This window comes from Mobula hypostoma, chromosome 7 (assembly GCF_963921235.1).
Source record: "Mobula hypostoma chromosome 7, sMobHyp1.1, whole genome shotgun sequence".
NCBI classification, from domain to species: Eukaryota; Metazoa; Chordata; class Chondrichthyes; order Myliobatiformes; family Myliobatidae; genus Mobula; species Mobula hypostoma.
The window spans coordinates 125,649,204-125,793,382 of record NC_086103.1 but is presented as its reverse complement, the minus strand read 5'-3'; the positions used below and the strand labels follow the sequence as shown (position 1 = coordinate 125,793,382).

Here is a 144,179-nt window from a genome sequence, read left to right as displayed (position 1 = left end):
CCTCCTTGTGAACAGGACTTGTGGACAGGGCTCTACACAGAACACTGAGAGACAGATCTCCACTCAAGGTAGTGGCAAATGGCCGGACCTACCTAGTGTAGGCATTGACACAGAGGCAGTTCCCAACTCAAGGTAGTGGCAAATGGTCGGACCTACCTAGCAGAGGTGTGGACACAAGCGAGGTAGCAGGCAAGGCTTCAGGCAAAGGTTTCAGGCGAAGGTAGCAGGTGAGACTTCAGGCGAAGGTAGCAGGTGAGGGCTACAGAAGGAAGGGGAAAGGAACAGTCCAGCAACTGAAGCTGAACCCAGAAGCTGTTTATGTAGCCAACCCAAAATGGGAATCATGTGCCTGAATTAAGGTACACCAGGGCAAGGGAAAACTGGAAAACCTGGAATAAGGAATGATGTACCGGACCGTGAACCGGAATGTGGACTTCACGGACCGGACCATGACATTAGCTACTTGACTGTCCTCTGGGACCTTACTTGTGGCTAGAGAGGACATGAAAATACTGATGAAAGCTCCAGTAATCTCATGTCTTGCCTCTTTCAAACACTTGAGATATATCCCAACAAATCCTGGAGCCTTTATCCAGTTCAATGTGCTTTAGGAGGCCCAATACTATCTCCTTCATTATCCCAAAATGCCCTCCCATATTAGCATGCTGCACACTGATCTTCTTATCCTCCATGTCCTTTTCCTTGGTAAATAATGATCCAACATATCCATTCATGACGTCACCCACATCTTCCACCTCCAAGCACAAGTTTCTTCCTTTATCCTTGGATGGTCCTATCCCCTTCCTAGTTACCTTCTTGCTCTTGATGTATGTAAATAATATCCCAGAATCCTCTTTAATCCTATTTGCCAAGGATGTTTCAGGGCCCCTCCTGTATGTCCCAATTCCCTTCATGAACTCTTTTCTAGCTTCTTAATAACCCCCAGGAGCATTGAATTTCAGTTTCTTCAACCTTACATACACTTCCGATAAATATTCACTATCCAAGGCCCAAGAAACTTATTGTTAATTTCAGCTTTCTAGTACAGTAGTATGACTTTTTCAAATGGTAAGAGTTGTTCGTGACAAAGTTAAATTTCTAGTTAATATTCTTTGCTCAGCTCCTTGTTGTAAACAAGAACCAGCCTTTAGATCTTAATGTAAGTTGCAAGCAGTAATCAGTTTGAAGTTAAAAGTACAACTTTACAAACAATGCTACTGAGCTAGTCCACAGCACGGGTTGGCTGCTAAGAGATGTGGATTGCAAAGGGAAGTGTTCTCTTGTTTGCATTAGTCAAACATAAAATAATGGGGTTATGTCACTTAGCACATCAAACATGGTCAAATTGTGATTAATCAAGAGTTGGGATATTTTTGTACTCAGAGCGTCAGCCCTTACAGCATTAACTTTAGGTGTCTGGGATCTCCGTCCTCAGAAGCTTTTAGACCATCAGTATGAATTACTTTGTCCCAGCAAAGGTATCTGGAGAGCATTACATGCAAATCATGTCAACTAGTAGCAAAACAGTATAAATATTAGAAAGCAATAGAGATTCTTAAGAATGACAAAGAGAATGACAATAAGCCATGGCGACAGAAAGAGCTAGAATTCATTCCTTAACCGTTGGTTTCTATGATGGACAACTGCTTTGTCTGCAACTTGTTGGTATTTTCTTTTAGTTTGCAAAAATCGTACTTGTGTTTGAAAATTCGAATTATTTTATAAATCAGAAATCCTTTGTGTGTGTTAAATGTGTGCAAGGAACTATTTGTCTCAATTTTAACATATTACAAATAAACCTAGCTATGTTTCAATTAATTAATTAACTGGAAGTATCCCCTCCATGATAGGGAGGGGAATCTTAGCACTCAAGAAATGGGTATTAAATCTAGACCTCACCACAGTGACTAGACAGGGAAGTAAGCTTATCTGTGATGAGTAGCTGGACGCATCATAACCTCCCTATGGTGAGGTTACCCATAGATAGGACTTAAAATCTTCTTTTGAGCTTAAAGCTTTGTGGACAATGAACACAATACCATCTCACATATCCTTTTTCTTCTTGACTAAATTTACCACTTCCCTTGTTATATAAGGTTCCCTAACTTGCCTTCTTGCTGGAACATACCTGTCCTGTACTTTATACCCTCCACGTATCAGGTGTGGATTTGCTCAAAACAACTGTTCCCAATTAACCCTCCCTTTTTCCTGCCTAATACTCCTAAAATTTACCCTTCTCCAATTTAATACTCTCCTGCAAGGTCCATACTTAACCTTACCTTTAGCTATCTTAAAACTTAAGGCGGTGTGGTCACTGTCACTGAATGTTCTTGTACTGGAAGGTCAGTCACCTGGCCAGGCTTAGTACTCAACACCAGGTCCAGTATCCTCCCTCTTCCTGCTGGACAATCTACATGACAGGGAGGGGAATCTTAGCACTCAAGCAATGGGTATTGCATCCAGACCTCGCCACAGTGACTAGACAGGGAAGTAAGCTCATCCTGGATGAGTAGATGGACACAGCATAATCTACATACTGATTCAAGAAACCCTCCTGGATGCGCCTAACAAATTCTGCCTCATATAAATCTCTTGCATTAAGGAGGTCCCAAACTACATTAGTGAAATTAAAGAAACCCACACAAACAATGCTGTTGTTTGTACAACCTTCACTAACCTGCCTGCATATCTGTTCTTCAATGTCACAGTAGCTGTGAGGGTGTCTGTAATACAATCTCAGAGTGATTGTACCTTTCTTATTCTTATGTTCTATTCATATAGGTTTGGTAAATGAACCCTCCATTATGTCCCCTTGGAGTGCAGCTGTAATCTTGTACCTGATTAATGGGGCAAAACACTGGATTTTTTACCTCTTTCTCTATCCTTTCTGAAATATTATCACTCTGGAACACTAAGCATCCAGTCCTGTCTCACTTTCTGTTCTGACTACAGCATCATAGTTCCAATATATTGATCCATGCTCTAACTTCAATACCCCTACCCTTAATACTCCTGGCACTAAAATACACACACTTCAACCTTTGCATTCCAGTGTGCCTCTTACATTACTCTTGACTCTTCTTACTGGTCATGGCATCATGTTCCATTCCATCACTCCACTTTATAACCTTGAGTTCTGGCACTATTCCTCTGCCAAACTTGTTTAAACCCTCCTGAAAAGCGCTAGAAGAGCTTCCTGCTAAGATATAGGTTCTTCTCCAGTTAAGGTGCAACCTAACCCTTTTGTACAAGCTGCTCTGACAATTTGGAAAAGTTCCAATGATCCAGGAAACTGGCACCCTGCCTCCTCCACCAATTCCTCATCCACATGTTCATCTATTTGGCCATTCTATTTCTGACCTGACTAACATTTGGTACTGAGAGTAATCAAGAGATTGCCACTTCTGAGGTCCTGCCTGTCAGCCTCTTTCCTAATTCCCCATGCTCACAGCACAGGACACCGCCCGTTTTATATCTACGTCACTGTTGCCGATGTGCACCATGACCTCTGACTGCTCATCTGCCCTCTGTAGAATGTTCTGCAGCTGCAGCATGGCTTCCTTACTCTTACACTCAACACCCCTCCCAATGAAGCCAAGCATCCCATACACCTTCTTTACCACCTTATCACTTGTGTATGCACTTTCAGTGAACAATATGCGCAGACCCCAAAATATCTCTATTCCTCAATGCCAGTTTTTATCATCAATTATATTATTTCTGCTTTCATTTGACTTCCCAAAGTGAAACATCTCACTCTTGGCTGGATCAAACTCCATCTGCCACTTCTTTGTCCATATCGGTAGCTGATCTATATCCTGCTATATTCTTTGAGAGCGGCCAGTGAGTGAGTGGGCCAGTGAAGGAGTGGAGCTTTGAGGCTTTGACTCGAGAGATTCTGGCAGTTTTGGCAGTTGGTCTGTGCAATCATGTTAATCAAGATTTGAATTGATCAGCAGAAAGCCGTTGATTAGACAATCAGATTTGAATAGCTCAGACTCAGTAGAAAGCAGATGATTGGGCAATCAAGGTCAGGTGATCAAGCATTTTGAAAAGCTCAAACAGATAAATAGAGGGGTAGCTCAAGCGGCCAGTGCGTGAGTAGGCCAGTGAAGGAGTGGAGCTTTGAGGCTTTGACTCAAGAGGCTTCGATGAGAAGCGGCGGAGGAAAAGCTTGCTCCCAGTTAGTCACTACAATGCCTCCTGAGACAGTGATGTGCCTCTCATGTGAGATGTGGCAATCTTGGGGGAACTCTTCTCTACCGCAGAGTCACATACGGCTGGGTGATCTGGAAGACCGTGTAAGGAATCTGGAGCAGCAGAATCTTCGACTCATCAGGGAGAATGAGGCAGTCATAGATGAGAGCTACAGGGAGGTAGTCACACCTAGGCTGTCGGAAGCAGGTCGTTGGGTGACAGTCAGAGGGAGGAAAGCGAAGGTGAGCAGACAGGTAGTGCAGAGCACCCTTGTAGCCATCCCCCTGAATAATAAGTTTACCGTCCTGGATACCGTTGGCGGGGACGACCGACCAGGTGTGAGCCACAGTGGCAGGGCCACCGACATTGAATCTGACCCGGTGGTGCAGAAGGGTGGGACGGAGAAGAGGAGAGCTGTCGTCATTGGAGACTCTATAGTCAGGGGAGCAGACAGGAGATTTTGTGGACATGAGAAGGACACCCGCATGGTTTGTTGCCTCCTGGGTGCCAGGGTCCGGGATGTCTCTGACCGGGTGCACGACATCCTGGGACGAGAGGGAAAGCAACCAGAAGTCGTGATACATGTTGGTACCAAAGACATAGGCAGGAAGAGGGATGAGGTCTTGAAGTGTGAGTTTCAGGAGCTAGGGGGAAGGCTGAAGAACAGGACCTCAAGGGTGGCGTTCTCAGGATTGCTGCCAGTGCTACGTGACAGTGATGGTAAGAATTGGAGGAGATGGCAGTTGAATGTGTGGCTAAGGAGTTGGTGCAGGGAGCAGGGTTTTAGATTTTTGGATCACTGGGATCAATTCTGGGGAAGGTGGGACCTGTACAGATTGGATGGGTTGCACCTGAACTCGAGGGGGAGCAATATCCTTGCAGGTAGGTTTGCTAGCATGGTTCGGGAGGGTTTAAACTAATTTGCGAGGGGGATGGGATCTGGAGCAATAGAGCAGTGAAAGAAGTGCATGGAGTAAAGCCAGATCTAACATATAGAGAGGCTTTGAGGAAAGAGAAGTGAGGTAGAAGGGCTGAAATGTGTGTACCTCAATGCAAGAAGCATCAGGAACAAAGGTGATGAACTGAGAGCTTGGATACATATATGGAATTATGATGTAGTGGCCATTACAGAGATTTGGCTGGTACCAGGGCAGGAATGGATTCTCAATATTCCTGGATTTCAGTGCTTTAAAAGGGATAGAGAGGGGGGAAAAAGGGGAGGAGGGGTGGATTTACTGGTCAGGGATACTATTACAGCTACAGAAAGGGTGGGTAATGTAGCAGGATCCTCTTTTGAGTCAGTATGGGTGGAAGTCAGGAACAGGAAGGGAGTAGTTATTCTACTGGGGATACTCTATTGGCCCCCTGGTAGCAGCAGAGATACCGAGGGGAAGATTGGGAGGCAGATTTTGGAAAGGTGCAAAAATAACAGGATTGTTATCATGGGTGACTTTAACTTCCCTAATGTTGATTGGCACCTGATTAGTTCCAAGTGCTTAGATGGGACAGAGTTTGCTAAGTGTGTCCAGGATGGATTCCTGTCACAGTATGTGGACAGGCCGACTAGGGGGAATGCCATACTAGATCTAGTACTAGGTAATGAATTGGGTCAGGTCACAGATCTCTCAGTGGGTGAGCATCTGGGGGACAGTGACCACCGCTCCCTAGCCTTTAGCATTATCATGGAAAAGGATAGAATCAGAGAGGACAGGAAACTTTTTAATTGGGGAAGGGCAAATTATGAGGCTATAAGGCTAGAGCTTGCGGGTGTGAATTGGGATGATGTTTTTGCAGGGAAATGTACTATGCACATGTGGTCGATGTTTAGAGATCTCTTGCAGGATGTTAGGGATAAATTTGTCCTGGTGAAGAAGATAAAGAATGGTAAGGTGAAGGAACCATGGGTGACAAGTGAGGTGGAAAATATCATCAGGTGGAAGAAGGCAGCAAACATGAGGTTTAGGAAGCAAGGATCAGATGGGTCGATTGAGGAATGTAGGAAAGCAAGAAAGGAACTTAAGAAGGGGCTGAGAAGAGCAAGAAGGGGGCATGAGAAGGCCTTGGCGAGTAGGGTAAAGGAAAACCACAAAGCATTCTTCAATTACGTGAAGAAAAAAAGGATGATAGCAGTGAAGGACCGATTAGAGATAAAGGTGGGAAGATGTGCCTAGAGGCTGTGGAAGTGAGCAAGGTCCTCAATGAATACTTCTCTTCGGTATTCACCAATGAGAGGGAACTTGATGATGGTGAGGACAATATGAGTGAGGTTGATGTTCTGGAGCATGTTGATATTAAGGGAGAGGATGTGTTGGAGTTGTTAAAATACATTAGGATGGATAAGTCTGCGGGTCCTGATGGAATATTACCCAGGCTGCTCCACGAGGTGAGGGAAGAGATTGCTGAACCTCTGGCTAGGATCTTTATGTCCTCGTTGTCCACGGGAATGGTACCGGAGGATTGGAGGGAGGCGAATGTTGTCCCCTTGTTCAAAAAAGTTAGTAGGGATAGTCCGGGCAATTATAGACCAGTGAGCCCTACGTCTGTGGTGGGAAAGCTGTTGGAAACGATTCTTAGAGATAGGATCTCTGAGCATTTAGAGAATTATGGTCTGATCAGGGACAGTCAGCATGGCTTTGTGAAGGGCAGATTGTGTCTAACAAGCCTGATAGAGTTCTTTGAGGAGGTGACCAGGCATATAGATGAGGATAGTGCAGTGGATGTGATCTATATGGATTTTAGTAAGGCAATTGACAAGGTTCCACATGGTAGGCTTATTCAGAAAGTCAGAAGGCATGGGATCCAGGGAAGTTTGGCCAGGTGGATTCAGAATTGGCTAGCCTGCAGAAGGCAAAGGGTCATGGTGGAGGGAGTACACACAAGGATCTGTTCTGGGACCTCTACTTTTCGTGATTGTTATTAACGACCTGGATGTGGGGGTAGAAGGGTGGGTTGGCAAGTCTGCAGACGACACAAAGGTTGGTGGTGTTGTAGATAGTGTAGAGGATTGTCGAAGAGTGCAGAGAGACATTGATAGGATGCAGAAGTGGGCTGAGAAGTGGCAGATGGAGTTCAACCCGGAGAAGTGTGAGGTGGTACACTTTGGAAGGACAAACTCCAAGGCAGAGTACAAAGTAAATGGCAGGATACTTGGTAGTGTGGAGGAGCAGAGAGATCTGGGGGTACATGTCCACAGATCCCTGAAAGTTGCCTCACAGGTGGATAGGGTAGTGAAGAAAGCTTATGGGGTGTTAGCTTTCATAAGTCGAGGGATAGAGTTTAAGAGTCGCGATGTAATGATGCAGCTCTATAAAACTCTGGTTAGGCCACACTTGGAGTATTGCCTCCAGTTCTGGTCGCCTCACTATAGGAAGGATGTGGAAGCATTGGAAACGGTACAGAGGAGATTTACCATGAAGCTGCCTGGTTTAGAGAGTATCGATTATGATCAGAGATTAAGGGAGCTAGGGCTTTACTCTTTGGAGAGAAGGAGGATGAGAGGAGACATAATAGAGGTGTACAAGATAATAAGAGGAATAGATAGAGTAGGTAGCCAGTTCCTCTTCCCCAGGGCACCGCTGCTTAATTCAAGAGGACATGGCTTTAAAGTAAGTGGTGGTAAGTTCAGGGGGGATATTAGAGGAAGGTTTTTTACTCAGAGAGTGGTTGGTGCATGGAATGTACTGCCTGAGTCAGTGGTGGAGGCAGATACACTAGTGAAGTTTAAGAGACCACTGGACAGGGATATGGAGGAATTTAAGGTGGAGGGTTATATGGGAGGCAGGGTTTGAGGGTCGGCACAACATTGTGGGCTGAACGGCCTGTAATGTACTGTACTATTCTATGATTCTATGATGTTGGCCTTCATAACAAGAGGAGTTGATTATAGGAGCAAAGAGTTCCTTCTGCGGTTTTACGAGGTCCTGGTGAGACCCCACCTGGAGTATTGTGTGCAGTTTTGGTCTCCAAATTCCAGGAAGGACATTCTTGCTATGGAGGGAGTGCAGCATATGTTCATTGGGTTAATTCCAGGGATGGTGGAAATGTCATATGTTGAAAGATTGGAGCGACTGGGCTTGTATAAACTGGAATTTAGAAGGGTAAGAGGGGATCTGATTGAAATATGTAAGATTATTAAGGGATTGGACACGCTAGAGGCAGGAAACATGTTCCGGATGTTGGAGTCCAGAACCAGAGGTCACAGTTTAAGAATAAGGGGTAGCCCATTTAGAATGGAGTTGAGGAAAAACTTTTTCACACAGAGGATTGTTGTTCTGTGGAATGCTCTGCCTCAGAAGGCAGTGGAGGCCAATTCTCTGGATTCTTTCAGGAAAGAGTCAGATAGAGCTCTTAAAGATAGCAGAGTCAAGGGATATAAGGAGAAGGCAGGAACAGGGTGGTGATTGTGGATAATCAGCCATGATCACAGTGAATGGCGGTGCTAGCTCGAAGGCCAAAATGGCCTACTCCTGCACCTATTGTCTATTGACATATATGTTCTTTGATAATAAATTTACTTTGAACTTTGAACTTCTTTGAATTTTGATATTGCTTTACTCTGTCACCATCACATGGCTGTTACACAGGAATATTTTATGGTAAGGAGTATTTCTTTAACTTTGTTACAAGATTACATGTTTTCAGAATACAAAAATTCGTATTCTGTTTCTCTTAGAACATCTAGCATTCAACAACAGTGGCCTTGAAGAATGTATTCAGGGAAAACAATAGAGATAAAAGACAAACAAAGCAAGGCAATCAGAAACTGTTCATGCTATCAAGTACAAGGGGCACAGCTTAACGATGTTTGTGCTTTCTATGGAGAGTTCAGTATATTTTATTAAAAATTCAGTAACCCCTTTCAGCAGTTATTCCTCATTAGTACTAAAGCTGGAATTCATTTCTTAAGCCAAGATCTGTTAATTGGCTATCCCTTTAGCAGAAATGTAGAATTTTACTTCAATAATCAGTTGCAACATTGAACAAAAATCTGCAAGGCCAAAGTATAATAACATGTGCTATTTAAATCGTTCATAAACATAAAACTCATTCTCACAGAGCCCAATAATTCCCACAGCAAGGTAGTCAGGTTCCAGAAGCTCATTATTTACCAAGGCTACAAACTAAATTCAGTGAAAGTGTCTTTGGAGAGCTTTCTGGAGTCAGCTTAGTAAAGTCACCTGGGAAATTTTTTGATGTGAATTATTTGGTCCATGATTCAAATGCTTGAAGCAAGACCTGGAGGACTGATTGAACTTCATCAGAGAGAAAAAATATATATTAGTTTGTGAATCCAGTACAGAGAGGACAAGAAACCCAGTAATAGACTGCACCTGTTCACGGCAAAAGCAGGTGCTACCAGCTTTGAAGAAAAAGTAAAAGGTCAATGAGCTATTGTGTCCCAGGCTGCTGAATGACACAAAAATGTGGTTGGCCCAATTAACTAAATTATCAGTCTAAAAATGGAATCAGCCTACACCCCTTTCTCAAGAAAAAACAGGTACTCAAGATTATCAACTAGCAGGGAATGAACTACACTGTAGATGTAGATGTATCACTAACAATACTAGTTTAGACTGCTCTGCTACTGCCAAGCACATTTGACTGAAACAGGCGTAGGACCAAATCAAAGATTAATATAGCTTTTGGGCTCATTTCCAAAATAGGATTGTTAATAATCTCAGCATATGTCTTGCAAGCTACTGTCAGAACCTTCATGCAGTCAGTAACTATTCTTGTCTTAAAAAAGACTGCCAGTAGCTATTACGTGAAAGATAACATACTTTTACCTGCCTTATTACGAACTAGAGAGCAGCAGGTGTGCCCTTTTCAGCTCCCCATTAAATCATACTCCTGCCAAATCCACTCTACAAAATGACTTCCTCTTTCTCGGGTGAGGTCCTTAGTTGGTATGCTTGTCAGCCAAATTCACTCTTTTCCTGTAACCTGTAGCTCATTGCAAATAAAGAGATGAGGCTGCTGGACCAATTTATTAGTTAGAAATGTACATGGTCATTGCCTGACCTATCATGGAAAACCTGTTAACTCATTGTCCATTGCTTTGTTTAATTTTGTTATTCATAAACAACACACAAAACCCAACTGTCGGAGCAAAGATCTTTATATCTCTGTTTTAACCATACCTTCAACCAACAATATTGGATTAGAACACATTTTGATAGCAAAATGTTATTGGCAAATTTGCTTTTCTGTCAAGCAATCTCTGGATTTTATGCAGTGGCTTCTGAATCGGAATTAGAATCAGCTTTATTATCACTGACATACGTCATGAAGTTTATTGCATGGGGCAGCAATACAGTGCAATGCATAAAATATAGTATAGATGACAATAAGAATATATATATATTAATAATAAGTGTAAAAGAGAGCAAAAATAGTATGCCGGTGTTCATAAGTTCATGCATTGCTTTGATACCTGATGGCAGAGGAGAAGAAGCTGTTCTTAAAATGCTGAGTGTGTCTTCAGGCTCCTACACCACCTCCCTGATAGTAGTGATGAGAAGAGGGCATGTGCTGGGGGTGGGCATCCTTACTGACAGATGCCACATTTCTGCGGCACTGCCTTTTAAAAATGCCATCGATGCTCGGGAAGCTAGTGCCCGTGATGGAGCGAGCTGAGCTTACTGCCTTTTGCAGCTTTTTCAGGTCCTGCACGTCAGCCCCTCCATAACAGGCAGCAATGAATGGTATATCTGTAGAAATTTGCAAGAGTCTTTGGTGACATACCAAAGCTCCTCAAACTCCTAATGAAATACAGCTGCTGGCATGCCTTCTTTGTAATTGCATTAATATGTGGACCCAGGATAAATCCTCAGAAATGCTGACACTGAGGAACTTAAGACTGCTCACCCTTTCCGCTGCTGACCCATTAATGAGGACTGGTGTTTGACTTCTCCTTCCTGAAGTCCACAGTCAATTCTTTGATCTGACTGATGTTGAGTGTAAGGTTGTTGCTGTGACACCACAAAGATCACCTGATATAAGCCTCTTTGCCACCATCTAAGACTCTGCTGAAGCTGTTGTATCATCAGCACATTCGTAGATGGTGTTTGTGCTGTGCCATGCCACAGAGTCGTGGACAGAGACTAGGGCACGTGTTGATTGTCAGTGAGGAGATGTTATTTCTGATCCACACTAACTGTAATCACCTGATGGGAATGTCAAGTTACAGAGGGAGGGATAGAGGCCAAGGTTTTGAAAATTATTGATTAGTATTGAGGAGAGGATGGTGTTGAACTTGGAGTTGTCATCAATAAATAGCATACTGGTGTAGGTATTGCTCTTCAAAATTCAAAGTTAAAAGTAAATCTTAGTTTCAAAGTGCTATACATATACTGCATGTCACTATACGAGGGGTGATTGATACATTTGTGGCCTAAGGTAGAAGGAGGCAATTTTAGAAAACCTAGCACATTTATTTTTCAACGTAGTCCCCCCTACATGTACACAGTTAGTCCAGTGGTCATGGAGCATACAGATCCCTTTTGTAGAAGGGTGATTGATAAATTCATGGCCTGTGGTAGAAGGAGATGAGTTATTAACTTCAAACTTTCTGCAATATCACTCAAAGAGTTGAACTGCTCATGCATGTAATGAGAGCGTCTTGGACCTCCGGGTGGTCCACAGTAGGCGTGATAGATAGGTTTGTGGCCTAAGGTAGAAGGAGATGAGTTATACAGCTCTCGTTACATGCACGTGCAGTTCAACTCTTGAAGTGAAAATGCAGAAAGTTTGAAGTTTCTCCTCATCTCCTTCTACCTTAGATCTCATTTGAGTTGTAGAGATTTATGGAGCACGAAGCTCTGAAACAAACCCTTCAACCCATCTCATCCACAGATCTTCATCCTATCTACCTGTACCGAGACCATAGCCCTTCATATCCCTCTCATCATGTACCTATCCAAACTTCTCTTAAAATGTTACAATCGAACTCACATTTGCCGCCACTGCTGATAGCTCATTCCACACTCTTAGCGCCGTCTGAGTGAAAAAGTTCCTCCTCAGATTCTCCTTAAATTTTTCACCTTTCAATCTTAACCTATGACCTCTAGTTCCAGTCTCACCCAATCTGTGGAGAGAGAGCCCGCATGCATTTACCCTATGAAGACCTCTCATAATTTTGTATTCCTCTGTATGATCTCCCCTCAACCTCCTGCACTCTTCATCCTGACCCATGTATTCAATTCAGGTTCTCAAGTCTCGGTTTTGATTGTAGTCCATCCAAAAGAATTCCACTCTCTCCATACCCAGCTTCTGCCTGGTATTACATAGCATATCATGCAAATCAATGATCAGTATCTTGACAGCATCATAATGAATTCATTCTGCAGCAGTCTGATAAGATGTCAACATTTGAGCAAACTCAGAAAACCATATTGTCAGTTACTGGCCAAAACTGTCCACCTGCTGATGAAACGGCTTGTGCTTCCAGTACACAACACACACAGTGAACACCATATCACCAATTAAATGTGATGGACCATGTTGAAATTACACTTCTGCTGCCTGGACTGATCTGGAGAAGCAGCATTGTAGTATGCTGCATTTCTACTTGCATGCCGACATATTATCATCACCTGATATAAAGAGAACAGTTGAGATACAGTAGGACAAGAAAAAAGAGGATGACAAAGGGATGAGGTAGACTAAATTTTCCCTGTTTGGCCATAATCTTCACTGACTTCTTGCCGCAATACAAGTAATTGTTTTTATATTGCCCCACTCCCCATTCGCCAACAATCCAAAACTTGCACATCCCCTTCTCTAATTAGCAGCAAATCTGTCTATCAAAGAGAAGCTACTGATGCAGTTAATGGATTGCCATATTTGAGGGTGACAATCACTACCACCCGCTGGGGGAGGGCATGGTGAGAAAATATTGTGGCTGGTTATATCATAGCCTGATATGGAAGCTTTAGTCTAAAAGAGCAATGAATTTGGTAAGTTCCATCACTGGTACAGCTCCTCCCACCATCAAGGACATCACCTATATGAGGTGATGTTTCAGGAAGGTAACATCCATCTGGTCCATACCCTCTTCTCATTTCTACCATCCAACAGAAAGTGTAGGAGCCTGAAGACCCAGACCTCAAGCTTCAATAACAGCTTCTTCCTACAGCTACCTTGAAACAAACTGAAAACTCTAATTCTACCTTGGACTAGGTTTCCCCAGACTTGCACTAATATCAATTTTTTTTTGGTTATATCATCATGTAAGTGACATTAAATTTATATTAATTTATGATTATGTACATTATGTCTTCCATGTGTATGCTGCTGCAAAGAGTTAAATTTTATGGCATTTAACCCTGGCTATCCACGCCCATGACAGTTTCCATACCAGGCCTTGAAGCAGCCAGTTAGGATACTCTGAAGTTTGTGGAAGTTTTAGATGACATACCAAATCTATGCAAACTTCTAAGAAACCAGAGCTGCAGTCATGTCTTCTTTGTTATTTTAATGCACTGAATAAATAATATACTGTATAATATATAAATAATCTACAGAATTAAATTTTCAATTAGCTTTTTATCTATTTACTGTCTGATTAACTAAGAGAGTACTTGGAACTGCTGGCATTTCTCAGTATGAATAGAACAGGTGAATGCACTAGTTTCAAACTAATGAGTTGAGCTTTCCTTCCAATTTCCAGCGGCAGAGCAGGCACTCACCATGATTCTCATCATCGTAATTGGCAAAGCTTCTGTCGAAAGCCATGCCAGGTTAGAGTTTATACAAGATCTGAGAGAGCATTGACTTCAATGGGAATTATAGGACTTTGAGAAAGAAAAGGAGAAAAAAAATTAAGCCCCCTTTCTTCTAAAAATAAGAAAAATCAGAAAATGGAAATCTTAAACAAAACTGAAAATGATGGAAATGCCTAGCACATCAGGAAGCAAATGTAAAGGGAGAGAAAGGTTAATTTCAGGATGATTTTCTTTCAACAGATAATAGAAAATTAGAAATAAAAGATGGTTTAAGATGCAAATTAGTGACGGGTGGGGTAGCAGGCAGGTTTTGGTGGGTACGAATTGGGGAAGCAAAGGGAAATGTTTACAACAGAGTAGAAGATGAGAGTTTAATTGGTGAACAGGAATGATAGAGAACTTATTGAATAACAGCAGATAAGACTGGAGGCAATGTAAAGAGGAGAAGAGAACTAAATATGAAATTACCTTCAATAGAGGAGGAAAGGCCATGGGCAGGGGAATGGGTAATGTATGGACAATGGAGATTTGAGATACAAAGAAAGAATTGCTGATGGAATTCTTTGAGGTTGTAGTGTATGTACTTGAAAATGCAGAGCTGCTCCTTAAACTTGCAATTGGCTTTATTAGAACATGTAAGAAGCTGAAGAATGAGGTCAAATAAGAGTGAGATGGAGCAGTAAAGTGACAGGCAACCATAACCTTTAGGCTGGTCTGGATGGAAAAATCCATGGTGCAGTCCATCATTTGTATCTACTTTCCCCAGTGGTATGAGAATCAAATGCTTTTGCAATAGTCACATGTGTGTGGTAACCATGAGCAGAGCGTAAGACAGGGGATCCGATGCAATGAAATTCAGGCCAATTCATACCTCAACTGGATCAGAAAAAGATTAAAAGTTCTGAAATGGTTACGCAATGCTAAGAATGAGTACAATGAGTTTCACCATAATGGTCCAACTTCCCGAACCTTCCTGGGGGATAATTCTAAAATCATGTTGGACATGATATGATCTTGCAGCTGACGTATTCTATGAGAAAGAGAGCTGTGGTTTTTAGAAGAATCTTAGAAGATGGCAATATAGCAACGTAGAGTGCATGATAAAAACCTATGGCACTTGGAAATCTTGTAGGAAATATCCTGGTATTTCTGAGCAGGATTTCCAAGCACACAGAGGAGCCAGGAGCTCTGCTTGATCAACCAGATATCATGGTGCTTGTTGAGGATATGCTGATCTAGATCACAGTCCAAGATGTCAGGTGATGCTGCTTCAAGGGCAACTGTGTGGGCAAAGGATGAGTTCAGCTTGCTTGTTTGATTCAATTGTAATTCTCTGTTCTGCTGTGAATGCCTATAAGAAAATGAATATGGTGACATGTGCATACTTTGATAATAAATTTACTTGAACTTTAACTTTGGAAGGGTATGGTGTGGGACCTTTAAGAGTTCAGGACAAACAGCAGATAGTCAGTGAGGAAGCTTTTTTGTAGTTTTCACAAGCATTGTTGGAACAGCATCTGCCTCATCTCTGTACTATTGTTCATGTCCCTTCTTCTGTAGGTTCCCCAGTGCTGGAAAAAAATGGCCAAACAGTGTTAACTTTACATAATGGAACTGAACTGTGATCATTATGGACTCATTAAAGCGTAACCAAGAGGAATCTACTTCCTCTGTTGAGACTGGAGGAGTCCAAATTCGTGGCTGATTGAATGTCTTTGTAATTTTAAAATTTTCATATCCTATCTGGCCAATCTTAGTTAAACATTCCTATAAATATTTTCAGAACTGTAACACTCTAGAGTATGTTATGACTGACAAACAAGGTAGCACATTCACAAAAATTTGTGAGACCTGGCTGCAGGAACAAAAGGATTTTCAGTACTTTGTGGAATGAAATGCTGTTGTTTGCTATGTGTTTGACAATGCATAGAGAAATAATATATTCAAATGGAGGTGAAAGATATACTTATGATATACCTTCTTCTGGAAGTTCTCTCTTACACAATTAGTCAAGTGGTTCTGGGTGAAATTGTGAAAAAATGCTTGTTCTGTCTTTGGATTACTAGGTTCTGTAACATTAAATCCACTGAGAGAAATATCAAGGAGGAAGTTCTTTAAATAAAGGTTTAATAGGAAAATTTTGACAGAAGAGGAATAAAAAAGAAATGAATTGCTTGTAATTTAAGCAAAAAGATCTAATCTATCCTGAGCAAATTATAGTCAGGAAGAAAATGAATACTAGAGAGGTTGGAATTTAATTTATTTGTGTCTTATGCACTTTTACAAACTGAAGTTTTGTGTTTCTCAGTTTCCCTTTAATTTTTAAGTTAAACTTAGTTATGACAGAAATTGGTGAAATTGTTCATGAAATACCAATAGAAAGATTCTCTCTGAGCTCAGGGAAATAAGTAGAAACCTTGGCAGTACTGAAAAATCCAGGCCTAATTTACTGCACATCTCCTGGGTACTGTGCAAATAGAACCTAGGACCTCCTATTGGGTAGCATGTGGCTGATCCACAGAATTAAAAATTTGCGTCTGTTCTTAACTGCTGACTGTGTTTAAAGCTGCACATGTAACTTGACAGAGCAGGGAAGTCATACATAAAAAGTAGTCACATTCAAAATTTCTATTACTTATTAGTAATGCAAAAAAGGTGCAAATTATGGATGTCCTGGGGAAGCATGGTTTCATTAAACTGCATTATTTATTAACAAAGAAAAGTATATAGATGTAAGCCTCAGGCTTGCACAGCTCACATTGGTCATGAGGGAGCAGCTTTTGGCCCCGCCAAACTGTGTGATCAAGTTTGTGTAGATGCTATGTGACATACCCGACAATGCCCAATAACAGACAGTACACCATATGCGATTAAATGATTACATTTTATAACTCTTACTTGAACTATGGGATTAGTAGAGAACCAAAATATAAAATAAAAAGGCACCAAGAATAATAATTAGACAGTTTGTGCACAAATAACTCATTGGGGCTCATGCAATATCCTCAGTCCACCATTCGATTTCCTCCAAACTCCACCAGTCCCGAGCCCTCGCTTGGGGTCCACTCCGCTAGCCAGCACACAGCATCTCTTCATGTGCACCTTCTCTCATCATCCCCATGGCGTGTTCTGACCAAATCCTGTGCAAACAACAGCTTTCAGGTACACAAGAAAGAATAACATTTGTCCCAATTGGTTAGCAAATGAATACAAGTCCCGTTATCACTAATTATAACCCAAACATGCTGTTACAGAGAACCCCTTACATCAGTTAACATTACAGAGAAGCCATTTTATTAGCCTTAGCAAGTAATATGAAAGAAGAACCTCTTACATAAATATTGTATAACATAGATGAACTGAAAATTGCACTCAATAAACAGGAAACTTTAGATCTGTGATTACAAACATGCTTCAACATTGAATGCTCTTGACATTACAGGATGTGGCAGCACAGAATGAAGTTCCTGTATCTCTGTCTGTGCAATATTTTTTAAAGAGTTTTAACTTCTACATTTGTTTTTGTTTTTATCCAACTCCTTCTCGATAACTACAAATGAATCTGTTTCCTCTAGCACGGAGGAGATGTTGTGACCAATTGTCACTAACTGCGGTCTGCTGAAGTGAAGTGCCCATTTCAGAGAGAGGTATAGAGGCCCAGGGTTGAATCTGGATGATTAGTTTGGATGGGATGCATTGAACACTCAGACTATGCACAGCAACCAGACGTATGAGTTCTTGTTGTCCAGAGTGAAAAGCCAGATTTTATTTTCCACTCTCAAAGAGTCCTGAGTTTGCAAAACCCTCTATTAACTCCACTTTCCTAATTTATTGCTTTCTTGATAATAAACTGCCTTATATTCTGCTACCAAAATTGATGTATTGACTTTTATCCATAATATATAGTATACCTGCCGTATTTCTGCTCTCTCCCATAACTGTATAAATCACTCCACAATATCTCAGCATTCCCCTCACAGTTTACCCTCCCGCCCAGCTTTGTTTACAAACTGGGAGATAATACATTTTGTTCCATCATTGAAATCATTATTATATGTCCCCAATGTATACAGTATTATGAATAATTGCAGTCAAAGCACAGAACCCTACTGTAATCCAATGAACACTTCCTGCAATTCAAAAAAGCACCTATTTATTTACCCCGTTTCCACAATGCCAACCAGTTTCCGATCTATATTAGCACATTATTCTGCATCTCATGCGCTTTAACTTTACAGACTATGATCAAACGACTTCAAATAAATTGCAACTATTGATTCTCCCCAATCCAATCTCCAAGTTACATTCTCAAAAATTTCAGTAAATGTGTGAAGCTGAATTTCTGTTTTATATATCCATGTAATGACTGATCCTGTCTCTATTATCCAACTTCTTTGCTCTTACATCTTTAGTAATGAATTCCGATATTTTCCCCTTTGCTGAATTGGGGCCAGCTAGGTTGACAGCTACCAGTCTTCTTTCTCACTCTTTCTAAATAGTAGGGTTGTATTACCTATCCACAAATCACCAGGAACTGATCCAGAATCTAAAGAATATTGGACAGTGACCATCAATACATTCACTATTTTAAAGGACTCTTGTGAAGTACTCTTGGATGTGGATTATCAGGCTTGGGGGATTTACTAGCTTTTAATTCCTTCTGTTACACTGCCATTACCAATAGTTTCCCTACTTATATTGATTTTCGTTAGTCCCTCCCCATACCATAAGTTTTCTAATATTTTTGAAAGTTATTTATGTCCTTCTTTGTGAAGTCAAAACCAAAGTATTTGTACAATTGCACACAAGAGATTCTGCAGATGTTGGAAATCTTCAACAACACACACAAAGTTCTGGAGGAACTCAGCAGGCCAGGCAGGAATAATGGATGGAAATATATAGTCAGCATTTAAATAGACATCCTGATACACAGAAAGAAACAGTCCTGATGAAGAGTCTCTGCCTATAACATCAAATGTTCATTTCCCTCTATAGAGACTGCCTGACCTGCTGAGTTCCTCCAGCATTGTGTGTGTATGTTCCAATTAGTTCAATTAGTCTGTCATTTCTTTTTTCCCATGATAAATTCACTGGTTTTTGTCTGTAAAGGGCTTACATTTGCCTTCACTAATCTTTTCCTCTTCATATATCTGGAGAAGAATTTGCAGTTTTTACATTCATTCGAGCTTACTCAGCTCATCAATGGATCTGGGGTTGAGAGGGTGAACAGCTTGAAGTTTTTCGGCATAAATATCACTGAGGATCTCACGTGGTCTGTACATACTGGCTGTGCGGTGATAAAAGCACAACATTGCCTCTTTCACCTCAGACAGTTGAAGAAGTTTGGTATGGGCCGCCAAATCCTAAGAACTTTCTACAGGGGCACAATTGAGAGCATCCTGACTGGCTGCATCACTGCCTGGTATGGGATCTGTACCTCCCTCAATCGCAAGACTCTGCAGAGAGTGGTGCGGACAGCCCAGCCTATCTGTAGATGTAAGCTTCCCACTATTCGGGACATTTACAAAGACAGGTGTGTAAAAAGGACCCAAAGAATCATTGAGGACCCGAGTCACCGCAGCCACAAACTGCTCCAGCTGCTACCATCCAGGAAATGGTACCGTAGCATAAAAGCCAGGACCAACAGGCTCCAGAACAGCTTCATCCACCAGGCCATCAGACTGATTAATTCACGCTGATACAATTGTATCTCTATATTATATTGACTGTCCTGTTGTACACACAATTTATTACAAATTACTATAAAATGAATATTGCACATTCAGAAGGAGACGTAATGTAAAGATTTTTACGCCTCATGCACGTGAAGGATGTAAGTTATAAAGTCAATTCAATTCAATTCAGAAACATTTCCCCCATTAATTAATCTTGTAGTCCTCTTTTACTACTACTACTACGTCGACTCAGGCCTAGGGGGCCGACTTCGGGCAGGCATAAGGTCCTCTTTTGCTGAGTTCTAAACTATCCCCCTTCACTGACTTATATCTTTTTCAGGTCAATTTACACACCTCTTCCCCAGGTCTAATATATCCCCATTTCCCTTGTTTGTCACCCCTTCTGCTCTGTATTGTACCAGACAGGATGGACTACTATTGGAGTTTATCCATGTTCTACTTAAAAGATTGTCATTGCTGAAATACTATTAACCTCATTATTAAAAATTCTCTATTCATCTCAGCCATCATAGTTCCCTTTGTTTAAATTCTGTTCCTTCTCACAGAAGGAGTGACATCCCTTTCTTAATGAAGAACTCTACTATAACTCATACCTAAGTGAAAAGTCCTACCATTACCTAACATGATTCTTCACTAAGAAACTGGTGAACTGATTCCAACCCAAGGGAACTCACAGTGCAATATTGCTAATGAATCCTTTCTCATCTCACAGGTCATCTGTGGTTCCTTGGAAAGATATGGTGTTACATAGTCTTAACGGGTCTCTCCTCATTCGAGCCACAGGCCAGTTGCACAAAAGGCTACCATGGAGTTGAGGAATCCAGATCAGAATGATCCTTTGTGTGTGTGGGCACTCATTATACAATGGTCTGCTCCATTTATGTGGCATGTAATAAACATCATTATCAGTGTTCAGACTATTATTTGGCATCTTTTTGTCAATTCCTTACTCCTCATACTTTTTTTGAAAATGTACAATGAACATCATAGGATGCTCACAAAAGCTGCAGTATGAAACAGAAAGGGCAGGTGGAGTTAGGTGGTGGGTCATGGACATGAGAAAGTCAGTTACACTAATGTCAGTTGCATTTGGAAATGCCATGTCCAGGTTCCCAGTGGTTACAAGTTACACCTGGAAATGACTGCTCAATAAATATTGCATGAACTGCACATTTGAAATGGACATTAATAGGCTTCTGGGCCTCTGCATCCTTCCCACGTTGCACATTCTCATCTAATTCTGTACCATTCACAAACACAGATACCTTCACCTACAAATCTGTTGGGGTCATCTATTGTATCCTGTTCTCTCGATGCAGCCTCCTCTACATTGGTGAGACCTGATGCAAGTTGGGTGATGACTTTATCTGATCTACCCACCAAAAGCAGAATTTTCCCGTGGCCAACCATTTTACTTCCTATCCCCATTCCCATTCTGACATGTCAGTCGATAGCCTCCTCATTTGTCACAATGAAGCCACTCTCAGGGTGGAGGAGCAACAACTCATGTTCCATCTAGGTCGCCTCCAACTTAATGTCATGAATATTAACTTCTCCTGGTATTTTTCCCCTCTACCTTCCCTTTTCTTCATTTTCCCATTCTGGTATCTCATCTTTTCTCTTCACCTGCCTATCACCTCCTCCTAGTGCCCCTCCTTATTCCCTTTCTCCCTTGGTCCACTCTTCTGTACTATCAGATTCCTTCTACTTCATCCCTTTACCTTTCCACCCACCTGGCTTCATCTATCAACTTCTGGCTAATCCTCCTTCCCCTCTCCTCAATTTTTTATTCTGACATCTTCCCCCTTCTTTTCCAATCCCTGAAGAAGGGTCACAGTCAGAAATGTTAATAGTTTATTAATTCCCATAGATACTCCCTAATCTGCTGAGTTCCTTTAGCATATTGTGTGTGTTACTCTGGATTTCTAGCATCTGCAGAAACTCTTGTGCTTACATTGCTGACATCAATATTCTCACCTGTAGGTAATTTAACACATGAATCATTGAGGACCCAGTCACAAACAAGAGAAAATCTGCAGATGCTGGAAATCCAAGCAACACACACAATACGCTGGAGGAACTCAGCAGGCCAGGCAGCATCTATAGAAAAGAGATGCAATCGACATTTTGGGCTGAGATCCTTCAGTAGGTCTGGAGAAAGAAAGATGAGGGGTAGAGTTAAAAGGTGGAAGAAGCGGAGGGAGAAACACAAGGTGACAAGTGAACACGGAAGGGGAGGGGTGAAGTACTGGGAAGATGAGTGGTGAAAAAGATACGTGGCTGGGAAGGAAACGGTGGGGGAGCACCAGAGGGAGATGATGGGAGGGTAAGGAGATAAGGTGAGAAAGGGAAAAGGGAATGGGGAAAAGTGAAAGCTGGGTGGAATTACTGGAAGTTTGAGAAATCAGTGCTCATGCCATCAAGTTGGGGGCTGCCTAGCCGGAGTATAAGGTGTAGTTCCTCCAACCTGAATGTGTTCTCATCACAACAGTAGAGGCCACAGATAGACATATCGGAATGGGAATGGGAAATGGAATTAAAATGGGTGGACACTGGGAGATCCCGCTTTTTCTGGCGGATGGAGTATAGGTGTTCGGCAAAGCGGTCTCCCAATCAATGTTGGGTCTCGCCGATATACAGGAGGTCACACCAGGAGCACCAGACACAGTACATAACCCAACAGACTCATAGCTGAAGTGTTACCTCACCTGGAAGGACTGTTTGGGGACAATGAATAGTAGTGAGGGAGGAGGTGTAGGGGCAGGTGCAGTATTTGCTCTGCTTGCAAGGATAAGGGCTAGGAGGGAGAACAGTGGGGAGGGACAAATGAACAAGAAAGTCACATAGAGAGCGATCTCTGTGGAAAGCAGAAAGCGGGGGGAAGGGGAGGTGGGAGCAGGGGAGATGTGCTTGGTGGTGGAATCCCATTGGAGATGGCAGAAGTTGTGGAGAATTATGTGCTGGAAGTGAAGGCTGGTGCGGAGTGAGATGAGGACAAGAGAGACCTTATCCCTGGTAGGTTGGTGGGAAGATGAGGTGAGAGCAAACGTGTGTGAAATGGAAGAGATGCGGTTGAGGGCAGCATTGATGGTAGAGGAAGGGAAGCCCCGTTCTTTGAAGAAGGAGGACATCTCTTTCATTCTGGAATGAAAAAACTCATCCTGAGAGCAGATGTGGCAGAGACAGAGGAATTGAGAGAAGGAGACGGCATTTTTACAAGTAACAGGGTGGGAAGAGGTATGGTCCAGGTAGCTTTGAGAGACTGTGGGTTTATAATCAACATCAATAGATACACTGTCTCCAGAGACAGTGACAGAGAGTTTGAGATAGGGAATGGAGCAGGTAAATTTGAGGGCAGAGCTGAAGTTGGAAGCAAAGTGGATGAAGTCGATGAGTTCCACATGGGTGCGGGAAGCAACACCAATGCAGTCATTGACGAAGCATAGGAAAAGTGCGGGATGGCCACCAGTGTAGGCTTGGAACATTAGCTATTCCACGTAGCCAACAAAACGGCAGGCATGGCTGGGACCAAGTAAGTGCAATGGCTACACTTTTTGTTTGAAGGAAGTTGCAGGAGCTAAAGGAGAAATTATTTAGAGTGAGGACAAGTTCCGTTAGACAGAGGAGAGTGGTGGTGGAGGGGAACTGGTTAGGTCTGGTGTCCAGAAAGAAATGCAAAGCCTTGAGGTCTTCCTGGTGGAGGATGGGGGTGTACAGGGACTGGACATCCACAGTGAAAATAAGATGATGGGGTCCAGGGTACTTGAAATCATTGAAAAGATCCAGAGCATGTGAAGCGTCACGGATGTAGGTTGGAAGAGACTGGACTAGGGAGGACAAAACAGAGTCGAGGTATGCAGATATGAGTTCAGTGGGGCAGGAACAAGCTGAAACAATGGGTCTACCCAAACCAAGCAGGTTTGGGTAGGAGGAAGAAATGGGAGGAGTGGTGTTTGGGAAATATGAGGTTGCTTGGCAGGGGATGGGCGATCCCCAGAGCTAATAAGATCGGTGATGGAGTGGGAGACAGTGGCCTGTGTTCCTTAGTGGGGTCCTGTTCGACGGGTAGGTAGGAGGAGGTATCTGAGAGTTGTTGCTGGGTCTTAGCAAGGTAGAGGTCAGTATGCCAGACTACTACAGCACCACCCTTAACTGTGGGAATAATGATGAGGTTAGGATTAGTGCGGAGGGAGTGGACAGCCAAGCATTCGGAAGGAGTGAGGTTGGAGTTGGAGAGAGGAGAGTTGAAGTCAAGACAGTTGATGTCCTGTCTGCATTTGGCTATGAAAAGGTCGAGAGCAGGCAGAAGACCAGACCAGGATGTCCAGGAAAAGGAGGAGGGTTGAAGTCTGGTGAAGGCATCATCAGTGCAGGGTGAAGAGTCCTTGCCAAAGAATTAGACTTGGAAATGGAGGCGGAGGAAGAAAAGCTCAGTGTCATGGTGGACGCGGAACTCACTGAGGGAGACAAAGGTGAGGCACTTACTGCCGACAGAACATTCTGCTTCAGAGAGGGGGAGGTTAGAGAGAGTGGTGAAGACCCAGCATGGATGAGAGCATGGAGGGGGAAAGGGGGTTGGTAGTGTCAGAGGAGAAGGGTGGTTTTGGGTGTTCAGGGATGGTGGGGTGAGAGGAAGATGGAGTCTCTGTAGACCCATGAGCTAATGGTGGGACCTCAGTGAGACAGAGTGGTGGTGGGGGAAGGGGAGATGGAGGTTCCAGTGGCACTGTGTAAAGTCCTGGCCTAGAAATGCTGTCAGTCAAGGATCCAGGCTGGAGTCAGAGTTGGAGGTTGTGCAATTGCACTTTGAAGATGTCCAAGGTCATTGGAACCCATTTTTACGGTGGTGGAATCCGAGTTTTGAACCTGCTCTGGATTGTTAGAGCTGTTGAGGTTGGTTGTGTGGATCGCAGTCTGGAGATGTCCGTGCCTATTGGAGGCAGCAGTTTCTGTGATCTATCGACAAGCAAACTTCCGATCCTTGCAGGACATGAGCAACTCAAAGAACTGATGATTGAAAGCTCCAGGTAACACACAAAATGGTAGAGGAACTCAGCAGGCCAGGCAGTATCTTTGGAAAAAAGTACAGTCAACATTTTGAGCCAACACCTTTCGGCAGGCCTGCTGGGTTTTTCCAGTATTTTGTGTGTGTAGCTTGGATTTCCAGCATCTACAAATTTTCTCTTATTTGTGATTGAAAACACCATCCCCTTTTCCCTCTCTCACCTTACCTCCTTGCCTGCCTATTGCCTCCCTCTGGTGCTCCTCCCCTCTTTTCTTTCTTCCCTGGCCTTCTGTTCTCTCCTATTAGGTTCCCCCTTCTCCAGACCTGTATCTCTTTCATCACTCAACTTCCCAGGGCTTTATTTCACCCCTCTCCCTCCAGGTTCACCTATCACCTTGTGTTTCTCCCTCCCCTCCCTCCACATTTTAACTCTACTCCTCATCTTTTTTTTTTCCAAGCTGCTTTGTCTTGGCTCAAAACATCAACTGTACTCTTTTCCATGGATACTGCCTGGCCTGCTGAGTTCCTCCAGCATTTTGTTTGTGTTGCATTGAGGACCTGTGACTGAATTCTGGTTTTCTTTAATGATCTTGACATTTCTAATAACCTGTTTTGATGATAGGTTAACAGCATCAACTATTTCAACTACTATCAGTAGATATTGTCTAATCTGCTAATATTTTCTCTCTTTTCTATTATATCTCCCTCCAATTTTTTCTTCTAAACAGAGAAATATCAGTTTTTCATTCCTGGTGCTGTTCTAGCAAATCACCTGCATACTTAAAGTTGGTAAATAAGGACACCTCCCAGAGTTAGCTATTATATTCTGGTTGAATTCTAATGTGTTTTGTATGTAATGCTCTGGTTCACATTGAATTGAATTGATGTTATTACTTCCATCCTTCATATACATGAGGAGTAAACATTTTTACGTTACGTTTCCATTCAAATGTGCAATGTGCAAATATAGTAATTTATAATAAATATTGTATACAACAGGATAGTCAATATAACATAGAAATACAGTTACTTTACAGTAATGCTGTAGGTATTTCATTTAGCAGTTCTGTAAGAGCTACTGTTCTGCTTTCAGCCTGTTTGGGTTATTGTTGAAGATGAGGGATGATGTGGAATGTGTGCCATCCATATAGCAAGGGGTTTTCTTGGTGAGGGACAATAAGGTTGGGCTTGAGGTTTTCTTTTGTTTGAGAAGAGCTGAACAGAGAAGATGCTGGGGAGAACCGGTCATAGCATACGTTCAGTGGGAGACACGTTTGTTCGAAATGGATTGCTAGTGACGTTTGGTAGGTGGTGTGTGCTTTCGCATGGACCGAGGGCCCAGCATGTGAGTGACAGAGAAGTTCAAGATGAGATCCAACTTGTACACATTTGACTCTTTAATTAGAATGCGCCCTTTTCTTTTTGTTATTCTTTACTAACCCTTCAGTTAAGATTCATAAACATAATTCCTTTAATCATATGCAGTGTGCTGTCTGTTATTTCATGGCATAATTTGTAACGTGGTAGCAGATGACACAGCATCCACACAGACTGGAGTTTGGGGTGGGATCAAGCACACCTCAATCTCAGAGTTTGGCTTCCTTAGATTTATGCAGCCAAGGAAACCGGGGTGTTTCATGTATAAAAATGAAGTGTAGCTTCCTTGCTTTTGTAGTTTGTGCAACTATTTACAAAATTAAGGACTCAGATATGTTTTGGACAGCATCCTCAGCCTATCCTACCACTTTCAAAGACATTGATAAGAATATGCAAATGCCTCCCCTTTCCTTCTGCTCCTTTAGAATAACACCAGTTAGACTGTTTTTATCTCTGTTCATTTACCTTGCCAAAATGAACCATTTCACATCTCTCTTCCTTTTTTCTGCTTATTGCTCTGTTTGTTTATGTGCTCTGATGTCTGTAATTATCTACATCTCAACTAGTTTCAAGCTTTAATTCATCTGCAAACTTCAAGATAAGACTCTGTAAACTCAAGTCCAGATCACTAACATATAACAAAAAAGAACAGTGGTTCCAAAACCAACCTTCTGGTGAAACGACTGCTTACTTCCCTTCAAAGCGAAACCATCCATTCATGATATTCAAGTTCAAGTTTACTTGAATTTTAACCATCCACATATATACAACTAAACAAAACAGCATTCCTCCCAGGCCAAAGTGCAAAACACAATACCAACAGTTACACATGGCACATAGGTCATAGCATGTACACATAGAGTTGCAATAGCAGACAAACATATAGTAACAAAAAATAAAAGTATAGCCCAAGTCTAAGTCATGCTAAGTGGCATGGCATGAAGATTGGTGGTGTATGGGATGTTGTCTTTGTGCCACTTTTCCCAAGAACAACCATGCAGCTGTACAACATCATGTGATATTCTCTGTTTTTAATCACTTAGCCAATGGTGTACCAAGAAGACACTACCCCTTTGCACAGTATATTGGAACATAAGTTAGCCTTTTTTTTTTGAGATTTTCCTTTATTTGTCAGAAAGAGATCCTGTATGATCAAAGTTTTAAAGAACCTTGATGTAGGCAGTGTACTTCATGTAATCCATATGGACTTCTACAAGGCATGGAACAAAATCCTAACTGGTCAAAAGTTTAGAGTCTTGGGCTCCAAGAATAATTTGGAAAATTGGATCCAAAAGTGGCATGAAATAGCACTTTTTAAAAAATGAAAAGATTAGCTTTATTTCTCACATGTATGGCAAAACATACAGTGGACTGAATTGTTTGCATTAAATCAAATCAGTGGGGATTGTGCTGGGCAGCCAATAAGTGTCACCAGGTTTAAGGTGCAAACCGTAGCGTGCCCACAACTCATTAACCCTAACCAGACATCTTTGAAATGAGGGAGGAAACCGGATCACCTGGAGGAAAACATGAGGCCACAGGGAGAACGTGCAAGCTCCTTACAGACAGCAGTGGGAATTGAACCCTGATCTTGCAGTTGGCACTGCAGTTTGATATTGCTTCTACAAAACTTCTTAGGAAAGCTTGCTACATTAAAAATGCCACTTAAAGACATCAATAGAAATAGTTTTAAGTTCTTCATGTCACTGGATGATTGACTGAGAGTCAATATCTATCCTAGGGAAATACAGATTATCAATGGAAAATTAGCTTGATTACATTTACCACAAAAGCTAGTAATTTCATTTTAAAAGGAATGCTTTGCCATTTAGTTTCATTATAAGTAAAATGAAATTCAAAGACTTTCAATTGAAGCTAATTTTATTTTGTTGGATCTGAAATCTTTACTAGTGATTTTATCATTAAAGTTCCAACTGTTTTCATTTTGTTACATATTAACGAAGCACAATGAAATTTTTCTTGGTAGACAACTGACTAGTTGCTTGCAAAAACTCAACTCAGCACCCTTTGACTCTCTGGTAGTCGTGCTCGTTGTTCCCTTAAACATACACATGTGCAAGTGCATGCTCGCGCACACACACACAAAAGCTACATTCTTCATCTCTCCGCAATGTTTTTTCATGCTTCATGATCTTGTGGTCTTTGGTTCAAGTAGGTTTAAGATTAATGTTGAGAGGGCAAACTCTCTGAGCACACAAATATCCCAGTAATTGACTGTGCTTATGAGCATGTTTGATATGGTAAGTGACAAAGATTAGTCTGGTCTGGCATCCCTCCTTGATCTCTAGGTGCAAAATAACTTAGCTGTGGCTGCCTTGTTTGCTGAAGGTCTATTAACTCATTGTCTTACGTTTGGCTGATGCATACAGGAACATCTCTTGGTCACATCACTTTAAAACCATATTTCTTGAGAACCATTCTCCAGCTGTGGGCCAGCAGCCTGTGCTCTGTAGATGCATTTTAATTTTAAAACTGGTTACTGCTTTTACTTTACATTTCAACAGGTTTATGTATGAAGGCTGTTTGGTTCTTGCCTGCTCTGTAACCCCTAAAGTGTGTCCTATTCCCTAAAAGGAAGGAGGAAAGGAAACATCCTTAGATTTCTACAACAATTGTCAGTGGAAACTAAAAATCCCAGGAGAAAATCATATCCGTCTGAAGTCAATGCTTCACTCCATTAACATAAGCTAACAAATTTCATTTGTTTCAGGAATTAAATTGAATTCACTTCATGAATGAAGATTGCAGAGGCAGTGAAGTGACCAGCTCCCACAATCTATGAAGACAAGGGAGACTGAAGATGCAAACAGGAAACAGAACGCTGAAAGAAATCAGCCAATCAAGCTGCATCTGTGGAAGCAAAAGTGAAAGTCAATCTTTCAGAATTTTGACGCAAACCATCACACTACATCTTTTACTTTGTAGCCGTTTTGTCTGATTCACTGAGTTTTTCCAGCATTCTACTTTTTTCATTTCCTACACCATACTGTAGCATGCAACCGAGAACTGCCTTTTGTTGCCTAAGGGAGCATGTAAAGTTTCCAAAATTTCAAAATATATGTTGCAGCAATTACAGACAAATATAACAAAGTACATTGAATTTTGAGAATACCTGATCGAAATTAAATTCTAAGGACAACTGAAAATCCATGACAGATATACCTGTATTAAGCTACTGGCCAAACTCAAATTAACTGATATTTTGTCTACTCTGTTGATGTTTACCACCTTAATGTTTGATTAATTTTTTATCATAACAGTAAGAAAAAAACGTCTTTTGGTTTAAATCCAGAAAATAATATATAATCTAGAGTCAAAGAGTTGTTCAGTCCCTTTAGACTGCCATGTCAATGCTCAACATCATGCCCCAGTAAACTAACCTAACTTGTCTGCATTTAATTCAATATCTCTCTATGCCCTGCTCATTCAAGTACCTGTCCTGCTACATGTTAAATGGTAATAGGCTTCTTGTTTCCATCACCTTCTTTGGCAGTTCATTCCAGATACCAAACTCTTTCTGCATGAAAAAATTACTTTTAAGGGCCCCTTTATATCTTCCCCCTCTCACCTTAAAGCTATGTTATAGTTATACTTCTGCTTTCCCTTATAGATTTTATCAGGTTGAATACATTTATTTCTAGAAATCCTCATTAAATTTGCTAAATTAGTAAATTCTCTACAAAATTATCCAATCTAAAATAAATAATTCAGTTTTAGTTTTTAAGAGCAATAGCAATGATCTGACAAAGAACAGCAATTCTGACATAACCGGTCAATGTCATAATAATTCCCTTATAGTCCCTAGTTAGACATTAAAGAATTCATGTAGACAAAAAAAAGTTGAGAATAGATCTGATTGTTTTTCAAAAATGTAATTAACTGTTTCAAAATGAATAGCCATTCTAAGTTGTCACTTGTATGCATGCTAAGGGACTAATATTTAAAAGAAGATTAAGAAAGACAGATATCACCACAAGAATACAATCAGCTGGACATTTCTAGTCAATTATCAAAATTGTGCAAGGGCACATTGTTATAAAATAGAAACGTACAATATTTGGAGTCAGAGGACACAGGTCTCTCTGTACCACTACAACAACTGCATGATAATTTTGAACTGTTTTTTAATTGCTGAAATATCTTCCCTAAGATTTAAGTTTAATGCAGTTACTTTGGCAACATAATTACATGCTCAAAGAAACACATAGTGTCCTCCAATGAATTCTGGAGCATTAAAATCATTTGTTGAACTGTCAGTAGTGAGCAGTACCATGGAAACAAAACGTTCTGCTGCTGAGATACTGAGGAAACTCTGCACTGGTTCAAAGTGTCTTCTTGCTTTAAAGAGCATTGTTTGCTTCAATTGATTAGGAGTAGCGTGATTATTTATTAATTAAGTCCTTAATCATTCTTATTAGATCTTTAAAAAACTATAGGAATTTAAAATCTTTGAATGTATTTTCTATACTAATTTCTGCACTACCTTAATACTTGCCTTGGTGAAACTCGGGGATAGTTAATTTACTATTTGGATTCTGATAGAAACAAAATAACAACAGAAAAGCCTAAAGATTGGGGGAGATCTTAAATGGGTTTGTTCCATCTGTATTTACTAAGGAAACTGACATGAAGTCTATGGAATTAAGGAAAACAATTAGAGAGATCATGGAAACTGTACATATTGAAAAGAAGGAGGTGCTTGCTATCTTGAGGCAAATTAAAGTGGATAAATCCCCAGGACCTGACAGGGTATTCCCTCGGACCTCGAAGGAGACTAGTGTTGAAATTGCAGGGGCCCTGGCAGATATATTTTAAATGTCGATGTCTACGGGTGAGGTGCTGGAGGATTGGAGAATGGCTCATGTTGTTCCGTTGTTTAAAAAAGGATCGAAAAGTAATCCAGGAAATTATAGGCAAGTAAGTTTGATGCTGGTAGTGGGTAAGTTATTGGAGGGAGTACTAAGAGACAGAATCTACAAGCATTTGGAGAGACAGGGACTTATTAGGAAGAGTCAACATGGCTTTGTGCGTGGTAGGTCATATTTGACTTCAGCACGGCCTTTGACAAGGTCCTGCATGGGAGGTTAGTTAGGAAAATTCAGTCACTAGGTATACGTGGAGAGGTGGTAAATTGGATTAGACATTGGCTCAATGGGAGAGGCCAAAGAGTGGTAGTAGAGGATTGCTTCTCAGAGTGGAGTCCTGTGACTAGTGGTGTGCCACAGGGATCAGTGCTGGGTCCATTGTTATTTGTCATTTACATCAATGATCTGGATGATAATATGGTAAATTGGATCAGCAAATTTGCTGATGATACAAAGATTGGAGGTGTAGTGGACAGTGCGGAAGGTTTTCAAAGCTTGCAGAGGGATTTGGACCAGCTGGAAAAATGGGCTGAAAAAATGGCTTACGGAGTTTAATCCAGACAAGTGTGAGGTATTGAACTTTGGAAGGACAAACCAAGGTAGAACTTACAGGGTATATGGTAAGGCACTGAGGAGCGCAGTAGAACAGAGGGATCTGGGAATACAAATACAAAATTCCCTAAAAGTGGCATCACAGGTAGATAGGGTCGTAAAGAGAGCTTTTGGTACATTGGCCTTTATTAATCAAAGTATTGAGTATAAGAGCTGGAATGTTATGATGAGGTTGTATAAGGCATTGGTGAGGCCGAATCTGGAGTATTGTGTTCATTTTTGGTCATCAAATTACAGGAAGGATATTAATAAGGTTGAAAGGGTGCAGAGAAGGTTTACAAGAATGTTGCCAGGACTTGAAAAACTCAGTTACAGAGAAAGGTTGAATAGGTTAGGACTTTATTCCCTGGAGCATAGAAGAATGAGGGGAGATTTGATAGAGGTATATAAAATTATGATGGGTATAGATAGAGTGAATGTAAGCAGGCTTTTTCCACTGAGGCAAAGGGAGAAAAAAACCAGAGGACATGGGTTAAGGGTGAAGGGGGAAAAGTTTAAAGGGAACATTAGTGGGGGCTTCTTCACACAGAGAGTGGTGGGAATGTGGAAGGAGCTGCCAGACGAGGTGGTAAATGTGGGTTCTTTTTTAACATTTAAGAATAAATTGGACAGATACATGGATGGGAGGGATATGGTCCGTGTGCAGGTCAGTGGGACTAGGCAGAAAATGGTTTGGCACAGCCAAGAAGCGCTAAAAGGCCTGTTTCTGTGCTGTAGTTTTTCTATGGTTTCTATGGTTTCTAAGATACATCAGACTTTCAAAATCTTCATAACTCCTTATAATCTTCATATTCCTTAAGCTTTAAGATTAATACATTTTGATGCTATGATTGCATGTTTAAAGTAACATACACATTCATTCTGAGGGGATTATACTACAGACCCACCAATATGCAAGCCGATTACAGAGAGATATATGAACAAGTGGGTTATTGCAGTGGGTGACTTCAACTCCACGAAAATAAACTGGACCTCCTTGGTGCCAAGAGTTTAGGCAGGGCAAAATTTGTTAGAGACACATTCCCAGGAAGGAAATGTGTTAGATGTTTTCAGGAGGGTTATATATATTTATATCAGTAAGTAGATAGTCCAACAAGAAGAGGGGTCATATTGGACTTGGTGTTGGGTAATGAGACTGGCCAGATGACTGATCTTTCCATAAAAGTATAGTCAGGGATCAATGACCACAACCCTTAAATTTTAACATAGCTGTAGGTAAGTGTGGACCATGCAGAACAGTATTAAATTGGAGATAGGCAAATTAGAAGAGTATTAGGCAGGAACAAAGGAGAATTAGTTGGAAAAAGCTGCTTTGGGCAAGTCCACATCTGGCATTTGGAAGTTGTTTAAAGATCAACAACACAGCGTACAGGATAGATAAGGAAAAAGGACAGGGATGGTGGGGTAAGGAACTTTGGATATTGAAAGAGGTGGTGAATTTAGTCAAGGAGAAAAAGGAAGTGTATCTAAGGTTTAAAAAGCTAAAATCAAATGGAGTCCTTGAGGACTTTGAAGAAGCTGGAAAAAAAAGCAACAAGGGAACTAATAGAACCAGGAGGGACCACAAAAGTCCTCGGCAAGTAGGATTAAAGAAAATCCCCCAGGACATTCTGTACATACATCAAGAGCAAGAGGATAACTGGGGAGAGGGACAAACTTGAGTTGATTTCCATGGAGCAACAGAGACTGAAGGAAAACCTAACAGAAATTTTTAAGATTATGAGAGGCATAGATAGAGCGGATAGCTGATATAATTTTCCTGGTGTTGAAATATTTAATACTAGAGTGCATTTATTTAAGGTTAAATTTCAAGGAGAAGTGCAGGGCAAGCTTTTTCTCAGAGAGTGGTGGGTGCCTAGAATGCACTGCCAGGGATATACAATGGAGGTCTTCAAGAGGCTCTTAGATAGACCACAACACATGAATATGCAGAAATGATCAATCATGGGCATTGTATAGGCAGAAGAGATTAGCTTAGTTAGCCATTTAATTACTAGATTAATGAGCTCATACAAAATAGCTGTCTGAAGACATGTTCCTGTGCTGTACTGTTCTATGTTCTATTCAATGAAAAAATTAAGCACTAAAGCTAATATTATTAATTTTTGTGCCTTTAGATCATTCCTTTGCAACCTTCTTTTTATAAGCAGTTAATCTGTTCAAAATCAAAAGTACGGACTGCTGGAAGTATGTAGCAGTTGACAAGTGGAATTTGTAGCTCTGCACGTCCATTCTTGAAATATGGTATGTGAGAGCTTCGAGAACCAAAGCCTCTATGATCAGACCAGTCCAAAGTCTAGCTGACATGGCACTTTATCTCTGATATTTAAAGCAGTGTGTGAACATCGTGTATAGTGTGTGAGCATTACATACAGAATGCAGGTGTTGTGTGTGGTGCGCATGGATTGTGCGTAGGGCATGGGCATTTTATCTAGTGTGTTGGCACTTTGTAAAGAGCTTGCACTGTGTGGGCTCTGCGTGTGGTGTGTATTGTAGGTATGTTCCAGTCTAGGTGACAGTGAGCTGCAACTTCCAGTGATGTTGTGGCTCAGACTTTGTTTTTTTTAGGCTTGTAGTGATGAGTTTTGGAACAGCATGTGTGGTAAAGGGTCTAGTTAGGGTTTAGGGACAGAAGAGAGGGAGAGTTGGAGGTCAGCGGTAGTAAATAAGAGTCAAGGCCAGGAGCCGGTTTTTAAAATCCAGGTTGGAACACTTCTCGGTCAAAGGTTAGCAGTCACCTTTGTCAGGTTAGCAAGCACTGAGGAGACAGTGAACACTAGGTTGGTGAGTTTCAGGTCAGAGATTTGTACAGGCAAAGGTTACAAGGATCAGAGGTCCATGCGAGTCCATGCATCATGATCAATGAGTCCTGTGGTCAATACCCAGAGGTTGGCGGTCCAGAGGGCAAAGCCAAAGGTCAAAGTCCAAAAAGCAGCAAGTCCAGAGGTAGGAGTCTGAAGACTGAAGATTGGGAAGTCCAGAGATCAGTAACTGAAGGTCAAAGACTCTGAGCTGGTTTGTCCAGAGGTCAGAAACCTAATGTCTGTGAGTTTGCTGGCCATGGACTGGAGATTGAAGGCCCAACGTCTGAGTGCCCAGGGCCAGGAACAGGAGGCCCAGTTGTGGCCTACCCTGGGGCTTGAAGGTCTATCCCTGTGTGTAAAAGGTGGGAAAGGCGGTAATTTTGTTGCACTTGGCTTATTTTCTTTTGTTATTTTTGTGATTGTTTCTGCCTCTGCTGTTCTGCTGAACATTGTGGGCATGTAATATTGGTGCTGGAATGAATGGCAACACTTGTGGGGTGGCCCCAGCTCATCTTTGTGTGTGTTGGTTTTTAATGCAAATGACGAATTTCACAGTATGCTTCAATGTCCATGTGATAAATAAATCTGTATCTGCACATGTGTAAGGCATGGGCATTGTGCGTGGTATGCGGGCACTGCGTGAGGAGTCTGAACCGTGTGCAGCATGTGGCCCTGTGTGACTCAGGGCCATGCATTTTCACTGATGAAGTTCTATTTCACTGCTGTGAAACTACTACAACAAGTGGCCACTTCATTTGATACCTTCTGTACCTAATGAAGTGGCTGCTGAGTGTATGTTTATAGCCTTCTGCTGCTGTATCCTATCCACTTCAAGTTTCGACGTGTTGTGTATTCAGAGATGCTATTCTGCACACCTGCGTTGTAATACATGGTTATTTGAGTTACTGTCGCCTACCTGTCAGCTTGAACCAGTCTGGCCATTCTCCACTGACCTCTCTCATTAACAAGGCAGTCTCACCCAGAGAACTGGCACTCACTGGATGTCTCTTTTGTTTTTCACACCATTCTCTGTAAACTCTAAACTGTTGTGCATGAAAGTCCCAGGAGATCAGCAGTCTTCAAGATATTCAAAGTGCCCTGCCTGGCACCAACAATCATTACATGGTCAATGTCACTTAGATCAGTGGTCCCCAACCTCCGGGCTGTGGACCAATACCAGGCCGCAAAGCATGCAGGGGTGAAGCGGTAGCTGGAGTGCACCCAGCACATCTTTAAGCAAAAAGCCGAAATAAACAAGATAATTAATTAGGTGCCACCCAGCACATAAATGTCTGCCCAGATCAGAGTTGATTGCTCATTTCACTTGCTCTGCGCGATGTTCACTCCTCTTTCCAGGGCGCTGGAGCCTTTAGCTGTTCCATTGTTTGGTCAATTTAAACGCCAGCCCGGACAGGCTGTAAAGACAGGGCTGTCAGGATCGAGGTGACATGTTAAATCTACACAAACTTCTAATAAAGTATAGGCGCTGCCGTGCTTTCTTTGTAATGACAGTTACGTGCTGGTCCCAGGACAGATCCTCTGACATTTTTCAGAAAGAGAAATGTCGATCCTTAATGCCGGAGAATTTAAAGTTATTGACCCTCTCCACCTCAGTTCCTCTAATGAAGACTGGCTCTGGGTGGCACCTAATTAATTAGCTTGTTTATTTTGGCTTTTTTCTTAAAGATGTGCTGGGTGCACTCCGGCTACCATTGCACCCCTGCATGCTTCGCGGCCCGGAGGGTGGGGACCACTGACTTAGATCACACTTCTTCCCCATTCTGATGTTTGCTCTCAGCAGCAACTGAACCTCTTGACCATATCTACATACTCTTATGCATTGAGTTGCTGCTACATGATTAGCTGATTAGATATTTGCATTAACAAGCAGGTGTACTGCTGTATCTGATAAAGTAGCCACTAAGTGTATATTGTGCATTTAGAGCAGGTAATTAATGGATTCCTTTATTGAAAAACCCAATCTACTTTTTTGACAGTGAGGTGAGCTTTTCCTCTTAGAAGTATTTGTCACTTGCCTTTAATGCAAATATTGTTGCAGTAAGTGTTACTCATCAGAGGCTGGGATTTAAGTACTTTATCAATATCTGAACCTCAGACCATTAAAATCAGGAAAACTCTTGGGCCTCTTGCCCTGCCACCAGCTGTGGCCAATCCAGCAGAGAGATGCGTTACTCCCGCTGTGAGACTTGCAAGACTAATTTGCTGCATTCATTCTTTTGAATGGGCTTTTCATCTGCAAAATAATGTTTGGCTGATCATGGACTGCAGCTGGAGCTGAGTCACCCATTGGGAGCTCCTCTTCCTTTAGGACCATTCTGTGGGTATGCTCAAACTCCCTGCCTCCATCATTACTAGGAGACCAAGGCTGGTTATACATCAAGAGCGGTTTAATCCAACCTATTTTGCATTCCCTTTGAAAATCCCAATTGATTCTGTTGGTATGGAGACTTGACAAAATACTATTTCATTTCTACTTTCTATTTACTGCATCTAGGAATAGATTCACATTCAAATGTGAAGTCTCCCTTTAATATTTCATTCCCCAGTTCCAAGAAAATTGTAGCAAGGCAAACCAAAAGAAAAGAGTAAAATAGTCTGTGCCATTGCTGTCATGGGGAGGAGAAAGCTGGCTGAGGGGAGAACCATCACGTTTATGCATTTCTGCACCTCTCCCTCTGGGGCAGCTATTCTTCCAGAGATGCCTGCAGAAATCAGATCCATGCCTGTATTACCTGCTGGGAGGTAATTGAAATAGATTTGGCATCATTTTCTCATTTGTAACATTCTCCATAAAGCATTTTTTAAAAATTTGACCTCAGAATGTGCGTTAGTAGTCTTCATAGACATTAGGAGCTAGATTTGTAGGTGTTTTGAGAAGTATGTCAGTGTTTTCATTGACCCTTTAAAATTGAATAAAGCAAGATTGCAACATAGTGTGCTGCTGGTTCTCATGAGAGTGTTTCATGATGGTCACTGTGTGGAGGTTTTAGTTCCAATGTAGGTCTATGCAAGCTGAAACGATGGATATAATAATGGATACAACAATATGGTACACACCTGACACCAGGAAACATCAAGTGCACAAATATGGATCACAATTAAATATGTCACTCAATGTTCTGACTGGCCTGATTTTATCTGGAAATTAATTTTAACATGATTCAGTTAAGGTTAAGTTAATTTTCCGAAATCGAGCACTGAAAACACAATTCTATTTAATTTAATTTGTAGGCTCAAACACTTAGAATAGTATCAGGATCAAATTCATTATCACTGACATGAAATTTATTGTTTTTCAGCAGCAGTAAATTACAAAGACCTAACATGACCATATATTAATAAATGAATAGTGTCTAAAACAGTGCAAAAAAAGTTAATAATAAGTACTTAAATTAACTCTGAGTATTCAGTCTTCTCTGAAGTTTCAGGGGGAAAAATATAAGCCAAGAAGCAAGTTAAGCTGCAGAGATAGGCAGCAAATATTACATTATACCAAGCAAATGTGCTGAGGATGGCTTCATACACAGATGTTTTCTGATGCTGAAAATACTCAAGGTCCTACTTAAAAGTGTTGATGATATCTTATAACTGCATTTAATTTGCTTGAAAATATGTCTTCCCTGGTTTTAACCACGTTCCTGACCACAGAGAAACTATAACCAATAGACTGCTGATAATACAGTACACTTCTTGAGGAGGAGCTGGATGTGTGATCATGTGCCATAATTTTCCACCACGGCAAGCTTTCATTATTTGTTCTGGCACCTAGGCGATGGACCGGAGAGATGTGGAATAATGGATTAAACATGCGAAAAAATTATCATTTCAATCCATAGATGATTGAGCACAAACAAGAGAAAATCTGCTTCTATGTAAACACGAGGAATTCTGCAGATGCTGGAAATTCAAGCAACACACATCAAATTTGCTGGTGAAAGCAGCAGGCCAGGCAGCATCTCTAGGAAGAGGTACAGTCGACATTTCCGACCGAGAGGCCTAGTCCTGACGAAGGGTCTCAGCCCAAAACGTCGATTGTACCTCTTCCTAGAGATGCTGCTTGGCCTGCTGCGTTCACCAGCAAATTTGATGGGCTCATTTGACAGGAGTTTTTTTTTTAATTGTTGAATTGGTCCAGGGAAAGGATAAGGACAAGGAATGGAGAATAACTAAAAGAAAGAGAAAGTTTGAATCTTTACTGGTATCTGGTCAGGAAATTGCCAGCAACTCTAGGAATTGTTTTGCTGAAAATTTACAGGACAAAGTTACTTTCATGCTAATTATGAACGTTATTTCTCAGTAATTCTGCTGCTTCAATGGCATTTGTGATATGACACTTATGATACTGTATTTGGGAAAGAACATTGAGAGTTCACTGCAATCTCTATAAAGCCTGTGATTTGCCTTCTTTGTGTCAAAAGCTCAACACAAAAGTACGGTGGCTTTTACTATTGCTTAAATGAGACCTCTCTCTCTGCCTGTCCCATGAACAGGCAGGTTATGCATAAAGAAGCAGACTTGTGCAAAGTTGAACAGACTTTTGTAGTTCGTGAATCTCTCTACCGCCCTAAAAAGCAGTCAATTCTGACCATCCCTCCCAATACCCCAATCCAACATTCGAGGTTCTGATCACCACTCAAAGAACACCTCAATTCTCCCTGTGATCTCCAAAGCAGCTCTACAACCTATCTCCTCCCCCACCTTCTTATTTTGGATTCTTCCTCCTTCCTTTCAAATCACGATACAGCGTCTCAGTCTGAAACGTCAACTGCTTATTCCTCTCAACTGATGTTGCCTGATTGACTGGATTCCTCCAGCATTTTGTGTGTGTTGCTCTATAACCCACCTGCTATTGTCTATAGATGGCACAATGGTGAGTGGTTGAAGGAAAAGCCTTTCACTGTGCTACTTACACAAGGTCTAGCCTGGAACATATTATATCCTGGCCTTGAGATTTAGAAGTCAGCATTGGTAGTTCCTTGAGAATCCATTAATTGATACATTCTACATCTGCTGTTTCAATGTGATTATGCTTGCCGTGTAACTAAGAACTGATGAGCCTTTGTGTACTCAGACAAATGCATTCCAAACTTCTAATAAACGTATTCAGCTGACATACTGATGAGGTAAAGCTGATAGTAACTGTGAATTAGGATACATAGCCAAGGAAGGAGATGGAATTAAACATGTTTCAGTTGATTTTAATATAGAAAGACTGCCACTGGGGGTGTCAAGATTGGCAGTCTGGGCACCAGCTCAGAAGAGCACCCAATTCTTGAAGCTTCTAGTTTACATGGAGAAACATCCCCTCAGGGTCCTCTGAGAGGGAGGGAGAATGACGGACCCAATCGGACAGATACAATTAATTACAGGGAACGACTACGACCAAGAGCTAGGATAAGAGGCTCTAAGTGTCCAATGTTTTGCTGTGGGAGACCGTATTCCAGCATTAAAGGTTTACGAGTCCACCAAGCATTGTTAAAGTGCTATTCCATCCCAGTGGATGAAGATGAGATTACTTCACCAAGCACAGATGATGTGTTCTTTTCAACCACTGATTCACAAGCCACAGCGATTCGCTCTGGAGGAGTCATCATACTCCAGGTCAGATGAGGGATAACCCAGGTCAGGTTTCAGATCACAGTACCCATGTAGATCCTTCACATGATGGCAGTGATGAGGAGGTAGAGAAGAAGAGGAAGGTCAAGTGGCCAGCAATGGCAGATGAGAAGGCTTGGCGTGTATTTGATGAGGATATCAGTATGATGTTGGAGAACACTCTCAGGGGAACATCAAAGAGGAAGTTGGAAGTGATGGGCGATATGATTTACGATGTAGGAAATTACAGATTTGGTTTGGTTGAGTTGAAGAAAGCAAAGCCTACACAGCAACCAAGTAAGCACCAGAAGGAGATTAGTAGGTTGGGGAGAGAGCTTAGATTGTTGAGACAGAGGTGGAAGGTAGCAAGTGAGGGTGATAAGCCAGGGCACTCTGATCTTCGAGAGCATTTTTGAATAAAGTTAGCATCACTCTGTCGTGCAGAGTCACAACATGAAAAGAGAAAGAAGAGAGAGAAGGCAAGAAAGTCGTTCTTTGAGAACCCTCACGAGTTCACAAAGAAACTGTTTGAACAAAGTAAGAGCGGGCAGCTTAACATCTTTCAACAAGTACTTAAGGATCTCCTGGCAAGCACTAACCCTAACAAACAGCGGGAGGCTCCTTTGCTTGACATTTCAGGGCTTGTGAAGCCTACCGAGCCAGGAGTGAATTTTGATCTGTCAGAAGACAAACTGGCAGAAGTCGAACGGTTCATTGGAAAGGCAAGGTCAGGCTTAGTGCCAGGACCGAACAGAGAGCCGTATAAGGTGTTCAAGAAGTGCGAAGAACTGAGGAAATACTTGTGGAGATTGTTAAAAGTGGTGTGGAGACAAGGTGTTGTTCCCTTTGTCATGGAGTGAGGCTGAAGGAGTATACATCCCGAAGGAAGAGAATTCTACTACATTGAATCAGTTCCAACCAATTTCACTCCTGAATGTAGAGGGGAAGATTATGATTGGCATTCTGGCAGAAAGAATATCTCCATTTGTGATAGAGAATGGATTGGTAAATACATCTGTGCAGAAGGCAGGAATACCAGGCTTCCCAGGATGCCTTGAACATTCTAGTATGATATGGCATACCATCCAGGAGTTGAAAAGGTTGAGCAGAAATCTGGCTGTAGGTTGGCTTGATCTGGCAAATGTGTATGGTTCTGTTCCCCATGTCCTGATTGAGTTTGCGATGGATTTCCTATGGATTCCTGCTAAGGTGAGGAACTTTGTTATACAGTTCTACAACGATTTCCGGATGAGGTTTTCCACTCAGCAGGTTACAACTAGGTGGCAGAACTTGGATGTTGGAATCCCAATGAGATGTGGGATTTCACCCATCCTTTTTGTGTTAGCCATGGAGGTTATTGTGAGGGCTGTAGAATCAGTGGGACAAGGTGTTGCACTTGATGGCGGAGGGGAGTAGCCACCAATATGAGTGTTATTGGACGATCTCACCCTTTTGGGTCCCAGCACGGAGGCAGTGGAAAATGTAATATTTAGACTCGAGAAGCTAATGGATTGGGGAAGAAGGAAGTTCAAGACCAAGATGTCAAGGAGCCTTGTTCTAGGAGAGAAAAGCTGGTTGACTTTCATTTCAACCTTTGTGAAGAGGAGATTCCATCCATTCAGGAACAACCAGTTAAGAGCCTCAGGCGATGGTACACAGAGGAGCTGAGAGACACCAAGAGACAGGAGAACAGATCAGCAGAGGTCTGATGTCTGTCGACAAGTGTGACTTGCCTGGCAAGTTGAAGTTGTGGTGCTTGCAGTATGACCTGATGCCACGGATAATGTGGCCACTAACTGTCTATGAAGTGGCAATGTCCCATGTTGAGGCAATGGAACGGAAGATCAACAAGTATGTGAAGAAGTGGCTTGGAGTACCGAGCAGCCTCACCAATGTTGCAATCCACAGTAGCCAGACAAAGCTTACCATCCCAGTGCAATCCCTTGTTGAAGAGGTCGAGGCAGCCAAGGTAAGATCATTCTTGATGATTCGAGAGTCAAAAGACCCTGTCATCAAGAACATCCAGCCAGATGTGAGATCAGGCAGGAAGTGGTCAGCCTATGTAGCAGTTGATGAGGCAGAGTCTAGATTGAAGCACAAGGAGACGGTTGGTGCTATCCAGCTAGGCCGCCAGGGACTTGGATGGACAACCCACAAGTGGTGGTCATCTTCTACAGGTAAGGAGCGCCGTGAGCTTGTACCACAAGAAATACAGGAGGTAGAAGAGGAGAACAGGTTAGCTAAAACAGCTGGCCTGGCCAAACAAGGGGCTTGGACCTGGTGGGAAAGTGTTGAATAACAACATCTATCTTGGGATGTTCTGTGGCAGATGGGACCACTCCGCATTTCTTTTCTATGCAGAGCAGCGTACGATCTGCTCCCAACACCTGCCAACCTCAGCACCTGGTATGAAGATAAGACAGACAGGTGTGCTGCTTGTGGCGAGAAGGGAACACTTCAACGTATTCTGAGTGCATGCAGAGTCAATCTTTCCAGGGGCATGTATAGTTGGAGACATAACAACGTTCTCAAAGTTGTAACTTGAGAAGTTGAGCAGAGAGTACTGCAGCACAACTTATCTCATGCCCCATGCTTCACAGAACATTGCATATTATTTGTGAAAGAAGGCTCCAAGTCAAGGGTGTACAGCGCAGGCCCACGATCAAGCATACTTTCCTCAGCCAATGATTTCCCAACCTGGATGGGAAAGGCAGTTTCCCAGAGCAAATAGTTTTCACCAAATTGTGTCCAGATATAATCATATAGTCTGACACCAGTAGAGAAGTGGTCATTGGTGAACTCACAGTCCCCTGGGAAGACAATATCGGTGAAGCCCATCAGAGCAAGTTAACCAGCTATGCAGAATTAAGATCAGAGTGCAGAGGGTGGAAGGTCTCATACTATCCATTCAAAGTAGGCTGCTGTGGGTTTATTGCGTTCACTTTCCAGAAGCGGCTGCGTGACCTTGGCTTCACTAGAAGAGAGATCAAGTCAACCAGCAGGGCTGTAGCTGAGGCAGCAGAGAAAGGATCAGCATGGGTGTGGACCAAGTATGTCCAGAGGGGCAGATAGTCGGATAGTGTATACATCTTTTGCAAACCCTTCAGCAGTTGCATAGACACCTGAAGAGCAGACTATCTGTTGGATGGAAGTCACCAACAACTCTGATAGAGGCAGATGCCAAGTTTTTAAGCTCACCAGTGGGAAGTGGTGCTTTAGCACTGCTGGCCCACCACCTCGAGGGAGTCTTGATCATAAGCGGGCCGGAACTCCTGAAGACAGGTGGCAGATCAACTGATAATCCCACTGGTTATAGCACAGGACAGTTAACATCTTAGTCAACGTGTATTTTTAATTCTAGAATATAGTAATATTAAAGTGGCAAATCCAAAATATCAGGTTTCACAAATCGCTACAACAAAAAAAGTAAATATTAGTTGGCTGAAGAGGCCTATATCAGTAAGAATTGAACAATGTCCCTGGGAAAAGTTCCAATGAAGTGCAAGTTTGCAAAATTCATGAACATAACAGGAGGCTACGCACAGTAACTTGCACAGAACTAAATGTTGCAATGGAAGTGCAAATTTGTTCTACTTTTTTATACCCAAGATAAAGAATAATTTAAACTAAATGTTGATACATTTTGATAAATGGTTAATTTTCTCTAATATTTAAAAATAATTGATAACTGTATTCCCTTCCATCAAACAGCTATTTTCACAAATGTATTAAAATATGATGTTTTTGCACTTTGTATTATCATTCTATGTAATTTGAAGGAACCTGATACAATAAATAAGGCCCAAAATATTTTTAGTGATGGTTACCAATGTCCTTGCAATTTGACAAACATAGATATTGAATTATTGGGTTACCAATCAGTTTCAAGCCTCAGGTACTAGCTGGCCTTTGCTCTCTGTCAGGGGACATCTAGAAGATTCTGTTTTTTAGTGTGAGAGTTAATCGCAAATATAATGAATAATGACAGAATCTCAATGAAATTTCTTGTACAGACTTTCCACCAGAATTTAATGCTTATAATTAAATGTCTGCTCCTTTGATAAAGAATCTGGCACTTCCCCAAGAGGGCAAGTGGGAAATCTTCACTGTGGGATGTAGAACTATCAGACAAAAAAACAATTATGGCTTACCAGCTGAGCATTGATGCAGATTTTACTTGATAAGCATTACAAATATGGGAGCATTCTATTATTGAATAGAATAAGCTGCTAACCTCTTGATTAAATAAAGCTCATGCCAATTTAAAAGTCAAAAGCATGTTAAAAATCTGTTGGCATCAACACAATTAGTGCTTAACAGGTGTAAGGTTACTTCAAAGTCAAGAAGTTGGTGCCTTGAGTCACATATTTATAATGAGGCATTTCATCTACCAATTTCTTGCTCACTAAATTATTCCAGAATCTGAACTAATTGTGGTGAAATTGTTAAAAAAAAATCACGATTTGGTGAGGTTTACGGTTTTAAATTTGTAATTTAGCATTCTTTTGGTTCTAGGAACTACTCTGCATAGGACTGATGTTTCAATTGTTGAATTCATCTGGAGTTTTCAAATGAATCTCAACATCATCAAGTGAGCCTTAATGAATTACTCAACCTTCTGTTTGTTACATAGGTCTGCACTAAAATATGTTAGCAAATCTAAAGCTTAATTGAAAACTTGGTTCAACACATTTTTTTTTTATTTCTGTGCTATCTCCTCCAGTTTTGCTGGTTTGCTTAATTTTGTACATTTATAAATTCAATCACTTTGTATTGAGTGTCTAAATTCAAGTCCATTTTTGTTATTAGGAGTATTGAGCCTAGAGGCTCTCAATTCAATAAACTTTCTACCTCACCATAGAAGTATAACTCATCCAATAAATTCCTTCCTCAGAAATTCATCGATGCAATGACATGAAATAAAACAATTTGATAAACTTTGCTGTTGGTATAAATATTAATCATTTATACCATTATTTGAGCAAGATCTTTTTACTTACAGAATGTTTAGTTGGTGTCAAACTTCCCCAAATTCTAACAAATGTAATACAAGGCCTAAAATTCACTGTCATCAGGCTTTTCAGCTATGTTGCTGTGACTTAAGAATAGCAGAAGAACTAAGTTTTAGTAATTCTGAAAAATTATTCCATTTAAAATACCAATCACATTCATGATCAGGATGCTGTATGCTATTCTGTATGCACAGAACATACTCTGTATACTTCTCACACTGAAAATTGATTCTTGCTTGTATTGTTTGCTCCAGCCAAAATTGATTCAAATGAGCATTTGCCTCGACCTAGCATTCCACTTCATGGACGACATGGGCCTGCTAATTATGCCTTTCAGAAATGATGTGTAGCCCACATGGAAAACATTGAAGGAGATTTGTAGGATCTCCTGGTGCTTTCAGGTGAAGCAGGAATACACTTGCATTTCTTCTTATCTAGTGTGTTTCACTTGGTGCTCATAACGTATTATCCTTCAGACTTAAGAAAGAAAATGTCGGATGATTTTCAGATACCTCTGTCCACAAGGCTGACTCTTTGCTCATCATTTTATTCCCTCTCTGACCTCTGTTTTTGCCCTACAGCCAATAATTGTCACCAGTGCCTAGAAGGGGCATTTTTAAAAACTACAATCTTTTGAAAAATTTTTTTAAAACAGCCAGTGTGAGGAAGACATGTTTTAGTTTTGAAAGAAAGTAGCATGGCAAATTTCTCAGCCATTGCTTTCTGTTCACTGCTATATGTTCTCCTTATTAACAACATCTTCCCATTATGAATAAAAGCTGTATGTTAATCAAATGGCTGAATAAGAATTTCATAAGTTTCAACGAGAACCTTTCCTTTCTGAATTCAGTCTGTTTACTGAATGGAGGAGCTAAATTTATTTCATTTGAATGGAAGTTACACCGTTGAAAGATTATTTGTGTCAATTGTTTGCCATTTTTGTTATTTACATAAAGGTTTCTTGAGCCAGGCTGTACGCATACTCGTAACAATATTGATTGGTATCAATTGAGTAGAATCTGCTGGAGTGCATGGAAATAAGAGAGAGTCAATTGAAAGAAAACATCTCTAGCTGAACAATATAGAGGCAGATTGGGCAATAAATATCAAAAAATTATTCCCTATTTCATTAATCTTTAAATGAAACTTTTTAGAACGCTGTCAGCCATAGAGTAATACAGCAATGAAACAGGCCTTTCAGCCCAACTGGTCATTTCAACCTCAACATCCACCTTCCCAGTCCCAGTTGCCCATGTTCAGCACACGACCATCCAACCCTCTACCCTCTGTATATCAATCCAAATGCCTCTTTAAATTTACGATTGCACTCGCCTCATCCACTTCATCTGGTAGTCCATTCCAGGTACTCTCACCCCATGTAAAAAAAATTACCCCTTAGATCTCTCAAATTATTCCCCTCTAACATTGCATCAGTGTCATCTTGCTTTCGATTCCCCAATCCCTGGGGAAAAGAATATGACTTTAACTTGACCCCACCACCCAGGAGATGCCCTCTTCTAAGTGTTATTACTGGGAAGCAGGTACAGAAGCCTGAAGGCACACACTCAGTGATTCAGGAATAGCTTCTTCCCCTCTGCCATCCGATTCACAAATGAACATTGAACCCATGAACACTACCTCAATACCTTCTTATTTCTGTTTTTGCACTATTGTTTTTAACATAACTGTTTAATAGACATGTATATGTGTATATGTACTTACTATAATTCAGTTTTTTCTTGATCAGTTTATCATATATGCAGAGTACTGCTGCCATAAAGTTAACAAAGTCCACGGCACGTGCCGATGACAATACACCTGATTCTGATTCTGATATCCTTATGATTTTATAAGCTTCTGAGGTCATACCTCAATCTCTGACACTCCAGAGAATCAAGATCCAGCGTAGCCAACTTCCCCCTATAACTCAGCCCATCTAGTCCAGGCAGTGTCCTCATAAATCTCTTCCGCATCCTCTCTAGTTTGACAGAGTCTTTTCTAAAACAGGACAATCAGAACTGTACACAATTTCCCAGAGTGGCCTCATCAATGACTTATATAACAGCAACATAATATCCTCACCCCTAAATTCATCGCTCTCACTGATGAAGGCGAGGATGATAAATGGCTTCCTCACACCCTGTCTACCTGTGCGGCCACATTCAGTGAAACGTGCACTAGTACTCCAGGTCCCTCTGTTCCATAACACTCGTCAGTGCTCTGCCATACACTGTGTAATTCCTATTATGGGTTGACTCTGCAAAATTCATCATTTACTCTTATCAAAGTTGAAGCCCATTTGACATTCCCCATCCCATCTCCCTAAATGATCTAGATTGCTTTACAATTCACTGTAACTCACCTTACTATCAACAAGATTTCAGTTTAGTATCATCAGCAAGCTTGCTCATCATGCCATATACATTCATATCCAAGTCATTTCCGTACATAATAAATAACAGGTCCCAACACTGACTCCTGGGCACCCCACTAGTCATAGGCCACCAGTCAGACAACTATCACTCACAGCCTTCAACAATCACCCTCAACTTCCTTTCATCAAGCCAATTCTGAATCCACTTTACTAGCTCCCCCTGAATACCATGCAACCTAATCTTCCAAATCAGCCTACCATGTGGAACCTTGTCAAAGGCCTTACTAAACTCTATATAGACAACATCCAATGCCCAGCCTTCATCTATCACCTTAGTTACCTCTTCAAAACACTCCAAAAGTTTCATCAGACATAAACTTCCATGCACAAAACTATGCTGACTATTCGTGACAAGCTTTGACTATCGAAGTGATGGCAAATCTTGTCCATCGGAATTCCTTCCAGTAAATCCCTTACAATTAAAGGCAGGGTCACTGGCCTGTTCTTGCTACCCTTCTTCAATGATAGCCACCCTCCAGTAATCTGGAACTTTATTAACAATGAAGCAAATATTTCTACAAGAGCCTCCCATAGGATCTGGCGGTGAACTTGAGCAGGCTCTGGGAATTTGCCCACCTTAATTTATTTCAAGGCAGGAAATACTTCCATCTTCATAATAGCCATATGATCCAACACCTCACAACTTATAACTCTCATTTTATTTTGCCATCCATGATATTCTCCTTAGAAGATACCAAGGAATAGGCATTTAAAAACTCAGCCATTTGCTGCAGCTGTACACATAAGTAGTCCTGATGGTCTTGAAGAGGACCTCGTCTCTCCCAAGTCACCCCTTTGCTTCAATATAACTGAAGAACCTCTGAGGCTAACTTTAACACTGCCTGCCAAATCTATCTCATACTTCTCTATGCCCTCTTGATTTCCCTCTTAAGTGTGATCTTAATCATTTTTATGAATTGAGGGAATTCATTCATATTCATTCATAATCAGCTAAGTAGAATGCACGTTCTTTCATTTTCCTGACCAGAACATCGATCTGTCTCATCAGCCAGGTTTCCCTGAACTTGCTATATCTACCCTTCACCCGAACAGGAACACTATGCCATTCTTATAGCCTCCCATGTATTAACTGTTCCATTGTCTTTAAAGAGAGTCTCCAAGTCAACTTCAACCAGATTCTGCCTAATTGACCGGGGGTGGCGGGGGGGAGCAGTTGGCGGGATGGGAACTGGAGTGATAGGGCTGAAGATAGGGCAGTTAGTATACAAATAGAGGCAGTGTGTAGTGAGACTGTGAGGAAGGACAGGCCTCTGAACAGTAGCCAGGGTGTGGGATACAAATTAAAATGGGAGATATAAAATGCATGTCTAAAGGGCAATGTTATGATTATCATGAGGGGATTTCAATATGCAGGTAGATTGAGAAAATCAGGTTGGTGCTGGATCCCAAGAGAAAGACATTGTAGAATGTCTGCAAGATGGCTTTTAGAGCAGCTTGAGTTGAGCCCACTAGGGGAATAGCAATTCTGGATTAGATGTTGTGCAATGAACCCGATTTGATTAAAGGAATCCTTAGGAGGCTGTGATCATAATATAATAGAATTCAACCTGCAGTCTGAGAGAGGAAAGATAATGTCAAATGTAACAGCATTACAGTGGAGTAAAGGAATTACAGAGAACTGATGGCCAAAGTTGATTAGAAGGGGACGCTGAAAGGGATTACGCCAGAACAGCAATGCCAGCAGTTTCTGAGAGCAATTCGGAACACACAGGTTAGATACATCCCAAAGATGAATAAGTATTCTAAAGGGACGATGACACAAGCGTGGCTGACAAGGGAAATTAAAGACTGCATAAAAGCAAAAGAGAAGGTATATAATATAGCAAAAATTAGTGGGAAGTTAGAGGATTGGAAGCTTTTAAAAGCCAACAGCAGGCAATTAAAAATCTCAAAAAAATTCATTGCCACAGATGGCTGTGGAGGCCAAATTATTGGATACATTTAAAGTGGAGGAGAGGAAAGATAAAATATGAACGTAAGCTAGCTAATAATATAAAAGAGGATACAATAATTTTTCCACAATATAAAAATTAAATATATTTTCCGCTACATAAGAGATAAGAGTGGATATCAGACCACTGGAAAATGATGCTGGAGAAGTAGTAAAGGAATTGCAGACAAACTTAGTAAGTATTTTACATCAGTCTTCACTGTGGAAGACAGGAGCAGAATGCCAGAAATTTGAATGTGTCAGGGGGCATACGTGACTGTGGTTGCCATTACTAAGATGGTGCTGAGGAAACTGAAAGGTCTGAAGGTACTTTAGATAGATCACCAATAGATAGGGGTCTGAAAGAGGTCGCTGAAAAGAATCTGGAGGCATTAGTAATGATCTTTCAAGAATAGCTAGATTCTAAAATGGTTCTGGAAGACTGAAAAATTGCAAATGTCATTCCACTCAAGGGAATGAAGCAGAAGAAAAGCAAGCTATAGGCCAGTCTGACTACCATGCTTGGGAAGATGTTGGAGTCCATCGTTAAAGACGACATTTTCAAGGTACTTGCAAGCACATTATAAAATAAGCCAAATTCAGCATGTTTTCCTAACAGGAAATCTTGCCTGACAAATATGTTGGAATTCTTTGAGGAAATAACAATCAAAATAGACAAAGGAATGTCAGTGGATGTTGTTTACTTGGATTTTCAAAAGGCCTTGAACCAGGTGCTACACATAAGGCTGCTTAACAAGACAAGAGGCCATGGTATTAAGGCCAATTTATACTTCTGCATCAAATCTACGCCGTAGGTACAGCGTAGCTGCGTACCCTATGCCTTAGCCTGACGCGCACCTCCCCAAAAATGTAACTACACGTCACGGCGACATAGACCGCAACAACTGTGATTGGTCCGCTTGGTAGCATCACATTTCCTCCTATGATGCAATAGCTTCCCATTGGGCGACTGAAGGGCAGGGAAGGAACTCTGGCTACAATGCTTTCCATAAAGCTTTACAGACCTCCGAAATTATGGAGGACCTGTACTTGACGCCAGTTTGTAGCTAGCTGCTACAGCCTGTTGACTTCCACCTGAAGCTAAAACTCAAATGGTGATTGCCATTCTCTGAGTATACTCTGCATACACTGATGCAAAATAAATGGTTGGAGACGATGAACTAAATCATCAAGTCTACTTGCCGACATCCGAAAATATTTGAAATGCATTTCTTCGTCCATGTCTCTCAGTGGCCAGACAAGCACAGAAAATTCACCCTCAGTTTCAGTCGCCATTATTTGAAGTTTGAGTTTCTTCGTGTTGAAACTCAACACGAAGAAACTCAACACAGTGGCATAGAAACTCCACTGTTAACTAGCATTTTGGCGGTGAATTGCAGAGCGACGCAGACACACCAATGCACAGGTACAAATGCTCACAACAGCATAGGCCACTGGCGTAGGCTACTATGCAGAAGTATAAATCAACCTTTACAAGAAAGACACTAGCATTCCAGCTACATGGGACACTCAGCAGTATGCTTACCAACAAAACAACTCCAGAACTGATGCTATAGCATCTGTCATTCACCTGGCCCTGACACACCTAGAGAACAAGGACACTTATGTCAGAATGCTGCTTCTGGATTTTATTTCTGTATTTAACACTATTGTCCCACAGACCTTGGTGAACAAACTCCTATGCCTCAGTCTAAATACACCACTGTTCAACTGGATGTTGGACTTCTTAATGAACATACCTCAGACTGTCAGTATGCACAACCACTCCTCCTTCCCCATCATCTTCAACAAGGGTACACCCCATTCCAGGGCCATATGCTGAGACCATTGCTGTACATTCTGCTCACATATAACAGCACAGCCAAAGACCAGAGCAATCACTTCATCAAGTTTTCTGATGACACAACCATGGGGGGGTGGGGAGGGGCAGGGCTCATAACCATCAATGATGAGGTAACCTACAGAGAGGTTGTGGAAGAGCATGAAGCCTGGTGCCAGGCAAATAAACTTTTTCCTTAATATTAACAATGCAAAGGAGGTGGTTATTGACTTCAAGAGAATTCGAACCACTTTTCCTTCTGTACTTCTATGTCCGAGCAGTGCAGACTACAAACAGTTTCAAACATCACACACAAACACTCATGGCCCCAAAATACATATACTACACAGTCAAGAAAGCTCAACAATGCCTCTACTTTCTGAGGAGGCTGAAGAGAGCTAGTCTTTGCATGTCCATACTCACGTTATTCAACAGATGCATGGTAGCGAGCACCCTAACAAGCTGCATCACTGCTTGATATGGAAGCTGCACTGCAGTGGCCAGGAAACCACAATAAAGAGTAGTCAAAACTGACCAGAGCATTACCAGCACCAGCCTACCTGCCATCAAGGACATATATACTGAAAGGTCTCAGAAAAGGTCCAGTAAAATCATGAAAGATCATAGTCAACCTGCTCATGGACTGTTTGTCCCACTTCTATCAGGGACTCGGCTACATAGCATCCATGCCAGGAACACCAGACACAAAAACAGTCACTTTCCCAAGTAGTAAGGCTGATCAATACCTCGACCCACTAACTCCACCACTACCTTATTATTTCCTGTCTCATGTACAGCCTGGCCTCACTTAATAGACATACAATGAATCTATGTATATATACTATCTTATGTATAAATATTTATTGTATATTTTTAATATTAATATTGTGTTCTTTATCTTTTGTGAGTTTTTTTTGGTGCTGCATCGGATCCAGAGTAACAATTATTTCATTCACCTTACAGCTGTGTCCATTAAATAATCTTGAAGACTGGTTGACTGGCAGGATGCAAAGTGTGAGAATAAAGTGGGACTTTTCCAATTGGCTGCTAGTGACTAGAGGTGTTCCACAGAGGCTGTTGTTGAAGCCACTTCTTTTCACATTATACAGTATGTCAATAATTTGGATGACTGAATTGATGGCTTTGTGGTCAAATTTGTGAAAGGTCTGAAGATAGTTGGAGGGGCAAGTAGTGTTCAGGAAGCAGGGAGTCTGTGAAGAACTTAGATTAGGAGAATGGGCAAAGAAATAATAGATAGAATATAGTGTAGGGAAGTATATGATCATGCTCTTTGGTAGACGGCATAAAGGCTTAGACTATTTTCTAAATGGAAAAAAACTCAAAAATCAGAGATATAAATGGACTCGGGAGTCCTCAGGCAGGATTATAAAGGTTAGCTTGCAGGTTGAGGCAGTGGAAGTGTTATATTTGTTCTTGATAAGAGACAAACTTTGTGTGGGTTTTCAAACGCTAGCACATTTATTAACAATCATGGCTTCTAGCTTCACACTCTAGCACATGGTTCACAGTTTATCAACATCACTTCTGGTTCCTTCTAGACTACCTGCATTGCCTACTGGGGAATGAAGATCTTTATTACGTACACACATAACAAATGTTTCCCCTTTAAAGAAAAATAAACACATACTATCTCCTCATTAACCTCCAAGAAACAGTAAAGCTTTCCACAAAGATATTTACATTAATGTCAGTTGTAATGAGCTTTCCAACACATTTACATTAACTTCAATTGTAATTAGCATATACAGTCCGTTATTCTCTTATCTACTCTCTATCCATCTCTGTGGTGGCTTAATGAAACAAACTGCTGCTTGTTTCCACATATGTCTTGCTTTCACTTTTTGCATTAATACCAGTGTCCTTTTGAGAACTCTGAACAGCATGTTCCTTTCTTTCACATCCTTCTGCCAACATCCTATCTGTTCGTCTCTGTTCTTGCTCTTGCTGTGTGACCATAATTTGCTCCATGTGCCTCATAATGGAACGTTGGACTACATGTGATCCATGAGTCTTTGCACAAGTTCTGACTGAGTCTGTTTCAATTCACAGAGTATCATAGATAGCAAATCCTCCTGTTGGCTTGTATTCAAGTGCTGCTGTTGTTTTGACCCTAGGGACAGTGTATTCTCCCCATCTTCCTTTTTATTTTTCCGTTTCAATATCAGAGAGGATTGTGGAAATATTTCTGATTTCCAGTCTTTAACTGAAAGTTGATGAGAGGTAAATTTTAAACCCCGGCTGCATGATGTGGAAGCAAGACTGGTGACGTGTTCATCATGATTACTCTGTTCATCACGGGCATCCAGACTGTCATGCTGGTGTAGCTGCTACAGATGTCTATAGAAGGTGAAGTTCTTATGCTTCTTTTGTATAACTTCTCTGGATCTCTCATGGATGCTGTTCCAAATTTCTTGAGTTACTTCAGGGAAGCATCTGAGCTCCTCAAAGACATCTGTGTATTCTTTATTGAGTGTTGTCTGGTCTCCTTTGGTCTGTAAATCCATACGAAAACTCTTTCCACCAAGTTGAGCCTTTCACATGCAGCCTGACCTAATATTGACTGTACCTGCTTTTTAACAATCAGTAGCTGTGTCTTTGGGTGTTGCCCCTTGTCTTTTTAGATCACTATACAGCCTCTTTTTACTGGAATGTTCTCTCCAGTATCATCTTTAACTTTTAACTTCACCGGGTAAATATTACTCCTTACTTTGAGAGTCTTGTGATCATCCACGGACAACAGATTTACCTGGGGTCCGGAGCCAAGCTTGACTGGAATTACTGTCTCATTCACAGTCACTGAAATGATCCATTCTGTTTTACCAGAACCTGCAGTCTTCAGAGAATTTACAATGACTTCCTCCATTTTCTCAGCAACCATGTAAACCTTTCTGGCGGTAGTCCCAACTTTGCTGCACTTTGCAAAATTATTCCTCTCCCCACAATTATTACAGGACTTTCCATAAGCAGGAAAATTCTTTGGGATGTGCCTACTCCCACATTTGCTGCATTTACTGTTCGAGCCTACTTCGTTGCGATGGTGTTGCTTTGGGAACACCTTGTGCACTGCCCTTTACACAGCATACTCTGTTGTTTCTGCCCTGTCCAGTTCCTTAACTTGTACTTGTGTGCTCTCCACTCCCCTACACATGTTCATAGCCTTTTCTCATGTTTAATCTTTTTCACAAAGCAGTTTTCCTCCAAGTCCATTATTTGAGATTCCACAGACATTTTACTTTTAGCTAGTGAGTCTCTCAAATTTACAAACTTACATAACTTACTCAATGTGTGAAGCTCAGTTAAGTATTGGTCAAAGGTAACACCTTATTTCTGTTCACAGGTGAATAATTTATATCTCTCAAATGTGATTGTTTTTTCTTGGGTCAAAATAGTCCTCTAATTTTGTCATCAGTGTGTCCAATTTAAAGTCGGTCTCATCAATTTGAAAGCTGTTATAGATGGCAAAGAATCTTCGCTAATTACGATTAAAAGGTGGGCACTTTCAATTTTTCCTCCACTCTGCCAGCTTTGCTCTCCGCTAAATACATATTGAATTGCTGATTGAAGTGTTTCCAATTATCAGTTAGATTGCCGGTAAACTGCATAGCTGTGTGAGGACTTAGGTTATCCATTGAGAGGATTTTAAACTCTCACCTCAATTTCTTGGTGAACTTCAAGACAGTGTGCTCTCTTGTTAGCAACTTCTCTCCATCAGAATCAGTGTCTCCTTCTTAGTCACTCGCAGAATTCAGTTATGCTTCGAATTTAGACATCACACCAGCTTCTGGCACCATGCTATGTTTGTTCTTGATAAAAGACAAACTTTGTGTGGCTTTTCAAATGCTAGAACACTTATTAATAATCATGGCTTCCATACATTGCCCATTGAGAACTCAAGTTCTTTATTATGTACACACATAACACAGTAAGGAAGGCAAATGTAATGTTTGCATTCATTATGAGAAGGACTAGAATATAAAAGGAAGGGTATAATGCTGCATACTTGGAGTGTTGTGAGCAGTTTTGGGTTCCTTGTCTAAGAAAAGATGTGCTAGCATTGGAGAGGGTCCAGAGGAAGTTCATGACAATTATTCAGGGAAGGAAAGGGTTAATGTAAGAGAAGTGGTTTATGGCTCTGGGCCTATATTCACATGAGTTAGAACGGGGCAGCGCTTATTGAAAGGTCAAGATAGAGTGGATGTGGAGAGGATATTTCCTATTGTTTGAGGAGTCAGGAACTGGAGGGCATAGCCTCAGAATAGAGTGAAGTTAATTTAAAACAAAGATGAGGAGGAATTTCTTTAGCCAGAGAGTGGTGAATCTGTGCAATTCATTGCCACAGATAGCTGTGGAGGCCAGGTTATTGGATACATTTAAAGTGGAGGATGCTAAGTTCTTGATTAGTCAGTGTGCCAAAAGTTTCAGGGAGAGAGCAGATGAATTGGTTAAAAGGAATAATAAATTAACCATGATGGAATGGCAGAGCAGACTCATTGAGCCAAATGACCTAATTCTGCTCCTATATCTGATGTCTTAAGATCTAATTTCTTCAATGCTGGCACTGCTACCATTCACAACTTCAACCTGCAGACCTGTTTTTTCCCATAATTATTTTAAAACTAATAGAATTATGGTTACTGAGCACAAAGTGTTTCCCAACACCCATTTCAGTTACTTTCCCCACCTTGTTCTCTGGAGGTGGTCCAGTATTGATCCTTCTTGAGCAGGTTCTTCGATATTGTGTGCAGAAATGGTCTTGGAAGGACTGCACAAATTCCACTCTCTCCAGGCCCTGTGCGCTCTGAGAGGCCCCGCTAATACCTGGGGAACCAGGAGAGCACCAACCTGCTATTTTCACAACTACGTGCATTATATTGGAACATCTGCTAAGTTCCAACTGACTATTGGGCATCGCCTTTTTATTTCTATATTCTGCTCAGCTGGCTTCATTAGATTATCCCTCAAGAATATCTTTTCTAAGCACTGTTGCTATGCCCTTCCTGATCAGAGCGGCAAAATACTTTCCACTTTCTCCTGCTTCTCTTTTATGTCTAAAGTGTCATTTTACGGAATGTTGAGCTGCCAGAACTGTCCCTTCCTCAGACACATTTCTGTTATGACCAAAATATCCCAGTCCTTAGAAACAATCCACCCTTTCAGTTCATCTGCCTCATCTGTTAAGCTATGTGCTCTGAAATAAATGCAATGTTAACAGTCGTTCTATCTGCCATTTTACAGTATGCATTGCTATCCTGATATCTAGGCTTAAACACTATTTGTTGAACATACCCTGCCTTCTTTTCTCTCTTAGCCTCCGAGCCCATTACAATGCCAAAAAATCTGACTATTGCTGTTAGCCACTGAAAGAGCATCCCCATCAACAGCATCTAATGATGCACACTTGCTAGTGAAGTAAGGGTCACAAGGAACTCTGCACTGATTAACAACTCCCCTTACTTCTCCTAGTGTAATGCCCTGGGAAAGGTTTCACTCTTAATGTAATGGTTTCTCTGCAGCAGCAGTGTTTGGTAATGATGAGAGATAACGAGGCTTTGGAATGTACACCATCCAATGAAGGGAATGTTTTTCTTTCCTGTGTGCCCGAGAGTGAGGTATTTGCGGTCTTTTGGTTGGCGGAAGATGGAGAAAGAAGATGCCAGAATCGAGAGGCCGTAGACAGCAGGACGGAGAGAACTTGGAATGGGGCCGGTAGTCGATGACGCCCGGGGAAAATCGATGGAAAACTAAAGGACGGGAAAACCGTGAGCTCCTACATGCACATTAGACTGTTTCATTAAAATAAGCCCTTTTTCTTTTTGTTTTCTTTACTAACCCTGTAGCCAGATTAAGAACTATAAAGCTCAATGTAATTGCATATGGTATACTATCTGATATTTTGTGGTACTGATTTGTAACAGGGAAACACATCATGCAGCATCCACACAAACGAGATTTCACAAGCATGGTTGGCTAGAGACTGTCTTCCCCTAGAATAACACCGCTGGTCAAAGCTGAGCGCTACACTTGTGGGGGTATCGTTCCGGGATTGATATCGTTGGACGCTGTTGCCCTGGGCACTGAACCAGTGGGTTGTGTGTTTAAGTCTGTGCTAGTATGGATGCTGCTGGGGAGGAGCGGTGGTGTTCATCCACGGGGTTACTGGTAACTAATGCGTGCATGTTGAATGGGGTATTATCCGTACTTCTGATAAATTGTTAGTTCACCTGCTAAGTACTGTTAAATTTGTCGGCAAAGTTTTGATTGTGGGGCGGAGGTTTGATAAAATGGCGGGCACAGACCATGTTTTACTGCACACTAGCGCTGACATTTCGACAATGGAGCTGCCCGGTACTATCGGTGCCCCAGGAGAGGGGGGGCCATGGACTGTCCATACTGTCAGGAAGGAGGAGAGTGTAGCGAAGTGGGCCAAATTACAAGTCGAGTTTCCCATAGCTGGGGGCGGAGACTTCAAAGACAGGGTTCTATTATTTCTGAAGAGTGAGAGGAAGGAGTGGATGGATTTGGAATGTCTAATTAGTCCCCAACCCCCAGGAAAGAGTAAGAACTCTGAGTTAGTATCCGTCCTTACATCTTTGGCAGATAAATGGATAAATGCCCAGGTTCAAAGTGCCTGCTATGGTAGGCTCCGCATAATCTCTGGAATAACGCCCACACCTAAAGGGGAAGAGGAGTACGAGACTTGGGCGTAGCAGACATCTCAGTTGTTAGATGAGTGACAGTGCTCTGATGATGTAAAGCGACACAGATTGGTTGAAAGTTTGAGTGGGCGGGCTGCTGAAGTTGTTAGAGCCGTGAAGCCCCCAGATACCTAAGCAGATGGAGTCATTGGCAAAACTTAAAAGAGACCCAGTGAGAGGTTTAGTGGAGCCAAGCTCCAGTATATCGCATAGATAGAGGATATTTATGCCAGAGCCATACTTGACACAGGATCACAGGTCACTTTACTATACCATTCATTTTACAGCCAGTATTTGACACATTTACCCTTGACGCCATTCAGTGCACTAGAATTCTGTGGTCTTAGTGCTAGTGATTATTCGTATGAGGGTTATTTGTCAGTGAAGCTGGAGTTTTCAAAGGCTGATGTGAGAGTAGCTGAGGCCTTTGATACATTAGTGCTAGTTTGTCCAGACCCGTTGAGAAGGGTGGCGTTTCAATTTTTGTGGGGACCAACACTCCTATTGTGAGGAGGCTCATGGAGGCCTGCAAGGAGAAAGCTGGAGGGAGCTTCCTGAGGACATTGTCCATTCACCCGGTGTTTCGGGCTGCTTTTGAGGAAGTGCATGGCTGCACTGGGCCGGATAACGAGTTTAGACAAAGGACTGTGTGGGTTCACCCAGTCCAAGCCAATCATGTTGCAGCCCGGGGAAGTAACGAGAGTAATGGAAAACCCCAAATTTCCTGGAATGCCCGAGGATGAGGCCCTCTTAGTGAACGCTCCAGGAGACCATGAAGAGGAATCGGGATTACCTGCTGGGTACAGGTGAGGCCCGAACTGCAGAAGCCCTCAGATGTACAGGCGAGCAGGATGGCAATGATTGTCAGTAACACTATGAAGAGAGAGGTCACCTTCAAACAGGGGATGCTCCTGGTGTATCTTTTCCCAGTGACGGTAATGTCTAGGGTCCCTGTGAGACAAGCCAGGGAGTAATTATTGGAAAAATGGGGAAAGTTGACTGCTGAGTCATTCAACTTCGAGGACCCCCGGTACCTGCGGGTTGGAAGAGGAGGTTGGTAGAGAAGATGTTGAAGCTGGAAGGTGTTTTTGCCACTGATGAGTCTGATGTGGGTTGTTCCAAGAGCAATTGTCACACTATCGGGGTGACCAAGGACAGCCCGTTCAGAGAGAGGTCACAGCGACTGCCCCTGCAGAGGTGGAAGACGTTCAGCAGCATTTGTGTAAGTTAGAGGAAGCTGGGGTCATCACCGAGTCCTGAAGCCCCTATGCATCTCCAATAGTAGTGGCCTGAAAGAAGAATGGGGAGGTATGGATGTGTGTGGACTATAGGACTCTGAACAGGGGTACCGTCCCCAACCACTATATGGTCCCGACGATCGAAGACACGCTGGCCTGTCGGAGTGCTGTGAAGTAGTTCAGTGCGCTGGACTTGAGGAGTGGATATTACCAGGTCCCCATGAGTGAGGCTGACAAAGAGAAGACAGTATGTATATGTCCACTGGGGGTCTTCCAGTTCGAAAGAATAATCGGGAGCCCCTGCAAACGTCCGGTGTGTCATGGAGAAGACGGTGGGGGATATGAACTTGCTTGACGTATTGGTGTATCTGGATGACCTCATAGTGTTTGGGTCCATCTTGGAAGAGCATGGAGGGGATACTGAAGGGTGCTGGGCAGCCTGAAAGCTGAAGGGTTAAAACTTTCCCTGGACAAGTGCCAGTTATGCAAGACATCTGTCAGCTATGTTGGGCACATAGTCTCATGAGATGGAGTAGTTACAAATCCGGCTAAGACAGAGTCAGTGACCACCTGGCCAAGGCCCCAGACCGTGATCGCTTTGTGCTCATTCCCTGGGTTCTGTGTTACTATCGGAGGTTCGTGAAGGATTACCTTTTAAATCAGCTTCTGTGCGGTTACCCTCCCTTGGGGAAGAAAGAGAGGAGGGTAACAAGTATCTTAGCCCTGTGGAACCTTTTGGACAAACGTGGGATGCGAAATGTGAAGAGGCCTTTCAGTCGCTGAAGGAGCTGCTGACCCAGGCGCCTGTGCTGGCTTTTTCAGATGTACTGCATACGGATGCCAGCTGAGAGGGCTTAGGGGGCATCCTGTAACAGGATCAGGGCATTGGGTTGAGACCTGTTGCATTTGTCAGCTGGAGTCTATCACCCTCTAAGAAAAACTATCCTACGCACAAGTTGGAGTTTCTAGTGTTGAAATGGGCTGTGGTGGATAAGTTGAGTGACAACCTCTTTGGTGCCAAGTTTGCGGTGAGGATGGACAACAATCCCTTAACTTGTATCCTGACCTTGGTGAAATTGGATGCTACAGGCCATCAGTCATTGGCGGCGTTGTCTGCCTATGATTTCAGTCTGAAGTACTGGCCTGGAAGTAGGGATGTTGATGCAGATGCTTTGTCCTAACGTGTGCATGAAGGGCTGGACAGGGATAAAGAGTGGGAGAGCGTTCATGCCCCAGGAGTGAAAACCATGTGCCAGTTTGCCATCGTGGTGAAGGTAAACAGAAGACAAGGGCAGGACGAGCAGTAGATCAACTGGGAGCTTCTGATGACGCCATTACACAAGTTTACTGTAACCTGACTGCTCTGTAGATAAACCAGTTGCTGGAATTGAGTCCTGGGGAAGTGGCAGCTGCTCAGCGAGATGACCCGGGCATCGATACCAGTTGGCATCACCCCAGTCGACTCACAGGTGAAGTGTTGCCCCCAGTCCACTCACAGGTGAAGGGTGATATACTGCGTCCGGTGCTCCCGATGTGGCCTTTTATATATTGGCGAGAGCCGACGCAGACTGGGAGACCGCTTTGCTGAACATCTACGCTCTGTCCGCCAGAGAAAGCAGGATCTCCCAGTGGTCACACATTTTAATTCCACATCCCATTCCCATTCTGACATGTCTATCCACGGCCTCCTCTACTGTAAAGATGAAGCCACACTCAGGTTGGAGGAACAACACCTTATATTCCGTCTGGGTAGCCTCCAACCTGATGGCATGAACATCGACTTTTCTAACTTCCGCTAAGGCCCCACCTCCCCCTCGTACCCCATCTGTTACTTATTTTTATGCACACATTCTTTCTCTCACTCTCTTTTTTCTCCCTCTGTCCCTCTGAATATACCTCTTGCCCATCCTCTGGGTCCCCCCCCCCCGCCTTGTCTTTCTTCCCGGACCTCCTGTCCCATGATCCTCTCGTATCCCCTTTTGTCTATCACCTGTCCAGCTCTTGGCTCTATCACTCCCCCTCCTGTCTTCTCCTATCATTTTGGATCTCCCCCTCCCCCTCCAACTTTCAAATCCCTTACTCACCCTTCCTTCAGTTAGTCCTGACGAAGGGTCTCGGCCTGAAACGTCGACTGCACCTCTTCCTACAGATGCTGCTTGGCCTGCTGCGTTCACCAGCAACTTTGTTGGTATGATTAAAAGGTTAGGTTCTCTCAATTCATTTCAGGAGACCAAGTCCTCATAAGGAATTTGGGGCTACCTAGGAAACATAGCTAAGCCCTATGTAGTGGAGAGTCTGATGCCAAACATACCAGTTTTCCAGGTGAAATCAGAGGATGGGAATGGGCCTATCAAGATTCTCCATCGGAACCACCTTCTGCCTCTGGGACAAGAGGTACGGGTTGACCCAGAGCCTGATCTGGAGCTGACACCTAGTAAGAAGACAATGCTGCAATGCGGGCAACTGCAGGACCAAAACAGGAGAGATTAGACCGGCCCCCGCCCCTAAGTGGGATACTGATTTGGAGGATGAGGAAGTGGGGGTGTGTTATATGCTGCCTTTTGCTAAATCCCCACTGATTGAAGAAGAGATTCCCAATCCTACTCCCATTGAGTCAGGTGAAATTGGGCGGGCTATCTGTAGACAGCTGAGGGTTTAGTGGGACCCTGCAAGGGTTAAGCGGGGCTCGGCCAAGGAACAGAGGGCTCCGAGTTGCAGGAAGGCATGAGTGATAGACCAGTGGAGACATTGCTAGGTAGACATGAAGTATCCCCAGTTGTGTCAGAACATGAAGAGGTAGATGAGGGTCTCAAAGAATCAGGAGACCACTGGATAAGCTGACCTATATAGCACTGGGGAAATAGATTGTGGCCCCTACCACTTTGGGGAGCTATGTCACTGCCTTTTACACCTGGGTTGGTCTTTGTGCTTTGCAGGAAGAGTCGACAAATTATCTCAAAGTCACGAGGACATGACTAAATTCAGTGGAGGAGAGTGTAACACCCTGGGAAAGTTTCCAATGTTAACGTAATGATTTCTCAGTAGCAGCAGTGTTTGAGTTATGACTAGAGATAACAGGGGCTTTGGAATGTGCACTGTCCAATGAGGGGAATGTTTTTTCTTTCTTGTGTGCCCAAGAGCAAGGTATTGGCAGTCTTTTGTTCGGCGGAAAATGAAGAAAGAAGATGCCGCAACAGAGAGGTCATGGACTGCAGGATGGAGTGGACTTGGAATGGGGCCAGGACTTGACAATACCCGGGGCAAATCAATGGAGAGCTAACAGATGGGAAAACCATGAGCTGCAACAGGCACATTAGACTGTTTCATTAAAATGGGCCCTTTTCCTTTTTGTTTTCTTTACTAACCCATTAGTCAAATTAAGAATTATAAAGCGCGATCGTTTAATTGCATATATTTCATGGTACTGATTTGTAACAGGGAAACACATCACACAGCATCCACACAAATGAGATTTCACAAGTTTGGCAGGGTCAGAGACTGTCTTCCCTTAGACTAACACCGCCAGCCAAACCTGAGGGTTACACTATTGTCACCCATCTATCTGAAGCCTGTACCTTGGGTGTAGCCACCTCAGTAAAAAATGTCTCATCAATGAAGCCTTCAGGCTTCCCAATGACCCTGAGTACCTCCAGATTCAGCTCCTGTTCCATTTCCTTGACATAGTCTGTCAGGAAAAATAGCTGGGTGCACTTCCCACAGAGGCAGTCATCAGGGAAACTATGAGGTTCCCTGACTTCCCACATTTTGCAGCAGGAGCATTCCACTGCCCTAGCCACCATTCTGCTTACACTAAATCAAGGATTAAGGTTAATATAATCTTACATGTTTTTATCTGTGCCTTCTCACTAAAACATTTTCAAAGAGCTGCTATCATTCCTCACACCAGTACAACCTACTGTGTCTCTTTGAGCCACAGCCTCAGCACCCCACTCTTACACTGCCTGCTCCAAAATGGCCTCTCCATTAAGCGTAACTTCTTTATATTGTTGGCCAGAAAGAATGACAATCTACAAATCGGTGAATTCAAATGAATCAAGGACAGTGGAAACAGACAGGCTAATTGTCTTTGTTCTTGCCACATGCTTTGGGATAGAAGCTGCCATTTTGTGAAGACACACCATTCTCCCTTTTGTGAGCTTGACATGCTGGGCTTGATCGATGTTTTAAAGAAAACACAATGATTCTTCAGGTAATCTGCTGAACTGGAGATCATTTCCAATTAAGAACTTATTTGTGAGAGGTTCTTTGGTTGGCTATAACATGCAAGTTTGTGAATGTTGGGGTTGATGCCTGAAGTAATTTGAACTCATTGCTGATTGAGACCAAGGAGCCATAAATTATCGACTGTCACTTGATGGGAAGAGGGCAATAAATGGATGCTGGCTTGGAGCAGAGCCAATAGCAAGGTGTTAAAGGACAGACACATGACCTGCGGCCAATGACACTGGAATGTGGTATTTGAATTGATAAGGAATGGATATAAAAGTTGATGCTTCATGTGTGTTGGTAGCGGTAACTTCAAAGAATAACCATCGCAGATACAAGCATAAGTAACCCTGTGTGAAATATGTGGCGAGTGAAACACGTGGACAACGAGGAATGCCTGGCCAGTGTCAACTCCCTATAGCCTGGGTAATACCTTTGCTCTTCTTTGACTATTCAGGAGAGTCAGGGATATTTAGCGAGTGTGTACACAAGGTAGTTAGTGTATGAATTCACATACTTATTAGTTTAAACAATAAAGGTACTTGTCAGTTAATACAGATCACTCTGTGCCTCACTAATCATCACTGTAAGCAGCAAGTATTTTTTTCAACAATATTGAGTGATGTTAATTAACTAATTATTCAACTATTAACCATAAATTACACACACACACACACACACACACACACACACACACCTGGGCCTAGGGTGTCAGATTTGGTATCCATGACAACAGCTCTGTGAGGTTTTGCAAACAGAGGGATTTGGCAAGGAGGAGTGTTGTCTTTCAATACTGCAACTCAGTGAATAAAGCATTTGGTTCATCTCCTTGGAATCTCATTGGTGTAGCAACTGAAATTTCCGGAAATATTCAACACAGGCAGCATTTGTGGAAAGAGAAACAAAATTGACATTTTGGATAACAGACACTTCATCACTCAAAAATTGGTTTTAAGTTGCTGGGAGAGTGGTTTCAATGCATTTTGCCCACAGGAGTGACTTTGAACTTTCTGTTGACTGTCACTTGAATTCTCCATCCTACTCTCTGTCTGTCACAGCAGTCTGTGGGCTCCTGTATTGCTGCTAAGAATCCTACTACAAGTCTAAGCAACAGCACTTCATCTTCTGGACTCAAGATGGATTTCTGCAACTTACAGAGATCTGTATCAGTTATCCATCTGCAACATTTTCTCAGCTATATTTTTTTTCTCTTTTTGTTCTCTGGGAGTGGAAATCAGCTGGGCTCATCGTTCTGCTCTGCATTTCATACCTACTGCCTTTTTTGGTCAATGTTCCATTGGTTATCTTCTCACTCTCCAATGTCTCTACTTACTCATTGACCAGATAATTTCACTTCCAATAGAAACAGAACACTGGAAGAACTCAACAGGTCAAGCAGCATTTGTGGAAGCAAAAGGTATATGTCCAAAATTCTTGTCAGGACCCTACATCTCAATGAAGGGTCTTGATCTGAAATATCAACTTGCACCATTTGTCTCCACAGATGCTGCTTGACCTACTGAGTTCTTTCGACAATCGGTTTTTGTTTTGGATTCCGGCATCTCCATCATCTTTTGTCTCCAGTCTTATTTGCTGCTAATTCCCATGGTTATCCTTCCTGCAGCTTAACTGGTTTATTTTTTCTCCTTCCCAATTCTTATGGAGGACTTTGACCTGAAATATCAACTCTTTTTATCTGTCCACTAATGCTGCCTGACTTGCTGAGAATTTGCGGCATCTGGAGTTTTTTGACTTTCTTTCACTGGGTAATAAGCTGTAAGGGAGGGAGGAAAATGACATAAAAACTAGAAGAGGGCACTTAGGATATGAAAACACAAATGAAGGGAAATGCAAAGGTGTGATCTGCAGGGCTATGAGGCACACTCAGTATATCAGGCTGTGAAAGTAGAGAGCAAAGAACCTGAGCCAACATCACAGGGGAATGATTTACAAAAGCTATGGCCAGTTATATAGACAGAACACATGATCTTAATTGCAAAAGACTGCAACTTGCTCCAGTAGAAGATAAAACTTGCATTAAGCTTTGTTATTGTAACAGTCGGGTTTCCCTACAACGAACATGTAAAGGGAACTAATGGATAATTTTGCCACTATTCACTTTCTTACCAGTGCACCATGGTTTATTTCAAAATGCATTATGTTGAAGAGTTACAATTTTCTGGAAGCATTCTGAGAAAGTGGCCATTCTGGCCATCATGTTGATACTGCCTCTCTGAAATGGTTATCCAACTTCTTTTTTCTCTGTAGCATTGCAATTTTACTCCAAGAATGAATCCAGTTCTCTCATGCATCACTTTACAGACAATACTTCTGCAATCATAATCATGTGTTGTAAATTTTAAAAAAGTCATTTTCTCCACTATTGGAAGTTACCTCAATTCAATGATGGAAGTCATTGGATGTCTGAGGAAAAGTGTGTTTGATGACCAAGACCTCAGTCCTGGCACAAAATTCATGACTTACAAAGCAGAAATGATCCCCGCTCTCCTCTATGATACTAAGACCTGGACTATTTATGGTAGGCATAGCAATGTATTCCTCCAAATTCCACCAATGCTCCTCTGTAAAATCACCAAAGCCACCAGCAAGATAAGCAAATTTTACATCAGTCTCTTTTCCCATATCAATAGCCCCAATACTGAGGCCCTATTCTGCAATCAACTCCTCTGGACAAGCCATATTGTTTGTGTGCCTGTAACTGGAGACCAGAAATATACATTCAATCGCAGGAAGAGATTGCCAAGGAGGACTGCAAAAATACTCAAGGATATATTCAAAATAGCATGAAAAATAGCAATGTCCCCATTACCTCCTGGAAATCTGTTGACAATGACTGGTCAAAGTGGGGACAGATCATTTGGACTGGCACTGAGAAGCATGGGTATATGAATAAGGAGAACAAACAAGTCTAGGATAAGCCATGGAAGATCAAAAATACCTTTCAAACTATTCCATCACCAAGCACCCCTTAACTCTCTAGCAACTTGAGTCATATTAGTATCATATCAGAACCCATGGAAATACAGTGGAGTCAAGTCATCCTCAATCATAAGGGACCACACAAGAAGAAGGTTCAAGATAGACACAAGCATTTCACCTCAAGCTTTTCAGTTAGATCCTGAGTAATATCTATTTTATTAATGTGCTTTAATTCCCATCAATAGACATCATATCCTGATAGAATTTTATTGAACTCATATTGAATAGATTCAGATGTCTTGGCACTTATAATCTTATGAAAAATTCTAAATTTCCATTTATCTTTGCATGAAGCAGTATTTTATAAGTGGTCTATCAATAATTTTAATGGCATTCCCCTTCATTCTTGTTTTTCTCCCCGTTAGAGGAAGTTGTTTCCCTGCATCTACCCTTTCTCTTCATTGATCCAGTGTATATCTTCAGGTCTAACAATAACACCCTCCTGGCCTGAACTAAATGGTCCTGGCTTTTGTGGAAGCCTCGCCTCCATCCATCTAAAAATCATGCTGCGGAGATACGAAGTAAGAATGCTTGATTTGAATCAATAAGCTACTTCATTTCACAGCAAAGTGAACGTACAAAGTGGCAGTAACGATCAGTTTCTCTTAATGCAATCAGCAAAACTAATCTTCTCTTAATAATAAAGAATGTCTTCCCTGTTACATGATGACTTCTAAGTGTCCTCCTGCATTTCTAACTCCTTTGTCTTTGCAAAATCCTTGGTAACTTTCTCATTAGATAACTGAAACCTTCTGTAGCACCCAGTCTCTATGTATCTGCCTCCTGTTCTCCGGTCTATCTAGTGCTTCTGTTCATAGCAAAAAAATATCAAAGGTTGTTCATGTTTGGTACTTGACAAGTGCTGAGACAGGTTTATTTTCAAATTGCTTGCCTCAGTGCTAGCCTTTTTTGGTTTTAACCGTTTACCTCTTTTTTAAATTTACAGCTTAAAATAAGGCTATTGATATTTTTGTGGGAATAGATAGTGTAATATGATCCCAATATGTGGCTATGGTCTCAAAAGTAAAAAGGGGAGGCAGAGGCAGGGAATTTAAAAAGTGATTTATCACCGATATCAAGAAAAATTTCTTCAAACTCCTAGTAATCAACACTTGAAATTGAATTCTGAGCAGCAGGGGTAGAGGTGAAACATCATGTAATTAACAAATCATTTGGGTGCTGTGATAGGAAGGTTATCACTACAACAACTGCTAGGAACTCTATATACTTTGTGATATGGTACCATAACCAATCAGAACACTGTTGGAAATTTCCGCTGGGTGTGCTTTCTAATGATAAACTAAAGTAAGCTAGAATGAATCCCTTGTGAGACAGATATTAAGAAATGTATTATAATCCAAATGGTAGCTGGTATGATTGTATTGCTTTGCTGATCTGAATTTTAACATTGAGGGGCATGTAGAGTTGAGTGTAGTGAGTAAGTGGAAGAAGAAGTAGGGTGGATTGGACTGCTACCATTAGGAAATTTGCTCTACTTCACTGATTTCTCCAACACAAATGCATGCAAGTACCTTCATGGGGAGCAATGGGCTTTACTTTCAAGACGTTCTTTCCATTATTGTTTTTCTTATTTTACCGTGCATCTTCTGGAGAGCTTGGAACTCATAGTAGGAAGCAAAGTGAAATCACAGTTCCACTTGAGAAGGTGGAAGAAATAAGCGAGGTATGACAATAAGGACTAACTTCATATGACAATTGTCTTCCCTTTATCATTAAGAAAACGTTGTGGTTGCATCAATCTGCTCTTCACAGATATGCAGCTCTACAGAGACCTGGGGAATGAGCAGAGCCGTGAAGCTCACAGGAATGAAAAACTAACAACTGTAGCAGCAGGAAATCAGACATAGAAACTAAAAATGTTGGACACACTCCGCAGATCACGCAGTTCCTTTGGAAAAAGAAGAAGAACCAGCATTTCTGGTCAAAGACTTCATCAGAACAAATGGCTTTACCATTACTGCTAAGAATTCAGTTTCAAAAGGAGAAAGATGACTTGACATGTTGGCTCTGTTTTCTCTTTTTTTTCTCAGGGAACACTCAGATGGTCAGATGCTGCCTTTCTATCTGAGTGTTCCCTGCTTTGTCTGTTTTATTGCAGCTTACAGGAGTTTATCCCTGCTGCACAGGGTTCACTAGCAGATGATGAGCTTCTTTACCAAATCAAAGTCCTGTTATAGAAACTTCAATATCAGGCATCAGGCTGTGGCATTAGTTTATGATTTACTGGAACAAGGCCAAATGTTCAGGGTGCCAAATTTTAATTGTGGTTGTCAGGTGACCACTGTCCTGATTTTTTTTTTAATGTGGGATCCCTCCAGGGCTTTGCCAGAGAATTTTCCAGAAGGTCACCAATGGTGGACAAACAGCGTGTGAGGCAGCTGTCTGATATCTTGTTGCTAAGGATAGGCATTCCATGCACTTTTCCTCCAATGCTAGATCAGATTTGCAGCTCGGTGTGACATGCCACAAACGCAGAGTTTCATTGACAATGATATACGTGCCAAGGCACCAGAGACCACCCAAAAATCTTCATGAGTTACATTGAACAGATAGTATCCAACAATCACAAATCTTTCTGAAAGATTGGGAAAAGACTATCATCCAACTGCCAATTGAATTGGGAAACCGCAGATAGATTTGCAAGAGTCACAGTCCTGGGACTTTGCGTCCCCACCTTGTGCTCTATATTCCCCCACACTGGATGCGTCAGCTGCATCACTAGAAAGCATTTATGGTTATTGGTGTTAGAATGACCATTCGGATTGCAAGACTAATTGGCAGCTGTTGTAAAATATGTAACAATCAAGGTTTTTTTCATAATATCTGCCTGTGAAACTGCCAGTGTTTCCACTTGATCAATCATTTTAAAACGGCAAATTGCAACTTTCTCTTTGTGATTCACTACTCAAAGCAATGAAACTGGAAGGAGATGGTCCTGAAATTTCTGCATGTGTGATTGTAGCATCAAGAACACGAAGTGCCAAATCTTTGCTATTTTAGCAGACATATTAAGCAGCTTAAAACAAATGGGATAACTTAAATTAATGAAAGAAGAATCTCAGAGAAGCACATTCAACATTCAAACACTGTCATAATAACTGTAACAAAGTTGTATATAAATCTTGAACCCACATTTTTTGTTATAATTAAGTAGAGATAATATTCACCTGGAAGATAACTTTATAAATCAGGATCTGCTGAATGATACATAGAGATTTTAAGACGAATGCCTCACTTGGCATGAACAATAGCTAATGAAAGAGATTAATTGTAGATTCTATTCCTGTGAAAGGCCAAATTGATTTTGCATTAGTCAAGCTCTTATAAAGGGGAGGCTAATTCATCAAATTAAGAGTACAAAAATCCTCTAGAATTCACACAAAAAATAATCTGTCCTGTTTATTGAGCATTAGAAAAGAAGGGACAAGTGGAGAAAGTCAGCGAGGCAAATTTTTGTGTTCTATTTTATTCATTGAATCCAGAAAGATAACATTATTTACTTACATTTGTTCTTCTTTAGAGTCATAGAAAAGCATGCACAGAAACAAGGCCCTTCGGCCCATCTAGTCCATGCCAAACCATTTAAACTGCCTACTCCCATTGACCTGGACTGGAATCAGAGCCCTCCATACCCCTACCATCCACGTGCCTACCCAAACTTCTTTTAAACGTTGAAACCGTGCTCTGATGCACAACTTGCACTGGCAGCTCATTCCACACTCTCGTAACCCTCTGAGTGAATCAATTTCCCCTCATGTTACCCTTAAACTTTTCACCTTTCACCCTTAACCCATAATTTCTATGTGTAGTCCCATGCAACCTCAGGGGAAAGAGTATTCTTGCATTTACCCTAACTATGGTCTCATAATTTTGTATACCTCTATCAAATCTCCTCTCAATCTTTGACATTCAAAGGAATAAAGTCCTAACCTATTCAATCTTTCCTTATAACTCATGTTCTTTAGTCCTGGCAAAATCCCTGTAAATTTTCTCTGTACTCTTTAACTTTATTTACACCTTTAGTGTAGGCAGGTGACCAAAACTGCACACAATACTCCAAATTAGGCCTCACCAAAGTCTTATACAGCTTCAACATAACATCCATTCTCCTGTACTCAATATTTTGATTTACAAAGGCCAACATGCCAAATTCTTTATTTACAACCCTATCTACCTGTGACACCACTTTCAATGAATGTTGGACCTGTATTCCCAGATCCCTTTGTTCTACCACACTCCTCAGTGTTAACTGTTAACTGTATAAGACCCACCCAGATTGGTTCTACCAAATTGCAGCACCTCACAATTACCTGCATTATATTCCATCTACCATTTCTCAGTCCATTTCTCCATTTGATCCCGATACCCTGGAAGCTTGGACAGTCTTCCTCACTGTCCACTAGACTCACAATCTTGCTGTCATCTGCAAATTTGCTGATCCAGTTAACCATATTACCATCCAAATCATTGATATAAATAATAAACAACAACGGACCCAAGCACCGATCCATGCAGCACTCCACTAGTCACAGGACTCCAGTCAGAGAGGCAACGATCTACAACTACTCTCTGGCTTCTCCCACAAAGCCAAGGTCTAATCCAATTTACTACTTCATCATGAATGCCAAGCAACTAAACCTTCTTGACCAACCTCCCATGTAGGACTTTGTCAAATGTCTTCCTAAAACCATGTAGACAACATGCACTGCCTTGCCTTCATCAAATTTTCTGGTAACTTCCTCAAAACACTCTACAAGATTTGTTAGACATGATCTTCCATGTACAAAGCCATGCTGAATATCCCTAATCAGTCCATGTCTATCCAAATACTTACATACCCAGTCCCTTAGAATGCCTGCCAATGACTTATGTCAGGCTCACTGGCATATAAATACCTGGTTCATTTTTAGAGCCTTTCTTACAACATTGGATATCATCCAATCCTCCATTACCTCACCTGTGCTAAAGATGAGTTAAACTTCTCTGCTAGGGCTCCTGCATTTTCTGCAATTTCCTCTCTCAAGGTTCAAAGGAGTACCTTGTCAGGTTCTGGGGATTTATCCACCCTAACTTGTCTCAGGTCAGCAAACAGCTCCTCCTCTATAATTTGTATAGGGTCCACGAATTTGATGTTGCTTTGCCTCAGTTCTATAGGTTACAGTCCATCTCCTGAGTAAATACAAATGCAAGGAGTCCATTTAAGATTTCCCTCATCTCTTTTGGCTCCACACGTGTGAGGGGTGATTGATAAGTTCATGGCCTAAGGTAGAAGTAGTCAATTTTAGAAAACCTGGCACATTTATTTTTCAACATAGGCCTCTCCTACATATACACACTTAGTCCAGCGGTCGTGAAGCATACGGATCCCTTCTTTGTAGAAGTGGTCCACAGCAGGGGCGATTGATAAGTTCGTACCTTGGGTAGAAGGAGATGAGTTATACATCTCTTGTTACATGCATGTGCCGTTCAACTCTTTGAGTGAAAATTCAGAAAGTTTGAAGTTAATAACTCATCTCCTTCTACCTTAGGCCACGAACTTATCAATTGCCCCTGCTGTGGACCACTTACTGGAGGTCCAAGATGCCGACTTCTACAAAGAAGGGATCCATATGCTCCACAACCGCAGGGCTAAGTGTGTAAATGTAGGAAAAATAAATGTGCTAGTTTTTGAAAATTGACTCCTTCTACCCTAGGCCATGAACTTATCAATCACACTTCGTAGATTACAATTCTGATCTTCCAGATTACAAATTTTGTCCCTTACAATCCTGTTGCTCTTAACATATGTGTAAAAACTATTCAGATTCTCCTTCTCTAACTTCCATTAATGCCCCACCTCCCCTTCGTACCCCATCCGTTATCTATTAATTTATTTATTATTAATTTTTTTTCTCTCTCTCCTTTTTCTTCCTCTGTCCCTCTCACTATACTCCTTGCCCGTCCTCTGGGCTTCTCCCCTCCCCCTTTCTTTCTCCCTAGGCCTCCCATCCCATGATCCTCTCATATCCCTTTTGCCAATCAACTTTCCAGCTCTTAGCTCCATCCCTCCTCCTCCTGTCTTCTCCTATCATTTCGGATCTCCCCCTTCCACTCCCACTTTCAAATCTCTTACTATCTCTTCTTTCAGTTAGTCCTGAGGAAGGGTCTCGCCCCGAAGCATCGACTGTACCTCTTCCTATAGATGCCGCCTGGCCTGCTGCATTCACCAGCAATTTTTGTGTGTGTTGCAGATGCTCCTTTTTTTTTTATTTTTATTTTTATTTGGATAAGGAATTCACAAATATCATGTACTTTTTTTCACACATATGACCTTCTCCATTTTTTTTATATGTATAAAACTATAATTATTTATACATTCTTAAGTACACATTGAGATGATATAAAAGGAAATTAGACACTTAAATAGATAATTATGTACTGTGGTAATTCTAATCTATTAGGATAAGTAATGGTATTAGTTGTTAAGAAAAATGGTAATAATAGTTTCCATATAACTCTTCTGGACCATTTCCACTGGTCCAAAATGTTGTATATAAGCCTATGTAACAACCATCGTAGGTGTTTATATCCTAATTTGTTCATGCTTGCTCCTGCCCGCAGACATAATTATCCAATCCCTATGTACTTATTTACTTAATTTTTTCATTTTTTATCCCTTTCCCAAATCTTTCCCTTTACTTGTGTTAATTCTCTATTTTCCAAAAGAAAACAAAAAAAAGACATTTAAGCTAGGGGTGCTTACGTTAGCAATATTACTGTGTTGATGAGAAGAGCAGTATAAATCATTAGAAGAGTCATCTAAAGTCTGCTCGCATTGGGGTTATATATTCAATCCATTTATTCCAGATTTGATAAAATTTTTCTTTTTGAATTCTCAGGGAGTAAGTCAACTTTTCCATTTTAAATATTTCCAAGATAATTTCGTGCCAATCTTCTAATGTAGGTGGTATTAGATTTAGCCACTTTCTAGTGATTGATTTCTTACTTGCCGCTAAGAGGGCCTGCAGCAACTTTATATCTTCCTTCTGTTCAAGAAACAACACATGCCCCAAATAGAGCGTCTCAAAGTTCAGAGGTATCTGGGACCTAAGTACCCTAACTAATGTTCTATGAATGCCTTCCCAATATAGACTTAATTTAGGGCAATCCCAGAAAAGATGAAAATGACTTGCCTCCTTGGAGCCGCATCTTCTCCAACACGTTACGTTTGTATCTTTATATTTTTCCTGATATGGGGTCTTGAAGTATCTTATAATGTTTTTCCAACAATGTTCTCTCCAAGTCAAAGAATTAGTCGAGGACCATTGAAAGCTGCAGACTTTCCCCCAAGCCTCCTCTGAAAGTACCAACCCCGCTTCTTTCTCCCACTTCTCTTTAATATACAGTGTATTTACATTTTTAGCATGGGAGAGTGCATTATATAATCGAGAAACTGATTTACTAGGTATTGAACTGCAAGCCGAATTCAGAATCTTGAAAAATTCTAATTCTACTGTTGATAGGTCTGTATATCTAGAACTCTGGTTAACATAGTTTCGTACTTGAAGGTACCTAAAAAAGTCATTATGTTCTAGGCCATGTTTGTCCTGCAGGATTTGGAAACTTTGTAATACTCTTTTATCTATAAATGAGAAGTAGATTGTAAGACCTTTCTTTATCCATAGCTCAAATCTTTTATCTCCTCTGTTAGGAAGGAATTCGGTATCATATGCACACCATCTAAAGAGTTATAACATGTTATTAATTCCACATGAATTAACCACCTTCTGCCATACTTTTAATGTAAGATTTATCCAACTGTTTTTAAATTTTTCCAACTGGGCCATCAATCCTTTGTCAGCTGTTGAGGCCTGCAGAGGAAAACTGTCAACTAATCCAAATTCTATTTCCTTCCATCTAGCCTTATATTCCCTATTACACCAATATAACAGAGGGGTTGTCTGTGAGGCATAAAAATAATTTCTCAGGCAAGGAAGAACCATACCTCCTCCTTCCTTCCCTAACTGTAAGGTGTTATATCGAATTCTAGGTTTCTTTCCTTGCCAAATGAAGCGGGAAATCCATTTGTCCCATTCCCTGAATTGATTATCATCCACCTCCACCGGTAAAGTATGGAAAAGATACAATAACCGAGGAAGAATATTTATTTTTATAGTATTTATCCTTGAATTTAAACTTAAAAAGGGGATAAGACTCCATCTATGCATATCTGCTTTTATCTCTGAGATTAATGGCCCATAATTTACCTGTGACAGTGTTGAAAGATCCTTCGGGAGGGTTATTCCTAAATATTTTAATGATTTAGCTTCCCACTTAAGATCGTATGTATCCTGCAATTTTTTGGATGGTGTATAATTTAGGGACATAACCTGCGTTTTCTTTACATTTATTTTATAACCTGATATTTTCCCAAAGTCATCCAACAGTGTAAACAATCCTATAAATGATTTTTCTGGTTCACTCGGATAGACCAAAACATCATCTGCGAATAACGCCACTTTCTGTTCAATCCCTGCCACTTTGATACCCTTTACGATTTCGCTCTGTCTTATTAGTTGGGCAAGCGGTTCAATATATAGCGCAAAAAGGAGAGGAGAAATTGGGCATCCCTGTCTAGTGCCTCTCTCTAAGATGAAGGAGTCAGAGAGGTCCCCATTTATCTTAATTCAGTCTGTAGGGCTGTCATATAGAGTCTGAATTACTTTAATAAACTTTTCTTGAAAGCCGAATCTTCCTAACACTCTGTATAGGAATGCCCAACTAACCGAATCAAAACTTTCTCAGCGTCCAATCCTACTACCATTGTCTCTGTCTCGTTCTTATTAACCTGTTCTAATATGTGTAGAGTTCTCCTTATGTTGTCCTGTGTTTGTCTTTGTTGAATAAATCCAGTCTGGTCTAAATGGATTAGGTCAGGTAAAAGCTTTTCCAATCTGCACTCTAATATAGATGTAAATAGTTTGTAATCTAAATTAAGAACACTAATTGGCTGATAATTGCCATATTCTAGTTTATCTTTACCCTCTTTAGGAATAACTGAAATAATGGCTTCTCTCCAGGAAGGTGGAGTTTCTCCTCTCTGCAAGATCCAATTAAAAGTGTTAAGTAGTAATGGGGCTAACTGTGTCTTCAGGGACTTGTACCACTCTGAGGTAAACCCATCAGAACCTGGGGACTTTCCAGCCTTTAACCTAGAGATGGCCACGTTCAGTTCTTTGACAGTTACTGGTTCTAATAAACTTTCATTTTGTAAATCTGTAAGTTTAGGTAGATCTAAAAAATTCAATACACTGTCTATATAGGGCTCATTGGGGGCCCGGGGTTGGGAGTACAGCTCTCGATAATATGTTTCAAAACTCTCTTGAATTTTCCCTATTGTACTCTCCACAAGCTTTGTCTTTGGATTCTTTATTTTATGAATTGTATTGTCTGCTTGTTGTTTTCGTAATTTATATGCTAATAATCTAGCTGATTTACCTCCTACTTCATAATTCTTTTGTCTCAGGTAAAGAAAATTTCTTTGAGTTTCCAACGTATAAATATTGTCAATTTCACTTTGCAATTTCCTAATTTCCTGTTTTCGATTTGAATTACTTTTGTTGCTATCTACAACTTGAAGTTGTTTTAATTTTCCTTGAAGGTCTGCTAATTTTTGTGCATTGATTTTTTTCATGTGAGTGGTAGTGGAAATAATTTTCCCTCTCAGTACAGCTTTCAATGTATCCCATAAGATCACTGGTGATGTTTCTCCCGTGTCATTAAGGTCTAGATATTCTTTGATTTCTCCCCTTAATCTCTCCATTACTTTCGGGTTATTGAGTATATGTGAGTTTAGCCTCCATAGTGTTTTCCTCATTTTCCTTTCCAGGATTAGAGACATAGAGACTGGGCTATGATCCGACAGATCAATTGTTGCAATATTACAGTTTTTTATCCCGAGTCTATCTGTATTAAAGATAAAGAAATAGTCTATCCTTGAATAGGCTGTATGAGGGAAAGAGTAATGTGTATAATCTTTACTAGTAGGGTGTAATTCCCTCCGGACATCTATAATTCCCAACTCCTCCATCAATGAATTCATTTTCCAAGTCAGAGGTTTATTCTGAGTGACTATTCTTGAAGAATCTAATACAGGATTTAATCTAATATTAAAATCCCCTCCACAAATTACTACCCCTTGAGAACTGACCATTAGGTGAAAAATGTGTCTATAAAATGACCTTTCACAACCTGGAGGAGCATAAACATTCAGCAATGTTACTTCTGTACCTTCTATTCTTCCTGTGATTTTTACAAACCATCCTTCTTTGTCTTTAGTCTCTGAAATATGTTCACAATTAAGAGTACTTGATATTAAAGTAGCTACCCCTCTTTTGTGACTCAATTTATATGATGAATAAAATACATGCTTAAAGCCCGTTCTTTTTAATTTTCCATGTTCAGATTGGCTCATATGTGTTTCCTGGAGGAAAGCTATTTGTGCCCTCTCTTTTTTCAATTTAGACATAATCTTATTTCTTTTAACAACACACATCAAAGTTGCTGGTGAACGCAGCAGGCTAGGCAGCATCTGTAGGAAGAGGTGCAGTCGATGTTTCAGGCCGAGACCCTTCGTCAGGACTAACTGAAGGAAGAGTGAGTAAGGGATTTGAAAGTTGGAGGGGGAGGGGGTGATCCAAAATGATAGGAAAAGACAGGAAGGGGAGGGATAGAGCTAAGAGCTGGACAGGTGATAGGCAAAAGGGAATACGGGAGGATCATGGGACAGGAGGTCCGGGAAGAAAGACAAGGGTGGGGGGGGGGACCCAGAGGATGGGCAAGAGGTATATTCAGAGGGACAGAGGGAGAAAAAGGAGAGTGAGAGAAAGAATGTGTGCATAAAAATAAGTAACAGATGGGGTACGAGGGGGAGGTGGGGCCTTAGCGGAAGTTAGAGAAGTCGATGTTCATGCCATCAGGTTGGAGGCTACCCAGACGGAATATAAGGTGTTGTTCCTCCAACCTGAGTGTGGCTTTATCTTTACAGTAGAGGAGGCCGTGGATAGACATGTCAGAATGGGAATGGGATGTGGAATTAAAATGTGTGACCACTGGGAGATCCTGCTTTCTCTGGCGGACAGAGCGTAGATGTTCAGCAAAGCGGTCTCCCAGTCTGTGTCGGGTCTCGCCAATATATAAAAGGCCACATCGGGAGCACCGGACTCAGTATATCACCCCAGTCGACTCACAGGTGAAGTGTTGTCTCACCTGGAAGGACTGTTTGGGGCCCTGAATAGTGGTAAGGGAGGAAGTGTAAGGGCATGTGTAGCACTTGTTCCGCTTACACAGATAAGTGCCAGGAGGGAGATCAGTGGGGAGGGATGGGGGGGACGAATGGACAAAGTAGTTGCGTAGGGAGTGAACCCTGCGGAATGCAGAGAGAGGGGGGGAGGGAAAGATGTCTTATTTCTTTTAATTGGATTCAAAACCCCATTAACATTATAGGAAATTATTTTTACCAATTCAGTTTGCGTTTTTCTCTAGCAGAAAAAAAACACTCTCCTTTTCTAACCAAACAGTAAGCAATCCCTTCTCAACAGTAAACCAAGACATATAACCACACCCTAGACATTTTTGAACGTGTAACATTTGAAAATTTTTCCCGACTTTCCACAGTGAGGCCTGAGCACTGACCCGCCTCAGTTCAGAGGGATAACCTCTCTCTTCACCGTGTTAGAGGGCCCTCAGCAGTTTGAATAATCATAGAGAATTTTCTCCTATTTATGTCTCGACCAAATTGCTATCATTCAAATTATTCCGCCTAATTTATTTACAGTTACCAGTTTTCATGTTACCTTTAAGTCCGATTTACTCTTTTCAGTCATTTCTCTTAATTAATCTGTATTCTCTGTACATTCGCGTCTGAATATTTGCAGCTTTTCCTTGTAGTTTGACACTCTGGTTTGAGTGGAGCATCCTCGCCCCACTAACTGCCACGACTTCTGCCGAATCCTCTCCAGTAGCGACTCCGGTTGGGTGATAACTTTAATAGGTAGTCCCCGGTCCTCCAGGTCCGACTTTGCTTCCTCCACCGTAGCGTAAGTTTTTGTCCCTTCGTCGTAAAAGACTCTCAGCTGAGCTGGATACGGGGTCTGGAATCTGTTGTTGTTTTCCTTCAGGACTCTCCGTGTTTCCGTATATTCCTTCCGTCTGGCAAGAATCCCCGGTGCATAGTCGTGGTCTAAACTGATTTTACAGTTGTTCCACATGAAACCTTCTGCCTGTCTGTCTGTATCTTGTTTTACGGCGGTTGGCATCCAGCTTAATGGTGCATTACCGCCACCCTCTGCTCCAGAATGTGCACTAGACATACATTCTAAATCCGTACACACATACACACACACACACACACACACACACACACACACACACACACACACACACACACCCCTACACTTCACCCTCCCATCTTTGACCATCCTAGTATCCTATTCCTGTTTATTCGTCATATTCTATAAAAAAACCCCGTACCCCTTAAAAACGCTAAAAATACCTGGACTTGTGCTCTCTCACCCATGCCCAACAACCCTTTTAATGTGAATTCCTGCATCCCCAACTCCCTTAATTTATTTCTCATCATCTCTCTCTGTATCCCATACTTCCTGCAACACAAAACTACATGTTCTACTGACTCCTCTTCCTGACATTCCTCACACAATCCTGTCTGGTGTTTCCCTATCATTTTCAATGTTTTGTTTCATGCACAATGCCCCAGCCTTAACCTAGTCCACACAATTTCCTCTCTTCTGTTTCCATTACCTACCCTAGTAACTGCAACACTCTTTTGTATTTGATATAAATGCCTCCCTAACACATGAAATCTTTATTTTGCCATGCCCTTTTAAGCACCTCTTCCTTCGTTCTGTAACTGAGAAATCTGACCAGAATCGATCTGGGCTGAGCGCCTGCCGGGGGCTCTGGTGCCAACACGCGGTGAGCTCTTTCTATCTGTAGGTCTTTTGCGGCCGGTATATCAAGGTTCTCTCTAAGCAGCTTCTCTATGAAGGGAGTCATCAATCCGGGTTTACCTTCGGTTCCTTCGGGAACTCCGTAAATCCTCACATTTTCCCTTCTTGAGCAGCCTTCTTGATCTATTAGTTTCCACTGGAGCTGGTCTTGCAGCTTCAGCATTTCTGCTATCACTTCCTCGGCGTTTTGTAGCTTCTCTTCAATTCCAACAATCCTCGCTTCGGCTTCATCTATCTGTGAGTTAGTTTTTACTATTTCTCCTTTAATACCTTCCAGCTGTTTGCTGTTATCTTGTCGGAACTCGCGAATCTCTCCGAGAATCAAAGACAGAGTCACCGATTCCCCCTCATTATCTCCGTCCTGGCTTGCCGTGGGGGAGCTAGGCCCGTCGCCTTGCTGTGTCTCTTTATGTTTATCAGCCTTCGGAGCGGTCTTTTTAATCTTGTTCTTAGAGATCATCCTTGCCCCTTTTATTAATATAGTTATGCAATATTAAGTATTTGTCTAAATTCGATTTTGGGGCAGTTTACCTTTTTTTTTGTCTAGAGACCTTTTCCTTACGGCGTCATTCCCTTGATGACCCGGAAGTCCCAATCGCAGATTCTCCTTTACCTAGGGCAACCACATGCCTTCTTTCAGCCCTCCTGATTTTTTTGCTGATGTGTTCTCTTGCATTTCTTACACTCCATAACTACCTCATTTGTAATATTTGCCCATATCTGCTATGTACTGTCTTCATTTTCTTAACCAGGGTCTCAAAATCTCTTGAAAACCAAGCTTCCCTAAACTAGTTATCTTTACCTTTTATTCTGACAGGCACTTACAAGCTTTGTACTCTCAAAATTTCACTTTTGAAGACTTCCCACTTACTAATTCCCCCTTGAAAGAAAATATTCTGTCCCAATCAACACTTGCCAGATGCATTCAGACACCACCAAAATTCACATTTGCCCAATTTAAAATCACAACCCACAGACCAGAACTACCTTTTTCCATATTTACTTTGAAACTAATGGCATTATGATCATGAAACGCAAAATATTCTGCTATGCAAACTTCTGTCACCTACTGTTTCCTAATAGCAGATCAAATATCACACACTCTCTCATTGGGACTTCTATATACTTATTAAGGAAATTTTCCTGAGCACATTTGAAGAACTATCCCATCAGTATGGCAGTCCCAGTCAATAAGTGGGAAGTTAAACTCACTGACTATAACAACCTCATCTTTCTTGCAGCAGTCTACGATCTCTCTACAAATTTGTTCTTCTAAATTCCACGGACTGTTAGGTAGTCTGAAATATGTTCTTACCTCTCTTATTCTGCAGTTCACCCATAATGCCTCACTAGATGAGTTCTCCAGTCCATTTTGACTGAGCACTGCTGTGACATTTTCCCTTACTAGTAATGCCACACCTCCTTCTTTAAACTCTCTGATTCTGTTGCGTCTAAAACACCGGAACTCTGGAATATTGATCTGCCAGCCCTGCCCCTACTGCAACCAAGTTTCACTAATGGCTACAACATCATAATTCCATTTGTTGATCCAAGCTATGAGCTCATCTGCCTTTTCTACGACACTTCTTACTTTGAAATATATGCAGCTCAGGACATTAGTTGCACCCTGCTCAACTTTTTAATTGCTGATTTTCTCTGAGGTCTTAACAGCATCTGTCTCCACTAACTGTTGTGGCACTCTGGCTTCCAGTCCTCTGCAGCTCTAGTTTAAACCACACCAGGCAGCATTAGCAAACCTTACCACTACAATATTAGTATCCCTCCAGTTCAGGTACAAACCATCCCTTCTGTACAGGTCCAACCTTCCTTGAAAGAGAGAACAATGATCAAAAAATCGAATGCATTCCCTCCTAAACCAACTCCTTAAACTGTATAATCTTCCTATTTCTGGCCTCACGTGGCTTGGGTAGCAATCCTGAAATCACAGCCCTGGGGGCCCTGCCCTTTAACTTATTCCATAACTCCCTGAACTCACTTTGCAGAACCTCAACAATCTTCCTGCCTATGTCATTGGTATCACATGGATCATGATCTGTGGCTGTTCACCCTCCCATTTAAGAATGCTGATGACTCCGTCTGAGAGGCCCCAAATCCTGGCACATGTGAGGCAACGTACCATCCGGGAATCTTGTTCTCGCCAACAGAACCTCATTTCTGTTCCTCTAACTAATGAATCTCCTGTCACCACAGCTCACCACTTCTTTCCCCTTTCTTCCTGAATCAGAGACTCAGTGCCAGTGACCTGACCGCTGTGACTTTCCTCTTTCAAGGTCATTTCCCCCCCCCCCCCCACCAAAAGTATCCAAAGTATACCTGTTGTTGTTGGGTGATGGCCACAGATGCGCTCTGCACTGGCTGTTTAATCCCCTTCCCCTACCTGACTGTCACTCAGTCTCCTGTGTCCTGCACCTTGGGTGTAACAACCTCTCTGTATGTCCTATCTATTATCCTTTCAGCCTCCCGAATGATCTGTAGTTCATCCAGTTTCAGCTCCAGCTCTTTATTGTAGAGTGTTAGAATCTGCAGCTGAATGCACTTCTCGCAGGTGTAGTCATCAGGGACACTGGAGATCTCCCTGCTTTCCCACATCCCACAAGAGGAGCATTCCAGTGTCCTGTCTGACACCCCTACTGTTGTAATTGTGCAAATATAATGAAGGAGAAACAATAAATAAACCGTGGGGTAAAAAAAAATCTACTTACAGCTTTTTGCTTCCTCTCACCCAAGTCTCCCCTCGCTGAAGCCTCGAAGAGCTAAAGCCTCAAAATTCCCACTCTAACACTGCCCACTCCCATAATGTCTGCTCCACTACTAATATTGATACCTAAAAGATATTCAAATACGTGCCACAAAACAAATTCATTTAGTTCAATAATTACAAAATAAAATGTTTTTACATGCAGTCATAGCAATCCAATAAAAACGTAGCCTTCGTAATCTCCTGGAGCAATGAAACACTTAGTTAGGGTCAACTCATGCTTTATTCAAGTGCTATGAATTTATTATTTATCTGTATTATGCTGATGATGTCTCTAACTATTGTCTGTCAAAGTACATATGCATAATGCATGATGATAACTGAAATTCAAAGGTTTATTTTAAATGTGTCCCAATAATGGAAATGGCACTGCTTTTAAAAAAGATTACTGTTTTGTTAACCTTAGCTGGTTAGCTCCTTGTACCTGGGCAATGACTGCAATTGCCAAAGAAACAGCAATAAATGATATTAATGTTTTCAGGAGGAGGATATTTCACAGTTTAAATTACAAAATCCAGACATGTAAAGTAGGTCTGTTTTAATGAAATGCAGATGTCAGCATCTGAAGTGGAATGAACTACGTTCATAAATATAATTTTTTGGTTATAACAAATGGAAAATTAAACTATATCATTGCTATGGATTATTTATTGCATTGACACGTCTTGGTGGCTAGAGACAGGAGATAAACACTGTTTTGTTTAGGGGTTCTGAAATAGTACAAAAGAGAATTTAATCCTGCTAAATGTCTTAAAACAGCAGTCCCCAACCACCGGGCCGCAAAGCATGTGCTACCGGGCCATGAGGTAACGATATGAGTCAGCTGCACCTTTCCTTATTCCCTGTCATGCACTGTTGAACTCGAACATAGAGTTGCCAACTGTCCCGTATTTGCCAGGACATCCCGTATATTGGGCTAAATTGGTTTGTCCCATATGGGACCACCCTTGTCCCGTATTTCCCCCGCTAAGGTAGAGCATTTCTATGAAACCTTTCATGCTGAAATGGCATAAAGTGAAGAAGCAATTACCATTAATTTATATGGGAAAAATTTTGAGCATTCCCAGACCCAAAAAATAATCTACCAAATCATACCAAATAACACATAAAACCGAAAATAGCACTAACATATAGTAAAAGCAGGAATGATATAATAAATACACAGCCTATATAAAGTAGAAATAATGTATGTACAGTGTAGTCGGGAAGATTAAGCCAAAACCGATTTGTGGAAAAAAAAATCGGCACGTACGCGCATGCGCACCTCATGTATGTGCACGTCACGCATGCGCGCACAGGTGCCCGCACAAGGCTTCAGAAGGCTTCATGGTCATGGTAGTCCTTCCTGGGGTAAAGACAAGTGTCTCGGGATTTGACTACTACCTTTGTCCCTTACTTGGGAGTAAGAAAGTTGGCAGTCCTAACTGTGAAAGACATGTTGAGCTGAGTTTAACCCTACTCGAACAACCCCCTATCCCCTCGGGTCGGCCGGTCCGCAAAAATATTGTCAATATTAAACCGGTCCGCGGTGCAAAATAAGGTTGGAGACCCCTGTCTTAAAAGACACAAAAATTCTGAAGTGCATAGACCTTTTTAATTTTATATGAACTATTGTTTTGAACATTAGATATTTCAGTCACTGAAACTTAAAATTTTCTTCTGAAAGTACTATATGATTTAACTTGTACATCCAGCAGCCACTTACTAAATCAGTGGTCATTACAAACAATGTTATTTGGCACTAGGCAAGATAGCTCCAACAATGAAAAGTTGCCGATAATTTTCTACTTGAGGCGTGATTTAAGGACCGATGCACTAATGACAGCATTTTGCTTGAAAGATGAAGACAAGTGAATCCAATAAGAGTAATAATTCTACTACCTCACTGCATTAGAAGAAGCCTAATTCTTGACATTGCTTCTGGATGTAGTCTTAGCACAAACAGAAAAGATTTTTACTTTATCTAGTAATTTTAAAATCTCAAATAGCCACAAAGCAGGCTTTACAGAATTGGTTTAGTTGGACAGGGTAGGGAGTAAGTGACTGATTCACTAATAGGAGACAAATCCAGCACTTGTGTTTTTTTTTAATGAGGCTGGGTGACTTAGATTGTATCTTGAGTTTTACATCTGACCATCTGGGTATATGAGTGATTGCAAAATGCAACATACAAATTATCCGTTCCTGGGCACAACAATCTTTCCATTCTGCACTTTTTCACCTATGATCAAAACTGCAGCAGCCTCATTCACCATACCTGCAACTAGTAACCTCCACGAACATCCACCCTTTCACTGCTGGCCATCTATGTCCAAACTCCAATGCACACACGTCTGCTCTTGAACTGTAACCTCTGCTGCGCACACTGCACACAGAAGGAGCCAAGTTCATCAGTCAGGGCAGTTTCCAACTGGTTGTTCCGAATCACCAGAATCCATCACCAAGTTTGCTCAGCATCTCTACTGACCCCACGCATCTCCTGCGAATGTATCCTCTGTACTTGGAAATCCCTTCCTGGTAAATATTGAATCTTATGATACAGAATTGATTGACATCCATCTGCCCCGAAGAACAATAGGTGATGATGATGATCATCACAAGCCTGGGCAGAAGGTATGAAGATCCTGAGAGGCCCAGTCATCAAGATCCCCCTCTTGGCCTCACCAGTGTGGTCCGAAGGAAAGCTTATGAAGCAAAACGTTTGAGACCACTTTGGCTACAGCAGCTGCTGAAAGGAGGTTCAATGATGTCCAGCCACCTTAGGGGCTCTATTCTGAATTTGCTGTCTGTGTTTACGTCTGCAGCTTTTGTCTCTCCCGAGGTTGCCCACAAGGCAGTGGAGTTATTTACCCATTGCTGGGAATCTGGTTCTCGAGCACCAGGGCATGACCACACACCAGTGGGCCTGCATGCTACATGTGCAGGGTCAGATCACCTCCCCATCCTCTGTATTTCAGCCCGAGTCCAAAAGAAGCTCAGTTTCCAGGTGTTGCTAGCAAGGAGGCTTGCTGTTGGAGAGGCTGCGTATTGGCTGGGAACGATGTACACATTCAGCTCTCCTTTTCGCAAAACTGTGCACCGGCGGTGGAAGCTAGACGCATCACAGCAAACGTTTTGACACTGAATTAATAGTTACTGAATCATGGTATTATAGGCGCTAAAATATCCAAGGGATTGCCATAACATCAACCTCATGCTATAAAAGTAAATGCTGGAGAATGGTTTTAAATTAAAGATTCTGAATAATTTGCTCTCTAACGATGGGAATCATAGTCATCCTGAGGCTGTTGCAAATTTGATAATTATATGGAAAATGCAGAGCTGAAATTATTGTCATAAACATTGAGGTACCACAATATCTGCAATATTAAAATTGTTCTACAGAATGCATCATTATAAAGCCTGCCTCATTATTTTGGAATAAATCAAAACTGTCATGCAAAGTTGCAAAAATAAAAGAGCTTCTCACAATTTATTTTTATATTTTTGCTGATTTCTTTTTATTGAAGACTGAGAGTAACAGGCTCTTGGGCAAGAAAGAGATTAAATGCTCTGAGGATTTGGTGAAAAAAGTTGATTCTGAAGTCTCAGAGAATGATAGATCTGGCTGACAAGGCCAAGTGCAAATCTCCAGCCCTAAATTATTTCTTCCAATGTTAGCATGATTGGTAATGGGTTTATTACTGTCGCAGATACTGAGATGCAGTGAAGGGCTTTTGTTCTGCATGGCATCCAGACAGATCATTTCAAATAATAAGTACTTTGAGGCAGCAAAAAACTACTCTGAAAGCAGAACAGACTGCAGAGTAAGATGTTATGGTTACAGCAAAAGTGCTGTGCGGTTAGAAATAAAGGTGCAAGAACCAGGACAAGGTTGATTGGAAGATCAAGAGTTCATCTTTATTCCACAAGAGGTCCGCGTAACTATGGTATGGGAGCCATTAGAAACAGAAATACAAGGAGACAGCAAAAGAAATGCTACTACTTAACAAACCAACTATGTGAATGAAAGTCAAGGGTTTCCATTCAGTATTGTTCAATGTTTCACAGCTACAGTAGCTAAAGCGCACAAAGTATGAGCTTGGTGAAGCGTTCTGAATGAAACTGAGCCACAGATAACAACTACGATCAACAATTATGTTCCAGCTTATTTTCTTTTCTTTTATTATTATTATTTTAGTTTGCCATATGATCTCATACGTTCACTGTTTAAAGCAAAAGTGTATCACTAAAAGTTGACATAACTACAATAGCATATAAAATTGTTGTTGACAGATACATTGTCTAATTTTCCATTCTACCGGGGACAAATGGAGAATTGATTAATGAATTCCTTTTTAGTGACCCTGGCGTTTTGCACTTATGCATCACTTTGGCAACTTCTTTAATGTTATAATGTCAGTGATATTAAATTAAATAAAAATAGAAAATAGTTGGAAAATTCATTAAATATTTTCATTATCATTTGCCCAGAAATTTCAGTCCATCTACTTTTGGAGCACATTCTCTCCATTCAGCTCTCCAGAAAAAAAGTAGCAAAATTGACCAAAGATGTGCTAAAATAATGCTGTGACATTGTTCACATCTTCACATGCTAAACTGGGACCTGTGTGGTTCCAGTAAACAGATCATTCCAGACATGATGTCGCCAAGCTGTGATGTCCGTCAAGGTTGTGGCTTAGAACATAGAGCATAGAACAATACAGCACAGGAAAAGGCCGGCCCTTCGGCCCACAGTATTGAGCCAAACGAATTAGTAATCAAATGGCCAACTATAATAAGTCCTTCTACTTACACAATGTCCATATCCTTCCACTTTTCTCACATTCCTGTACTTATCTAAATGTCTCTTAAAAGACCCTAATGTATCAGCCTCTATATCCGGTTATTTTTTAGGTTCAGATGGATGGTTTTGGCGTCAATGTGTGGTATGAGGAAGCAAGTTCACAGTTTTGTGAGTGAAACAGAAGACACTGATTATAATAAAAACATTTATTTATTAACAGTTAAACATTCCACCAAACATTTAACCTAAATTCCACATGGCGAGTATGGAATCCGGGTTTCTCCCTAAATCGAATTGCATGGGAAACGGGATAAGTAACAGACTAAAAAAATCCAGGGCAAACAAAAATTCAGGCATGTGTTTCTCTTCCTTCATAACCTTTGCAAGTAACTGCAGAACTCAGAGCAAACAGTTAATTCCCACAGTGAAAAAATAACACTCTTTCCGAAATGTGTTAGTTTTCAACCTCTCAGTGCTTTGAGTGGAAGTTCCCATTTGTTTCAAAAAGACAATTATACCAGTGCCTAAGAAGAATAATGTGAGCTGCCTTAATGTCTATCACCACATAGCACTCACATCAACAGTGCTGAAATCTTTGAGAGGTTGGTCATGACTAGACTGAACTCCTGTCTCAGCAAGAACCTGGAACCATTGCAATTTACCTATGGCCGCAATAGGTCAAAGGCAGATGCAATCTCAATGGCTCTTCTCATGGCTTTAGAACACCTGGACAACATAAACACCTATGTCAAGATGCTATTCATCTAATATAGCTCAGCATTTAACTCCATTAATCACACAAGTTACAGAACCTGGGCCTCTGTACCTCCTTCTGCAATTGGATCCTTGACTTCCTAACCAGAAGACCACAATCTGTGTGGATTGGTGATAATAGGTGGGAGGAGAAGATGGCGGCACAACGCAGCGCGCACAGCTCTCCAGTGAAATGATATCGTATTTGTTAAATAGGGGCCATGGACAATTCTGATTTGATGGAGACAGATGTGAGAAGGCACAGAGGAACATCTGGAGAAATTTCTGAAATGCCCAGTTCGCTGCCGCTGCTACTGTGCGATCGAGAATCTCCGGAGGAAAGGCCGCAAAATCCCCGGGTTTGCCTGCTGCTAGCAACCACGGCTGAGGTCGAAGCATTTGGCAGAGATGGTGCATGGTACTCGGTGTCAGAGGGCTGATCGGAGCTCGAAGTTTTCGGACGACTCAGAGTCGAACTGTGGTTGGGCATGGCAGGGGGGGTCTTTTTCTTTCTCCCGTCTGCGTGAGATGTGGGACTTTCGAGAGACTTTGAACTTTTTTACTGTGCCATGGCCTGTTCTTCATCAAGTTATGGTATTGTTGCACTGTTGTAACTATATGTTATAATTATGTGGTTTTTGTTAGTTTTTCAGTCTTGGTCTGTCCTGTGTTTCTGTGATATCACACCGGAGGAATATTGTATCATTTCTTAATGCATGCATTACTAAATGACAATAAAAGAGGACTGCTGTCCTCATAATCTAAAAATCTCCTCCTTACTCACGATCAACACTGGTGCACCTCAGAGATATGTGCTTAGCCCACTGCTCTATTCTCTCTATACCCATGATCGAGTGGCTAAACATAGCTCAAATACCATCTTTAAATTTGCTGATGATAGAACCATTTCTGGTAGAATCTCAGATGGTGACAAGAGGGCGTACAGGAGCGAGATATGCCAACTAGTGGAGTGGTGTCGCAGCAGCAACGTTGCACTCAACGTCAGTAAGATGAAAGAGCTGATTGTGGACTTCAGAAAGGGTAAGACCAAGGAACACATCCCAATCCTCATAGAGGGATCAGAAGTGGAGAGAATGGACAGCTTTAAGTTCCTGAGTGTCAAGATTTCTGAGAACTTAACCTGGTCCCAACATATAGATGCAGTTGTAAAGAAGGCAAGACAGTGACTACGCTTCATTAGTAATTTGAAGAGATTTGGTATATCAACAAATACACTCAAAAAACTTCTGTAGAAGGTTGTAAATCTAGTCAGTTCCATCTTGAGTACTAGCCAACAAAGTACCCAGGGCATCTTCAGGGAGTGGTGTCTCAGAAACACACACAAAATGCTGGTGGAACGCAGCAGGCCAGGCAACATCTATAGACGTATAGTCGACGTTTCAGGCCAAGACCCTTTGTCAAGACTAACTGAAAGAAGAGATAGTAAGAGATTTGAAAGTGGGGGGGAGGGGGAGATCCAAAATGATAGGAGAAGACAGGAGGGGGAGGGATGAAGTTAAGGATTGGAAAGCTAAGGATCATGGGACGGGAGGCCTAGGAAGAAAGAAAGGGGGAGGGAAGCCCAGTGGAAGATGGAGAGCAGGCAAGGAGTGATTGTGGGAGGGACATAGAGAGAGAAAAAAAGAAGAGGAAATAATAAATAAATAAATAAATAAATAAATAAATAAATAAATAAGGGATGGGGTAAGAAACGGAGGAAGAGCATTACGGAAGTTAGGGAAAATAATGTTCATGCCATCAGGTTGGAGGCTACCCAGATGGAATATAAGATGTTATTCCTCCAACCTGAGTGTAGCTTCATCTTGACAGTAGAGGAGGTCATGGATAGACATATCAGAATGGGAATGGGATGTGGAATCAAAATGTGTGGCCACTGGGAGATCCTGCTTTCTCTGGCAGGCAGAGCGTAGGTGTTCAGCGAAATGGTCTCCCAGTCTGCGTTGGGTCTCACCAATAGATAGAAGGCCACACCAGGAGCACCAGACACAGTATATCACACCAGCTGACTCACAGGTGAAGTGTCGCCTCACGTGGAAGGACTGTCTGGGGCACTGAATGTTGGTGAGGGAGGAAGTGTAAGGGCAGGTGTAGCACTTGTTCCGCTTACAAGGATAAGTGCTGGGAGGGAGATTGGTGGGAAGGGATGGGGGGACAAATGGACAAGGGAGTCGCGTAGGGAGGGATCCCTATGGAAAGCAGAAAGAGGTGGGGAGGGAAAGGTGTGCTTGGTGGTGGGATCCCGTTGGAGGTGGCGGAAGTTACGGATAATTATATGTTGGGTCATAGGCTGGTGGGGTGGTAGGTGAGGACAAGGGGAACCGTATTCCTAGCGGGTTGGTGGGAGGATGGAGTGAGAGCAGATGTGTGTGAAATGGGAGAGATGTGTTTGAGAGCAGAGTTGATGGTGGAGGAAGGGAAGCCCCTTTCTTTAAAAAAAGAAGACATCTCCTTCGTCCTGGAATGAAAAACCTCAGCCTGAGAGCAGATGCGGCGGAGATGGAGGAATTGTGAGAAGGGGATGGCATTTTTGCAAAAGACAGGGTGGGAAGAAGAATAGTCCAGGTATCTGTGAGAGTCCGTAGGCTTATAGTAGACATCAGTCGATAAGCTGTCTCCAGAGATAGAGACGGAAAGATCAAGAAAGGGGAGGGAGCTGTCGGAAATAGACCAGGTAAATTTGAGGGCAGGGTGAAAGTTGGAGGCAAAGTTAATGAAGTCAATGAGCTCAGCATGCGTGCAGGAAGCAACACCAATGCAGTCGCAATGTAACAAAGGAAAAGTGAGGGACGGATACCAGTATAGGCTTGGAACATGGATTGTTCCACAAAGCCAACAAAAAGGCAGGCATAGCTGGGACCCATACGGGTGCCCATGGCTACACCTTTAGTTTGGAGGAAGTGGGAGGAGCCAAAGGAGAAATTATTAAGAGTAGGGACTAATTCCGCTAGACGGAGGAGAGCGGTGGTAGAGGGGAACTGGTTAGGTGTGGAATCCAAAAAGAAGCAGAGAGCTTTGAGACCTTCCTGGTGGGGGATGGAGGTATATAGGGACTGGACATCCATGGTGAAAATAAGGCAGTGGGGGCATTAAATCATTGAAAAAATTCAGAGCGTGAGAAGTGTCACAAGCATAGGTGTGAAGGGATTGAACAAGGAGGGATAAAACAGTGTTGAGGTATTCAGAAATTAGATCAGTTGGGCAAGAGCAAGCTGAGACAATGAGTCTACCTGGACAAGCAGATTTGTGGAACTTGGGTAGGAGGTAGAAACGGGAAGTGCGGGGTGTGGGAACTATAAGGTTGGTAGCAGTCGATGGGAGATCCCCTGAGCTGATAAAGTTGGTGATGGTGTGGGAGACAATGGCCTGGTGCTCCTTAGCGGGGTCATGATCAAGGTGTAAATAAGAGGAGGTATCCGCGAGCTGTTGCTGTGCCTCAGCAAGGTAGAGGTCAGTAAGCAAGACTACAACAGCGGATTCCACCACCAAGCACATCATTCCCTGCCCCCAACCCCCAGCCTGAAGTACCGGCTGGGGAGACGGAACATTGATGCGGATGCTTTGTTCCGACAGGCACATGAGTGACTGGTCAGGGATGAGGAGTGGGAGAGCGTTCCTGACCGTGGGGTGAAGGCCATGTGTCAGTTTGCCAGCACTGTGAAGGCAGAGGAAAAGGAGAGGCAGGGTCGAGCCGTGGATCAATTGGGGGCTTCTGATGACACCATACCAGAAGCTTACTGTAACCTGACTGCTCTGAAGACAAATCAGCTGCTGGAATTGAGTTCTGGGGAAGTGGTAGCTGCTCAGTGAGATGATCTGGGCATTGACACTATTTGGTCAGTGGTCAAAAAGGGAGACATGGCTCAGGTGGAGAAGACAAAACACATTTCTGTGCCTCCATTACTGAAAGAATGGCCGCGGTTGGAGTTGAAGAAACAGATCTCATACCAGGTCATGTCACCCCTGGACCGACCTCAGCGTTGCCAGTTGGTTTTGCCGAAGAAGTATCAGAGGATTGCATTGAAGTAACTTCATGATGATTCTGGACATTTAAGGGTGAAAAAGACCTATGGATTGCTCAGAGATTTGTTTTACTGGCCCCGAATGGAGTCAAAGGTTGAAGAATACTGTAAGTTGTGCATTCGCCGCTTACGGCAGAAGACACTGCCTATGCGGGCAGCTCCTTTGTTCCACTTGCAGAGTGTGGGGTCCCTGGACCTAGTGTGTATGGATTTCCTGTCAATAGAACCCGATGCCAGCAACACGGCAAATGTCTTAGTCATCACGGAACACTACACTAGATATGCTCAGGCTTTTCCTACCGAGGACCAGAAGGTGACTACAGAGGCAAAAGTGTCATGGGAGAAGTATTTCATTTATTATGGCCTTCCCAGGCAGATACATAGTGACCAGGGACGGGACTTTGAGAGCAGATTCATCCATGAGTTACTGGGCATGCTTGGAGTTGAGAAGTCAGGGCCAGGCCCTATCACCGGCAAGGCGATTCCCAGCCTGAGAGGTTATATCGGACCTTGCTAGGTATGCTAAGGAACCTGGACATCAGCAAGAAGAGCAAATGGAGTCAACATATTGGGCTTCTGGTTCAGTGTTACAACCATACACGAAATGAAGCTACAGGGTACTCGCCATATTATCTGATGTTTGGGCTGTCATGGTCTGGTCCGTGAAATCCGCAATCCGGTTCACGGTCTGGTCCATGTTCCTTATTCCAGGTTTTCCGATTTTCCCCAGTTTCTGTTGAGGCAGCTGATTCTTGTTTGGGCTGGCTTCATAAATACCTTCAGGATTCAGCCTCTGGCTGCTGGATTGTTCCTGTCCATACCACCTGTCTGAATCCTTTCCCTTCCCCTGCCTTCTGTTGCCTCGCCTCACCTCGTCTCACCTCCTCTGAAGCCTTGCCTCCCCTGTAACCCTAGCCTGCATTGCTGTCAAGTTCCATTGCCGGAGCAAGATAAGGAACTGTCTATCATTGTTTTCGACTGTCTCTGTGTCCACGCCTTTGCTCGGTCGGTCTGGCCGTTTGCTTCTACCTAGTATTGGGATCTATCTTCGTGTCCTCGCCTTCGCTAGGTAGGCCTGGCTGTTTGCCGCTACCGAGTGTTGGGAATTGCTTGTGTCCACGCCTTCGCTAAGTAGGTCCGGCTGTCTGCCGCTGCCTTGTGTAGGGAACCCTCTCGTCGTATTCTGCACTCTGTGTAATGAGTCCCGGCCGTACGTCCTAAGGAGGGGTCCCAGCTCTGTGTTCCATGTTCCTGTCTTTCTGTCGACCAAGGCTCTGCCTTCCTGTATCTCCCTTGGCCAAGGCTCTGCCTTCCTGTCTCTCCCTCCACCAAGTCAAGGCTTCGAGGTCTCATCCAGTTCTAGCCACGATCCAAGAACCTTGTCCTGTCCTAACCATGGCTTTGTGTTCTCGTCTTGTCCATGTGTATCGCCCAGCCCGCTGCTGGGGTTCCCTCGTCCTGTGCTGGGGTTCCCTTCTCCCATCCAAGAGTCTCACATCCAGTCCTGTTGCCTCTCCTCGTCCTGTAGCCACATCTTGTCCTCGCCTAGTTCTGGAGTCCAAGCCCAAGTCAAGTCCCAGGTTCTGGGTCCTTGCCCAGTCTCTGGCTCAGAGTCCATACCCAAGCCTCGAAGAATCCCAAGCCATGTCCAGTCCTGTAGCCATGTCATATCCTCGCCTAATTCCGGGGTCTGAGCCCAAGTCAAGACCCAGGTTCTAGGTCCTTGTCCACTCTCTGGCTCGGAGTCCAAGCCCAGGCTCCTAGTTCCAAGTTCCATGTCCTGGTTCCACTATCCTAGTCAAGTCCTAGCCCAGACCCTGTATCCTTGTCTCGTCCAGGGCCTGTGTCATGTCCAGCATCCTTTCTTCCCCTCTTCCCTTGCTTTCTTGACTACCCTAGTCCTGTTTCTTGTACTTCAGTGTCTGTGTCTTGCATTTGGGTCCACCTCCCAGCACACCCACTGTGGCATGGGCGCGAGGCAAGTTTGCCCATTGACCTTTGTTTTCGGACTGACAAAGGTGACTTAGCACCGGAGACTTATCTGAAGTATGTGTCTGATATGAGGAGAGAGCTGAAAAGGGCTTATGAAATGGCTGGGGTCACGGCCATCAAGCAGAATCGAGGAAATAAGAGGAGGTATGATCAAAAAGTGAGGTTCTCCCAACTCCTGCCGGGACAGCGAGTCCTTATAAGGAACTTGGTGCTGCCTGGAAAGCACAGGTTGGCTGACCGCTGGGTGGCCATACCTTATGTGCTACCAGTTTTCCGGGTGAAACCAGAGGATGGGAATGGGCCTGTCAAGATTCTCCATCAGAACCACCTGCTGCCCTGGGACAAGAGGTGCAGGTAGACCCAGAGCCCAACTTGCAGCCTACACCTAGTAAGAGGAATCTGCGAAAATGTGGGGCAACTGCAGGGCCCACAGCAAGAGGCTGGGCCAGCCCCCGCCCATGAGCGGGATACTGATTCGGAGGATGATGACCTGGATGTGTGGTATACGGTGCCTTTAATTAACTCCCCATTGTTTGAGGATGAGACTCTTGGCCCTTCTCCCACTGAGTTAGGTGAAGTGGGGAGAACAGCCTTGATCGCTGTTGAGCTGAGGCATTACAACATCAACATTGCTGCCCTGAGTGAGAACAGGCTCCTGGATGAAGGCTCTTTAACAGAGGAAGGGATGGGTTACACCTTCTTCTGGAAAAGTTTCCCCCCAGGTGGACAACATCTCTATGGAGTAGGATTGGCCATCAAGAACACCTTTCTACCAAGTCTCATAGAAATACCTGTTGGCATTAGTGAAAGACTGATGACCCTCCGTATCCCCCGGCAAAGAAACATTACGCCACGCTTCTCAGTGTCTAGATACTAACTTTGCCATCTGAGAATGGGGCCAAGGAATGCTTTTATCAGACATTAGATGAGGTTCTTTGCCAGATCCCAAAGACTAATAAGATCCTTTTGCTTGGGGACTTCAACGCTAGGGTGGGACAGAACAACAGGATATGGAGTGGAGTGCTAGGTAGTCATGGTATTGGCAAGGTGAATGCAAGTGGCATAAAGCTACTTACTCTTTGCTCTGAGCATAACCTTACCATAACCAACACCATCTTCTAGCAGAAGGCAAAATATAAGACCTCGTGGATGCACCCTCGCTTTAAACATTGGCACATGATCGACTTCATCATTGTGAGACGTAGTGACATCATGGATGTTCTCATCACCCATGCCATGACAGGTGCAGGGTGCTGTACTGACCACTGTATGATTGTGGCCATGCTCCATATGAAGGTGCATCCCCCCTTGTGGCTGCAAAAACCCAATTAAAAGCAGCTAAATTGCAACTATCTGAGAAACAGAAGTGAGTTTTGATGCATCCCAGCTGAGAAACTAAGGGATCTGGAACCTTCTCTGAGATCAGAAAATACCATGGAACAACAGTGAACCTGTATCAGCTCTGTGCTCTATGAGGCAGCAGCCCAATCCATCGGCCATAAGAGCAGTAACCACCAAGACTGGTTTGACGATAACTCAGACACCATCCACAACTTGCTTAAAGACATACACAAAGCACACCGGGAAACTTTAGACAACCCTTCATCCACCAGCATCAGGCAGCATTGGCAGGCAGCTCGGAGGAAAGTGCAAAAGGCAATACGGGCCATACAAAATGCGTAGTGGATTGAAAAGGCACATGAAATCCAGTCCTTTGCCAATAATAATGACACGCATCATTTTTACATTGCTGTCAAAACCATCCACGGCCCAATAAATCAATGCGTTACTCCCCTGAAAACAGCAGATGGTCTAACACTTCTGAAGTATCAGAATACCATTCTGCTGAGGTGGGCTGAGCATTTTAACACCCTGCCTAATCAGGACTCTGACGCAGACCGCACCATCCTGGACAAACTGCCTGAACTTTCTCCTATCCCTGACCTCAGTCTACCACCAAGTTCCAGGAGGTTCTATCAGCTGTCCATTCCCTTAAGAACAACAAGTCCCCTGGCACTGACAATATCCCTGCTGAGTTACTGAAGAACGGAGGGTACATGTGTATGCGCACCCTCTACCAGTACATCACCAAGACCTGGACAGATGAGAACATCCCACAGCAACAGAGAAATGCAAACATCATTGTCATTTATAAGAACAAGGGTGACAAGGCCATCTGAGGCAATAGTAGGGGCATATCACTCCTTTCTGTTGCTGGAAAGGTCCTGGCTAAGGTGATGCTTCAGAGACTCATCAGCAACATCACTGAGTCAATGCTGCCTGAATCGCAGTGTGGATTTAGGAAGAACAGGAGCACGATCGACATGATCTTCACAGCCCGGCAGCTTTAGGAAAAGTGCCGAAAGCAACATCAGGACTTGTTTATGGCCTTTGTCGACCTCTCCAAAACATTCGATACTGTGCAAAGAGAGCTCTTATGGGATGTTCTCCTCAGATTTGGCTGTCCCAAAAATTTGTTAACATCCTCTGCCAGTTCCACTTTCGAATGCCAATTTGGGTGACCATAGGAGGACACGAGTCCAAGCCCTTCCTTGTACACACAGGGGTGAGGCAGGGGTGTGTGCTAGCGCCAGTGCTCTTTAACATCTTCCTCTTGTGTGTTACCAAGCTTCTCCAAAACGAGATTAAAGACAGCAGCAGTGTGGCAGTGGACGACAGATTAGATAGCAACCTTTTTGACATCAGGAGGCTCCACACAACCAACAAACTCCGTAGAGAGCTGGTCCTGGTGCTGCAGTATGCAGACAACTGTGCTCTTGTGGCCCATACTCCGGAGGATCTTCAGACTGTCCTTGCTGTGGCGGTGAGAGCGTACAGCAGGATGGGGCTGACTGTCAATACCACCAAGACAGAAGTGGTTTGCCAATGGAGTACCAGTGTCCCACCCACTCTACCTGCCTTCACTGTTGGTGATGAAAAGCTTTCAGTAGTGCCATCTTTCAAATATATGGGCAGCATTCTCTCTGAGGATAGTGGATTTGACAACGACATCCAGAGCTGCATTAAACAGGCATCAGCTGCCCTTGGGAGACTTTGGTGGAGAGTCTTTCAGATCAGGAGCCTTCATCCCTCCACAAAGGTCGCCGTATACCAAGTGGTCTGTGTCACCACCCTCCTTTATAGCTATGAAGCTTGGGTAACCTACAGCCGTCACATCAAATACTTGGAGTGCTTCCACATAAGCTGCCTCCAGAGCATCCTGGGAATTAACTAGCGTGTATTTCACACTGAAATACTTGTAAAGACCAACTGCAGAAGTGTTGAGGCCACGATCACCCAGCATCATCTGCAATGGATAGGGCACGTAATAAGGATGCCCCCATATCGGCTACCCCACAGTGTGTTATACGGCCAACTACATCATGGTCGATGTTCAGCTGAAGGGCCGAAGAAGTGCTATAAGGATCAGATGAAGAATGCTTTAAGGAAGTGAAAGCTCAGACCCGAGGACCTGGAGGATGTTGCTGCTGACCATACCACTTGACGACAGCTGTGTAGGGACGGGGTTCATATTCTGGAGATGGAAAGAACAACCAGAAAACAGTAGAAGAGAGCCAGGAGAAATGTAGCCATGGTTGCCACCACTACCATATATACATGTCCCACCTCCAACAGAGCTTGTGGGTCCAGGATAGGACTGTATAGTCATCAAAGACCTCACCATTAAAAGAGTGTCATCGGATTTCGATGGACAACTGAAGAGGTGGGGGACTATCTGTGGGCAGCCTGGGTTACAGCAGGACCCTGAAGGAGAGGAAGCAGGGCCTGGACACAGGACAGAGGCTCCGAGTTGCAGGGGGGCACGAGTGATAGGTTGGGGGAGGACTCGCCAAGTAGACTGGAAGTATTGTTACGTACCCCGTAACTGGGTTGCCAAACCAGCAGAAATGGATCACTCAGTTGGAGTCTGGATTACTAGAACTAAGAAAGTTTTATTAAAGAAACAAGCAACACAGTACTCTAATTAAAAGGATAATGAATGCAACAGTTCAGCAATGATAAACATACATGTACACAGAATTAAGATAACAGGATCAATCAAGCTCTATCGTTGTCTAGGGGTAAATGGCCAGTTTCAAAATGATGCAAAGTTCAGTTCAGTTCGCAGTAATCGCTGCCGTGGGAGATGGACAGTGTGGGGGGAGGAGAGAGAGCAAAACGAATGAATATTCAAAACAGCTTCCACACACAGACCTTCGCAGTCAGCTTTCAGGCGAGTCCTTTGTGATGTCATCTGAGGTCACCGACCGTGACCCCTCCGTTTCCAGATACGACCATTTCTCTGCGTTGAACCTGACACCCAGGCAAGGGTGGACACACACCAGGTTCCCGCCGATTGAGCCTTTCCACCCTGTGCGTTTATGGCCCGGCACTTCCCACCGACTTGTGAGAGGCGCACCGCTTCCAGGGTCTCGTTACCTCGGGTGTCGTGTGTGTCCTGCCTTAGTGAACCTGTCCCTTTTTATCCCCCTGCTGGGGTATCGCCTGTCCATCACTTCAAACAGTTCAGAGTTCAAAGGGGGAGCCGCTCTAGACAGCTGTCTCTCCTGTCCCTTGATTACACATCTCCAAATGCTGCTCCATTGTTTTCCTTCTCCCTCTCTCTCTCCTGAAGACAGGTGGCAGACCAACTGCTGATTCCACAGGACTGCTAACATCTTAATCTATGTGTATTCCGGTCACAGTATCCTCAGTAGCATCTGTGCCTGAAGAGTTAGGTGCGGAGGTACGGAGGTCTCAGAGAATTAGGAGACCACTGGATTGGTTGGCCTATGCTTATACCTGGGGAACAGAGTGTGATTGCTACTGTTTTGGGGAGCTATGTCACTGCCTTTTGCACCTGGGTTGGGCTTTGTGTTTTGCAGGAAGGGTTGACGAATTATCTCAACGTCATGAGGACATGACTAAATTTGGTGGGGGGAGAGTGTAACACACTGTAAGGATTCACTGCTAATGTAATGGCTTCTCTGTAATGTTCACTGCTGAGGTAATAGTTTATCTGTAGCAGCAATGTTTGGGCTATGGCTGGAGATAACAGGACTATGGTATGCATGTTAACCAATCGGAGATTGTTGCTCTGTCTTGTGAATCTGAAAGGATTTCTTTTCGCGGTCTTTGTTGAGGAGAGATGAGAAGGGAAGTCATGTGTGGAGAGAGCTGGTAGACAACCGGACGGAGTGGACTGGGATCTGAGGGTCTGAAGGCCGGCGACGCTCGGAGGAGATCAATGGTGGAAGAATGGCGACTGAGTGAGCTCCAACATGCACTTTTGACTTTTCCTTGAATTGGGTCCTTTTTTTATTTTCATTACTAACCCTATATTCAGATTAAGATTCATAAAGTTCAATAATTTAATTGCATATGGTGTACTGTCTGTTATTTTGTGTGGTGGGTTTGTAACTGGGTGGTACATTACACAGCATCCACACAAACATGATTTCTCAGTTTGGTGGGGCCAGAGGCTGTTTTCCCCGAGACGAACACGAGCTGGGCGAGCCTGAGGGTTACACAACATTTCTCCCACAGTCAAAACATTCACACTCTTATAGAGGAGAGTGATACAGGCCGAATGGCCACCCTCGCCACGGAGCAAAGCAGGAAAGTGCTGACCAGCCCCTCGATGCCTGCTGCCACTGAAGGTCTATCGGTGCCTTTTGCAGAGTCTCCAGCACAAGCCACATCGACAGAGGCTTTGAAGAATGACCCTTCTTGCTTAAAGGCCTGCTGGCCTCTCTTCCCCTGGCAGTGCTCTCTCCACATTTCATAGAACATGTGAGTGGGAACCCCATTTACAAGCTCCTTCGTGACACCAGATTTGAACAATGACAAAAATAAATCCTTATGGGTCATACGGGATTCTGCTTATCCAACTGTTTATCCGATTTCCGTAGCTGGGTACGTGCACCTTCTTCTATCTACTCCAAATGCTGTAACAACTGGCTGGCAGTAATTATGGGACATCCGACTCCTGGTCCTATTAAAGACAGAACAACACCTTTCAAGTGGGGAGCCGCTGCTGCAACCAGAGGCCTAATCATTGCAGTTCAACATCTTCTGGTGGGCTATTATTACAGCCATATAATCCTGTAATTAGAGCCCACTGGTGAAGGGCTCTAATCCCTTCGTCTACTGTGCTCCACTCCATCCGGAGCTTTATAGACCACAAGACCATAAGACATAGGACCAGAATTAGGCCATTCAGCCCAATGCTCCACCATTCCTTCATGGCTGATCCCAGATCCCACTCAACCTCATACACTGATCAGGAAACTGCAGCTTCTACATTAAGTATAGCCATGGACATAGCCTCCAACGCAGTCTATGGCAAAGCATTCCACAGATTCACTACTCTCTGACTAAAAAAAAGAATTCCTCCTTGCCCCTGTCCTAAAAGGTCACCCCTGAATTTTCAGGCTATGCTCTCTAGTTCTGGACACCCCCACCACAGGAAATATCCCCTCTACACCCACCCTATCTAGTCCTTTCAACATTGGGTGGGATTCAATAAGACCCCACATATTCTTCTAAATTCTAGTGAGTGCAGGCCCAAAGCTGTCAAGCACTCCTCATATGTTAACCCCGTCATTCCTAGAATCATCCTCATGAACATCCTCTGGACTCTCTCCAATGACAACACAACCTTTCTGAGATATGGGGCCCAAAACTGTTGACAATACTCCAAGTGCAGCCTGACTAGTGTCTTATAAAGGCTCAGAATCATTTCCTTGCTTTTATATCCTATTCCCCTTGAAATAAATGGCAACATTGCATTTGCCTTCTTTACTACAGACTTGACTGCTAAATTAAACTTCTGGGAGTCTTGCATGAGGACTCCAAAGTCACTCTGCACCTCTGATGTTTGAACCTTCTTCCCCTTTAGATAATATTCCGCACTATTGTTCCTTTTACCAAAATGCATTATCATGCATTTCCCAACACTATAGTCCATCTGCCACTTTTTTTGCACATTCTTTCAAATTTGTCTTAAGTCCTACTGCAATTGCATTGCTTCCTGAGCACTACCTATCCCTCCACCTCTCTTCAATGAGATAAGATTCAAAGAAGGAAGGGTATCTAAACTTATCTGATGCTGCCACCAAATCCCATAATGATGTATGTTGATTGGGAAAGTGAGCAGCTTCCTCAGGACATTATTGATCACATGTTGGGATGATAGACTCCTGAAATCACCCATCTCTCTATTAGAAAGGCCCATTCTGGTACCCCCTCATCTCAGATCCTCGACAACCATGTGACCAGGCACTCTCCAGGCTTCTGTCTGTACCCTTCCCTTATTCTCATCAATTCCTTACAGGGAACTCCCCCATCTCTACTGTCATAAAGGGGCACATTGTTTGACTCTTAACATTTTCCTGAAGTTCCTCCTCCTCCTCCCCCTGGAAGCAAGAAGCTGTGGGTCTATACCCCCCATTGTAAGTATGGGACCCCGAGATGAGGAGTCAGACCTGTACTGTTTTGGATACACTGGGGAGAGGCCAATCATTTTGAGGGAGCATCCAAGGACTCCACTCTGCCCTCTCCTCCCCATTTTCACTATCCAGCCAGATATCCCCAACTCACATCCATGCAGTGGGATCATTGTCCCTCTGCATCAAGGATTGGACCTTGATGGGATTTGGTTGGCAACCAGCTCTCCGGGTAGCCTCAAATTGCTGTACCTTCGAGGTATAGAAACATAGAAAACCTACAGCACAATACAGGCTCTTCAGCCCACAGTGTTGTGCCAAACATGTCCCTACCTTAGAAATTACTAGGCTTACATATAGCCCTCTATTTTACTAAGCTCCATGTACCTATCTAAAAGTCTTTTAAAAGACCCTATTGTATCCGCCTCCACCACCGTTTCCAGCAGCCCATTCCACACATTCACCACTCTGAGTAAAACAACTTACCCCTGACAGCTCCTCTGTACCCACTCCCCAGCACCTTAAACCTGTGTCCTCTTGTGGCAGCCATTTCAGCCCTGGGAAAAAGTATCTGACTATGCACACGATCAATGCTTTTCATCATCTTATACACCTCTATCAGGTCACCTCTCATCCTCCGTCACTCCAAGGAGAAAATGCCAAGTTCACTCAACCTATTCTCATAAGGCATGCTCCCCAATCCAGGCAACATCCTTGTAAATTTCCTTTGCATCCTTTCTTGAAGGCCTGTCAAGATGTTAGAGGCCTGTCTATGTGCATGAGTTGGAGAGTGGGTAGGAGGGAGAAAAGGGGCTACTTTTGCTGTTGTTATCTTTTTGTTGCTGTTGTTAGGTGGTTGTTTTTGTTGCTTGTGTTGTCCTGTTTATCATTGTGGGCACATTATGTTGGCAACACTTGCAGGCTGCCCTCAGTACATTCTTAGGCTGTGTTACTGTTAACACAAATGAATCATTGCACTGTATGGTTTGATGTGAAAGTGAGAAATAAATGAATCTGAACCTGAAGCAAAGTCCTGTGAGTAACCGTACATGGTACAGCTGCAGTATTGTACTGCTGACAGATTACTGTGAACATAGTTCTGAAAGTGCCGTATCCCTGACAGCTGCAGAATGAAGCTGCCATGAAGGTGGACAAAAGGGAAACTGCAAACTGCAGTGTGTGTGTGGCAACCCCTTACGTGGTTCAGTTTACTGGGTCTGGTGTTGTGAGGAAGAGCACACCAGCTCAATGTGGGGCATGTAGCATGCAGCTGCTGCAATCATTGAGGAGATACACAGAGATGCCTCTGCAGATGTGCTGAGCAATAAAAAAACGAGTCAGGCAAATGCTCTGGGTGAAATATCAAGGTCACATCATGGAGCCTTTAATTCACTACCTCTGCTGATCTTCTTTGTTTTTTCATGTCTAGTAAACATAGTTTATATATTCTATTCTATTGCCCTGATTCAGATAAAGAATTAAGCTTCATTACAGATTTCAGACAAACAAAAGCTGTGGTGTGGAATATTTGCATTCAAACAGGTCTAATTTTTAGACAGTAAATTGGAAATAAAATGGCTTCATTATTCTCTCTAAAGGTGCTCTAAATTATTGAGTGTTCCCAGCTTTTTCAGATTTGTCTTATTATGAATTATTCATTAAGTATTCTTACAAATGAAAAAAATGTTGTATTTTAATTTCAGTAAATCCTAGTTTTATTTTCATATAGCAAAAGACAAAAGTTTGAATCATCTGTGATCATCACTTTTTTATTCTGTAGTATTTTAATTTAAGAAAATACTCCTGAATATTGGAATGCAATCTATAAAACATTCTTGATATATTCATAGATTCATTAAGTGAAACAGCTTAGAAAGAGACCCATTGGCCTAACTTGCTCATGCCAGTCTAAGTTAATCCCATTTGTCTGCATTTCACTCATATCTCTAAACACTTCATGTCATGTACCCATCCGAATGTTTAAAACATGGCACGTTCCCTTCTCTATCACTTGCTCTGGCAGTTGATTCCATATATCCACCACTCTCTGTGTGAAAATCTTGCCTCTCAGATCCCTTCTAAATCTTTCCCTTCTCACCTTAAATACATTTCCACTAGTTTTAGATTCTCCTACTTTGGAAAATGTCTACAACTATCTGCCCGATCTATGTCCCCCTTTGTTTACTAAATTTCTTCTGGTTTCCTCCTCAACCTCCTAGTTGTTTGAAGAGTTACAATATTTTGAGCACTGAATTTCTAATGTTATTCTTAATATGCTAGACATCTTTTATATAACCCTGATAGAACAAAATTAATAATCATTGCTTTGCAAATGTTCATGTGGTGCCCTTTAACCCAGCTACTACATGCACATTTGAGTGTTTCTAAATCTCTGAATGGTAGGCAGTTTCCTCTGTGACAGTTCAAAGTACTTTAACAGCAATGAACAACTCTTGTGGGGATCAGACTACAACCCTAAATATTCCATGATTTAGAATAAATTGGTCCAGCTCAGAAACTGCCATCATAATGGTTGGCATTGTGTGGGAGGAAGATACATCACATTATAAAACTGCTCTAGAGAGAATTATACTTCACTCATGAGATAGAAGAACCATACTTCAGAGAGCATTTGATGCATTCACTAGAACTAACATGTTTGATTGACTTAAATATTCACTGAGACAATAAAATAAATAATTCCCTACATTACTAAAATGAATTTTAATTTTGCAACCTAAGTTTGTGGTGTTATATAAATAGGGCTATATAATAAATTCTGACTGTAAGGTTCTTACAACAAAGTACAAGAAGCAAGAAATGAAAATCAAAGAATTTTATTGTGATCTGCTGACATTAAAAGTCTTGGATATTTAATGTTTATGGGAACAATGGTCTAGATGTAATTAATAAAAAATATTTTATGTTCAGAAAGAATGTGAATATGTGAAATTCATTATGCAATATTCAGCCGTAAACTGACTTTTTAAAATGCCATATAGAGGAATTGTAAGTGTGAATTATGGACTGCAAATTTCAGAAAAGAACTGATAGCCAATGAATTTTATGAAGTCCCCTATATACTGTACTGTTTATCACTATGTAGAAATTAGAGAAAGCACTTGGACTACAGGGGTAGATCTCAAATGAGTTAGCCCTTAGTTTTATCTAATTATTATGATGCGCAAGGAGGCCATTCATCTTCTTGTATTCAGGATGGCTCCCAGCACAGCATAAACATCAGTCCCTCTTATTTTGCAAAGATCTTACATTTGTTTTTCTCCCACAAATGATCATTAGTTCTCTTTTGAACCTGTGCACTCACCTACACCAAAGGGTAACACAATAGCTAATTAAATTACCAGCATGCCTTGCAATGTGGGCGGAAACCAGAGCCCACAGCAGAAATACAATCACGGAGAGAGTTCGCGAACTCCACATGATCAGCACCCAAGGGCAAGTTCAAATCTGGGGTTGTTGGAGCTATGAAACAGCAGCATGACTGTTTTAACAGTGTGCCACATCAGTTCCCTCTGCTTTACAAGTAACGATTAATGACAGGCTGACCATCAAAAAGAAAATTACATGAAAATTACAGTTAGGCACCGCCAGGTTCAGAAACAGTTACTACCTCTCAACCATCTCTTGAACAAAAGAGGATAATGATACTTATCCATTGAGATGTTCCCACACCAATGATCTCACTTTAAGGACTCAAGAACTCCTTATCTTATTATTTTATGCTCTTGTTATTTATTGCTATTTATTTACATCTGCACTTGCACAGTTTGTTATTCATTGATCCTGTTTACTGTTACTGTTCTCTAGATTTGCTGAGTATGCCTGCAGGAAAAAGAATCTCAGCGTTGTATGTGGTGACATGTATGTACTCTGATAATAAATTTTACTTTGAATTTTAAAGAAGAGAAATAAATTGCACTCTACATCAATGTACGCATCTAAATTTGCAGTGGGCTTGATATTGACAATGTATGCATGTCTCATTCACTAAGTTGTATCGTTACTCATATACGTTATGATCTGCAATTTGAATTTAGTTCTGCTGAAGTGAGTGGAACTGCATTTCTGAAGCAGAATGCAACATTGACACACCACTATATGATTTATTTACTAATTGAGATACAGCGTGGAAAATGCCCTTGCGACCCTTCGAGCCATGAAGCGCAGCAATCCCTCAAACTTACTCCTGCCTAATCACAGGACAGTTTACAATGACAAATTAACCTAGCAACCAGTATAGCTTTGGGCTGTGGGAGGAATCCGGAGTACTCAGAGGAAACCAACAAGGGCACAGGGAGAATGTACAAACTCCTTACAGGCAACGGAGGGAGATGAACCCAGGCCGCTGGTACTGTAAACATAAGAACATAAGAAATAGGAGTAGGCCATTAGGCCCATCAAGCCTGCTCTGCCATTCAATAAAATCATGGCTGATCTGGCCATGGACTCATCTCCACCTACCTGCCTTTTCCCCATAATCCTTAATTCCCCCACTATGCAAAAATCTATCCAGTCTTGTCTTTAATATATTTACTGAGGTAGCCTCCACTGCTTCACTGGGCAGAGAATTCCACAGATTCACCACTCCCTGGGAAAAGCAGTTCCTCCTCATCTCTGTCCTAAAACTATTCCCCTGAATCTTGAGACTATGTCCCCTTGTTCTAGTCTCACCTACCAGTGGAAACAACTTTCCTGCCTCTATCTTATCTAATCCCATGTTTCTGTAAGATCTCCTCTCATTCTTCTGAATTCCAGTGAGTACAGTCCAGGCGACTCAAACTCTCCTCATAGTCTAACCCCATCACCTCTGGAATCAACCTGGTGAACCTTCTCTGCACTGTCTCCAAAGCCAGTATATCTTTCTACAAGTAAGGCGATCAGAACTGCACGCAGTTCTCCAAGTGTGGCCTCACCTTTACCATGTGCAGTTGCAGCATAACCTCCCTGCTCTTAAATTCAATCCCTCTAGCAATGAAAGCCAACATTCCATTGCCTTCTTGATCGCCTGCTGCAGTTGCAAACTAACCTCTTGCAATTCATACACAAGCACTCCCAAATCCCTCTACACAGCATCAAGCTGCAATTTTTACCATTTAAATAATAATCTCTTCCTTTATATTTTCTTCCAAAGTGGATGACCTCAGATTTACCAACATTGTATTCCATCTGCCAGGCCCTTGCTCACTCACTTACCTTACCTAGATCTCTTGGCAGACTCTCCATATCTTCTGCACAGTTTGCTTTTCCACTCAAGTTAGTATCATCAGCAAATTTGGATACACTACACTCGGTCCCCTTCTTCCAGATTTTTAATGTATATCGTGAACAGTTGCAGGCCCAGCACCGACCTCTGGTGGCACACTGCTCACCACTAATTGCCAACCAGAGTAACACCCATGTATCTCTGCTTTCTATTAGTTAACCAATCCTCTATCCATGTTAATACATCACTCCCAACTCTATGCACCCTTATCTTATGGATAAGTCTTTTATGTGGCACATTATCAAACACCTTCTGGAAATCCAAGTAAAAAACTTCTATCTATTCCCCTCTATCCAATGCACTCATTATATCCTCAAAGAACTCCATTAAGTTTGTCAAACATGACCTGCCTTTGCTGAATCCATGCTGTGTCTGCCTGATGGATCCATTTCATTTCAGATGCCTTGCTATTTCTTCTTTAATGATAGCTTCAAGCATTTTCCTAACTACAGATGTTAAACTCACTGGCCTATAGATACCTCCTTTTGCCTACATCCTTTTTTGAACAATGGCGTGACTTTTGCCCTCTTCCAATCTGCCGGGACCTGCCCAGAGTCCAGAGAATTTGGTGAATCATCACCAAGACCACTACTATAACTTCTGCCATTTCTTTCAGTACCCAGGGATGCATTCCATCAGGACCAGGGAACTTATCTATCTTCAAGCCCACAAGTTTGCTCAGCACTACCTCTTTAATGATAGTTATTGTATCAAGGTCCTCACCTCCCATCACATCCATAACATCTCTCTTTGGCGTGTTAGATGGGACCTCCACCAGGAAGACTGACACAAAAGAGTCATTCAAAGCCTCAGCCATTTCCTCATTACCCCATATCAATTCTCCCTTCCTGTCCTCTAAGGGACCTGCATTGGCTTTAGCCACCCTTTTCTGCTTTATATAATTATAAAAATTTTTACTTTCCATTTTTATATTTTGTGCTAGTTTATTTTCATAACCTAGCTTCCTTTTCTTTACTGCTCGCTTAGTGGTAGGGCATTTTCATGCCTTACAAGGCGCATATTGGAAGTCTGTGTGGGACGCCACTCCTCGCACAAACACTAGAGCAATGTGTAGTTAAGTGCCTTGCTCAAGGACACAAACACGCTGGCACAGCTGAGGCTCGAACTAGCGACTTTCAGATCACCAGACGAATGCCTTAACCACTTGGCCATGTGCCCGACGCAGCCCTCTCATGGTCTGAGTCGACGTTCCCTCCTCTCTCTCCTCCACTACCCCCCCCCCCCGCCCTGCTTAGTGGTACTTTGTTGCTTTTTAAAGTTTTTCCAATCTTCCAGTTTACCACTACTCTTGGTGACTTTGTATGTACAAGTTTTTAGTTTGATGCCTTCTTTTACTTCCTTAGTTATTCAAGGCTGGCTCTCCCCACCCTTACTGTCCTTGCTTTTAACTGGAATATACTTCTGTTGAGCACCATGAAAGTGTTGTGCTAACCATTATGTTATCATGATGTTGAATAAATGCTTCTAAGAATTAATTGATTTCAGTTGTTTCAAGATGGTTATATAGATTATATTTAAAACCTAATGTAGGATTTAATCTGGAGAAGCAAACAGATAAAAACACAAAGGCTGAAATCCATGTTGGTTTTGCAGAGAATGGCCAAAGAACATGTTGGCTCTCCTTTGCAGAACACTAAGATTGGTGTGCCATTGTTCTGCTATCCAGTGACAGAATGGTGTCTTCTAACAAAACTGCAATTATCTGCCCCGTGGCTTTTAATAATCTTGTTTCTCTGACCCAGCGGATGATTTATGCTCAGGATAATCTGAAATTGTGCAATCTTCTACATTACAGTATATTTACTTCTGAAAATATTTAGCTAGCCATGAAGTGTATGGGGATATTTTAAAGCAGTCAATAAGACTATATTATTGAAAATGTGAGGCCAAAAATTAGATAGACTCAAAAGAATACATGGAATTATACTGTAAAATAAACCTGCGCTCCTTCCTTCTAGTACTAGCCACAAGAAAATATAGGTAGTTTGCTAACATCTTCCAGGCAAGCAAAACGACCATCCTAACACAGCCAAGCCAATATGTAATTCAAGTTCAAGTTCAGGTTTATTATCATTCAAACATACACATGCATACAAAACATTGCTTCTCTTGGGGCTAGAGAAACACAGTACATACAGTCACACACAGCACATACAGTTATGATGCAGCACATAGAGTTGCAAAATAATATTAACACAATTCCCTGAGTGATTAGGCCTGAAGGCTGACAGGGTGACATAAAGTGCAAGGTGCATGCTTATGCAAGGCAGTATAGTGTTCCTGGCACTATCATAACGGAACAAGCTGTAGTATAAATCTGTGAGTACACCCACCAACGTTGTGAAATCTTAACTGTCTCTTCAGTCCAAGTGTAATTAGGGCTAGGTAATATAGGTCAAGATTACTAGCAACATCTGCAGGTTTGTCACCTGATCAGCCACATTTCTATGAGCTATAATAAAGCAGACTCAGATCTGTGTTTTACACACACAAATAATGAGCAAACCACAGCGCAAATTCAGCAAAGAGAAACAACTTAAAGGTCCCTCATTATGCAAGCCAGTCGGATATCATTGCATTTACATCACTATTGGCCCGTAGGAGAATTTTGCTGGTTTGGAAATCTGCCACTCCCCCAGCTGCTGCTGCTTGGTTAGAAGACGTAATGTTTTTTCTGAAATTAGAAAAGATTAAATTCACTTTGAGGGAGTCTGTGAAAAAGTTCTATTCGAAATGGGGACCTTTCTTATCATATTTTGGGAGTCTTAAGGAATTACCTACTACTTGAGGGCATTTGTTTGTACTTGGGAAGTTGTCTCCCATTTAACACGTTTATAATTTACCTCACAGGGTGGTTGATGAATTGTAAATATGAGTGTATTTTGGATCATCTGACATGTTGCAGATGTGTGTGAGCCGTCGTCTTGAAGTAGTGTGGGGGTATGGTTGTGAAATGTCCGTACTTGTATTTGCGAATTGCTGTGTTGTAAATATATTAGCTGCCATGATATGTTCGGGGAGGGCGGGTAGGGGGAGGTTTGTTTTGGGGGTACGATAGTAAAGCAAAATGGAGGAAAATGTAATCCATTATATATTCTGTATTGTGTCATTCCTTCAATGAAAATAAAAAATAAAAGAATAAAAAAAAGGTCCCCCATTGGGACGTTGATGCTTGGCCCACAGTCACTGCCAGACGCATTTTACTGCATTTGATTCTTTTCACAATGATCACTGACAATGGCATTTCTATATTATGCACTTTAGTGATGATGCTGTGATCACTGGCATCTTTATGAGCTTGTTACTCACAGAGACTATTCATAAACTGCATCACGATATTCACGACAGTCATACCTTCAGTATGTTATGAGAATAGTTGCAGACTGACAGCACATTGAAGGAAACTAGGGTTTCAGTAAATTCAAAAACATTTATATTATCAAAGAATGTATAAATTATACAATCTTGAGATTAGTTTGGTCACAAGTAGCCACACAGCAAGAAACTCAAAAGAACCCAATTAAAGAAAAAAATAAATTAAAATAATAATACACGATGTGCAAGGGAAAGAAAAAAACTACAAGTCATGCAAGTAATTGAAGTGAATAACAGCATCCCAAACCAAAAGTGAGTCCTCAGATCTGAACCCCAGAGCAGCCCAGGGTAGGCCCAAAACCTCGTTTATCAGTTCGTCATATTAGCAGGCACTGAGCACAGCTGCCAGAACAATTTTCATTGCCTCAGCACCATGGAGATGACCATCTCCGAGAACGAGTGAAACCACCTGTCATCCAACCGATGCCCTGTCTTTTCAGTCTGTCTGGGCCGGCATTAAAACTGACCCAATGACAGAACAGCGAAAGGCTCCGGCGCCCTGGAGAGATGAGTGAACATTGCAGAGAAAGATCAAAATCAGCTCTTGGCTCCAATCCATGCAGGAATTAAATTGTTTAACCAGTGCATCATACCTCACACTAGGACCCAGGCACCATTGCTGTGAAAGCCCCGGGGCCTAAGCCATGCTGCTCAGCGACTTGCACTGGGCCGAGATTTCATCACCCGGCCTGAAGCCACTCTCAAGCACTTCACATCAGCTTAGCATCCAGAGAGATCCAACCTCGCAGCTGGGGCAGTTGTACGAGTGTCAAAATTGAATCTCCTCTGTCAGGGTCCCAGGTTCTTCTTACGGCATGCAGACTATCCAACCTCACTCCTGAGCCAAATGCATGGGCATCAGAATTCAATTTGCATCGATTTATCCCCTGAACTCACACACCATTGCTCACCTCTCCACTGTTTACGGTGATAACCTCAGGAAAGGTATTTTTAGTAACGTCTTTAGTCAGAATTCTTAGCTTTTTGACTACATGGAAGCTGTTGCACATGTTCTGTAGTGCCATCTTAAGACCATAAGATGTACAGTAGGAGAAGGATTAGGCTATTCGGCCCATCGTCTGCTCCACAATTTCATCATAGCTGATCCAATTTTCCACTCAGCCCCAATCTCCTACCTTCTCCCCATATCCCTTCATGTCCTGACTAATCAAGAATCTATCAACCTCTGCCTTAAATATACATAAAGACTTGGCCTCCACAGCAGCCTATGGCAAAGAATTCCACAGATTCACCACTCTCTGGCTAAAGAAATTCCTCCTCATCTTCATTTTAAAAGGACACCCCTCTATTCTGAGGCTGTGTCCTCAGACTCACCCACCAGAAGAAACATCCTCTCCACATCCACTCTATGAAGGCCTTTCACCATTTGATAGGTTCAATGAGGTCACGCTTCAACCTTCTGAATTCTGGTGAATACAAGCCAAGAGCTATCAAACACTCTTCATATGACAACCTAGTCAATCCTGGAATCATTTTTGTGAATCTATCTTGAATTCTCTCCAGTTTCAGCACATCTTTTCTAAGATAAAGGGCCCAAACCTGTTCACAATACTCCAAATGAGGTCTCACCAGTGCTTTATGAAGTTTCAACATTACTTCCTTGCTTTTATATTCTAGTCCTCTTGAAATGAATGCTAACATTGCATTTTCCTTCCTCACCACAGACTCAACATGCACATTAACCTTTAGGGAATCCTGCTCAAGGACTCCCAAGTCCTCTTGCCCCTTAGTTTTTTTGTAATTTTTCTCCATTTAGAAAACTGCCAGCCCGTTCATTTCTTTTATCAAAGTGCATGGCCATACACTATCTGACACTATATTCCATCAGACATTTCTTTGCCTATTCTCCTAATCTGTCTAAGTCCTTCTATAGCCTCTCTACTTTCTCAAAACTACCTGTCCCTTCACCTATCCTCATATTGTCTGCAAACTTTTCAACAAAGCCATCAATTCTATCATCCAAATCATTGACAATAATGTAAAAAGAATCAGTCCAAACACAGACTTCTGTGGAACACCACCAGACACCAGCATCCCTCCTTTTATTCCACCTCTTTGCCTCCTGCCAATCAGCCACTGCTTTTGCCATGCTAGAGTTTTTCCTGTAATACTATGGGCTCTTAACTTGTTAAGCAACCTAGTGCGGCTTGGCACTTTTTCAAAGGCCTTCTGATTATCCAAATACACAACATCAACAAATTCTCCTTTGTCTATCCTGCTTGTTGCTTTTTCAAAGAATTCCTATAGATTTGTCAGTCAAGATATTCCCTTGAGGAAACCATGCTGATTATGGCTTATTTTATTATGTGCCTCCAAATACCCTTAACCCTCATCCTTAATAGTCAACTTCAACATTGTCCTTATCACTGAAGTTAGACTAGCTGGCCTATAGTTTCCTTTCTTCTTCTTCTTTCCCTTCTTGAAGAATGGAGTGACATTTTCAATTTTCCAGTCTTCCAGAACCATTTCAGAATCTAGTGATTCTTGAAAGATCATTACTTATTACTAGTGCCTCCACAATCTCTTCAGCCATGTCTTTCAGAACTCTGGCATGTATACTATCTGGCCCAAGTAACTTATTTACCTTCAGACCTTTCAGTTTCCCAAGAACCTTCTCTCTAGTTATGGTAACTTCACACACTTCATGACCCCTGACACCTGGAACTTCTACCATACTGCTCATGTTTTCCACAGTGAAGACTGCTGCAAAGTACTTATTCAGTTTCTCCGCCATTTCATTGTGTTCCATTACTATCTCTCCAGTATTGTTTTCCAGCAGTCCAATATCCTTATACACCTCTCTTTTACACTTATGTATCTGAAGAAGCTTGTGGTAACCTCTTTAATATTATTGGCTAGTACTTTCACATTCCATTTTTACCTTCTTAATAACTTTTTTAGTTGCCTTCTGTTGGTATTTGAAAGCTTCCCAATTGTATACCTTTCCACTAACTCTTGCTCTATTATATGCCCTCTCTTTGGGTTTTATGTTGGATTTGACTTCTCTTCTTAGCCATGGTTGTGACTTCTTTCCATTAGAATACTTCTTCCTCTTTGGGATGTATATATCCTATGCCTTCCAAATTCCTTCCAGAAATTCTAGCCATTGTTGCTCTGCCATCATCCCTGCCAGTGTTCTTTTCCAATCAATTCTGGCCAACCCCTCTCTCATGGCTCTGTAATTCCCTTTACTGACACATCTGACTTCATTTTCAGCTTCTTTTTCTAAAATTTCAAGGTGAATTTGATATTATGATCACTTGTTCCTAAGGGTTCTTTTACTTTAAGGTCTCTAATCAATTCTGGTTCATTGCACAACACCAATCCTGAATAGCTGATCCTTTCATGGGCTCAACCAAGAGCTTCTCTAAAAAGCCATCTGGTAAGCACTGTAGAAACTCCCACTCCTGTAATCGAGCACCAACCTGATTTTCCCAATCTCCTTGTATATTAAAATCCCCAATGACTCTGCCTTTTCAGCATTCATTTTTTATCACCCATTGTAATTTGTAAGCCACATCCTTACCACTCTTTGGGGGTCAGTATACAACTCCCATCAGGATCTTTTTACCCTTGCAGTTCCTTAGCTCTATCCACAATGATTCAACACTTTCCACCCTATGTCACCTTTTTCTAATGATTTGATTTCATTTTTCACCAACAGAACAATGCCATCTCCTCTGTCATCCTGCCTATCCTTTCAATGCAATGTGTATCCTTGGACATTAAGCTCCCAGCCATAATCTTTCAACCTTGATTCAGTGATGCCTATATCATCAATCTGCAACTGTGCTGCAGGTTCATCTACCTCATCCCATATACAGTGCACATTCAGATACAACACCTTCAGTCCTGTAGTAACTCCTCCCTTCTTTTTAAATATTTTTATTAATTTTTCCAAAATTATAAACAAAATAATGATGTTGATACGAAGAGATTGGAATAATCTCGTTGTTAATAAACATATACAAAAAAGATTTCAGATAACACAGGTATAATAGACTTCCAAACTCATGACGTAATTAATCATAAAGAAAAAAGAAATAAAAAGAAAAAAATACAAAGAAACCCCCCCTCCAAAAAAAGAACTAAATACTAAACCCAAAAAAGCAAACGGAACAAAACAGGGCTAGACCAATATCTTAAATCGAACACGTTCAGTAATGTTGTCAACTCCGCTCCTCTATTCATATATTTTAAGTTAATAAGAAGGATTCAGAAAGGTCAAATTACATCATATGAAAATGTTGAATAAATGGTTTCCAAGTTTCTTCAAATTTAACCGAAGGATCAAAAATATCACTTCTAATTTTTTTCTAAATTTAAACATAATATAGTTTGGGAAAACCATTGGAATGTAGTAGGAGGATTGGTCTCCTTCCAGTTCAATAAAATAGATCTTCTGGCCATTAAAGTAACAAATGCGATCATCCGACAGGCTGAAGAAGACAAAGATCTATGTTCTACCACTGACAATCCAAAAATTGCGGTAATAGGATGGGGTTGTAAATCAAAACGCAGAACTGTTGAGATAATATCAAAAATATCTTTCCAATATTTTTCAAAAAGAGTACAGGACCAAAACATATGAGTTGAAGAAGCCACCTCAGAGTGACATCTGTCACAAATAGGGTTTATATGGGAATAAGAATGGGCTAATTTATCTTTAGACATATGGGCTCTATGTACTACTTTAAATTGTATTAATGTATGTTTAGCACATATAGAGGAAGTACTGACTAATTGAAACATTTTATCCCATTTCTCTATAGGTAGGCAAAGTTGAAGTTCCCTTTCCCATTCATTTTTAATTTTATCAGATATACCTGGCTGTAATTTCATAATTATATCATAGACAGATGTTATTAATCCCTTCTGAAGAGGATTTAAACCTAAAATTTTATCGATGACATCAGTAAGGTATGAGGTCGGAAAGGTAGGCAACATAGTATTTAAAAAAATTCTTTTTTGTAAATATCTAAAAAAATGGGATCGAGGCAAATCCAATTTCTTAGGTAACTGTTCAAAATACATGAAACAGCTATCCAGAAATAAGTCACGAAAACATGTTACACCTTTCGTTTTCCATATTAAAAAGGCTTGGTCCATAACCGAGGGTTGAAAAAAAATTAGATATAATAGGGCTTGATAATATAAATTTGTTCAAACCAAAATTTTACAAAATTGAAACCATATTCGCAATGTATGTTTAACTATTGGATTAACCATTTGTTTGTTCAATTTAAATAGTACAAAAGGATGTGAAGTTCCCAAAATGGAAGCTAAAAAGAACCCTTGTACAGAGTGGCCTTCAAGGTTTACCCAATATGGGCTTGGAGTTATATTCCAATCTTGTGTCCAAAATATTAAATATTGAACATTAATTGCCCAATAATAAAATCTTTGGTTAGGCGGTGCTAAACCACCATCTTTCTTGGACTTCTATAAATATTTTTTACTTAATCTGGGATTTTTGTTCTGCCATGTATAAGAGGAAATTTTAGAATGACTAGTATCAAAAAAGGATTTAGAAATAAAAATTGGTATCATTTGAAATAAATGTAAAAATTTAGGTAAAATAATAATTTTAACAGCGTTAATTCGGCCAATCAGTGGGGACAGTGGGGACCAATTTCAACTCATCCTGTTGACTCCAATTTTGCCCTATCAAGAGCCTCTCCTCACTACACGTTGCCTCTATTTGTAAACCGGTTGCCTCATCTTCAGTACTATTATCTGCCTTTTCTACGATACTTCTTGCATTGAAATATACGCAGCTCAAAACACTGGTTGCACCATGCTCAACCTTATGATTCCTGACTTTGACTGAAATCTTACCAATATCTGCCTCCACAACCTTTCCACTAACTGCTCTGGCACTCTGGTCCCATCCCCCTGCCCTCTAGTTTAAACCCCATCGTGCAGCATTAACGATCCTGAAATCACAACCCTGGAGGTCCTGCCCTTTAACTTAGTACCTAGCACCCTGAACTCCCCATGCAGAACCTCGTCACTCATCCTACCCATGTCATTGGTACCTACATGGACCACAACTTCTGGCTGTTTACCCTCCCACTTAAGAATGCAGAGGACTAGATATGAGATATCTGTGGACCCTAGCACCCAGGAGGCAACATACCATCTGGGAATTTTGTTCTCACACACAGAACCTTCTGTCTATTCCTCTAACTAATGAATCCATTTCACTACAGTGTGCCTCTTCACGATCCAACCCCCCCACCCCCTTCTGAGCCTCAGAGGCTGACTCAGTGCCAGAGATACTGTGAATTTCCTCTGTAAGGTAATCCCCCTCCTGACAGTATCCAAGGTAATATACTTGTTGTGGAGGGGAATAGCTACAGAGGGGCTCTGCACTGGCTCCTTAACCCCTTTCCTCTTCCTGACTGTCACTCAGTTTCCTGTGTCCTGCACCATGGGTGTAACTACTTCTCTCTATGTCCTATTTATCACCCCTTCAGCCTTCCAAATGATCCACAGTATATCCAGTTCCAGCTCCAACTCCTTAACGCTATTTGTTAGAAGTTGCATCTGGGTGCACTTCTTGCAGTTGTAGTCATCAGGGAAAGTGGAGGTCTCCCTGTCTTCCCACATCCCATAAGAGGAGTATTTCACTATCCCGCCTGTCATCCCTACCGCCCCTAGCTGAGCCAATATAAAGAGAATGAAACTTGAGCTTTCTCTGAGTGAAGCCACGCTTTGCTGAAGCCTCGAAGAGCTAAAGCCTTTAGATCATCACTCTGACTATATCTACTCAGACAATGGCTGCTGTGCTTCCCTTCCTGAAGTTTGCTCTTACTAATCAATCCCAGATGCCGATTGGTCGCTGGTCAAAGCTCTATTACTCTGCCATCGCCTGCTGCTGCTTCCTCTTATCCTTGGGCAGTGTTACTGATTGAAGTCCCCTCCTTTCCAAACTCATGATGTCCGGATTAGCCACTGGTTAATAGCATCACCAAAGCAATGGAGGCTATGAAACATAATTTCATGACAATTCCTTTCTTGTTTTCTAAGAATAACTGAGCTTACTTCCTTTTGCTCTGGGTCTTGTGTCCAAGCCCCAGAGTGTATCGAAGTGGTTGAACTCAATGGTTGGATGAGGATTTTGGCACTGGGTAAGATAGAAAATGTCAGTGTGTTGGGGCCTAAGGTGAGGGATGGGCCAGTTTAGCTTGTTGCTCCACTCTGCACACTGAACTAAATGTCTGGGGATGAACGCTCTTTGTGGACTTTAGTTCAGAACAGTATTTGCTTGCGTTTATTGTTTGCATGATTTTTTTTCTCTGCACATTGGGTGTTTGACAGTCTTTTTTTTAAACAGGATCTTTTGGGTTTTAACAACTGTTAAGCAGCTGTTTTTCATACTGCTCCAATTATGGGACATAAAGGTTTGGTTTGAGGCAAGTTTTCTTAATAAACTATTGCAAACTGTTCCTGCTGTTGTACAGTTCAACTTATATCTATTCAACTAAAAATGTAGTTGGAGACAAACTAGTTTAAATTTGCACATATTTTATATGGTGTTGATCATATTACAAGCTGAAGTATATTGATATTATATAGTACTGAACTTCAATAGAAACATAGAAACATAGAAAATAGGTGCAGGAATAGGCCATTCGGCCCTTCGAGCCTGCACCGCCATTTATTATGATCATGGCTGATCATCCAACTCAGAACCCCGCCCCAGCCTTCCCTCCATACCCCCTGACCCCCATAGCCACAAGGGCCATATCTAACTCCCTCTTAAATATAGCCAATGAACTGGCCTCAACTGTTTCTTGTGGCAGAGAATTCCACAGATTCACCACTCTCTGTGTGAAGAAGTTTTTCCTAATCTCAGTCCTAAAAGGCTTCCCCTTTATCCTCAAACTGTGACCCCTCGTTCTGGACTTCCCCAACATCGGGAACAATCTAGCCTGTCCAATCCCTTTAGGATTTTATACGTTTCAATCAGATCCCCCCTCAATCTTCTAAATTCCAACGAGTACAAGCTCAGTTCATCCAGTCTTTCTTCATATGAAAGTCCTGCCATCCCAGGAATCAATCTGGTGAACCTTCTTTGTACTCCCTCTATGGCAAGGATGTCTTTCCTCAGATTAGGGGACCAAAACTGCACACAATACTCCAGGTGTGGTCTCACCAAGGCCTTGTACAACTGCAGTAGTACCTCCCTGCTCCTGTACTCGAATCCTCTCGCTATAAATGCCAGCATACCATTCGCCTTTTTCACCGCCTGCTGCACCTGCATGCCCACTTTCAATGACTGGTGTATAATGACACCCAGGTCTCGTTGCACCTCCCCTTTTCTTAATCAGCCACCATTCAGATAATAACCTGTTTTCCTATTTTTGCCACCAAAGTGGATAACTTCACATTTATCCACATTAAATTGCATCTGCCATGAATTTGCCCACACACTCAACCTATCCAAGTCACACTGCATCCTCTTAGCATCCTCCTCTCAGCTAACACTGCCGCCCAGCTTCGTGTCATCCGCATACTTGGAGATGCTGCATTTAATTCCCTCATCCAAGTCATTAATATATATTGTAAACAACTCGGGTCCCAGCACTGAGCCTTGCGGTACCCCACTAGTCACTGCCTGCCATTCTGAAGAGGTCCCGTTTATTCCCACTCTTTGCTTCCTGTCTGCTAACCAATTCTCCACCCACACCAATACCTTACCCCCAATACCGTGTGCTTTAAGCTTGCACACTAATCTCCTGTGTGGGACCTTGTCAAAAGCCTTTTAAAAATCCAAATATACTACATCCACTGGTTCTCCCCTATCCACTCTACTAGTTACATCCTCAAAAAATTCTATGAGATTCGTCAGACATGATTTTCCTTTCACAAATCCATGCTGACTTTGTCCGATGATTTCACCGCTTTCCAAATGTGCTGTTATCTCGTCCTTGATAACTGACTCCAGCAGTTTCTCCACCACCGACGTTAGGCTAACCGGTCTATAATTCCCCGGTTTCTCTCTCCCTCCTTTTTTAAAAAGTGGGGTTACATTAGCCACCCTCCAATCCTCAGGAACTAGTCCAGAATCTAACGAGTTTTGAAAAATCATCACTAATGCATCCACTATTTCTTGGGCTACTTCCTTAAGCACTCTGGGATGCAGACCATCTGGCCCTGGGTATTTATCTGCCTTTAATCCCTTCAATTTACGTAACACCACTTCCCTACTAACATGTATTTCGCTCAGTTCCTCCATCTCACTGGACCCTCTGTCCCCTACTATTTCTGGAAGATTATTTATGTCCTCCTTAGTGAAGACAGAACCAAAGTAATTATTCAATTGGTCTGCCATGTCCTTGCTCCCCATAATCAATTCACCTGCTTCTGTCTGTAGGGGACCTACATTTGTCTTTACAAGTCTTTTCCTTTTTACATATCTATAAAAGTTTTTACAGTCAGTTTTTATGTTCCCTGCCAGTTTTCTCATAATTTTTTTTCCCCTTCCTAATTAAGCCCTTTGTCCTCCTTTGCTGAACTCTGAATTTCTCCCAGTCCTCAGGTGAGCCACTTTTTCTGGCTTATTTGTATGCTTCTTCTTTGGAATTGATACTATCCCTAATTTCTCTTGTCAGCCACGGGTGCACTACCTTCCTTGATTTATTCTTTTGCCAAACTGGGATGAACAATTGTTGTAGTTCATCCATGCAATCTTTAAATGCTTGCCATTGCATATCCACCATCAATCCTTTAAGTGTCATTTGCCAGTCTACCTTAGCTAATTCACGTCTCATACCTTCAAAGTTACCCCTCTTTAAGTTCAGAACCTTTGTTTCTGAATTAACTATGTCACTCTCCATCTTAACGAAGAATTCCACCATATTATGGTCACTCTTACCCAAGGGGCCTCTCACGACAAGATTGCTAATTAACCCTTCCTCATTGCTCAAAACCCAGTCCAGAATAGCCTGCTCTCTAGTTGCTTCCTCGACATGTTGGTTCAAAAAACCATCCCGCATACATTCCAAGAAATCCTCTTCCTCAGCACCTTTACCAATTTGGTTCACCCAATCTACATGTAGATTGAAGTCACCCATTATAACTGCTGTTCCTTTATTGCACACATTTCTAATTTCCTGTTTAATACCATCTCCGACCTCACTACTACTGTTAAGTGGCCTGTACACAACTCCCACCAGCGTTTTCTGCCCTTTAGTGTTACGCAGCTCTACCCATATCGATTCCACATCTTCCTGGCTTATGTCCTTCCTTTCTATTGCGTTAATCTCCTCTTTAACCAGCAACGCCACCCCACCTCCTTTTCTTTCATGTCTATCCCTCCTGAATATTGAATATCCCTGAACGTTGAGCTCCCATCCTTGGTCACCCTGGAGCCATGTCTCTGTGATCCCAACTATATCATAATCATTAATAACAATCTGCACTTTCAATTCATCCACCTTGTTACGAATGTTCCTTGCATTGACACACAAAGCCTTCAGGCGCTCTTTTACAACTCTCTTAGCCCTTATACAATTATGCTGAAAAGTGGCCCTTTTTGATGCTTGCCCTGGATTTGTCGGCCTGCCTCTTTTACTTTCCTCCTTACTACTTTTTGCTTCTACCCTCACTTTACACCCCTCTGTCTCTCTGCACTCGTTCCCATCCCCCTGTTGTGGACTAACCTCCTCTCGCCTAGCCTCTTTAATTTGATTCCCACCCCCCAACCATTCTAGTTTAAAGTCACCTCAGTAGCCCTCGCTAATCTCCCCGCCAGGATATTGGACCCCCTAGGATTCAAGTGTAACCCGTTCTTTTTGTACAGGTCACGCCTGCGCCAAAAGAGGTCCCAATGATCCAAAAACTTGAATCCCTGCCCCCTGCTCCAATCCCTCTGCCACGCATTTATCCTCCACCTCATCGCATTCCTACTCTCACTGTCGCGTGGCACAGGCAGTAATCCCGAGATTACTACCTTTGCGGTCCCTTTTCTCAACTCCCTTCCTAGCTCCCTATATTGTTATATATTCACGTATGTTTTGACCCTTAAGGGTTGTTGTTGAGCTTCACTGTGTGTTATGTACTGAATGTAATGTGAGAGAGCATTCTGGGTAAATGACTTACAAGTAAAATTAACAATGGCATATGGTTCCTCACTCCTCTGTTTCTTGTGGCCTCCCGACCTCCCATACCATAAGCAAAATAATCGGCGATGAGGTGACAAGTCCGCATATGATATTTATTATTTTGTTCCCTTCAGCAAGGAAAGACTGAATGAGTGAAAAATGGGTGAATGAAAAGAAGACATCACACACCATGAGAAGTGTGGTGAGTGAAGGGCTGCAGGAGGCATGGTGAGTAAAGAATCGAATGGGACAGAACGGGCTGGGTAAATAAAACAATTAAGAGAGGGAGAGAGAGATGGGTAACATTAGTTAATTTTTCTGGAATGTGATTGTGTTTGAAAATGGTGACAATGTTTGGAAGTGTGGGGCCGTATGATGAAATGACAGCGCAACGGATTTCATATACTGAAAGATTTGAATACATTGCGCTAGCAAATCAGATGTCAGATAATATTCATCTTCCAACTTTTCTGACTGTGGTGGGTACCAAAACGTTTAATTTATTACACAGTCTAGTGCAACCTGCTAAGCCTGGCGATAAGCCGAATGAGGATATAGTTGAAGTCTTTAACAACCACTATTCCTCTAAACCTTTGACTATTGCTGAGAGGTTTAGATTTCATAAAAAGAATCAAGAGGAAGGTGAGGCCATTTCACAACTTGTGGCTGTGCTGAAGCCGTTGTCTGAACACTGTGATTTTGGGAAGCCACTGAATGCCACATTAGGTGATAAACTCACATGCGGCCTGCATAGTGAAGCAACCGGAAACATTTGCTTACGGAAGACAGATTATCATTACAGAAGGCTTTTGAGATTAGTACTTCTATGGAGGTGGCAGCTAAAATAGCAGAACTATAAAGCTATAAAGAAGCAAGTTCATAAAGTTTCTGCTGACTTTAAGAATAAGACACCTATTGACAGTCAATATTATCATTGCGGCAAAACTGGGCACGCAGCAAAAGAATGGTGATACACCCTATCCTTGTTATATGTGGGGGATACGTTCCTCGAAGTCAATGCATAATGTGAAAACGCATAATGTGTATAATTATTTAAATGGAGAAAACAGGGATGCGTTCTTGAGGGCTTCCTAAATATGTTTTATCTGTAATTTATTCACATTTTCATACCAATATGACACAAAAGCAGTACCACAAGGCAACATTGTTATTATATTTCATCAATTTAAGGTAATATTCAACGTAATAAATCATAGAAAGTTAACGTACTAGGGTCTACAGTACTCACCAACAGTGGCAGGTGTGTTCGCTCTGGGATATGAGTGGTTATTGTGGTGTTGGGCAGCTTTACATGGATGAGGTGGATGGTTGTGCGTCATCAGGATCATCAAGAACAGCAAGGGGTGAAGGAAGACTCACAGAACTCTCAGTACTGCCGGCAGCAGGAGGTGACAGCGGGTTGAAGAAAGTGGTGAGGATTGTTTGCTTGGCAGCATTTTGTTTTTCAGCATAAATTTGCTTGTAGGGAAGAAGGTTTGAGTGCAGGGAATGACTGAAATGCTGACTCCGTTCTAAACTTGGGTCCATGTCCATCACCATTTATGCCAAGTATTCTGCAGCTTTAAAAAATTCTGTCAGTTGCTTCCGAGTGGAAGACCTGACCTCTTTCCAGGATTCATCAACGTTGTTGATGCCATGTCTGATGTTGAACGACTTCCACCATTCCCTCACCGTTGGTAAATTCCCGGGATTTTCAAAATCATCTGTTGCTTGCAGCACCTGAGAGACAGTTCACCGTAAAATATATGCCTTGAATGTGGATATCACACCTTGGTCGAGTGTTTGAATCAGAGATGTTGTGTTAGGTGGCAGGAAATGCACTGTTATGTTAGGATGAATGATGTCCAAATGTCAAGGTGCATTGTCAAGCAACAAAAGAACTTTAAAGGCAAGATTCTGTTCCCGGCAGTAGCATTCAGCCTCAAGAGCAAAATGATTAGCAAACCAATCTTCAAAGATTTGACCAGTGACCCATGCTTTTTAGTTAGCTGCCCAGTGGACAGGAAGCATATTCTTACTCAAACCCTTAAGAGCACGGGGGTTTAGTGAATGGTACACTAAGAGAGGCCTCATCGTACAGTCTCCTTCGACATTGGAACACATGAGCAAAGTCAATCTATCCTTTGCTGCCCTAAAACCTGATGCAGTTTTTTCATCCTTACTTACGTAAGTGCATTTCGGCATACGCTTCCATAAAAGCCCAGCCCCATCTACATTAAACACCTGCTGTGGTGTGATGCCTAACTCAGCTAGCATAGCCCGCAACTGCACAGAGTAGTGTCCCAGAGCTGTGTTACCTTCACCTGACACCGCCCTGTTTATAATTTCCAACTTTTTTTCCAAGTGTTAAAGCGGTTCTCTGCCGCTTGGTTGATGGCCCAGGACTTGACATCGGACGCTTAGGAGGCATAGTTAAATATTTCAAGCACAAAATCACTGCACCTTAGGTAAAAAACAAAAGTTTAAGAGTGCAAGATCACACATCCATACGTTGGCAAAACCAATGCGAGACTAGCGGGAGTGAGACTGTGAGGCGTGAGCACGTGACTTGAATTGACGGGAAAGCAGTGCTCCTCACATAACTGTGAGTTTTGGACACATCTAATGAGAAGTTGGTAGAAATTGGTTCCTCGCATAACTGTGAATCCGCATTGTCTGAAGACACATATAACGAGGATAAGATGTGTAAGGATTTAGACTGTCGAAGCTGTAACAAAAAAGGACAAATTGAATGCACCTGTAAAAGTGAAAAGACACCATCAACCAAAAACACTGTAATAAAGAAAATTGACTTTTGAAAAAACAAAAAACAACATGAACAAGATCGCAAACACGAGGAAATCTGCAGATGCTGGAAATTCAAGCAACACACATAAAAAATGCTGGTGAACACAGCAGGCCAGGCACCATCTATAGGAAAAGGTACAGTCGACGTTTCGGGCCGAGACCCTTCGTCAAGATGGAGCATACTGAGGATGGACTGAGTGACTTTCACTCTGTGGTTGAAGAAGCTTTGCATGTTTCATCTATTTCAGGACACAAAGATGGCTATCGAGTGACCCCGCAGTGGATGGGGCCACAATGAGGAAGCAGGTGGACATGGGATGCTGCAGTATCACTGGTGTCCGAGACAGTTTACAAGGAGAAATTACAACATCTTATTGTAGAAGGGGAAGGCTGACTTTAAAGACTTACACTGGTGAAGTTGTTCCAGTGAGGAGTAGTTCATGTTACAGTGGAGATCAACAAACAGAGAAAAAAACTTCCTCTGTACATTGTTACAGGTAGTCATCCAGCATTTCTGGTTCTGAAGAAAAAGAGCTATTAAATGATGAAATAAAAACATGTGGCAGGGAGAAAGCATATGCAGTGGTTATTTGAAGGAAAAACTGCTGGAAATCAAAGAACTCATATGAAAAACCGAGAGCAGCACGTCTTTTGATAAAAGCATATGGAACCCCAAAAAGTGGTATGAATGCTTGTATTGCAGTTCTGGCAGAAGTTCACCAATGGATGGAAATAAGGCCAATGCTTTAGATTTGGAGAGAGCAGTTCTAAAGCAAAGAATTGCAGATCCATGAGAGAGAATAAAGGAAGAAGATCTTGATATGGTACCTAGTCCTCAGCACCGAAGTTTTGGTGGTGACTGTCTTGTTACTAATGCCTCCAATAGTTGACATTCTGGAGGTCCATTGGAAAATAAAGAGAATGAAAATATTTGTGGGTTGGATTGCCAGGAGAGAATTGGAAGTGTGTGCAAAATTACATCAAGAACCTTTGATTGGCATGACAGAGACTAAGACTTGCATGACAGAGATGCTAGAGAAGAAAGGGAATGAGACTACAAGAAAAAGTGTTTTTGGAGAGAAATTGGTAATGGCAAAATAGTTTTTTGGTGAGTGGAGGCAATGTAAATCCTATACTGAAGAGGAACCAGAATAGTTTTCTGCTGGCCCCAAAAGACAATCAAAAACAACACAGAGCTGAAAGGTTTTGATGATAAAGTGCTATTGGAGAATCCAAAATGGGCAAAGAGGTGGAAGAAGCAATCAGAACCCTTAAAGATGATGTAGAATACCGTGGTGCTGCCCAAGCAAAGATACCTATTGTTTCTTCATCAGAAACTGACCAAGAAGATCCCCAGGAAGCAGCCCTGCCTGAACCCTCATTGGGGGACTTTGCTTTCAATGAGTTCTTCAACATAGAGAAAGGTGTACCTGGACTAGCATCAATGATTGAGGAAATGCTTGGTAAAGGATTAGTGTCATCCAGTTTGTTCAGTCAATGGTTTTCAAGTAACTTAAGTGGTCCAGGTAGATGCTCCAGTAGCCTGCGGTATGCCCCACATGAAGAACTTGAGAAACTTGTTGGTTTGGATGGACACCGAGTTCTGCACAGCAGTTTGTTGCCTCTGGGGAGGATGTCAAGGCAGAACTGACAAATGATGCTGATGAGGAAGAGTATAAAACAGAGTCTGAAGGAGTGTTCTCAGACTGGAGTGGTTTTGTCAGTAAGGGAGGTGAAAGCAGAACTGAAATGTCTGAGATGGAATCTAAGAGGAAGCTTGCCACCCATTTAAGGAGAAATATCTGGAACAGACTCTAACTGCATCATCCAGTCCTAAATAATTTTTAAAAAAATACATGATGTGACTGCTTAAAATAAGATAGTTAAGAGTATAAAGTCAAGTGGAATCTTGCCTTAGCAGTCAAAAGCCCCTGAAATTCTATCACCCCTGTAATATGGCCTTCATCCCCAGGTATCCTAGGTGACCTGATTGGCAGCCAGAACCATCACACGCCAGTCCTTAATCAGCAAGGCCATTCATCCTGTGCTTTCTGAAATGCTTCCTGCTGACAATGTGGTACCCAAGTCAAGATCCACACATACACCACCAAGAGATAAATTGACTTTGGCATCATTCCCAGTTCATTGGTACCCTCATGGCATCAGGCAGTCTCCAGACAGATTGAATCTCTAGTTAATGAGTAACTCTCAGCACACGGGGCAGAATAATCCGCAGGGTTGTGTCAGGGGAGAGTGGCAATCTACCCTCTTTCTGTCGTTTAGTAAAAAGATATGATTTTTTTGTTGTTGGTTGAATTTGATGATTACTCCATTGACTGTTAATAGCTCAGCAGCTGGTCTGTGTATGGGAAGAGTGAGAAACTTTTAAAATATGAGGGGAGAGGTATGTTAGGTGTTCATGTATATATTGACTCTTGCAGGCTGCTGTTGTTGAACTTCCCTGTGTGTTAGTTATATACTGAATGTAATAGGAGAGGGCATTCAGGGTAGAAGACTTTTAAGAAAAATAAACAGTGACCTATTGTTCCTCATCCCTCCATATCATCTGTGTATTGTTCATGGCCACCTGGCTTCCCAGTACCCCAGATATAACAAATATGATACTACATCTATCAAGAGTGAACTCTGCTAACATTGAGTAGATTAATCATTCTATTCCTGGTAGATCAAATCTGCTACTGCTTGTCGTAAGAGATGTATGAATGGAATGGTTAGAATCCCTTAACATATGCCTTCATTTGGAAGATTACTCATTAATGACCATTATATATAATCAATGTCCAGTTCCTGTATAAAATGTTCATTAATTGAATGACACTGACACAGAAGGCCATTAATGAAAATTGTTTATTTACTTTAAGCAATTTGTGTTTTCCATCAAGGGATCTTCACTCTAATTGTCACTGGCCTCTGCTTCGAATAACCCTCATCTGTTCTTGGTAAAATTTATTCCTTCTCTGGCAGCCAAGGTACTCATTCTTTAAACCGAACTCCAAAGATATTGCTCCTGGATATATTTGCCATTAAGTAATTAGGCCCTTAATGGCTGGGAAACAAGAGTAAAAAGAAAATCATGAATCTTGCAATTTGTACGTTTCCTTGAAGTGGATATCCAATTTCCTTAAATACCTAAGAAGCTTAGAGTTAAAAGTCATCTCTTCTTTAGTTCTACTGAAAATTGACAACTGCTTAAGACAGTGGTGTCAAACAAAATAGCCTGTCATGCAAAAGTTCATTTATAAGCAAATGTGATAAAGAAAAATATTAGATTTTAATTATTGCCACTAATTACAACAGCAAAAGGAACATTAGTGGTTAATACTGATCAATAGTAGATGAAGGAGAGGATGTGTGCAATTTTTCTCCTGTATCCTGAAAGAAAATTGGTTCAGCTCTTCCTCATAAATAATGCTGTTGTAAATGAGAACAAAGTCACCAGAGACACAGAGCTGGTAGATAAGAAGTTGTATTTCATTCGACAAGAGGAGACACAGTGGGCATCATATTGAGACCCTTTCAGAGGAAGAGGTCTCCTTAACCCAGCATTGCATGACGTTTTATATGCTAAAGGTCAAAGGACAATTTGAGATTTACAGTGTATCTGCAATGCTCCCTTTGAATTACCTATAAATTTCACACCTCCTTCTTTGCACCCACACTCCAGACAATGTTAATCAGCATTATCTGTTTTTTAAATGAGCTTCTGTTTTCAGAGCTCTAGGGCTCCATTGAGCCAGAAAGGCCTGTTACCATGCTGAATTTCTAAATAAAAATAAATAATATTAAAAAACCATGGATCAGAAAAGCAGTTTGACCTGCAGTAACGCCTGGCTTCACAGACAAAGATCAGGCAGTTTTATTAAATTAGGTGTATTTGCAGAATTAATGAATTGCTGATGACTGAGTATTGAAGTGAACTATGTAACTGTAACCATTGAAAATGTACTTAATCATCTGATGTTATCCTTGTGCTTAAGGAATTTGAAACCTCCCTGTATTTTGATCTCAGTGAGATTCTACCAAGAGGGAAATTTTTCCAAGAAATTGTTATTGTACTAAGTGAAAAACATTTACATCTAGTGTTCTGGTCTTAGTGTGGCTTGTCCAAAGTCCAAACACCCTCTATTTAAGGTAAAGAAGAATTTGTACGGAAGTGTATATTTCAAGATCATAGGAGAATCTAAAATACATCACAGTCAATAAATTATTATTGAACTGTTGTGGCTGATACAATGTGGGGAAACGAGGCAGACAAATTCCAAACAGCAGGTTCCCTCAAACCAGACAGCCAAATTATCTGTCCTTATTTTAAAAAACCTTCAGGTTGGTAAGATAAAGAAGTCTGAGAAAGATTATAGCTGAAATATCTGCTGAATTTCTATGCAATTTCTATCTGGCCTGCTCAAGATTTCAGCAGTTTCATCTTTTGTTTTATTTCCATCATGTACTTGAATTTCCTTTACAGATGGTTGTGGGATACGATGCCCGATAAAATCCAAACTTTCTTTCACATGGTTACATTTGTAACACAGGTAGAGGAATATACCACCAACACTACAGATTTGATGGGAGCTTGGAAGAAGAGGGTAAAAAATGACATATGTCTGAAAATATAAAAGATTAGAAAAAAGGTCAGACAAAAACAAGAAAAAGAATTACACAAATAGAGGGAGCACAGAGAGAGAGATAGAAGGAAATAGATTCAGCATCAAAACAGATGCTTTGGCCAGAGAACACAGCAACAATCAAGTACCAATTTTAACACTAATATTAACCTAATCTAATTTATTTTCCCCACATTAAGTTGCCTCCTTCTCCAGATCCTATCACTTATCTAAACTAGTAAATTAGTTTATTATTTTTACTTGACCAGAGGTGCAGTGAAAAACATGTCTTAAGAGCATAGAACATTACAACACAGTAAAGGCCATTTGGTCCACAATGTTGAGCTGACCATTTAACATACTCTAAGATCAACCAAGCCCTTCCCTGCTACATAACCCTCCATTTATTCTTCCATCCATGTACCTATCTAAGAGGTTCATATCAAAGTTGCTGGTGAACGCAGCAGGCCAGGCAGCATCTCTAGGAAGAGGTACAGTCGATGTTTCAGGCTGAGACCCTTCGTCAGGACTAACTGAAGGAAGAGTTAGTAGGGGGTATTTGGTGTCCCTATCCCAGAGCCTTCCACACCTTCGGGACACTTTCTTCGCCGTACTAACTCTTCCTTCAATTAGTCCTGACAAAGGGTCTCAGCCTGAAACGTCGACTGTACCTCTTCCTAGAGATGCTGCCTGGCCTGCTGCATTCACCAGCAACTTTGATGTGTGTTGCTTGAATTTCCAGCATCTGCAGAATTCCTGTTGTTTGTAAGAGGTTCATAAATGCCCCAAATGTGTCTGCTCTACCACCACCTCTGGCAAGGTATTCTATGCACCCACCACTCTCTGTGCAAAATAATTATCTCTAATATTCCCCCCTCTACTTTTCTCCAATCAACTTAAGAATAAACACTCCTGTATTAGCCATTTCCACCATGAGAAAATGTCTCTGGCTATCCACTCCGTCCATGCCTCTTACCATCCTGTACACTTCTATCAATTCACCTCTCATTCTGCTTCCCTCCAAAGAGAAAACCCCTAGCTCGCTCAACATATCCTCATAAGGCATGCCCTCTATTCTATCCTGGTAAACCTCATCTGTATTCACATCCTTCTTATAATGAGGTGACTAGAACTGAACACAATATTCCAAGTGAGGTCCAGCCAGGGTTTTATAGACCTGCAATATTACCTTGTGGCTCTTGAACTCAATCCTTTGACTAATGTGGGTTCTTAACAACTGTATCAATTTATGTGGCAACTTTAAGGGATCTATGGATGTAGACCTTAAGATCTCACTGTTCCTCCACACCTCTAAGAATCCTGTTATTAACCCTGTATCCTGCTTTCAAATTCAACTTTCCAAAATGCATCACTTCACACATTGCTGGGTTGAACTCCATTTGCCATTATTCAGCCCAGCTCTGTATCCTGTCAATGTCCCATTGCAAGCTACAACAACCATCCACACTAACCATATCTTCATCGACCCATGTGGTATCTGCAGATTTACTACCCCGCCCTTTCACTTCCTCATTCAAGTGATTTATAAAAAAACTACAAAGAACAGGAGTCCCAGAACAAATCCCGTGAAACACCACTGGTCACTGAGCTCCAGGCAGAATAGGCTCCATCTACTATCACTCTCTGCCTTCTATAGGCAAGCCTATTCTGTATCCGTGCAAGCAAGCTTCCCTGGATCCCATGCCTCCTGACTTTCTGTATGAGCCTACCATGGGAACCTTATTAAACATCTTGCTAAAATCCATATATGCCACATCCACTGCTCTACCTTCATCCATGTGGTTTGTCACATCCTCAAAGGATTCAATCATGCTTGTGAGGCACAACCTGACCTTCACAACACCATGCTGACTGTCCCCAGTTAGGTACTACTTCTCCAACTGTTCATATATCCTGTCTCTAAGAATCTCCTCCAATATTTTGCCCACCACTGAAGTAAGATTTACTGGTCTATAATTCCCATGGTTATCCTTACTCCATTTTTTGAACAAAGGAATAACATTTGCCACCCTTCAGTCATGTGGTACTAGCCCTGTGGTTAATGAGGATGCAAAGATCATCATCAGGGGCACAGCAACCTCTCTCTTTAATTCCTGTACTAACCTGGGCTATATTCTGTCTGGCGATGGGGACTTACCTATCCTAGTGCTCTTCAAAAGTTCTAGCACATCCTCGTTCTTAACATCAACACGTTCAAGTTTACCAACTTGGTTTAAGCTATGTTCACAATCTTTAATGTTCCTCTTATCAATGAATATTGAAGCAAACTATTAATTGAGGTACTCTCCTAAGTCCATTCTTCAGCTCCTTCCTGGCTGCCCTGTAACTCTCTAGAGCCCTGACTGATCCTTGCTTCCTAAATCTGAAGTATGCTGCTTTCTTCCTCTTGACTAGATGTTTCATATCTCTTGTTAACCATGGTTCCTTCACCCTATCATCTTTTCACTATCCAGAGACCACAGCAAGTGCTCCCTAAGCAACTTCCACATTTCACCTAACAAATTCCATCCCATCCACACCTTTTTGCATTAAGGAGATGCCAATCGATAGCAGGGATGTTGAAGTCACCTATGTCAATACTCTGTTCTTTTTCCACCTTCCCAAAATCTGCCTCCCAATATGTTCAACGGTATCGTTGATACTTTTGGAGGGGCTATAGAGTACTGTACTCTCAATAGAGTGATTGCTCCCTTCCTATTTCTGACTTCCACCCACACTGACTCAGTGGATAATTCCTCTACGACATCATCCCTTTCTGCAGTTGTGATACGATCCCTGATTGGCAATTACACTCCTCCACTTCTTTTACCTCCCTCTGTCCTCCTTTTGAAATACCTAATAGCCAGAACATGCAGCAACTATTCCACCCCTCTGTAATGGCCACAGTTTTGTAGTTCCATGTACTGATCCATGCTCTAATTTCATCACCCTTGTCCTGATACTTCTTGTACTAAAATACACACACTTCAGCCCATCCCACTGACTGCTACTTTGCTCTATCAATTGGCTATCCTTCCTCACAGACTTTCTACATGCTGCATTTACCTGAACACCAACTGGCCCATCTTTTGTCCTGTCCTTCTGGTTCCCATCTACCTGCCAAGCAAGTCTAAATCTTAAACCTTCCCAAACAGTTCAAGCATTTCTTCACAGTCTTGCATACCATTCAAACAGATCAATTCATTACAACTTTCATTGAAGTACTATAAGGCAAAAAATAAGAAGGTGCAGAATGAAGTGTTACAGTACAGAGAAGGTGCAGTGCAGGTAGATAATAATATACAAGATCACAACAAGGTAGATTGGGAGATCAAGATTCCATCTTATCACACAAGGAAAGCATTCAATAGCAAGATTGGAAACTTTTGAATTTTCTGCCCCATGGGAGGGGGTGAGACAAGAATGTCTGGAGCAATGAGGTCTTTGATTATGCTGGCTGGTTTACTGAGGCAGCTAGAAGAGTAGACAGATTCAGTGGAGTGGAGGCTGGTTCCTGTGCTACACCCTGCTGTGTCCACAGTTCTCTGCAGCTTCTTGCAGTCACTCGGGATAATTTACAGTGGCTAATTTTACTCTTGTTATAAAATAACAATTAACAAGAAACAAAGTAAATTAAATTACCTGTTGAGCAGCATACATTGTTCCCCTAATGATCAGAAAACCTTGTAGAGGTTAATCATAGCTAGGAGGTCAGTGTTGTAGGAGTAGCAGAAATGTGACTAGATTAAGAGATGAACTGGCAGTTAAATATTGCGATATATAAAGAGTCAGAATCAATAAACTTCCAGGCAAATTGATGTAGCTGTGGGAAGGAGTGTTTGGATGTTGTACTAGGTGCATTGAGCTCTGGGTGAAACAGAATTAGAACTAATAAAGGATTTGGTGAGACAGCACAAAATCCAGAACAGATCTGAATTAGATTGGGGGAGTACATGTGCAAATTGTTTAATATGTTCACAGATTTGATGAGTTGGAACTGTAAGTAATATGCTGTTATGCCACTAACTGCAATTTGTCTCAGAAGTGCAGTGAATGCCAAACATTCTCGGTATAATATATTCACAAGACACAAGGATACAAAGAAATGACAGAAATTTTGATTCAGGAAAATATTACAATACTGGAATATAAGTAGGTCCTTGAGAAGGTTGAAATCATAAGTCAAAAACTTCCTTGGCCAGTGGGAGCTATTTAAATAATTGCTGCTTGTAGTTCATAAGTCATTTTTATCTTTTTGCAAATCAAATTTGATTCAATGCAGAAAAGTCAAAAAAATACAAATGAGATCTGCAGGATTATAAAGGAGAATTATAGATCAGAAAATAGCCCAGCCTGAGCATCAGATGAAAGCAAGTTGGGGGGGGGGTGAGGGGAGGGGGGACAGGGTCAGTGGACAGGTGTGATATCAGATCAGGTGACTGCTGATTGGAAAGACAGGCAGAGTGAGTTGAGGAAGGGGGACTTATTATAATTCAGTTGTGATGAGAATACACATAGATAAGATGTTAGCTGTCCTGTGTGATCAGCAGTTGGTCTGCCACCTGTCTTCAAGAGAGAGATGAGGAACACAATGAAACAGTATCTGGAGATGTGTAATGAAGGGACGGGAGAGAGAGAGCTGTCTGGAGCGGCTCCCCCTTTGAACCCTGAACTGTTTGAAGTGATGGACAGGCGATACCCCAGCAGGGGGATAAAAAGGGACAGGTTCGCTAAGGCAGGACACACACGACACCCGAGGTAACGAGACCCTGGAAGCGGTGCACCTCTCACGAGTTGGTGGGAAGTATCGGACAACGCACAGGGTGGAAAGGTACGATCAGCGGGAACCCGGCGTGTGTCCGCCCTTGCTTGGGTGCCGGGTTCACTGCAGAGGATCGACCGCACCTGGAGGAGGGGTCACAGTCGGTGACCTCAGGTGACATCACCAAGGACCCGCCCAAAAGCTGCTTGTGAGCAATTATCGCCGGTCTGTGAGTGGAAGCCGTGTCTGAATGATCAGTCGTTCCCGTTCTCTCTCTCTCTCTCCCCCCACGTTGTCCATCGCCATGGCAACGATTATTGCGAACTGAGCTAAATTGGACTGAACTTTTGTGTCACTTTGAAATTTGGTCATTTACCCCTAGACAACGATAGAGCTTGATTGATGCTGTTATCTTAATTCTGTGCACATGTGTGTTTATCATTGCTGAACTGTTGCATTTATTATCCTTTCGATTACTGTGCTGCTTGTTTCTTTAATAAAACTTCCTTAGTTCTAGTAATCCAGACTCCAACTGAGTGATCCATTTCTGCTGGTTTGGCAACCCAGTTACGGGGTACGTAACACAGTGCTGGCAGAATTTAGAAATAGCTGTTGGAAATTGCAGTCTGATGTTATTTAACCTGCTTTGTAATATAAACTTGTTCAAGTCTGGGAGAAATTACTTTTCATATTCAACAGGTAAGCCCACATATTTGATTGGAGTCAAGAAACATAGATACATAGAAAACCTGCAGCACAATACAGGCCCTTTGGCCCACAAAGCCGTGCTGAACATGTCCTTACCTTAGAACTACCTAGGCTTACCCATAGCCCTCTATTTTTCTAAGCTCCATGTACCTATCCAGGAGTCTCTTAAAAGACCCTATCGTATCCGCCTCCACCACCGTTGCTGGCAGCCCATTCCATGCACTCACCAATCTCAGCGTAAAAAACTTGCCCCTGACATCTCCTCTGTACTTACTTCCAAGCACCTTAAAACTATGCCCTCTCGTGCTAGCTATTTCAGCTCTGGGAAAAAGCCACTGACTATCCACACGTTCAATGCCTCTCATTATCTTGTACACCTCTATCAGGTCACCTCTCAAGAAAGAATCAACACTAGAAATTACTACATGTTGTTTCATTTCCAGTTTGAGAGCAGTATTGTAGTAAATTCTAACACTGTTTATGAAATTTGCATGAAGGATAAAACCTTCAGTTGTGAGATTAATAAAAGAGCATTTCCTGTTTTTCTCTTTAATGCCATGCTGATACTGGCATTAGTATCATGCATTGTCCATGCTGGCGTGCTGCAATTTCTGGCAGTGGTCAGCATGTAGCCCAGCAAGTGTGATCTTTGCAGCCGGCTCTTGAAATGACATGCCACAATGCAAGCAACAATCCTCCAACTATAGAAGACTGTTGCCACTGACCGAAAGATGCTCCAAACATCAGAACCATGGAGATCATTGTTGCAGGATACCTGTCTTTTGCAAGCAAACCACAGAAATTCTCTGAGGTGACAAAAAACCACTCCTGTTGGAGATTTAGCACGAAAGTCTCTAGCACTTTAGGACAACCTGCAGAACAGGTAAATCGTCAGCCTTGTTAATTATGCTCCTGTGGGCTCAAGGAAAGACAATGCCTTCTTTGCTCGAGTGTGAAGCTTCAGTTACCTCCTGAACACAGCACTAAGCAGCAAACAATAGTAGAAGCAGAAATCAATAGCAGCAGTTTCCTGAAGCCAGGAAGCTCAGTCTGAAGTAGCCAAGGCACATGTATGAGTTCTTCTACTGCAAATTAAAATTCAAAATTCAAAGTAATTTATTATTATTAATATATTATTATCATTAATTTATTATCAAAGTAAGTATATGTTACCATAAACTACCTTGAGATTCATTTTCTCGCCGGCATTTACAGGAAAGGGAGAGAGGGAACGTTGACTCAGACCATGAGAGGCCTGCGTCGGGCATTTTCATGCCTTTCAAGGCACAGATTGGAAGTCTGTGTGGGGCACCACTCCTCGCACAGACACTAGAGCAATGTGTGGTTAAGTGCCTTGCTGAAGGACACAAACACGCTGGTACAGCTGAGGCTGAAACTAGCAACCTTCAGGTCACTAGACGAACGCCTTAACCACTTGGCAATGTGCCCAACACAGGAAAATAAAGAAATACAATAGAATTTATGAAAAACCATATAAAGATTAACAAACATGCAATGTGCAAAAGAGGACAAATTGTGCAAATAATAAAAATAAATAAATAATACAGAGAGCATGAGTTGTAAAGGCGAATTCCAACAGGTATAATAATGCAAGAAATAAAGAATAAACTTACCCCAGATTTTAAGAACAGAAATATCCAAGATATACCTATATTTTAAAGTTAAACAAAAATAAATTAAATCCGTGATAGACTTCAATTCTTTTGAAATGCACACTCTTTTTGTAAAAGGCAGAGAAAGCGGTGGGGGAAGTTTTGGCCTGGGAGATTCTACTGATCTCTTTCCAGGGAACATGGAAGATTTTGTAGAGACATGATTGGTGGGATTCACCCAGTGCTTCGAGATGTCTGGTGTAGGAATGTGTGGAATATGAATGTAACCCAGGCTAATTAAATCTAAGGATGTAATGTTGGAAAGTTATACCTGTGGAGGGATGAAAATGAGATTTAATGATTTAAAAGAACAGAGAATTTGAAAAAAATACTATGCGAGGGCAGGGTGGGCTGGACACAGGATGGACAAGGAGAAAATCAAAGCAATAATTAGAAACTGAAGACATAAACTGTTAACTATTTGAAAACTATATGGACAGGAAAGGAATGGAGGGTTATGGGGCGAGTGCAGGTCGGTCGGACTAGGTGAGAGTAAGAGTTCGGCACAGACTAGAAGGGCCAAGAAGGCCTGTTTCTGTGCTGTAATTGTTATATGGTTATATATATATATAAGGGTGGAATTAATAGTGAGTATTTTTATCCTACTAACTTGAAAAGCTCAGGGTGAAACCCCTGGAGAAGAGACAATTGTGATAAAAGATTTATTGAAGCTACAGCTATAACACGCAGCAACTATAACAAGACAATATCCGCAGAGATGAGTGTCCAAAATCCCCACCGTGTAGTTGGGAATTAGTTCTGTAAAATCATACCAAGGGATTTGGTCTAGATTTTGTACAAGTTTATGAACTGACTTACTGTGGATGATAAATCATCTTATTCCAATGGGCCAAGAAACAATATGGTGAACCACCCAAGATGACGGACCAGCGCAGGAACAAAATGTATAAAGATGCAGAGGATTTAATACAGATGGATGTAGAAGTTTATTTTCATTCAAAGAATCTAAATTTGATTTTAGACCATAAGACCATAAGACAAAGGAGCAGAAGTAGGCCATTCGGCCCATCGAGTCTGCTCCGCCATTTTATCATGAGCTGATCCATTTTATCCTATTTAGTCCCACTGCCCCGCCTACTCACCATAACCTTTGATGCCCTGGCTACTCAGATACCTATCAATCTCTGTCTTAAAGACACCCAATGACTTGGCCTCCACTGCTGCCCGTGGCAACAAATTCCATAGATTCACCACCCTCTGACTAAAAAAATTTTTTCGCATTTCTGTTCTGAAAGGGCGCCCTTCAATCCTGAAGTCATACCCTCTCATACTAGGCTCCCCCATCATGGGAAACAACTTTGCCACATCCACTCTGTCCATGCCTTTTAACATTCGAAATGTTTCTATGAGGTCTCCCCTCATTCTTCTAAACTCTAAGGAATACAGTCCAAGAGCGGACAAACGTTCCTCATATGTTAACCCTCTCATTCCCGGAATCATTCTAGTGAATCTTCTCTGTACCCTCTCCAACGGCAGCACATCCTTTCTTAAATAAGGAGACCAAAACTGCCCACAGTACTCCAAGTGAGGTTTCACCAGCGCCTTATAGAGCCGCAACATCACATCCCTGCTCCTATACTCTATTCCTCTAGAAATGAATGCCAACATTGCATTCGCCTTCTTCACTACCGACTCAACCTGGAGGTTAACTTTAAGGGAATCCTGTACAAGGACTCCCAAGTCCCGTTGCATCTCAGAACTTTGAATTCTTTCCCCATTTAAATAATGGTCTGCCTGTTTATTTTTTTCTGCCAGAGTGCATAACCATACACTTTCCAACATTGTACTTCATTTGCCACTTCTCTGCCCATTCTTCCAATCTATCCAAGTCTCTCTGCAGACTCTCCGTTTCCTCAGCACTACCGGCCCCTCCACCTATCTTTGTATCATCAGCAAACTTAGCCACAAAGCCATCTATTCCATAATCCAAATCATTGATGTACAATGTAAAAAGAAGCGGCCCCAACACTGATCCCTGTGGAACACCACTGGTAACCGGCAGCCAACCAGAATAGGATCCCTTTATTCCCACTCTCTGTTTCCTGCCAATCAGCCAATGCTCTATACACATATGTAACTTTCCTGTAATTCCATGGGCTCTTATCTTGTTCAGCAGCCTCATGTGTGGCACCTTGTCAAAGGCCTTCTGAAAATCCAAATATACAACATCCACTGCATCTCCCTTGTCTAGCCTACTGGTAATTTCCTCAAAAAATTGTAATAGGTTTGTCAGGCAGGATTTTCCTTTAAGGAATCCATGCTGAGTTCTGCCTATCTTGTCATATGCCTCCAGGTACTCTAGAACCTCATCCTTGACAATCGACTCCAACAACTTCCCAACCACCGACGTCAAGCTAACAGGTCTATAATTTCCTTTTTGCTTCCTTGCCCCCTTCTTAAATAGCGGAGTGACATTTGCAATCTTCCAGTCCTCTGGAACCATGCCAGAATCTATCGACTTTTGAAAGATCATCACTAATGCCTCCGCAATCTCTACATCTACTTCCTTCAGAACACGAGGGTGCATTCCATCTGGTCCAGGAGATTTATCGACCTTTAGCCTATTCAGCTTCCTGAGTACTTTCTCTGTCGTAATTGTGACTGCGCACACTTCTCTTCCCTGCCACCCTTGAGTGTCCGGTATCCTGCTGTCTTCCTCAGTGAAGACTAATGCAAAATACTTGTTCAGTTCCTCTGCCATCTCCTCATCTCCCATTACAATTTCTCCAGTATCATTTTCTATCGGTCCTATATCTACTCTCACCTGTCTTTTACTCTTTATATACTTGAAAAAGCTTTTAGTATCCTCTTCGATATTATTTGCTAGTTTCCTTTCATAGCTAATCTTTTCTCTCTTAATGACCTTCTTGGTTTCCTTTTGTAAGGTTTTAAAGACTTCCCAATCCTCTGTCTTCCCACTAATTTTTGCTTCCTTGTATGCCCTCTCCTTAGCTTTAACTTTGGCTTTGACTTCTCTTGTCAACCACGGTTGCATTGTTTTTCCGCTCGAAAATGTCTTCTTTTTTGGAATATACCTGTCTTGCACATTCCTCATTTCTCGCATAAACTCCAGCCACTGCTGCTCTGCCGTCTTTCCCGCCAGTGTCTCTTTCCAGTCAACTTTGGCCAGTTCCTCTCTCATGCCACTGTAATTTCCTTTACTCCACTGAAACACCGACACATCAGATTTCGGCTTCTCTTTTTCTAATTTCACAGTGAACTCAATCATGTTATGATCACTGCCTCCTAAGGGTTCCTTCCCCTCAATCTCTCCAATCACCTCCGGTTCATTACACAATACCCAATCCAGTACAGCCGATCCCCTAGTGGGCTCAACAACAAGCTGTTCTAAAAAGCCATCTCACGGCATTCTACAAATTCTCTCTCTTGAGATCCAGTGCCGACCTGATTTTTCCAATCTACTCGCATGTTAAAATCCCCCACAATTATCATAACACTGCCCTTCTGACAAGCCTTTTCTATTTCCAGTTGTAATTTGTAGTTTGTAAGAATTTTCTGCAAGAACTGATTATTTTTGCAAAGACTTTGTAAGTTCCTGAATGAGATCTACTTTGTTTAAAAGTTGTGATGTTGGAGAATTGTCGTGAAAGGAGTTAAACCATGCATGTATAATTTTTGAATTTGAATTTAAACTCATAGATATACTGCCTGGAAGTGAAACTGAAGTTAATTATAATACAAATGTTTGTACTTAAGAATAGGAATTATATTTGATCTTCTTACGAACTAGGGCTAAGTAAAAGGGAAAGTTGAGTCTGTAAACTTTTAAATAGGGAATAACACTAGATCTTATTAGTTAGGTTAGAGTAATAAAGGAATGTCACTGATTCTAATTAAACAGGAATTTGTTGTGGTTTGCTATCTAAGATTTGGAACCCAAACAGAATGTTGGAAATTTGAATCGTTCTTGCTCATGTAAATATTTTGTACCTATTGTTTTTTACTTAAAAACAAAACCTTATTACCCAAACTGTGTGGTTTTGATTCGCTGCCTCCTCTGATACCTAGAACCGTCTGATGGCCTATTAGCACCCAGTATAATTTGGTTTTCTGAAGAATGTGGTGATCAGTCACACACAATAAGACCGGTGCCACACAGGTGTTACATGAAGGCTGGCCCTATTGACCAAGACTTAGGCTATGTCCACACTAGACCAGATAAATCCACAACCGAAGCTTTTTCCTCTTCGTTTGACCCTCTATCCACATAGAAACGGCATTTTCCTCCCCCGAAAACGGAGCTTTTCAGAAACGCTCTCCAGAGTGAATAAATCTGAAAAGACCTAATATGCGGCGTGGTGTGTACGGGGTAACTAGCTATTTTTAAAACCTCTGTCATGACGTGCCGGAACAAATGGTGGTGGCAGTGTGGCGCTTCATTGTTTTCTTGACCGCAAACTCCAACACCACAACAATATCTGACAATAGATGTGTAACAGCCTAATGTAACGTTGTATGGAAATACAAGATAATACTGATGCAGACATGTTTTATACATTTCACAAGGTGCTTTATTAATGTAATGCTTGTGCAAACATTCAATAGATGCAATTATCACTTTTGCCCAGTAACTGATTAAAATAATACACAAAGACCTGGCAAAAGTAAAGGCAAACAAATGAGGTAACAGCAAATTTCACTTTTGCCCAGTAACAAGCCTTATTGCACTTAGTTGTAGCTGTCGTCCCTTTCATCGGTGAAGAGACTATGGCTGTAGGAAATGTTTCTGGAGAAACATGCACCAAGTCTTTCGTTTGGCAATTTCCTTTCAAGTTTTTCTAGTCTGTAACTGGACAAACGCGCACCAAGTATACCGTTTCCTCTTCGCTTGTTTTCTGTGTGTCCTGCGTATGCCCAGTAGGAGGAGATTCGCCGAAATATGGGTTTTAATGTGGTCGGAGATATTTTCAAAAACGCCTGGTGTGGATGCCTATCGTTTTTATGCAAAACCGACTTTTTCAAAATGATCCGGCCTAGCGTGGACGTAGCCTTAATCTAGACTTTACCCTCAGCGACATATTTCTGTAATTCAGAACATTCAGTAGACATTCCTCCTCAGGAAAATGGGAAAAACAGCTGACTCTTCTGAAAACATCAAAGTAAAGTATCCTCTCTGAGAATCACGGCTTCTAAATAAATAAAAATAAACAAAAACAGCAAATTCAGAATAATGGGAAAGAACATTGTGACAAAAAGAGAGTGAAAAAAAGACAGAAATTATTAAAACTTTATCAAAATTAAAGCCTTCAGTCCCAAAAGAATTCTTTGGCATTAATTAAAACTCATCAGACCATTATAAAAATGAGTTTAAGCCGTATGATTTTTTTAAGGTTTTGTAGTTTTACTTCATTTATGTATAAGTTAAACCATACGGGTGTTTTACGGCAATTGTCTCAATGAGATCCAGAACAGGGACAGTGCAGTCTGGTAGCAAACTCCTGATTTTTATACAGTCACTAGAAGTTACAATTCAATTTCTTCCAGCATTTTTTACATATATCAACATATACCTTATTGATAAAAAGATCGGGTGCATATAAAACAGAATATTCAAGTAAATTTTTTTCATCACTAGTCATATATTCCAAAATAACTTAAATGCGGCATTTCAGCAAATAGCTCATTGGTGTAAACGTGGATTCCAGCCACCTAGTGTGCAATGGTGGAGGTACTTCAACTGAGATCCTCCACGATAGACTTTTTTTATATATCAGGAATTAAGGACTGGCCATTCAATCAACAACAACATCTTGGGCTTTGTAAAAATTTGAAGGCTCTTTCAAAGAGAGTCTAAACACACAGCCATGTTTGATAGGACTTTTCATACAGGTGGCTGCTTAACATTGAAGCATATAGAATGATGGAAAGGTGTTTCATGGAAGCAGGATCTCTGTCCATTCATGAGTCCATCACCAACCATCAAGCTCCTATCCTTACATCTACCATGACCTGTTTTTGCTTTATTCGAATTCCAATTAACCTGCCTCCAAAGTCGACCGCTTATCCACATATTAGGGACATTACCTATCAATCCACAGCTTTTTGGGATGCAGGAAAAATCCAAAGCGCCCAGAGGAAATCCACAAGGAGTGCATGCAAGCTCCGCAAAGAGAGCACCAGGAGTCAGTGTTGACTCCAGGCCCCTGAATCCTTGAGGCAGCATCTCATCAGTCCATAGTTAATAGTGCATTACAAATGTCAGTCCATAAGATCTGGGAGAGATTTTACAATACCATTGTACTGTTGTGATGAAATGAATTGTTCATAACATCCGTGCTTCAGGATAAACAGGTGCATTTATTTCAACCTATCCTACACTTGCAAGTGGGCAAAGTTGGTGCACACATTTCCCCATTAGTACAGAATATAGACTTTTTTCTATATAATCTAAGGTAGAGAATAGATATTTCAATATAGCACAGAGACAATCAGATCACAGTGACCTCTTACAGACATCAATGGTACTGCATTTTGTCAACCCTAACTCCACCAGGGCCAGTACTCTAAAGAATAAGCTGTCCTAACATGACTGAGTGCTGCATCAAGAACAAGCTAACGGTATCTAGTTCTGTATTCCTCAGAAAGGCATCTTAGCGGCTTCAGCTCCTTTTGTTGTAAACACCGAATGTTTGTCATGAACTCTTCAGACCAGCAAGAGGCACTGGGTAGCGGCAGGTGTCGATGCACCTGAACATCATTTATTTGAATTTATTAGAGTTGTTTAATGACTATTTTTATCATTAAGCTGCCACTGTGTTTTTCATGACACTTGTTACGTGAATACAATTATGCTTCTCATTCTCAGGTGAGTAGTTTTTGATTTTGACTCGTACAGATCCCCTGTGGTTTATATTTTTTTAAGGTTATTCTGGACCAGCGCTCATTGCTGGGTGTTGGATTCGAGTTCTGAGTGCTTAAGTCCTGAGTAAGTGAGCTCTTAGTTTGATTATTCCTTGGATCATACTCCGAATAAATCTTCATTGTTAATTTCTACTATCGAGTCCTGAGTTTACTCTGCACTTGGGTCTGCTCATCTGAAGATCATTACAATGTTACTATACAACCTCATTCTCGATTACTCAGTATCATAGACCGATTCTCACCACACTCTGTTCACTATTGTGTTCCAAATGCTAGTCCATATGGACTGGGAGAGAAGTTACAATGCTTCCCTCCCTATTTCTATTTGTCTCGCTGTTTATCTACAGACCCTCTAGGACTGACTGAAAATTAACTAACAGGCAGCGAACACATACTTTCACTCTTTATTCATGCATAAATTAATCCTCTATTTTATTCATCTTTATACTTGTATTATCCATTCTCAAGCATACAAAAATTAAGTTATTCCTCTGCAATGCCACACCATCCTTTTGTTTGATAATCTGTTGAATGTTGGTTATGACTAGACTGAACTCCTGCCTCAGCAAGGACCTGGACCCATTGCAATTTGCCTTTCACCATAATAGGTCAATGGCAGATGCAATCTCAATGGCTCTCTACACAGCTTTAGACCACCTGGACAACACAAACACCGACATCAGGATGCTGTTCATCGTCTATAGCTCAGCATTTAATACCATCATTCCCACAATCCTAGTTGAGAAGTTGCAGAACATGAGCCTCTGTACCTTCCTTTGCAATTGGATCCTCAACTTCCAAACCAGTGGTGTCTCAGAAAGGTAACGTCCATTATTAAGGACCGCCAGCACCCAGGGCATGCCCCTTTCTCACTGTTACCATCAGGTAGGAGATACAGACTCAGCGATTCAGGAACAGCTTCTTCCCCCTGCCATCCAATTCCTAAATGGACATTGAACCCTTGGACACTACCTTACATTTTAATATACAGTATTTCTGTTTTTTGCAAGTTTTTAAAAAATCTATTCAATATATGTATACTGTAATTAATTTACTTATTTATTTATGATTATTGTTTTAATTTTATTTATTATTATTTTTTCTCTGCTATATTATGTATTGCATTGAACTGCTGCTGTTAATAAATTTCACGTCACATGCTGATGATAATAAACCTGATTCTGATTCTGATTCTGAATATTAGTAATCTATCCATCCATAACAATATTAGCTAATATCAAAGCTAGCAACTGTTACAACGTTTTATTGCTTTGGGTCATATTTTATCCAGTTTTCCCAAGAAGAGATGTTGCATTAGGCTTTCCTAACTTTCATAGTTGGCTTTTCCAGGTTTTTCCTGGGAGAAGTCTTTATGGTACTGACATCCATTCCCCAGGTAATCACAAGGCTTTTGTCAACCGTGCTCAACTGACATCCATTAAATGAAGAACAATGGATGGAAGGGAGAAGGGTATAAAGCATGTGTCATATTAATAAATTTGCTGAGATCATTTAAATTGATTTTATACATTAAAGTGTTTTAATCTTGTATTTATTTTAAATATATTTAATAATTTTCAAACATTTTCACATTAATTTATTTTTTACCAGTTGTAATGAAAAAAACTTTTAGATTCATCCTTGTTCTTTTCTGATTCAGTAGCATAAGGTACTCACAAACAAAGGAGGCAACGTACACGTATTCAAGGTGATAAGAAATTACTTT

General features: G+C 41.8%; 1 pseudogene; it reads left to right on the top strand.

Annotated features, from left to right (window-relative positions):
• The first annotated feature begins 58,477 nt into the window (after positions 1-58,477).
• LOC134349942 (eukaryotic translation initiation factor 4E transporter-like) lies at positions 58,478-125,433 on the top strand (annotated as a pseudogene).
• Positions 125,434-144,179: the final 18,746 nt, after the last annotated feature.